General features: G+C 45.2%; 3 protein-coding genes and 1 pseudogene across 6 annotated transcripts; 1 reads left to right on the forward strand and 3 right to left on the reverse strand.

The window, feature by feature from the left end:
• Positions 1-1,143: 1,143 nt before the first annotated feature.
• Positions 1,144-1,522, reverse strand: LOC307195282 (eukaryotic translation initiation factor 1-like; annotated as a pseudogene). Its single transcript has one exon. The product of its transcript is annotated as a eukaryotic translation initiation factor 1-like (transcript).
• Positions 1,523-50,146: 48,624 nt separating this feature from the next.
• Positions 50,147-86,836, reverse strand: WDR27 (WD repeat domain 27). The gene is given in 21 exon segments (XM_079939623.1): positions 50,147-50,409; positions 52,850-52,891; positions 52,894-52,958; positions 52,960-52,967; positions 54,014-54,181; positions 55,739-55,935; positions 62,861-62,943; positions 63,371-63,492; positions 63,723-63,791; positions 63,795-63,873; positions 64,424-64,573; positions 64,668-64,811; positions 66,044-66,140; positions 69,062-69,357; positions 70,816-70,874; positions 70,986-71,099; positions 72,504-72,997; positions 73,335-73,612; positions 83,489-83,581; positions 83,757-83,880; positions 85,892-86,836. Coding segments are annotated over 20 exon segments (2,898 nt in total). The 5' UTR covers positions 83,837-83,880; positions 85,892-86,836; the 3' UTR covers positions 50,147-50,149.
• Positions 86,837-90,622: 3,786 nt separating this feature from the next.
• Positions 90,623-92,125, forward strand: LOC307195019 (UPF0669 protein C6orf120 homolog). Its single transcript, XM_079938638.1, has 2 exons — positions 90,623-90,917; positions 91,173-92,125. The coding sequence occupies exon 2, from the start codon at positions 91,217-91,219 to the stop codon at positions 91,769-91,771; it is 555 nt and encodes a 184-aa protein (XP_079794764.1). The 5' UTR covers positions 90,623-90,917; positions 91,173-91,216; the 3' UTR covers positions 91,772-92,125.
• A 440-nt stretch (positions 92,126-92,565) lies between these two features.
• On the reverse strand, positions 92,566-111,616 carry PHF10 (PHD finger protein 10). 3 transcript variants are annotated; one of them, XM_079938636.1, is made up of 12 exons: positions 111,472-111,598; positions 108,445-108,551; positions 105,838-105,968; positions 105,134-105,211; positions 104,108-104,241; positions 103,868-104,017; positions 103,150-103,259; positions 100,985-101,138; positions 98,937-99,092; positions 94,317-94,425; positions 93,863-94,051; positions 92,566-92,775 (listed from the first exon to the last, which is right to left on the reverse strand). In XM_079938636.1, exons 1-12 carry the CDS (start codon positions 111,556-111,558, stop codon positions 92,690-92,692), a joined length of 1,491 nt encoding a protein of 496 aa, XP_079794762.1. In that variant the 5' UTR covers positions 111,559-111,598; the 3' UTR covers positions 92,566-92,689. The 3 variants fall into 3 exon arrangements, with proteins under 3 accessions (XP_079794762.1, XP_079794761.1, XP_079794763.1); XM_079938635.1 differs by having other exon boundaries at positions 92,567-92,775; positions 105,134-105,217; positions 111,472-111,616; XM_079938637.1 differs by lacking the exon at positions 111,472-111,598 and adding an exon at positions 109,642-111,437 and having other exon boundaries at positions 92,571-92,775; positions 105,134-105,217.
• Between the last annotated feature and the right edge of the window lie 6,697 nt (positions 111,617-118,313).

Consider the following 118,313-nt stretch of genomic DNA (forward strand, 5'->3'; position numbering starts at 1 on the left):
TACTTCCGGGTGTGAGCACCTAATAACTAAGAGCTTTTGGTTTTCCCTTTTGTTTGTTCGCTTTGTTTTGTTCACGTATATTTTCTATTTTCCAAAATAATATATACTGTTCCTTTAAAAGTGGGCACGTATTTAGAAATAATATCTTCTCTGAAGTAAAAAATAAATTTCCACCAACATATTTTTGTTTATCTGTATCTTAAATGTCCCATAAAATGACTTCATATTCTACAAGTTATACTAAGAATAGAGGGTTTTATTAATCATGGACATACCACACTCATTATATCAGAGCAATGATCCACTTTTTTTTTTCTGAAAACAAGTTTTATATAAATAAGTGTTTAAATACATTACATAACATTAAAACTGAAGGGGAAAAAAACCCCAAAGAAAACCAAAAACCAGCTTGTTACTTCACGTGGCATTGGGCAGCCGCTGCTAGTAAGTTGCGAGCTCTACAGCTACGTGACTGATACATCGGTTTGAAATTTGTTCCCTTGTCCAAAGTTTAACTCTGATAGAAGGTTGGCCTCACATTCTAGTTTGCTCATCGATCAGCTGGGATATGTCTGGTCAAAAAGACCTTGGTGGCAAGCCAGATGTCCTATCACCTCAATAGAATGAAGGTGGCTGCTCTAAGCTCTGCCCTCCTGGTCACGTTGGAGACACCAGGGGATCTTTCCCCTGACGATCAAAGACTCCCTCTAGCAGTACAGCTGCCGTCGCTGCCTCACCCCATCCTCCACTCTCAGCTTCACCGAGGGCTGTTCAGGTGGCGACATTCTCTTAGGGCAGGGAACTCTGTAGAGGGATTGCTGGGAGCTTCTGGCCAGACATAGCCGTCTGTGATCTCAGGGCTCTGGACTTGGCTGACGCATCACTGTTATTGCTTTGTCTCAGGCCGGACCCTGCCAGGTGCCTACTGCTTGACCTCTGTTTAAATGAGGGACTTCAAGACTACACAGCATGGCTGTTTTCAGTTTATTGCGTGAAGCAGTTACACTCGTCCAAGTTAACAGCAGACCCCAAGTGGTTACATTACACAAGCTGCGAGGTTTGTAAACTTGTGACAAGGGACAGAAGGAAAATTCTACTCATTGCAAGGAAATCCTCACTTAAGCTTCAATGAGCCAGGAGCACTTAAAACCCATGAACCTTCAGCTGATCGCCCTTAGCCAGTCCAATCTCTGCGAGGAACTGGCATATGTTCTTGCGCTGGTCACCCTGTAGCTGAATTACTTCTCCATATTCTGGACGCTCAATTACAGTTCCCTCGCAGGCGAATTTCTTCTTAAACGCCTTCACTAGCTTCTTTTTACCGTAATCACCAGCGATCCCTTGGACAGTAGCAAGGGTCTTCCTGCCGTTTCTCTGTTGAATTCTTATACGGATATAAGATCATCACCCTTACTTGCATCAGCAAAGGGGTCGAAAGAGTGGAGGTTCTGGATGGCGGACATACGATACGATTCCTTTTCCTCGGTGGAAACGGCCTGCGGAAGGCGGCGGCTGGAGAAGGCGGGCGGGGGGTACGGAGCGTCGGGAAGCGAGGGGGCTCGAGGGGGAGGCTGCTGGGTTCTCGGCGGCGGCTCAGTGACTGGGGCTATGATCCACTTTTTAATTCAACTCTGGCTTGTCCTTCAGTAAGTAAATGAAAGCAGTGAGCTTTGGACAAACCCCGCTTAAATGCGCCACCATCTTAAAGATTCAGGGAGATTTACCACACCAGCACACTTGCAGTAAGGTCTGTGGGCTTTGTATGTGGAAACTTTCGTTATTGTACCTTTTCCTTTGGTATTCTGTTCTCTTGAACACCATTTATCCTTAAATGCAAAGAAAATTTTTGCCATATTTTTATAATCCACAGACTTTGCTAGGACGGTGCCACAGCTAGTAATAATAGAATTATGTGCAATAGGAACCCTACACGCTGGACATAACTCCAACGCTGCAACTGATTTAAAGATAGATTTTTTTCAAGTTGGGCTTATAAATCATTTACAAAGAAACTGAGCAGGCCTGAAACTACAGTCCAACTGTCACATTCTTGTAATGTGACCACAGCTGCTCGGGGCTGGAGGCCGCAGCGGTGAGGGAGCGCAGAGCTGAGGGCCCCGCCAGACCGTCAGGAACAGAGCTCTCGCACTTGCCAGATATTAGATCAACAACCATTAAATATAATATGAACCATCTTCCGTGGCCAGGGCTCAAAAGCTGCAAGTACAAACAGCTACAGATATGTCACTGGAGACGCGGGGCCCAGCACACCGACGGTCCCCAAGCGGCAGGGGGAACCTCGCCTCCACGGCCTCAAGCCCTCCTGTCACAAAGTTCTGGTTCTCTGGACCCAAATGCACAGACGCATCCACTCTCCGTGAGTTACGCACACACGTCGGACCCCACGTCTGCCTCACAACACATGTACCCATTTGGCTTTTACGGGGGGAGGAAATGGCCTCAACTGTGCAGAAACCCAACACGGGTTTTGGGCTCTCGCCTGAGGGACTTGGTTCCAGGGTGTGTGAACCTGGTGTTCGCTGCTGGTAAAGAACAGCTCTGTCCTGAAGGGGGTCAGAGATCCAGCGGCCACGCCTCCCCCCTACCCCGCTTACAATGCCTTCTACCTGTCTATTCTGTGGATCAGATAAAAATAATACATCACTTACCAAAAGGTTGAATTTTAACGTTGTCTGAGACACAGGTCTAAAGTCTATGATTAGAGAATTATTTTTCTGAGAAGTGTTACAAACCTACCTAAAACATCACACACACACACACACACGCACACACACACACACCCCCATGATTTCTGAAACAACAGCAACGTCTTTTGCAGTTTAGAGAGTTTATTTGTGCTTTGATTTCATAGTCCCCACTCGTGAGGGCCCCTCCACACCAAACCCCACTGCTTTTGTCAGAGACCCGAACACTGCCCAGCATTAGTTTGGTTTTTTCACATTTACTGTCTGTGTTCTTCACTAGATTAAGTTTTATGAAAACAAGGATCTCACCAGCCTGTCTGTTCCTGTTTTTCATGGCACTAAGTAATTTTGATTGAATGAATGTATGAATGTTTGAATGTGTTACATCTGATACATAAAATTATATTCTCTTGACTTTAATATTTTAATAAAAGTGATTGCTGCCAGTTTCCTTAGGTCAGTTTTCACACGCTCATATTTACATATTTATGTGAAAGAGTTAGGAAGCAATGATGTTTTCTGCAATTAACAATGACCTTCAGCCTTTGTATGTTTTCCTGCTGAAGCTCATCCTTGCTGTGCCCCTCCTTGGACCAACAAAGACTACTGCAATGTTATCTCTTAGTGGGGAAACAAGTGCATATTAACAACACCTACATTTAAAAATCCTTGATTTTACAGCAAGCATCTTCAAACATTCTCCCTCCTAACAGATATGAACAGGATAATGTCCCCACATCACTACCAAGGTGTAAGAGAGGCACAAAGGAAACCGTCCAGCCTCCTCTGTGTAATCCCACGATCGTGGCATCACGCGCACACCCACTTAGCAGAGACTCTGGTCTGTCTTCCACAAAGGATATCTGTCATGTTTTCTCACCACTGAGCACCTTCTGAAGACCCTCCCGATGTTAGGGACTCGGCCACCTCTTGATCTCCAGGCAGAGGCCAGGAGGCGGCTTCCGAGCGCCCTGCACAGACGTGTAGCCCCGACCCAGGTTCATGGATTCGGTGCAGGTGCCTGCGGGATTCTGCCGTCTGGAAGTGAGCGGCGGGTGGAAGCAGTGCTTGTCACCAAGCCTGGCGTATTTTCCTATTTTTATTCCTATTTTCATTAAGTGAGGATTTAACTCCACTGCCAAGCCTTCAGCAGAACACCCAAACTTGCACAGTAATTATATTCAATTATTTTTGAAATTTTGTTAATTTTAGTCATATAAAACTCAGGGCTTTAAGTGTTTTCAATTTTTGATGTGATAAAGGTGTACCTGTCAAGGTCGATGGGTAGAGCATGTTCTTTTCACAGCTTAACTAAAATAAGAAGCTTAGGCTCCTACTTCTGACAATGTCTCAACCAGGCCCCCAGGACAAGGTAACTTCAGAAAAAACAGATGCCTAGGATGAAGGTACGCCTTGAAGGGGAGTTATCACTGGATCTGTGTCACCACGAGGTCCTCTAACTGTCAGTATCAATTCAGCACATACTTCTGAGCATCTGTGGTTTATGGTAACTAATATGCTAGACTCTGGAGATGCAGAGTTTGTAGGAGATGAAAGTGTAGAACAGAAACAGAAGAGTAAGTTAACAGGTCTGTAAAGGATCTGGGAGGTGATCCTCACCCAGAAGAAGACAAAGCCCCAGGGGAGAGCACCCTGGGTAGGGTAGGTAGGGCTTGAAGGACAAATAAGAATTAGGGAGGGGACAAGTGGAGAGAACTTCTCCAGAAAGAAGAGCTAGCACAGGGGAAGGCACAGCTGTGTGAGAGAACAGAGTCTATGGAAAGGGCGTGGAATTCAGCAGGTTGGGCAAAGAGTTTTGCAGGACAGTAGGACGTGAGGTTAGAGGAACAAGTAGCAGATACACAACGGGTTTTACATCCCACGCCCAGGAGTGATCGGGAATGACTGAAAATGTGCTTCTGTGGGAGTGACAACCGTGACTAAATAGGAATTAGTGGCGAATCCTCCTATATCCTGAGAAGGGTCCTAAGAGAGTTCTGCCCAAGTGGAGTCTAGTGGTTTCCTAAAGACGGCAGCCATGCAGTAAGGTCTCAGACTTCTGTTTCAACAGACCATACATCCGTGTTCAAAGTCAGAAAAGTCAGAGGCAAAATGGCATGGCACTGAGATTCCACTTCTGGGCACCCCAAAGGGAAGGAGCTCTGTGTTCGTAGAGCCACATGGGCAGAAGAGACCTTGGGTCTCATCTATCACAATGACTGTCATTTGTTTTTATCCCGAGACACTTGAGAGGGACGACAATCCCATAAGTAACTGGTAATGGATCACCAGCTGGTAATGATTCTCAAGATGTAAATGTGTATGTGTGTTTCCTGCCTAAGTGCCCCAACTAGAACCTCCAGGACGATCACAAATGGAAGTGGCAGGAGTGGACACCCTTGTATTTTTCCTCATCTTTGGGGGAAAGTATCCAGTCTTTCAAAATTAACGATGATGTTAGCTGTGAGTTTTTCACAGATAGACTTTATCATTTTGAAGAAGTTCTTCTATTGTTGTCATTGTTTGAATATTCATAAATGGGTGTTAAATTTTGTCAAATGATTTTTGTGTGCCTATTGAGATGATCGTATGTTTTATTTTGTTTATTGACATAACATATTACATTAATTTACTTTTTTGTTAAGCCAACCTTGCATTCCTGGGATAAATCTCACTGGGTAATGGTGTATAATCTTTTTTATATTTTGCTGGATTTGATTTGCTAGTCATTTGTTGAGTATTTTTGTGTCTATATTCATAACAGATATTGGTCTTAATTTTCAGTTCTTTTGATTTTTTTTTTTAATCAGAGTAATACTGACCTCACTGAAGGAGTTGTGATGTGTTCCCTCTAATTTCTTGGAAGATTTTGTGAAGAAGTGGTATTAATTCTTCTTGTTTGGTAGGAGTTACCAATGAAGCCATCTTGTCCTGGATTTTCTTTGTGGGAAGTTTTAAAATTATTATTACAATTTAGTCTCTTGTTAGAAATCTACTAGAATTTTCTATTTATTCTTGAGTCAATTTCACTAATTTGTATCTTTCTAGGACTGTTTCCGTTTCACCCAAGCTACATACATTACTGTCATACAGTAGCTCATTTGTAAGATAGTCAGTGATGTCTCCACTTCCATTTCTGATTTCAGTAATTTGAGTCTTCTTTCTTTTTTCTTGGTCACCGTTAGCTCTTATCTTAAATTCCCTCCTTGGTAACTTCATATACTCTAATGTCTGGATATACAAATTTCTCATCCAGGTAAAACCTGAAATCATTTGTATTTTCTACTCATCTATAAGAATATTTTAATGTAAAAGATACCTATGAATATCTTTTTAATTCTGTGAACCATTTAAAGTATAATTTTATAAGATGACTTATCTAGAAATTAAGATAGCTAACCATTCACAAGTAAAATTCTAAATTGTACTGAAAGGCTACCACAGTATAGTGGGAAAACACCCACCTAGGATTCTGGAGACCTCTCATAACACGTGCTCTGCTATGAACTAGCTCCATAATTTTCAATAAGTCACTTATTTTCTTGAGGCTATAAATGTAATTCCCATACCTGGCAGGATTGTGAGCTAATACATTGCCATCAATCATAGAGAACTTGAGGAGCAGCAAATAAACTCTGTTCGGAACCAAAGTCTGAGCATAGGTCTCCCGGCATGCCAAGCATAAGGCAGCACTACTTAGTGCCCACATTCCCTTTCCATAATTTTCTTTAAAGCTCAAAGATCTATTATTAGATTTTCTTGGGTTTGACAATTAAAAGGCATGAGAGGAGACCTCATGAACTATTTATATTTATAAAGGAGACCATGAACTACTTCAAATTCTTAAATTCAGCAACAGGGGAAAAAACAGACTCCTCCGTCAGAAGTTCTTCTTTCTTTCTTTCTTTTATAATATGACATAAATCATGGAAGGCAAAGGCCAAATTTAAAAGCAATAAGATATTTTCCAGTAGTTCACCTTATCCTTGGAAGTGAAACTTACTAGCTGTTACCCAGATGTACTTAATATAGCTTAAAACAACTGTGCTCTGGTTAAAACGTGGTGTAATAATTTCACAATGTGCTATCTGCCTGAAACAAGACCACCCATACTTGGGAAATTTCCATCGTTTTTGAAGTCAGGATAATACAAAACTTGGCAAGTTAGGAAAGGGCAATGAAGGAGGCCAAAGATGAAGTTCAGAGAATGCAGTTTTCCATATAGATTTGTATGAATAAAAACAATTATTGTTTAGTTTTCATGCCCAATACATCCACGTTGGAATAGTTGCTTCCAGCAGAAAATAGCAACATTATTTCAGATTTGTGTCTCCATTTAACCCGATACCTTTCCCAAATACTTCCATCTAAAGGAATCAGGACCAACAACCACACACAAGACTGAGGGATCACTTTACAGAAGCAAACCCAGAAGCTGCCAGTGTGCCTGCAAGTCTTCATCTCTGGAAAATATTAAAGTATCCTTCTGTACCAGTAACAAAAACAGACTCAAAAGAGCAAAAATGAAGCTCTGTGCTGACAGTTCAAATGAGAGCGAAAGCTGCTGTGGTCTCTAACTTGAGGACTCTTTTCTTTCAAGATTCCCTTGTGGAGAAGCTTTTAAAAATGCAATGATACGCCTTACAGCAGGACCGCACCTACCGTGTGTTCTGTGGGACGCCAGCACAGCCAGGCCCTACGTAGTCCTCATCAGTCCCACATGGTCACTGTGACACCCACACACAGTCATCACACGCTTGCAAGGGAGCATTTTCCAAAGTACGTCAGTTATTTTTATGAACCTTGATTCTAGCCACTGTCACTATTCATCTGGGTATATTTCTTTATATCTGAGTATCCCATATAAAGTATGGAACTAATAAAACAAGTAACATGGATTGCTTAAAAGTGAAGAAAACTGCTACAAAAAAGATGGCTCTTTTAATTCCAGTCGACCGTCCCCAAGATACTGGATCGCGCCCATTCACAGGCAAGGATTTATTTTGCTCTTCGAGCCAAGCAGTGCTGTAGGCTCTGGGCATCAGACAGTGGGGCCAACAAATTGATCAGATACTCAAACTGGACTCACGAATCAGAGCTCTTACCCTGGATCAGGTTTCACTGGCAATTTCAAGGATGAAGCCATCAGGAGGCATGAAAAAGCAGACTCAAGTTCGGAGCCTCCTCTCCTCCCAGGCCTCTGGGCCAAGCACAGGGTCAGTTCACACAGCGGGGAACCTTCAGGCTATGGAATATCTCCACTTCATACCTCAGGTACTTGTGCAGCTTGTAGACGTTTCTGGGGGAGCCATGGCTCACAGATCCACAGATCACAGATTTACTTACCACACGCAATCCTAACCCAGAGACATCCTGCTAAAAGCATCACATAGATTAAGACTCTCTTCCCAGCAAATACCATGAGTCTACGTACCAGGAGATGGGGTATTGCCCTGGTGACAGAGACAGTCCAGCCTACCTGCCTTCTCTCTCCCGAGTGGCCCCTGTGTGTTCCCAGTAACTAGAGGGAAACAGATCACAGTCAAGCTGCCCTAACACCTTTCTCCCTGGTATTAAACAAGACAGGCATGCAACCCCCTTCTCGCGTGGCTTGTATTCTGTGCAGAGGAGCAGCCAGTAAGAGGGTGGACACGTGCATAGACAGACTGCTTCTAGAGAACCGTGTGCTATGGAGACTGAAACGGGGCGATAGGACAGAGAACAAGAGAGAAGACTGTTCAGATCAGGTGGTCAGAGGTCTCTCTGAAGACATGATTAAGGAACTGAGATCTGAAAGGCAGGAAGCCGTTCATGAGAAAATTTCTGGAAAATCATTCTAGTCGGGAAGAAGAGCAAGGGCAGAAGTTCTAACGCAGACGGCTTGGTGTGAAACAGAAATGACTGGGAGATGTTAAACTACACCTACGCGGGTGGAACTTATTGGGCCAGGAGGAGAGTGGGTGGAGGCGGGCCCCGGGCAGGTCGGAGAGGCCACAGTGGGAAGCTCTTATCTTATTCTAGGCAGCGGGATGGCCACCACAGGGAGTAGAGGAATGACACAGTCTGCCTGATGTTTCAGAAAGAGTCTGGCTGCCGGGTGGACAAGAGGAGGTCACGTGAAAGTGGTCCAGGAGAGAGATAATGGTGGTTGGACTAAGGTGGTAGAAGAAAAACATGGCAAGAGACGGAGGGATTTGTCTTACCTATCAAGACTACGGCCAGGGGTGTGTAAGTTACACCTCAGTAAAGGATGGTTCAATATATATGGCCAAGAGTCCTTATCTTTTGAGGACATTACTATATACTGAAATATTTACAGCTAGAAGTATACCGTGCCAGAGTTTCCTCAAAATAAATAGAGCATGTGTTGGGGGCGGGGAGCTGAAACGAGAATTGAGTTGGTAACTGTTGACGTTGGGTGATGGGTGCATGGAGATCTACTATGTATTGAATGTATGCTTAAACTTTTTCATAATAAGGTATTTGAAATGGAACAGTCCGGGGACAGGACTCCTATGGTCATGGGGTTGTAAAGCAACTTGTGAGTTACTGGTAGAACCACTCGCCCCACCCATGGCCACTGTAACCCGTGATGCCTGTCTGCCTAGAGTAGGAGGAAAGTTCTTTTGAACAGAATGCATTCTTTTTAAGCTGCTTTAATTGGTGGAAATGATCAATTTCTTTGGTAGTTTGGAAGCTCTTTGTTACACTGAGCTAAAAATAAATCTTTCAGAAACTTCCAACCCTGGGACCTAGTTCAGCAACATGGAAGCCAAGAAACAAGTGGACTCTTCCTACATGATAACTCTACAGACTTAAGGACAGCTCTCCTGTCTTCTACAAGCTGAAACGCTGATCCTTTAAATCATTCCTAAAACCAAAAGGAGAGATTTTCCTACAACTTGTTCTCTTCCTGTTCCTCCTCCTTTTTTCCCAAGCTCAGGTATTCTTAGCTTCCTTCTAGGACCTTGCAATTTCAATTAAGGCCTCTCTTTTCACTGGTTTATTCACATACATTGGCCCCATATTGAGTAAATCCTAAATATATACAGCAATAGTTCTCAATCAGTTTTCTTCTGCAGTACACACAGTGAATAACATTTCTGTGATAAAATCTCATACAATTTCTAGCATTGGAGCTTGCCCCTCCCCACGGGGTAACAGCCAGAACTGCCATGGCATTTGTCCACAGTTAACTGGACCAAGGACAGCAACTGACCCAACAATAATATTCCACTTCATATTGACAGGAAGTAATAATTCAAAATAAAAGTATTGTAGTCAGTTCTTTCTGTCAGTGTTTCATATTAATCAAAGTGCCCCAAATATTGAACTTCTTTCTTGCTCTCAGAATCATGTTAAACGTTCGCCAGCATCCCTTTAGCACAAAAAATCATCACACTAATGGGATGTTCATGGTGATGATGTGTGCGGTTCAGACTTTGTGCTCAAAATCAACACCTGTTCATCTCAGCTCTCCCCACTCACAAGCCCACCTCAAAGACAGCGTCTCTCAACAGCAAGGCTGATTCCGTGTTTATAACCAACTGTGCCTCCTGGCTCTCTACTGCAAAAGAACAGAATGGACCTCAGTTAGAACACAGAACTCGCTGCAGACCTCTCGGTCCCGGGGCTTCACAATTATACTGTGATTCGTTTTGTGTGGTCCACAGCGTGTACACCTGTCTACAGCGAGGATACGGGCCATCCCACCATCACAACCAAGCCTCCCACTTTCACCTCTCACATCTCTTAGCCAAATTTTAAATGGTCAAGGTGTCAACAGTTATGTGGTTTCTATAACTATAACCAAATTTTCTATCCTTAGTTTATGGATGATAAGGAAAAATTCAAAATCATAACCAGCACTTACCTTATGATACTTGTGTAAATATCATTAATCATTCAGTCAAGTAACACTCCTTCTCCAAGACTCCACAGGACAACTAGTTAGGCATCAGAAGCAAAATATTCCTAGAATCAAGCTTAATCAAATACACACTCTCACATTACATAAATTGCTAACCATCATGGTGCTTAAACTCATTTCAATTTCTTTCATACCAGGACCATAAATGCTTTGCTTCATTTTCTTAAACGCTCTAATTTTCTTTTTATTTTTTATTAATTAAAAAACTTTCATCATATCTTGAAGATGTTCTATTTTTCAATATCACTGTTTACTGCCTGGAGCCCCTTTCTTCCTGGAGATTTCCCCAGAACCCTCCATCCACATGCAGGAATCTGGACCTAGTGTTTTCTAAACCTGATGCACAGCTGAAGTCTGGGGATTCCCTTCATTACATCTTGGGTTGGATTAATCACGTTCTGGATCTCAAGGCTTCCCTTTTTTCCCAACCCTCAATTTACTGGAATATTTGCTCAAGTAAATTTCTTTCCCCAGAAAGAGTGTCTTGGAGTGAACTTCATACCTATGTGTTACTGAAAATGACTGTGTCTAGCCTGCAATTCAGTTGATTGCTTGCTGTCTACATAAGTCTCCCTCAGAAAGTAGGATAAATTACAAGGTGAACAAGGAAGAACAGACTCAAATAAAAATGCAATTAACATAGAGGGAATTTACCTCAACATAATAAAGGCCACATATGACAAACTCACAACCAACATCATTCTCCATGGTGAAAAACTGAAACCATTTCCACTAAGATCAGGAGCAAGACAAGGTTGCCCACTCTCCCCACTCTTATTCAACATAGTTTTGGAAGTTTTACCCACAGCAATCAGAGAAGAAAAAGAAATAAAAGGAATCAAAATCAGAAAAGAAGAAGTAAAACTGTCACTGTTTGCAGATGACATGATACTATATATAGAGAATCATAAAGATGCTACCAGAAAACTACTAGAGCTAATCCATGAATTTGGTAAAGTAGCAGGATACAAAATTAATGCACAGAAATCTCTTGCATTCCTATACACTAATGATGAAAAATCTGAAAGAGAAATTAAGGAAACACTCCCATTTACCATTGCAACAAAAAGAATAAAATACCTAGGAATAAACCTACTTAAGGAGACAAAAGACCTGTATGCAGAAACCTATAAGACACTGATGAAAGAAATTAAAGATGATACAAACAGATGGAGAGATATACCATGTTCTTGGATTGGAAGAATCAACATTCTGAAAATTACTATACTATCCAAAGCAATCTACCGATTCAATGCAATCTGTATCAAACTACCAATGGCATTTTTCACAGAACTAGAACAAAAAGTTGCACAATTTGTATGGAAACACAAAAGACCCTGAATAGCCAAGGCAATCTTGAGCAAGAAAAACAGAGCTGGAGGAATCAGGCTCCCGGACTTCAGACTATACTACAAAGCTACAGTAATCAGGACAGTATGGTACTGGCACAAAACCAGAAATATAGATCAGTGGAACAGGATAGAAAGCCCAGAGATTAACCCACGCACATATGGTTACCTTATCTTTGATAAAGGAGGCAAGAATATACAACGGAGAAAAGACAGCCTCTTCAATAAGTGGTGCTGGGAAAACTGTACAGCTACATGTAAAAGAATGAAATTACAACACTCCCTAACACCATACACAAAAATAAACTCAAAATAGACTAAAGATCTAAATGTAAGGCCAGACACTATAAAGCTCTTAGAGGAAAACATAGGAAGAACACTCTATGACATAAATCACAGCAAGATCCTTTTTGACCCACCTCCTAGGGAAATGGACATAAAAACAAAAACAAACAAATGGGATCTAATGAAACTTGAAAGCTTTTGCACAGCAAAGGGAACCATAAACAAGATGAAAAGACAACCCTCAGAATGGGAGAAAATATTTGCAAATGAATCAATGGACAAAGGATTAATCTCCAAAATATATAAACAGCTCATGCAGCTCAATATTAAAAAAACAAACAACCCAATCCAAAAATGGGCAGATGACCTAAATAGACATTCTGCAAAGAAGATATACAGATTGCCAACAAACACATGAAAGGGTGCCCATCATCACTAATCATTAGAGAAATGCAAGTCAAAACTACACTGAGGTATCACCTCACAATGGTCAGAATGGCCATCATCAAAAAATCTACAAACAATAAATGCTGGAGATGGTGTGGAGAAAAGGGAACCCTCTTGCAATGGGTGGGAATGTAAATTGATACAGCCACTATAGAGAACAGTATGGAGGTTCCTTAAAAAACTAAAAAATAGAACTACCATATGACCCAGCAATCCCAGTACTGGGCATATACCCTGAGAAAACCATAATTCAGAAAGAGTCATGTAGCACAATGTTCACTGAAGCTCTATTTACAATAGCCAGGACACAGAAGCAACCTAAGTGTCCATCGACAGATGAATGGATAAAGAAGATGTGGTACATATATACAATGGAATATTACTCAGCCATAAAAAGAAATAAAATTCAGTTATTTGTAGTGAGGTGGGTGGACCTAGAGTCTGTCACACAGAGTAAAATCAGAAAGAGAAAAACAAATACCATATGCTAACACATATATATGGAATCTAGAAAAAACAAAAAATGGTTCTGAAGAACCTAGGGGCAGGACAGGAATAAAGACGCAGACTTAGAGAATGGACTTGAGGACACAGGGAGGGGGAAGGGTAAGCTGGGACAAAGTGAGAGAGTGGCATGGACATATACACACTACCAAACGTAAGGTAGATAGCTAGTGGGAAGCAGCCGCATAGCACAGGGAGATCAGCTCGGTGCTTTGTGTCCACCTAGAGGGGTGGGATCAGGAGGGTGGGAGGGAGGCTCAAGAGGGAGGGGATATGGGGATGTATATGTATAGCTGATTCACTTTGTGATACAGCAGAGACTAACACAACATTGTAAAGCAATTATACTCCAATAAAGATGTTTTAAAAAAATGTAATTAAGAGCATTGAAGAAAGGCAAGAAAACAACCAAAAGAAATGGAAATGGTGTAAAAAGAAGTAAAAGGGTTAAGAATGAAAATGGAATAAAGTGGGATGAAAGGCAGATGAAAGACATCTCGAGCAACCAGAACCCGAGGAATGGGATGGGGTAAACATGTAAAACTGTCATCTAGGGAGACTTCCCAGGGGAGGAAAGGAGTCCCTCCACCCACATGTGGAGAGCGCTGGCCTGACAGGGAACTGATGGGAACAACGGCCCCTGAGATGCGTGCCAGGCTTCAAAGCTGAAGGGCAACACCCTCAAGGCCTCGAGGAATCAGACAGACATCTAGCTTCTAAAAACAACCACGCACAAAACAATGGAGCACCATTTGCAAAAGTTCAGTAAGAGAACCTGTGTACCAGGCACAGAAAACACGGTTAAACATGCAAGAACTGGGGTGTTTTGTCACCATGAGCCCTTCTGAGGAATGTAGTCAAAGATAAGCTTCATCTAACCAGGAGATGACTGGAAAGTTTTCAGCAAAAGTGCCCCGTGAATGCAGCCATGAGCCGACCCAGCAACAGGAAAAGAAAAGGTGTTTATTTGTGTTGACACTTACCCGACAGGTGTGTCTGCAAGGACACAAATCAGACAAATATCTTGAGACTTTAAAAAATTTGAATGCAATAACTAATGATAAATCTTAAAGGCCAGTTAACAAAGATTGATTTTTTTCTTAATGATTGACCATTTCTAGGCTTTCTCCTCTTCCAAATAAACAGGAAAAAAATAATAAATGAAAGGGACAATTTTATGATTCATGAAGATAAACAAGCTGTTAAATAACTTCACTGCTACTGGCTCAAAACTTTACGTAGAAAAGGGGTATAATTTTTAGACATTTGCAGAAATCCTGAGGATAACACTTTTAATCTGTACCGTTTCATATTTCTCATAATTTATTAGAAAACAAATGAGTTTAAAGAAAGGAAGTAAAAATCTATGCTCCTAAATGGCAAAATTCATCAATGGATGTTAAAATTAGTAGGTAAAAGTTTGATGACAAATGAATATTTATATAATTACAAGGTATCCACCCCCAAAATGTTTATTAATTATAAAAGGAAAAATACTGACTTTATAATAGAGAAACCTGATGCAAAGAATATTAACCAAGTTATGAACATAAACAAGATCATCAAAACAAACCAATCTCGTGTTGCTACAATAAGAACACATCACTCCTGACAAAACAAGCATCTAATCACAAGGAAGAAATTTTGCAAAAGAATTGACCTGTGCTCTTCAAAAAGTCAAGGTCAAGACAAAGAAAGCCTCTTCCGAGTTAGAGGAGACTAGAAGACATGATCCTTACGTGAAATGCCTCATCTTGGAACGGGAAGATAGTTATTAAAAATGTTTAAATGTTAATTGGAAATGAACTGTGGATTAGACAAATAGATGATGGTACATTATGTATTAATGTCACATTTCCTGGCTTTGGTAACTGTGTGTATTTGTGTAAGAGGATGTCATTGTTCTTAGGAAAGGCATGATAATGTGCTTTGGCACAAAGGCTATTATGTCTCCAACTTACTCTCAATGGTTTTGAAAAATAAATTTATATGGATGTAATTCAATAGAAATATTATGCAAGCCATATGTATAACTCTAAATTTTCTGGTGGCCACATTTTAAAAATCAAAATAAATGATTTAATTTTGATATTTGCTTTAACCCAGTATACAAAAATATTATTTCAGCACATAATCAATATAAAACTTTTTAATGAGAAAGTTTATATTTTTTGTACCAAGTTTCCAAAAGCTGTTGTGTAGTTTAGACTTACAGATCATCTCAACTTGAACTAGCCTTATTTCAAGTGCAAATAGCTACATGTAGAGAGAGTAAGAAAGAAGGGACATGAATAAGCAATAAATCAATTAAAAACAGTATAAAACAAAAATAAAATTATTCTTTAATCTGGGTAAAAACTATATAGTATGTCCATGTATTATTCTTACAATTTTTCTATAAGTTTCGAGCAGTATCAACATTTTAAAATTACAATAAAAATCAAATAATAAAAATGATACAGGATATGATAAATAATTTCACGCCAATAAATTTTAAATCTTATCAAATGGGCAAGATTTTAGAAAAATATCTTACTAAAATGAATCCAAGAAATTATTTAAAGCCAGAGTAATCCTATCATAGGGCAATAGTTCCTAAACTTTTTGGTCTCAATACCTCTTCAAACTCTTAAAACTTATTGAGGACCTCAAAGAGCTTTCGTTTATATAGTTTACATCTACCAATATTTAGAAAATTGTAAATTAAAACTAAGAATTTTTCATTTACTTTTGAATTCATTTAAGTTAACAATAATAAATCCATTATGTTTCAACATAAATAATCTATTTTGGAAAATTAACTATATATTCTAAAACAAAAATAAATTTAGTGAAATGAGTGGCATGGTTTTATATTTTTCAAATCTCCTTAATGTCTAACCTAAAATAAGGCAGCTGATTCGCATACTTGCTTTTGCATTCAAATTGCTGCAATATGTTGTTTTGGTTGAAGATATGTGTTGGGGAAGGAAGAAGTATTTTTAATAGTTCTTTCAGATAATCGTGAATAATCTTCTTTGATGCTACTCCAAAATATGATGAGTGCATGTTTCTTAAAGGCTATGTGAATTGTAGAATCTGAAGCCATACCTGCAAACTTTTTGTAACCTTAAGAATTAAAATCTATTGGCCTATCTTCCACTTTGAATGAATGGATCTTTACCAGTGCACGGTTTTGTAACCCCATGCATTGATCATGTGGAAACGTCAGTTCACTGAGCTATGCAGACCTTCAAATACTGACACATTACATTATACAAAATCAAAATATCACAATCAACCATATCAACAAGCGAAAGAAAAATCAGATGATACCAACTGACACAGAAGAAGATTTGACAAAAACCAGCACATTTATGATAAAAAGCTCTCACCAATCAAAGAGGAAAATTACCTCAACTTGATAAAGACCATGAAGAAAATGCTTACAGCGAACATCCTACGTACTGATGAAAGCTGAATGCTTTCCCCCGACTCTGGGAACAATGACAGAAAACCTGCTCCCACCAGAAGCTCCAGCGGTTACAGTGGGGCAAGAATAAGACGTAAAGTACGCACATGTTGGAGGGACAAACTACCGCTATGTGCAGATGACATGACTGTCTACCTAGAAAATCCCAAGGAATCTACCAAACACACACACACACACACACACACACACACACACACACACAACAACAAACCCCTAGAACTAATAAGTAAATTCATCAAAGTCACGAGATACACTATCACCACAAAACTCAATCTCATTCCTATATACTAACAATGACCTTATGGAAACCATTGTTAAAAACACAGTATCATTTACAACTACTCTAAAGAAAATTATAGGGCTTCCCTGGTAGCGCAGTGGTTAAGAATCTGCCTGCCAATGCGGGTGACATGTGTTCGAGCCCTGCTCTGGAAGATCCCACATGCCGTGGAGCAACTAAGCCCATTTGCCACAACCACTGAGCCCGCATGCCACAACTACTGAGCCTGTGCTCTAGAGCCCGCGAGCCACAACTACTGAGCCCACGTGCCACAACTACTGAAGCCCATGTGCCTAGAGCCCGTGCTCCGCAACAACAGAAGCCACTGCAATGAGAAGATCGTGCACTGCAATGAAGAGTAGCCCCCGCTCACCACAACTAGAGAAAAGCCCGCGCGCAGCAACGAAGACCCAATGCAGCCAAAAATAAATAAATAAATAATTACACAAATAAATAAGAAAATGATATATTAGACACAACTTTTAAAAACATATACAGTATATGTAAGGTGAAAATTATACTGACAAAAGCAATCAAATATCAAAATAAACAAAAGACAAACCATGTTCATGGGTTGGAAGACTCAGTGAACTAAAAATGTCAATCCTCCCCAAACTGATCTATAGTTTTAATGCAAATCCATCAAAACCCCAACTAGGACTTCTTTATTCGAACACAAGCTTATTCTAAAATTTATGTGGAAGGGCTCATGCCCTAGAATAACTAAGACGATCTTGACGGAGGACAAAGTGGGAGGAATCGCCCTCCCTGACAACCTAGCTCACTACAGGCCCACATGAGCAGACTGTCCCTTTCCCCTGTAGTTCAGACACATCCTATGAAACATGAAGCAACTTCAGGCCTCAGGACTCCACGTGCCTCCACTCCCAGTCAGAACTCTGAGGCTGTGTCCCTTTTCACATGAGAAAACTTCAGGGGTCTTGAACATAGGGCGGAATGCACCCATGTCTCCTCAGCTCTCCTGAAAAGTTGGAAAACACAACCAAACTCACACTGACCCGCTTCTCTTTGGGGATTTCACGAAGTTCCACTAAATCTTGAAAAGGGGACAACAGGAGCGTTTTCTCAAATCAGTTCCTTCATGTTTCATAGGATGTGTCCCCCCCCCCGCACCTCCTGCACCTGCTCCCCTGCACCTGGCCGGCCTGTGTCCCCTCGTTCTCTCTCCTGATTGGCCATCCACTCCCCCTCCGTCTCCTGTGTCCACTGCCTCCCCACATCTTTATCCTGACACAGCAGCCTGCGCGGGTCTCTTACCACAGGGACGAGGTTTCTGTAAAGCCCGGTAAGGAGAGATAGGACCGAGGCAGGGCTGCCAACTCTGCCGCTCTGCACCACGGCTGCTCTGCGCCCACAGGACGTGGTTCGGTCTGCCAACCGCTTCCCTAACACGGAGGTTAGCCTCTCCTCGTCGTCGCCTTCAGCGACTCTGTCTCTGGCTTATCCTTCCCGTCATCGTGAGCCTCGGTCTGCCTCACTCACACCCGCAAAACCCACCCAGGACCCGTGGGAGTCACTGTACCTGTGCACCTGGATTGTGTGGACGAGTGACGTCTATTCCAAACAGTCCTACGCCCCACAGTAGGTGCTTCGTTAATATCTGTAGAATAAACACTTCAACAGTGTGCTGTTGAGGAAACTAGCAATAAAGAGGTCATGTGACTCCCTCAAGGTCACACAGGGTGACCCACTCTGGTGAATAAACGGCTGCCCTGGAACCTCACTGACGTTATAGTCACACATCACTTTCTCTATTACTTACGTCTAAACATTGTTAGTTGAATTTTTATCACCACGTATGTAAAAATAATTAATCTGCATTTCTCTGCGTATTGGGAGTTTTTAACTATTCTAAAAGACCTCTGTCTCTCCAGTAAGGCTAAAATGGCCCCCCTTCCCTGAGGCCTCGGGTCATCCGCGGGAGCCTGGGTTCCGGGCAGCCGACGCCCAGGTGCTCGAGGCGCTCCGTGTGTCCCTTGGGTGGAGTCGGCGGGGCTTGTGACCCGGACGGGGAGGCGACCACTCGCGTGGAGTCCACGTGACAACTGCCCACGGCCGCGTCCAGACGCAGCTGCTCTGCGTGCGCAGGACGGCCGTTCTCCGTTGGGCCGGCTCCATGGGCTCAGCTCCTGGCCTGCCGCAGGCGGCCCAGTCAACACCCATCCCGAGGGCCTCCAGCCTCGCCCCTTCTCGCCTACATGCTCTGTCCCCCTGCAGACTAAGCCCTTCTTCCCTTTCTCGTACAAATGTCAGAAGGAAGTGCTGGTGCCTCTTTTTTTAGAAAGTAAGAACAATATTACAATAGTCTCTGCCAAAGTTTTCTTGAATCTTTATAATGTACCTGAGAATAGAAATTAGGAATTCATTGTAGACCTTAAATATTCTCACCTTACCAAGATGGTAAATATGTGACACGATGCAGGCATCAGCTCATGCTACAGCAGTAATCACTTTGGAACACATGTCACGTCAGCGCGCTGAGCCTGCACAGTGTTAGGTGTCAATTACACCTCAGTACAGCCGGGGCAGAGTCACAGAGCGGCCCCCACCTTCACTGGCAGTCATGAAGCTTACAGTCAAGAGAAAGCACTTGCTGTTTTAATGAAATGCTATTATCCGAAAACATTAGGAATGAATTGTCACAAAAGGATAAATGCAATAAGATGGAAAGGCAGAAAAAAGCAGACCAGCTATGCTATCGTGGGAAGTCTCTGGTTTGGGATATGGGATTTCTGCTTCAAAACTGTCTCCCAGCCACTGTGTGACCCTGGGTCCATGTCAAGCTCGCTGTAATTGTTTATTTTTCTATAAGAAATTATGACACCTTTCTAGGATGACTTTGAAGGCTAAAAAGATATTTATTTTATGTGAACATGATAACTTGCTATGGAAGCATAAGGATGATTTCTCAAGGTCCTAGAAAAGTGAAAAGCAAAATGAAAGCTATTTCCATGAACGTGGAGCACAAGCCACAGGGTGTCTGCTAACGTGTCAGGGCTGAGTTGGGGTACTGAAGGGAGTGAGGGGAGGGAGGGCCCAGCCTGGATTTCCTGCTGCGCTTTGCCGCACCTTAGCTCTATGGCCCTGACTCTTCTAAATGTGGGGTGGGTGGCTATCAAAAATGGGAAATGAAGAGACGGTTCTTTACAATCTCTCAGTCACTGTCAGCTCTACAGTGCGGTGTTCCAGTTCTGTTAAAATCTAACGTGAGCAAAAAGACTGACAAACAAGTCATAATTACCTGAACCAGCAAAGTAAGAACCGCACGGGACTTTCCTTCCCAGTTAAGGCAATCGTGGAAATTTGATACTGACCCGCGTTTCTAAGCCTAGAACTGTGGGCTGGTTTACACAGCCCCGGCCCACAGGCTCCCTCAGCCTCAGGATCTGGAAGAACTTAGTGGCTTGGCAGACGGGCACAGATGTACACAGCCTCCTGACGGAAACTTGATGGGCCTGTGCAGGAAGGGGGGCGGGGAGTGCAATTAACGCCGGAAGTTCCTCTGATCAAGACGATGTGAAGAAGAGCTGCACGTGCCCCGCGGCTGTTTGCAGAAAATCATTGATGCGCCATGATGAGTGGCCCTGCTTTATGACCCTCATGTTTTTATATGTCATTACTGGGAAAATGCAGTTTTAAATACTGAAATAGTACGGCTGTACCCAAATAAAAATACTGAAGCAGTGAATCCTTAGAAAATATAAACATCTTAGGATCCCAGATCTCAAACTTTTAAAGCCACAAAATAGACGTCCCTTGTGCAGCCCCTTTTCCATCCAGACCCTAGCATCTCACTCCCAGGGCTGCGGTGCCACCAGCCTCCGATTTAGTCAGCGGTGGACGCGGCTGCCCTTTCCACGCTGGTACAGTGAGAGACCCTCTGGTCACATTACAGCCTACATTTTACACATAAAACGCACTCTGTTTCTAACACCTGATTCACCACTTTAAATGCTTTCAAAGTAGAACGGCTGCACAGCTTAACTTCCTGGAATTCTGTGTTGTAGGAGCACACCGTTGCCTCCACACGAGGGAAATACCTGCGGAGGAAAAGCAGTGTAATTCCGAGACAATATGGAAGCGAGCAAAGCTGTTAGACGTCACGATGCTATCGCTACACGTAACACACGGCCAATGCACTTCTTCCAGAGTCAGTAGGCCGCTGCTCTGCTGGTGACGGGCCTGAGTCTCAGGAATAAAGATAAAAATGAAGATGAAAACCCATCCTCCCGAGGAACCCAAATTCTAGTGGAGAGGGTGACACGTAAATTGATCATTTAAGAACGCAACACCCTATGTGCTCTTTACATCCGTATCTAAAGCCTGTTACTGAAGTGCCAAGATAGGCAGCCGACTTCACTGCAGGGGAGATGTCACAGAAGACAGCACTTAGAGGAGGCCTGCGGGGCAGGACGGGGACAGGAGTGGTCCCCGGGCCAGCACGGGACCCGCAGTACACAGTGTGGGGTGACAAAGCTGGGCAGTGGGCTGGCGAAGACCCGTTGACCAAGCCAGGGAGTTTGGATGAAATCCTGGAGGACTTAAATTTTCATTTACATTTTTTCACTAAAACCCTAGAGGGAAAATTATACAGTAATTAAGGGAAACTGTGACCATGAGATCACATTACATGAGGTCACATTACATGTAATTACCATGAGGTCAATTACAATATTATATTGAGTTATTTTCCAGAATGACATTGAGCGCTCAGTTTTATAATGGAATCACAGGCTGTAAAACATTTTAGAAGTGTTATTAGGCGCGTCCAGAATTTTCCCCATAAGCACCTTGGCCACAGCGGTTTCACCACGTGACTAACTGGCCACAAGGCAATTCTGCAGTGAAAGATTGAAGAGCTGGCTGACAGTTTGTGTGATGGTTTGGTTTCATTTCTCCATCGATGCAGTGTTCCCATTCTCATATGACTTAAGTCGAAGCCCTCACGGTCTACACAGTGACAAGTGCATGTGGCAGCCTTAAAACAGGGGACGATTACAATCGTGCATATCAACTTGATAGAAAATATGGGGATAAAACTCACTGGAGAGTGAAATGAGACGTGTAAAGCCATACTGCACACTCTACCAGAAAATGATTAGCACATCAGCCTGCAAATTCTTTGGTGATTTGAAGGTGCAGAGTTGTCACACGGACATGGGACAGGGGAAAGTGTACCCAGAGGACACAGCAGGGTAGAGGCCCTCAGGACACGATGCAGAGCTCAGTTACAAACACCATCCCAGTATCTGGAAGCCGATACCTCTCTTAATGAAGAAAAAAATATTAGCAAAAAAAGAAAAAGTGCAATGCTGAATGAGAAGATAAATCAAACAAAAAAAAGGATAAAATACTATGAAGGAAAGACCTGGAAGGCAGGTGCTTGGGTACAACCCACAAAATAAAATCGGTCATTAGCACAGGATCGCCATGAATCTACACACATTTTATATTATTCAAATGTTTTGTATTTCACAATAAAGTCTTTTTAATTTTGCTATTCATTTCTTATTATGTACTTTTAAATGTACCTCTTTTAATTTTTGGTTATTTTATCTTTTATGGCAAAATTGCCTTACAGCCAGTCAGTTATGCAGCGAAAATGTTTGCAGCAAAAACGCTAAGAGCAAAGATGCTTATGGCAAAAATACGTACAGCCATTATTAGAAGAGGCAGCAATTTTCTCTGCTAGACAATTACAATGGCAACCATACCATTGCGAGTAAAACCAAGTTAATAAACTTAAATATCTTCCCAAATTATAAAAAGATTAGGTATTAAGCAAGCTATTTTACCCACACTTAGAGAGTCAATCGATGTTCAACAAAGACACTAACGAAATCCAACGGAAGATGAAAACATTCTTAAGGACTGTCTGCTGGATCAAAGGATCCTCGTCCGGGACAGAGCCACTCTGCTCTCCCCCCTTCCCCACCCCCGCAAGCTCATCCAAGACGGTGTGAAGGCGACACGGCTTCCCGGTGCTCTCACCCGAGGACACGCCTCCCCCCTTGAGAGCAGGTGACCTGAGCCTTGCCCCCAGCCTGCACAACAGAGCAGATGGGATGGGGCGTAGCCTCACGCTGGAGTCTCTCCTTGCTGACCAAGAAAGCAGGTGGCCTTGCCGTGGGCACTGCAGGGCTCTAGGAGCTGAGGGCGGCTTCCGACTGGACTGTAGCTGCCAGAGGTTGGGGCTATCGGTCCTTCGACTACAAAGGTCTAAAACCTTCCAACGACCCGAGGGGGCCTGAAGCCTCAGATGAGAACACGGCCCCGGCCCTGAGAGACCCTGGGGGGAGAACCAGCTGGCCATGCCCAGACTGCTGGAGCACAGCAAGTGCGAGATGATAACCGTGTGCCGTTTTTGCCAGCACTGCCGGGCAGCAACGGAAGCTGACTCAGTGGGTCGCAGACCTGAGTACCAGTAAAAACTGCAAATCTTCTAGAAGAAAACGAGCATATCTTCACTGCCTTTGGGCTGGCAAAGCTGCCTTAGGCCACACGAAACACTAAGCATCAACTAGAAGTTGGAATTCATAAAAATGTAAAACTTATTTTCATTAGAGGATACATTATAAATAGACAATCAATAGATTAGGGGGAAATAGTCACTATACGTACATCTGACATGTGATGGTAGCCAGAACACACTTTTTAAAAATTCTACAACTCATCAATAATAATAGGCCTATAAACATATAATGAAGTGCTCAGTACCACTCATTATTTTTAAAATGCGAATTAAAACAATAAAAATACCATAATAGCTAAAATTAAAAACACTAACAAAGCCAAACGCAGCTGAGAATGGGGAACTCCTGGGGCCCTCCTGCAGGGCTGGTGGGGCTGTAAACGCGTGGCCACTTTGGAAGCTAACGGCAGTTACTTTAAATTGAAGCCCGCACACCCCATCACCCGAGGCTACACACTACACGCCACACAAGAATTTGTTTTTAACATCTTTATTGGAGTATAATTGCTTTACAATGGTGTGTTAGTTTCTGCTTTACAACAAAGTGAATCAGTTATACATATGTCCCCATATCTCTTCCCTCTTGCGACTCCCTCCCTCCCACCCTCCCTACCCCACCCCTCCAGGCGGTCACAAAGCACCAAGCTGATCTCCCTGTGCTATGCGGCTGCTTCCCACTAGCTATCTACCTTACGTTTGGTAGTGTATATATGTCCATGCCTCTCTCTGGCTTTGTCCCAGCTCACCCTTCCCCCTCCCCATATCCTCAAGTCCATTCTCTAGTAGGTCTGTGGCTTTATTCCTGTCTTACCCCTAGGTTCTTCATGACATTTTTTTTTCTTAAATTCCATATATACGTGTTAGCATACGGTATTTATTTCATTTTGATTAAAAATATCAAAATGTAGAAAAACATCTTGCTTTCCCCTCCACATATGTAAAAAAATGGTCAGAGAGGAGAGTTAGAAGCGAAAATGACTGACTTCATTGTAATTTTCTACACTGTACAATACTTTAGACTTAAAAAATACATTGACTATAGTGTAAAAATGCAAGACATATTTTTCAGTGTTCACAGAAACCTTAATGTCTATAAAGCCCTTTCAAATTTATAGTATTTTATGATTTCTAAAAACCGTGAGTATTGAGTAAATAATGTCATCGTATTTCCCCACGTGATTTAATATTTTCTGGGTTCAAACAAGCAAGTGTGACCTGCGTTTCATCAGAAATTGATCTAAATCCAACGTTCCTCTTGACTTTTCCATTTCCTACAAACTAATGATGGCTTCTGGATATAAAATGCCTTCCTCATTGAAGTAATCTGCATTTAAAGTATATTAATTAGTGATTTGGATCATATCTGAATTTAGAACTTTCTCTTTGTTATTTTAACAGGTCAGTCCAATGTGTAACCTACTGGCCTCGGGCAGCATGGATTTCACGCAGGTAATTACGCCCATGTTGTCATTGGCCAGGCTGGAGACGAAGCCTGGCAAACCCAGACCACTGAGCTCAAGAACAGCCCTGGGCTCAGATCCATGTGGATTCTTGCTATCGAATGATGGATGTGGGTCTTCCTAGAAAAATGGGTAGGAGTCAGGGGTTGAAACCCAGAGTTTGGACAGCTGAGTACTGGCGGTCGATCAGGAAGACAAGGCATCTGGTGGACAGCCTTGCACCACCATCTAGGTAACTTAATAAGGAAGCTCTCAGAGTAGGATCTGATGCCCAGCTGCAACAAAATGCTGATGTCTGGAGAAAAGTTCAAATGTCCAGCCTCTTGCATGGGTCTATGGAAACAGCACATCTGGGATAGGACACAAATATCCCTACTTTTTTTAGAAACACTCTAGGAGACTTTTATGCAAGTACATCTTATATACCATGATTTTCCAACCCGAGTACTTGTTGCTCAGCTAAAATAGATCCAGTACTTCTCCAGAACACATGAGCCATAAATCTATAGCAAAAAACAGACTTCAGTTGACTACTGTTGGCGAGAGGTAAGTCGTTCACATTTGAGTCCTGGAATAAATTCTGCTACTAACGGTTCAAGCTGAAAATCCTCTGTCTCGTGCTGTGCAACACGACACCCTGTCCATGTGGCTGTTACAGCCTCGTCGACTCGGGTGGTTTCCAGCACAAACAATAATTCCCTACTAGTTTTAGCGTTGAGTTTCCTTCCTCTTCTGTTGCAGAAATTCCATCAGCAACCAGAAATTGTGAAGTCAATACCTTATTTGTTTCATCTTAAATAATCATCCTGACAGATTATGCCTACATTACAGTGAAAGATCAATTTGTGGTACATTTTTTTGGCCATCATAGAAAATTGCTTGAATATTAAAATAAACAATGCAGGGACCTCCCTAGTGGTCCAGTGGTAAAGAATCCGCCTTCCAATGCAGGGGACGTGGGTTCGATCCCTGGTCAGGGAACCAAGATTCCACATGCCGTGGGGCAACTAAGCCCACGCTCCACAACTACTGAGCTTGCATGCCTCAACTAGAGCCTGTGTGACACAAAGTACAAAGCCCACAAGCTCTTGAACCCATGCACCACAACTACAGAGCCCACGCACCCTGGAGCCTGCGCACCACAACTAGAGAAGAGAAAACCCACACGCCACAACTAGAGAGAAGCCTGCGTGCCGCAAGAAAGAGCCGGTGCACCACAATAAAAGATCCCACATGCTTCAATGAAGACCCCGCGTGCCGCAACAAAGATCTGATGCGGCCAAAAATGAATAAAATAAATAAATTAATAATAAATTTTTAAAAAATAAAATAAGCAATGTGACAGTAGCAGGCTTCCTATTCCTCAAGTCTATACTACATTTAAATTTATGGTTTGGCTGTTGACTTTGCTAGAATCTGCAGAACATTTTCCAAAAGGGAGATACTGTAGATTCTTTAGAAGTGAAATTAACTTTTATGATGTGGGCATGATGGGAAAGTCAGGAAGTGTCTGGGAATAAAATACTCTTCAGAACTAGAACACTGTATATGAAAACACATGTTTGAAAGCACTTGATGGCTAAAAAAAGCATTAATGCCACATTAATAGAATATATATTGCCTCTCATAGAATGGAAACAAGCAACTTTTTTGAAATCTTGATTTAGAATTCATCTCTAGTCAGATGATCTAAGATGGAGAACACACTGCTGGTGCCCGTGTCTCCACTCTTGTTCCTGCCTCTTAAAATCCTATGCCTTCCAAGCCTCTTTTCTCCTAGGAGCCTTCCGGTCCTCACTGGGGACACTTAGGATTTCTCTCTCCTGTTCTTACACAGCTCATCGGGTGTGCAGGCAGGCACAGCTTCAGAAGGTGGGACCTGAAGCCAGTTCAATGGGAAGCCAATCTCAGCATATCCACTTGCCAACAGTAAGGATTGCTCAAGTACGTTAACCTCCTCATGCCTTCATTTCCCTACCTGTAAGATGAGGATAATTAAGTACCCACTTCTCTAGGATGTGGTGATTAAATAAATAAAGCACTTATAATAGTGATATTACACAGTACCTATCTAATAAATAAAAGGAAATGTTTAAATTGAACTCAAACCATTTTGTCTTTGGCTACAAATAAGAAATTAGGCTTGGGCATGTGGCCAAGAAGAGAAACTCTAAATGACATCCATTTTAGCCCAGTGAACAGGGAGGCTGGCAGCAACTTGACAGGAAAACACAAGTGGCATCAGAGGCAAAATCAGAACTGAGAGTTGATGCCCCATGGGTTTGAATCCAGACAAAGATGGGCTTGACACTGGCTCTGTCACTCACTGGATATCAGACCTTGGTCAACTTACCCCTGTAATCCTCAGTGACCTATCCAGTACATACGGTAATCATTAAGATTGGTTTACCATATATTGTATATAATTATACATGTATATATAAGGTATGGGGAATAAAGAATATATATACATAGATACAAAAAATACCACACCCACACGTGCACCTGCACACAGAATTCAACACTATAGCAATCCTCTTAGTGGAGAAGAAAGCTATTCTAGAACCACAGAGATCATATCATTCAACAACCCAGTTTTAGAGGTAAGAAAATCAAGGCTCAAGAGGTTTGGTGAGGAATTGCATAGCAAATATATAAGATTTTTCTGTTATTGTTTAAATCTGTTTAAGAGATAACATTTGAACAAAATTAATAATAACATAATGTGAATTTATAGCATATGGAAAAGTAAAACATCCCATAATCATAGCTTAAAGACCTGGAGAGGAGAAATGGAGGTGAACTTCTACTTACCTGTAAGGTTCTTACTGTAGACAAAGTGGGGTGATATCACTTGGAGGTGGGCTGGCATGAGTTAAAGTATACACTGTAAAATTAATAAAACAAGGGGTTACACCTAGAATCCAGAAAAAAAGAGTTATAAAATAGAAATACAAAAAGTGTCCAATTGAGCCAAAAGAAGGCAAGAAAAAAACCGAATAACAGATGGACAAATGGAAAACAAATAGGCAAAGTGAGAGTCTTAAACACAACCATATCAATAACCACATTAGGTGTAAATGGTCTAAAGATACCAATTAAAAGCCAGAGATCATCATCAGATTGGATAAAAGAGTAAGACAAACTGAATACCACCTGTAAGAAATGCACTTCCAATATAAAGACCCAAGCAGGTCGAAGAAAAAAATTTTTTAAGATGTACTAGCCTAATGCTTATCCAAAGAAAGCTGGAGTGGCCATATCAATATCAAGTATATTTCAAAACAAATAAAGAAAGAACACCACTTCATAACAATAAAGGGATCCAATCATCAAAATGACACAACTATCCTGAACCTAATACAGGAGCTTCAAAATACATGAAATAAAGAAAGAACACCATTTAAATAAAGAAATAAACACCATTTAAATAAACACCATTTAAATAAACAAATAAAGAAAGAACACCTAATACAGGAGCTTCAAAATACATGAAATAAAGAAAGAACACCATTTCATAACAATAAAGGGATCCAATCATCAACTATCCTAAACCTAATACAGGAGCTTCAAAATACATGAAGCAAAAACTGACAGAATTACAAGGAGGAGAGATCCTCTTAGTGGAGGCTCCTTAGTGGAGGGTCTTTACCCAGGAGTATAGTCAGTTTTCAGTACCCCTCTCAGTGTTGATGGAACACACAGACAATTATTCTGGATACAGAAGATTCAAAGAGCACTGTTAGCCCACTTGTCTTAACTGATATTTAGAGAAGACTCCACCACCAACAGCAGAACACATTCTTTTCAAGTGAACACAGAACGTGAATCAAAGTTCAATACATTCCGATCATGCAAAAAAATGTACCAAATGGAGTTAAATCAGAAATCAATAAAAGAAAGATCTTGGGAAGGCCCCCAAATATGTGGAAACAGAATAGCACACTTTTAGAGAATCCATGAACCAATGAAGAAACCAAAAGGACAATTAGGAGGTTGGACTAAATGAACATGAAAAGGTAACATATCAGAACTGCGGGGATGCTGCTATAAAGCAGTGCAAGGAGGGGAATTTACGGGGCAGAAACCTACGCCAGGACCCTTCTGATCACAAAGAGGACTGAATCCAGGGCAGCAGGCAGACGGCAAGGCCAGCCAGCAGGAATCAGGAGTCTGGTCTCACCCTCACACATCATGGCACACGGGGTCTCACCGTCCACGGCAAGCGTGGCCATGATTAAAGGGGAGGGGTGAGGGGCGGGGGGCAGGAGGCGCGCGACGGGATCTGCTGCAGAATGCAAGTCCAGGCATGGGGAAGGTGGGGAAGAAGTGTCTGTACAACCTGCCAGAAGTGAAGTGGGGAGCAGAGAGGCTGAGTGGAGGAGAAATCACACGTAGATTGATAGTCGAGTGGATTATGTCTGGTGGCGAGTGAACGAGGTGGGGATGGAGACCAAGGGCACGGCTCCTGAGTGGGGGGCGGTCAGACAGTCCAACAAGGAAGGACCCATGCAGGGGCCAGCGCCTGGGACAAAACACTTGGTCTGGAGTCGTAACGTGGAGCTGGAAACGCTGAGGGCTTCCGGCGGGAAGGCCCAGCAGCAAATGGAACCTGGGTCTAAAGGGGATAAGAGGCCCAGAGACAGGAGTCTAAGGCGAGGGAAAGGACAGAGCACTCAGAATCAGCGCACAACGTACAGCCGCCCGGAGAAAACCCGCACCAAGAAGACGGGGTTTGCCCGGGGCCACCCCACCCCCAGCACCCCAGCAAGCAGCAGCCCAGGACCCCCATGACGTGGCCAGGACTGTGGCTTAATCTCCTTGGCTGGGGGATTAACCTCCTCCTTAGGGACGTCTGCTGGGGACCTCCTGCAATTCTAAGAGCATCCAGGGAGGAGAATCACTGACTCAAAGAGGAAAAGGAGTCAATTTTAAAGAAAGAAAAAGTCAGAAGGCGACAGCAAGCGGCTGCAGTGGCCACAGGTCTGACAGGAGCAGCTGCTTCTGATGCAAAGTGATGCCGCTGCTGCAAAGTTTCAACTACACCAAATCAGACTAAACAGGCTTCAATTTCAGAAGTGTGCGTCTGCTGACATCAGTACATCTCTAACTAACCACAGACTGCTGTCTACTGAAAATGTCAAGCAGAATTTTTTCTAACTGTTGTCATCAAGAATGAAAGGAGTCTGTAAGGATCTGTTTTTTCACAAGAGATAAAAAGATAGGAGAAATGTTTCAAGCAGTTAGACGTGGTAGCAAAAGCCGTTTTCCTGTCAATGTAATTTTTAAGGACTGAGGTTAATTAAAATCTAAAATTTTTAATCCAAACCATGAGGATAAGGAAATCTATTTTCCAAATTCACAGGCTGGTTTAACTTCGTGATCCGGGGGGGCAGGAGGGTAGGAGGAAGGTTTAAAAGGATAATCATCATTGCTCCAGCTCTTTCCTCAGAAGAGCCAGGCCGGCACCAAAACTGGACCTACGTGACATTTAACCTCCATGACCAGCGGGCAGCATCCCTCGTAAGGGCTGTGCTCTCACTCCCAGGAGGCCCTTCCTTTCATCGCTGCACTGGACACTTTGTGGGTGATCCGCTCTTCCTCGTCCTGGGAAACCTACAGGCTCCACTGCAGGCACCCGACACCTAAATACGGGTGGCGGCCCCTCCGCCGGGCTCTGGCCACCTGCGCTCCTGTCTGACTCCAGCACGGAGGGCTCGGCTGGAACCCACCTGTCCTGGGTGTGGCCCTGACCAGACTCTCCCAGCTTCTGGAAAGTTCCTCGGGCCCTCGCTTCCCAGCCCTGTGGACACCCTGGCTTCTGCCTGTTTCCTAGCCCGGCTCTGGTGCTGCCACCAGTCCTGGGAGCTCTTGAAATACTCCCGGTAAATGAACAGATCAACCCAGTGTCACTTAAGTCAGCGCCAAGGCCACTGCTTGCAGCTGAGGCTGCAGACGCCGAGATGCGGACGGGCTGAAGGACACACACACTGTCGGTGCCCACGGAGGGGCTCAGGTCCACTGGTGTCACACACAGAGTCCCCGCTCCCGCCTACCACTTCCTAAAATGGGCACGTTTGACAAAAGTCAAGACACGTGAATGCACGGCCGTCTGTTGAAATCCAAGCGCAAACAAAACAGAAGGTAAGCCATTGTCTCAGGCGCCCCCTTGACTGAAGGCACAGTCCAGGAGAGGCGCTCCAGTTAGAGAAATTACAGCCAAGGTCACTCAGCCGTACCGGGCTTCGTGTGACCTCTGGGGTTTTAGAAGACGGCAGGTCTGGGAGACGGACCCTCATGTTGCTTGAACGGCACTGTATTTGTCCTGACATACTTTGCCTGTTGGCTGATAAGAACTGGCAGAGAAATGCAGTGCTCCCTTCCCAACGAAATGTTAACTCTGTTTCATGTGCTTCTGCCTGGACTGTAAGGCCAATTCCTAAACGTAGAGTCTAACTTTCTTTGGTAAAATTTTCAACCAAAATGAAACTTTATCCTGAATCAATCATCAGAAGACTGAATTTCAGTATTAGTTCTCCACAATATTCAGAATTAGAAACACCTCGGGCGACTGATACCCTATTCTGAATTAGAACACTGCCCGCCCTGATCTATTACTCGTTTCATATTTTAAGGGGATCGTTAAGTCCATCTACCAAAAATACCTTCCCCAGATATTAAACATCTATGATATATGCAATGACTTCCTTCCTTCCTTTAGCAGTGGGTGCTGACTGATCCCACGGACACCGGCGGGTCTGGGTCTGCACACAGAGGGGCCTCCTACTTCCTGTAACCGGCCTGTTCCTAAAAAGCTGAGCGCTAAAAAGTGAGCTTTGTAAGCCAAGCACCAGTTTCTCATCAGCCGATACTATAAGTTCCCTCTTTACCTTTATTATCAAGGTTTCTTCAACAGCCCAGTGTTGCGAAAGTCTGCGAATGATCACACATTAAAAGGAACCCTTTGATCAACTAGGTAACAAAGAAAAGCATTTCGTAACGAACAGAAAATAGCACCACTTAATAAAGTGCTACTTTCGATTTCTGAAAATCTTGGGGTTAATTCTGGGAGACAGCAGCCCTCTTCTCCGGCCTGGGGCCCCTGAGAGGGCAGGGGTCAAGTCACCCGTGGGCTGGTGACCCTGGCACCTGCCAAAGTCACAGAGAGCAGGCGTCTCTCCTCCTGGACCCAGACCGCATTCTTACGGTGTTCCTGGCCCTCAAAACATGCTACATTCAAAGGAAAACACAGAACTATTTTGAGGATGACCACTCATAAATTTTCACTGAACCACCAGGAAGGGAGGCCTTGTGCGCCCACCACGCGCGCATCACGTCCTGGGGACAGAGCTCCGCACGGGAGCCCTTCTCCCCACAACGCAGGTGACGAGACAGGTGCGCAGGGCTGAGCGAGGGAGCACACCGTGACGAGGCCACGGCTCCAAGACCACAGCTGAACCACATTTACATAAAATGTCTCTATTTTACTGTGATTATTACACAGATCACGGAACATCTCTGAGCCCAAGCTCCTCAAAGAGAAGAAACAGCAGCGCTGCTCACCACTAACTTTTGCTGACACTGTTAGATCAACAGGCACTGAGCAAATGCCCGGCTCAGAGCCTGGCAGTTAGAAAGCAGCTGAGGGGGGAGGGGTAAGCCAGGAGCCGGGGGGAAACATACACTCACTACTTCATGTGAGACAGGTGACCTACAAGGACCTACTGTGCAGCACAGGGAACTCTACTTAATATTCTATGATAACCTTTATGAGAAAAGAAGCTTAAAAGAAGAGTGGATGTGTGTGTAACTGAATCACTTTCCTGTACACCTGAAACTAACACAACATTGTATATCAACTACACTCCAATAAAATTTTTTAAAAATCAGTTGATAAATATCACTTATTAGGTTTACTACCTGGTCCTCATCCTAGCACCTCTTCCTCTTTAGAGAGTGGTGTCTAAGGAGCAAAATGAAACTGGAGAAATGTTTTCTAAGAAAAGACACCCGATTTCAGTTTGGAGAACTCAGAATGAACGTACCAGCCACGGTCTGTGCTTGACCATAAGCGTGTGCGTTAACACAAAGTGTGGGAATCCAAACTGAGGACTCGACTCGAACGACAAAGGAACGTTTAATATGCTTGCTTGGTTTCATTGAAAGTGTTTCAAAAAGGCGCACAGTGGCCCGGGCAGAGCAGCCCCTCAGACAGAGCGAGAACTGGAGGGAACTGGGCACGGCTGGGGCGGGGACTCCACGGGGGCCTGTGCTGACCCGGCGGTCACCGGGGGCGTCTGGAAGTGAATCAGGGCAGTCGGGCTGAGGCACAACTCCTCCGGGGGCTGGGAATTCCTGGCACCAGTGGGAAAGGACCAGGGATGCCATGAGCCCTGGCGTGAGGGGACTGCTGTGCACACTTCAGGATTGTCCGCTGAGAAACCGATTGAATGCATTTTCCTACGAAAACAAGAAATCCAGGCACAGGGGGCTACGGCGTAAGGCACTCTGACAAGACTGTTTGTATGGGAGGGGACAGGGCGCGTTTCTATTTTGGTACCAAAAGCATTTAAACCTTAGGAGTAACGAAACAGGAATAAGGAAATTCCGAATAAGGAGATGTGTTAGGTTCTCCAGAGAAACAGAACCAACAGGACAGATATAGACTCATTACATATGAGGAGGTTTATTCTAGAACTGGCTCACGTGGTTATGGCGGCTGAGAAGTCCTAGGATCCACTGTCTGCAGGCTGAGACCCAGGGCAGCTGGTGGTGTCATGCAGCCCAGGGTGGAGGCCTGAGGACCAGGCCTGAGGTCTGAGGCGCGAGAAGGTGGACGCCCACCTCAAGGGCAGAGGGGAATTCATCCTTCCTTCCCCTTTTTTGTTCTTTCCAGTCCCTGAGTAGTCTGGGTGAGGCCCTGCCCCACAGTGGGAAGGACAGTCTTTACTCAGTTCACCAGCTCAAATGCTCATCTCTCCTGGAGACACCCTCCCAGACACACCCAGAAATGACACTTTACCAGCTGTCTGGCATCCCTCACCAGGCGTCGACACATAAAACTAATTATCATAGGAGATGTCCTTAAGTTCTTCCTAAATAGTTTTAGTTCTATGGCGACTTCTAGGTTAAAATGGAACCAGGCTCAGGGCTTCCCTGGTGGTGCAGTGGTTAAGAATCCACCTGTTAATGCAGGGGACCCGAGTTCGAGCCCTGGTCCGGGAAGATCCCACATGCCGCAGAGCAACTAAGCCCGTGCACCACAACTACTGAGCCTGTGCTCTAGAGCCTGCGAGCCACAACTGCTGAGCCTGCAAGCCACAACTACTGAGCCCATGAGCCACAATTACTGAAGCCTGCGTGCCTAGAGCCTGTGCTCTGCAACGAGAAGCCTCTGCAATGAGAAGCCTGCACACTGCAATGAAGAGCAGCCCCCGCTCGCCGCAACTAGAGCAAGCCCGTGCGCAGCAACGAAGACCCAGCGCAGCCAAAACTAAAATAAATAAATGTTTTTAAAAATAAAATGAAATGGAACCAGTCTCAGAATCCCAAATGGTGCCTCCCTAGCAGTCTCCAACCAAAAAGTAAATAAATAAAAGATGAAAATCATAACATCACAAACAGGCACCAGCCACAAACATTCGATGCAAAAATCTGGGAAGTGTTTTCCTGTAACCACGAGACTAAAGGAGATGGACTGAGAAACGAATTTCGGCCTCCACATGCGCCACCCTCTGAAACAATGCAGTTGCCCTGGGCCGGGTGAGACCTTAAGAAGCCCCCGCCCGTGAGCTGCCTGGCTGGCCCTGGCTCAGCAATGTCAGGACACTCTTAGGACCTTCTCCGAATCAGCACCTCTTTTTCTATGTCATTTTGAGGCTGCAACTCCAACAACAAACCGGGCAACTTGAAAAAGAAACGAAAAAGCCAGTCTATTCCAGGAGACGTCAACATACAAATTATGAGGGAGGGGTGCATAGAACAGGACAGCCATGGGCAGACTGAAAATGCAAAGGCACCTGTACCCGCTGAAATCAGTAAAGACAAGAAGTTGGGAAATAAATGATGTCACGGCCACCGCCGTGGGAAACCCATTCTCATGATGCTGAGGAAGAGAACAGAGGGCTTGACCATTTTCTCTCCCAGGAAAGTAAGATCAAGATGGTTACTTTTCAATAATGCATATTCCTGAGTAGAAACAAAAAGAGATGAATGATTTCACAGTTCCTTATGAATTAATGCACCTTCGCAATAGCTGACGGGGCCTGAGGGTTTTCTTTCCTATGTGTTCTTTGTTGTTTCATCTAAGGTTTCGAGTCTTATTAAGAAGAGGAGGGGCTTCCCTGGTGGTCCAGTAGTTAAGACTCTGCACTTCCACTGCTGAGGGAATGGGCTCAATCCCTGGTCGGGGAACTAAGGTCCCACATGCTGTGTGGTGCAGCCGGAAAAAAAAAGAAGTGGAACTGAGAGAAAACATAGAGTCCTTTCATGTCAGGTCCCACGTCTGTAAGCGTTTCCGAGTGGGATGTGGCACTGCACCTTGGGTGTAAAGGCCGAGTGGTGCCCCCGGCGGCTCCGGGGCTGTGATTCCGCCACAGTGACGCACCTTCCCAGCACCCATCCCAGGAGCAGAAGACTCGTTCCCTCTGTGTGGCCCTCCTTCACCCACACGGCACGCAGTGAATCGCCATCCCACAGAGGAAATATTAATGCCAGAAAGACCAGCAATGCAACCCAGGGTGGTGCTGGGACGCCATGGCAACGTGAGTTTTTGACGTGCCAAGAGGTTCATACAGAAGAAAATGATTTGTGTTCATTTTCATTTTCTTAACTTATCATCCAATCTATTAAGGGTTTACATTTTAAAACCTAGTTTCCTAAATTTATGAAAATCTGTTAATAGTGTGGGTTGGATGTACTTATCTCTACATTTAATTCTAAGCACTAAAGAAACACTTTCTGATCTGAAGGAAGTTGGGGTCTCATTCTGGGGGAGCCAGGCCACATGCAGACGTGCAGGTGAGCCCTTTTCATCACTGCGATGATGGCGGGGTCCTCAAGCCTACGCCCTGGAGGGCTCTGTAAGTCTGAGGTCAGGGCACAGCTGCTCCTGACTCCCCTGCCCTGTTTGCAGGCAGCTCACTTGCTCCTGACCTTCGGTGACCTTTGCTGTATTTAGTCTTCCTGAGGTGTGTTGCTGTCTCCCCACACTGCCGAGAACAGCTTCGAGTTACGCTCACACATAACTCTTCGTGACCTCCTCAACTTGACCACGTCACACATAACTCTTCGTGACCCCCGCAACTTGACCACGTCACACATAACTCTTCGTGACCCCCGCAACTTGACCACGTGCTTGAATGCTGCTTCCCTCTGAGCTACTTTTCTGGTCTTTGTGGTCACAACGCACGCAGATCCAGCTCGACTCTCCTGCCTTCTCCTGATTCCACGATCAAAGTCACGGGCACAAGGAACCCACAGGCAGCTTTCCCAGAGAATTTGGGGAAGAGCACAGCCTTCCAGGAAAGTCAACGAGTGAGGACCAGGTAGCGAAAAACCGAACTTTGAACCAGGACAAACACAAGGAGTAAGAGAAATAAAACGCAGACATTTCAGCACAAATGAGTAATCTAGACCACACGACCCAGAGAGAAGACAGGGCTTAGAAACGGGGCGTTTTTCTCACCACTTTGCAAGGAGACAGGAAAATCCAGTGTGCCTGGTGCCTCCTGGTCTGGAAACACTTTCAGTAAATCATCTATTCTCTTTACGGAACACAGATGTACTCATTCTCAGCCAATCCTGTGTGTTGTCTTTGAAAAGCAGGAAATCTGTCTGCCTGCGGAGGGAGACCAGGACCAGGAGCCCTGGCCACGCAGCGGTAGTGGGAACAGCACAGCCGGGCAGCAAGTGTCTCGAGGAAGCTCCCCGAGCCTGCCCTCGGCTGCTCCAGACCGTCACAAGAGCAGCTCCTGTGCATTACGGGCACTTAGACGGGACTTACAGATCCAAACTGACAAAACAATCATAAATATCACAAACTTTAAATTTAATTCCATTTAAAAATGCCATCATTTCATTAATTATTTTATAATTGACATGTACAGACTTTTTCCACGTATAGACTTAGGTTCTTTTTCCTTGGAAGAGCTAAACCATAACTCTCAAAGTAACATGGTCCAATTAAAACAGGCGGATTTAAGTTTCATCCTCATATTCTTTAGTAAATAAAATTTTTGAAAGAGAAAACAAGATAATAAAAAGCAAAACCAAATCTGGAAAAAGCGTTAACTCTAATACAAAGGACAAAGTGTCAATTTTAAATTAAAAGCTAGAACAATCAGTAAGCAAAACTTTGGGCCCAAAAGATAAAGATATGAAGGATATAACAAGTAATCTAAAAATGAAACAAAGGGCTTCCCTGGTGGCGCAGTGGTTGAGAGTCCGCCTGCCGATGCAGGGGACACGGGTTTGTGCCCCGGTCCAGGAGGATCCCACATGCCGCAGAGCGGCTGGGCCCGTGAGCCATGGCCGCTGAGCCTGCGTGTCCAGAACCTGTGCTCCGCAACGGGAAAGACCACAACAGTGAGGGGCCCGCGTACCGCAAAAAAAAAAAAAAGGAAACAAATACTCAACAGCATATGAGATAATGCATATTCTCCCTAATAGTCAAAGAAAGGCAAGTCAAAATAATGGGATACTATTTCTTGATAATGAATTTAACAAGATAATGAAGGTATTAATAATCGAAGCTGGTAAGGAAACAAAAAACTCTTCGAGAAATATTTGTCTATATTTATCAGAATCCTTTCAAAGTTTCACTATTTTACTCAGCACCACTACTCCTAATAATCTTGAGAAGATACATCTAGATACAGAAACCCCTGTATACTCAAATATGTACATCAGAATATTACTTACAACACCAAAAAACAACTTAAATGTCTACTATAAGAAGATAGTGAAGTATCACTTTCTTAAAGCAAAATAATTTTTCAGATTTCCATTTCTTTACTTTCTCCTCTCTTTCCCCGGGTACTGCCAGGCTGCAGGGGAAGGACAGCCGTCCCAGCATCGGGCGCATGTCCCGTAACTACTCCTGGTTCTTCCCCCACCAGGTACTAAACCACGCCGCGCTCTGGACTCCACCTATATCTTGTCTCTTTGCATAAACTATTTGAGGTCTCCCGTGTTTCTCCTCTGTGTTCTAGGGTAACATTAGCGACATGGTTAAATGCAACCCAGTAACGCTGGAAAGACCAAAGCAGAATATTCCATAGTAAACCCCACATGACACAGAAATGGAAAACTGAAAATGAATACCTACTAAATACCCTAAAGTCCACTGTCAGCAAGAAAGGGCTCTTATATTCTTTCATTAATGCCATCATTTCATTATTTTATCATTGACATCAGATGAAATTGGTGATTGTGATATTAATGTAAGATAAATTTGATGGCATAAGGCAAAGGTATATTTGTGACTCTCTGTTATACCTGCCAACAAATTTCATGCACTTTTGTCCTCGGAGGAAATCGTGTGGAGCGGTTTTCCTCCGTGCCTCACCTACAAGTTCCCTGACCTTCTTTCCTGCACTTCTCCCGGGTCTGCAGCCCTACCCCAGACCACACTCTCACCAAGGGCACCCATCCCTCTACATCATGCTCCTCTGTCTTCTTTTGATCTCTGGTTTCCATACCATGCATCTTTTTTGCCAGAAATCACAGCCTTGCTTGGCTATCACCTCAGCAAGGACAGATTAACTATGAACTTATTCCCACCTCAACAGTGAAGTATCTAAATGGATATATCTTTCCTTTTTTTTTTTTTTTTTTTTTTTTTTTTGCGGTACACAGGCCTCTCACTGCTGTGGCCTCTCCCATTGCGGAGCACAGGCTCCGGACGCGCAGGCTCAGCGGCCATGGCTCATGGGCCCAGCCGCTCCGCGGCATGTGGGATCTTCCCAGACCGGGGCACGAACCCATGTCCCCTGCATCGGCAGGCGGACTCTCAACCACTGCGCCACCAGGGAAGCCCTCTAAATGGATATATCTTAAGACAAATACACCAAAGCCCTCCGCATGTCCAGTAAGCCCAAATCTGACAACCGCCCTCCGGGGCCACACTGGACCAGGCCCACGTGGCACAGCTGCGTTTCCCGGCAGGACTGTAGCAGTATCCTAACAGCCTCTCGGGTCCCAGCCGCCCTGCGGAGGCCCTGCTCCTCCTGAGCTGGTAGGATTCCCCTTTCATTTTCAGAGCCCGACTCTTAGCCGCATGCATTGCTAATAATAATTCCATTAGTACAAGTATAATCTTCTTCCAAAAGACTGACAAGTCTTACTCTGACAACTGAGCAATGTCAATGATGAAAAATACTACTTTTGAACCATATCTCGTAACTTATTCTGAGGGGCTCAAATCTTTCATTTTTGAAAGGGGATAATATCTCTCTCAATTAAAATTTATTAAAAAAAGAAAAAACTAGTCATGGGATCTGTCTCCTGCTTTCTCCAAAGTTATGTTATGTCCCTGGAATAAAGTCAGCACCATGGCAGCCACTTTGAATCAGCTCCTGAATAAGTCCCAGGAGCTCCACGTCACCCTCCTGACTGAGATGCAGGAGCTAATGCCCCCTTTGCCGACGCTTATGGACACAGCTGATTCTCATGAGGGCTGGACTTTCGAGCACCCCAGCAGGCATGCGGGGCTGGCGGGTCCCTCTCTCCACAGTCCAGCAAGAACAACCTTGGGCAGGGCTGGGCATCACCAGCCATGAGGGAGCGGCCAGCACTGACCACACAACCAGGAGGAAGGGGCTTGGAGGATTACGGCTTAGAACTACACGCATGTATTCAAATCCAGGGAAGTCACCTGAAATTCATGAGATGAAAAATAATAATAAAGAAAATGAGGAAGGGGTTGGAGGGGGGAGGGCAGCCATTTTAGCTGTAGCATTAAATCTGCAAGATTCAGAGGAATTAGAGCCACGCACCTACCCCACTGATCTGTCACGTGCAACTTTCCCTGTGGCAGTGCACCCACGGTATTACTTGCTTTGTCTCCTGTGGAGAGGGGAACGTTTATAAGGCGCCTACCACAAAGCCAGCCCTTGCATGTTTTTACCCTCCTGCCCCCACTAGGACGTAAGTATCACCACCCAAGACGCAGACATCCCAGCCGTGGAAGGCGAACCTTCCAGGCCCCTCTCTGTTGGTCAGAAAATGGACCAAGCCACCCTCTATGCCTAAACATGCATTTTAAATGTTAATAGGCCTGGATTAGAACTCAGAGCGGTCTTTTTCTACAAGCAGAAATTTCAAATGGTTGTTTGATGGACCATTTAGTATATGTTTTAAAACCAAAGCTTGAGTCCAGTATTTCGTTCTATGGACACAATTTTAAACATCAGTGTGAGGTGCACCGGAGATTCAATAAAACAGAAGAATACTCCATGCTGAAAAGGAAGCATGAGATTCTAAGGTTCACCCTGATCTCGGAAAAATGTTAGTGAACGGATAGCACGTATCTTAAATCAGATAAATACGGTACTAAGAGACAAAGCCCGTTAAACACACCGTGAGTCTGTTACTGAAGAAGTGTTGCTCCTTCACAGAGATCTTCTGACCATTGTGCTCAGACAAAACACAGGACTTTGGAACAATGAGGGGTTTTGTTAGAAATTTCTATTACAAAGACATTTAGCACTGCATTATTTTATCATCATTCCTCCAATTTAATAGCAGTTCTACAAAAACAAGTGTGGTAGAGAGTATGAACGTTTGAAAACCTTCCTGCAGGTTCTGCGTGGCCTCGTGGTTTCCTGAGATGCTGAACGTGAACGTCGGCTTCTCCAACTGCTGGCTCTAGGGTGGCAGCTCGTCGGGAGCCAGCGCGTCCCTAAGAAGTGCTGGTCCTCCTTCCTCCCATTCTTTCTCATGTGCGTAGGTCACATTTGCTTCTTTCATTCATGAAAATAACCTCGATGGCAATAGAGACCTACCCAACGTTTTCTAATTGAAAATTTTCAAGTATTCAAAAAAGTTCCTCTGATCAGTTATGCTAAAGGGTATTTTGAGGCCAACACTTAATTTTCAGTATTCCACCTGTCAATCACCACACCCAGCCCCCTGCCACACACCTTACTTGCCTCCTAGCCTAGCTCTTCTCTTCTGGCTCTGTCACTCATGACCACTCCTCAGTATTACCGGCTGTGCTACTGAAAGGCTTCAAAAAGGAATCCAACAATGTCAAAGACCACACTAAAAATTTCAAACAGGCAATTGCAATGCATACTATGAACTAAGAAAAGCTGGTACACTACAGTAGATGCAGCACAACCTCATTTGGGGCTGAGTGAAGCCTATCCAGGTGCACATCCCAGGATTGTTTATAAGAGGATAGAAAAATTTAAACCTAAGTACCCATCAGCAGAGGACGCAAAGGCTAAACTAGGTCAGTGATGGATGGGGTACAAAGAACACTTCAGGTGACAGCGATGGAAGCTCTGTAGTCAAGGACACAAGCTTTGTTTATTCATTTTTCCAACAGTCAATACAAATGGAAGGTAAACTATGTTGCCAGGCACCATAACACGCCCTGTATTGCAGTAATCCAGTGTCAGGGAAAGGAAGCAGGTACGGAAAACAGCATCGATGGTACAGCCCCACATAGTACACACACACACTCGCGTGTGCAATCACACAACAGTGGCACTCTCGGAATCAAAGCTTCAAACTTAAAGGGACAAAGTGAAATCAATATTCCCAAATACTCAAGTTTCATTAATATCTAACATTGCTTACATCTTTTACCAAAAAATCTCCCTCTGCATTTTTTTTTTTTTTTTTTTTGCGGTACGCGGGCCTCTCACTGTTGTGGCCTCTCCCGTTGCGGAGCACAGGCTCCGGACACGCAGGCTCAGTGGCCATGGCTCACGGGCCCAGCCACTCCACGGCATGTGGGATCTTCCCAGACCGGGGCATGAACCCGCGTCCCCTACATCGGCAGGCGGACTCTCAACCACTGCGCCACCAGGGAAGCCCCTCCCTCTGCATTTTAATAGAAGATCATTCACTTTTCTGGGTTGATTTGCAGTTGATGTTACTTTCTCTTAATCCTTTCTCCTAATTAAGATTCTTTAAATTTTGTGGAACTCCTTCTCCATCTAATTCTTTTTCACAAGAATTTCAAAATCATTTCCTTACTTGCCGTGTATTGCTTTCTTCCTTCAATGTTCCTGTCCATGGATACCTCATTATTTTTTTATATTTCAGTTAGAGCAAATGTCCAGCGGCACCGAATGACAAACACTTTCACTGTAAAAGAAAACACCCTCGATTTCTCTTTCTCCCCAGTAAAGGTCTACTTCCTAAGTTCATCTCCCCGCACTCAATGAATGCTGGCATGTAAGCTTTAATATTACAAAATTGCACCAAAATACAGGCTGACAGATAGAAAAGCTATGATGTGAGACTTGTATGAAACAGAGGAGACCATACCTGGGCAGCGGCTGGGCTGAAGGCCACGGCCGTGACCGTGTCCATGCGTCCTGCCAGTCTGCAGCAGAAAGTGCTGGAGCTGGTTTTGTACATGAACGCCTAGACGACAGAACGCACAGGTGTTCCGTACTGCAGACTCAGGTGAGCCACAAGGAACTGTGCACAGCGGGAGTATGTTCGCCAGCTGATCAGGCATCAGAGCAGGAGCTCGTCGACAAAACGCCGCCTAAGCCACGGAAGTAACTTCATGAAACGTGCTTTCCTCTTTTCCCTTTTAGAAGTTTATCATCTTCACGAATTTACTTCATACTTTCTATTTTCTATCATAAGCTTCCACAATACCCTGTGAACAGCTTTAAGTATATGCTCATTAGGTGGATGGACCTAGAGTCTGTCATAGAGTGAAGAAAGTCAGAAAGAGAAAAACAAATACCATATGCTAACACATGTCTATGGAATCTAAAAAAAAAAAAAATGGTTCTGAAGAACCTAGGGGCAGGACAGGAATAAAGATGCAGGTGTAGAGAACAGACTTGAGGACACGGGGAGGGGGAAGGGTAAGCTGGGACGAAGTGAGAGAGTGGCACGGACATATGTACACTACCAAATGTAAAACAGATAGCTAGTGGGAAGCAGCCGCATAGCACAGGGAGATCAGCTCAGTGATTTGTGACCACCTAGAGGGGTGGGATAGGGAGGGTGGGAGGGAGACGCAAGAGGGAAGAGATATGGGAACATATGTATATGTATAACTGATTCGCTTTGTTATAAAGCAGAAACTAACACACCTTTGTAAAGCAATTATACTCCAATAAAGATGTTTTTAAAAAAACACTATTTAAACCTTTACATATTTTTTAGCTTTTCAATTCAAATTAGCTGTCTTGTGTTACCTATTTACATCATAAAAAAATGCAAATGCAAAATCTCATTCAGACACAGAAAAAAAGAGTAATAGCCAATCAGATTTTTTAAATATATAAGGAAAAAACATCTGCTACAATTCTTAGATATCAATAAATCATAAAAAAGATTTACATACTTTCATTCTAAAAATAAGCCATTTAATGATATAAAACAATTCAAAAATATGAAAATACGGCGCTCACTCTTTTGTGAACTGGATGATAAAATGAGTTAACTTCTGCTTGTCCAACACAAGGAGACAGCTACAGGGGTAATTCTCAGAAGAGGTCATTACAGTGTAGCAGGATGCTTGCAAAAGAGCATCACTGATGCATGATAAATGTGGCTACACTTGTCAGTAAGCTCAGAAGAAATCAGAAACGACCTATTTTCTATTTTACTGGAAATAGGACATTTGGGCCAATTGTGATTTGTGCTTCCCCTGAATTTGGACTTGCAGGATGACAGGCCTTACGGGGCTGTGGTTAGTTGGAACTCTTTGATGTACACTGCGTAACTGAACAGAAATTTAAGAAAACAAGCTATTAAAACATGGCGTAAACCTCCGTAACCTTAAACTCCTGCCCTTTCATCCCATCATATACCATTCAGATGTTTATTTTCAGGAAGTAAAACCAGCTATTTTCCCATCAAAACCCCTCAGAACTGTTTTTCCCAACCTAACACCTCTCATCCAAGAGCACGCCACGGTGAGTCCTGGAACCGCACTCGGCGCTGAGAGACCCTGGGGTCTGCGGTGACTTGGCCCCTGTCCAGTCCCTGTGTGAGCACCTGCCCAGCACAGACGACATCCTTAGCCATTTCCTAAAGCAAATGCACTGAAACTCCTAACGAAAAGACATGCGGTTTTCAGAGAGAGGAATTCTCCCCGCGCTGGCATCCCAGACGGTCACTCATGGCCCAGGAGGGAGCATCTGGAAGGAAACTTCCCAGGACCCCTGTAGGGTCACCCCCCTGTAGGGGCACTGGCTCAGAGAGGTGCCCACTGTGAGGGGGCCTCACAGCACTGTGTGAAGACGGGTCTAGTCACGGCCCACCTCCTGCCTGGACTGCCCCCATGCCCTCCCTGCATCGCCCCGTGGCTCTCTGGTCCAGACATGGCCACAGAGCCAGGGACCAGGAGGACAGGGGCCACGGCAGACGCTGGGCAGAGCACGTGGAATCTGGAGGATGGTCTCCCGGAGCTGCTTTGTGCTCTCCCGAGGGAACGAGGGACCCTCAGACTGCAACTGCAGGACCCACCCAGCACGGGGGACCTGGGAACACCCCCGACAGAGGGGAACCTCGGAGGCTGGCGCTGGGTCCCTGAGCAGGAGCCTGGCTGGGGCTGCCGCCAGGGTCACCAGGTGCCTGCTCTTGGGAGCATGAGGAAGGAGCTAAGTGCAAAGCCCCTTCACCCTCCTGCAGCCCGTTCCCGACCCCGGCCCCGGCCCCCAACACGCAGAGCCGCACCCAGAGGCTGAGCCGGGCCCCTGGCGGCACGACTGAGCCATTTCCAATGTCCGCGTAGACAAGGGGACGCGCAGAGCGCACGCACTCGGGCGCTGTGAGGGCACCGGCCTCCTCCTCAACCCCTCCTGATGGCCCCCCGCCCGGAACAAAACCCTATGTGACCAAGGCCCATGAGCCCAAGGGACTGACCCCTGCCCGGGTCAGCGACTCCAGTCCAACCCCACTCCTCCGTGACCCCGCTTCCCAAGAGCTGCTCCCCCATCAACCTGGCTCCCTTCCCCACGTCACACACCTGCGGCTCAGGTTACCTGTCAGGGAGGGTCCCCCAAGGGGCTCAGGCTCAGGGTGTCTGACCTGCGTTGAACCCACTTGCTTCTTTCTTTGTAAGACTACAAAATTCTCAAGTGTCAGGACCTTGCTGTGTCATTCACTCATGTGCCCCTGTACTTGGAACAGTGCCAGATACCAGTGGCTGCCAATAGGTATGATACAACTAAAGGGATTCGTTCATAGGTAGATTACTATACATGTGCACACGTGCACACACACGTGCAGGCATATGCATATGTACACACACATGTACACATACACAAAGGTGCATGCGCATATGCACACATAAAGCCTGCACGTGTGTGTGCACACGCGTGTGTACGTGCGTGTTACATGGAGATACACATATGTACCCACACACTGGCTTTAAGGCGGGAGTTGTTGAAATAAACACTGACAGAGTAAACCACCCTGGGTTATTTCGACTGAATTTTTTACAGAGAGAAAAGAGAAGCACTTGAAAAACCAGATCTTGACAAAACTTAATCTCCTCAAAGTTTCATGTAAAATCCACTATTACTCATTATTTTTGTCAGAGCTATAAAAACAGGGAGCCTTTAAAAGAAATAAGTCGCTTCTTAAGGTGCATCTCCTCGAAAGGGCGCTGCAGGGTAAGTCGTGCGGGGAGAGGCGCCCGGCGCCCGGCCCTGGACTCTGCGGGTCCGCCGGCTGTTCCTGCCTTTCTCCCGAGGCGGCCCGGCGGGCTCTGCTCGGAATCGAGCTGCGCCCGAGCCCCCACTGGAGAAAGCAGCTTATGGCCCGACCCGGGCGCAAGGAGAGCTGTGCTCCGCTAGGACCGGGAAGAGCGCCACTGGCGCGTGCGTGCGGGACAGGCGCGCTGAGCGCTGCGAACCCGCGCCTGCCGCCCAGGGACGGGAGGTGCGCGTCGTAGCGACCCCTCCGGTGGCAGTGACACCAGATCCATGCCGAGCTGGCCCCGGCAGAGTGGGGGGAGACACAGGAGCTCGGCTTCCCGCGTAGGACACCCAGCCGCCTTCATCTAAGAGAGCAGCTCACCAAGCCCACACCCACGGCCCAGGCCACGGGGTCCCTCCTGCCTGAGGCGAGGCCCCCGACGGCTCAGCTGGGCGCTAAGAAGGAGGTGGCGTCCCAGCCTGGTTAAATACTGCGCCATGGACCAAGGAGTTTAACATGAACGAACAGTGTTTGGGGAAAAAAGGCAATTTAGAAGAGCAAAAAATGTATTTAAAATGCCAAAATGCCAAAACATAAAACGTTCACAGGGTGTTAAAGGGACTTGACTGACCCCTGCTGAGGTTCCAGCAGAAACAGACTCACAGGCTGCCTTTACGTCAGGGCCGTTGTGAACCTGAGGCAGGATAGACCCTCCCTGTGCCCCGTGGGCAAACAGAAACGCGCCTCCGCACCATGCAGATGGGCCTCTTAAACTACCCGCGGCAGCCCCCTGGGCTCTGACTACGCAAGGCATTTTTGAGCGCCAACTGTATGCCAGCCAGGTACCGCTCGGTCCTCAAGGAGGTCGGAGTCTCAGGATCTCACGGGGAGGGTGCATCACACACCGTCCCCCGGCACGGAGAGCTTTAGGGAGGCACAGCCGCTGGGCAAAGGAAGGCCCCGATTTCAACCAGACAGGCCAGGGCGGCCTCGTGGGGCAGCGATGGGGCCAGTCTTGACACAGAAGCAGGAGTTTGCCGCTGGTCCAGGCCGCGGAAGCAGGTGGTGGGAGGTGCAGTCTGGCCATCCGCCAAGACCTCCCGGGGGAGTGCTGTAGACGTGGAGCATGTGAGCTCATCTGTGTTCTAGCAACAGCTCCCCGAGGCTGGACGGGAAGAAGCCGGCGTGGGGACCCTCACCCAGTGGCCTTCCGCCAGGGTTAAGAGCATGAGCTCTGCGGCCAGCCAGTGCCTGAGGTCACACTCACGGCCCACAGGTCTCGGGACTTGCCAATGCCAGGGTCTCAGCCGCCTCGTCTGTGAACTAGGATTCCTGTGAGGACACCACGCCGGAACATGTGGCGCATAGGAACCCTCGGTGAGCAGTATTTATCACCACCTGCACCCAAGAGGGGACAGGGAACATCTGGGGTCTGCCCTTCTTCTGTCCTGGTCAGTGCCCCTGGGGCATCTAAAACTCTCCAGGGCTTGGTGCATGTCACAGCAGCGCCCACGGGGCAAGAGAACGGCCTGGGCCCAGCAATTCGGGCCGCCCTTGGATGCCCGGCCCGAGACCAGAGGGTCCACACCCACACCTGAGGAGACCAGGCAGGGATGAGACAAGAGCAGTGGCCAGAGTCTGCCTGCAAAGTTGATTCCAACTCGGAAGCAGCTGGGCCCTCGAGGAATTTAAAGCCAGACGTTGAAATGGTGGCGTGTGTTTTAGCAGCAGGGTGGTTGGGGAAGAGCCCGGTGCAGACGGGCTGCTTGGAGTGGCAGGAGACAGCCGCTGGGACAGGAAGGCTGACAGAGGGCTGGACCGCACACCCCTGTACCTCCCTTCTGAGGGTCTGCACTCACCGCGGTAACACACGTCAACCCTCTTCCGGGATTTTAAATACGAGTCAGTCTGGGAACAGACAGAGGCCTGGGGAGACCCGGGGACCAGTCCAGACCCTCCAATACATGGGAAGTTGAATGAGTTCAGTCAACCTGCTTCTCTATTTTATGTACCTTCAAAGTCCCCGTAAAATCAAGTTCTGTCTAACAATAGGAAGGACGTGGGATTCCAGCCAAACGCAGCCTTCTCTCATCTTCCAGACAGAATAAATGTCCCAGTCCTCATCGCTCTGCGGCGCCCTTTCCTCTCATTTTACAATGCTTAAAGAGTCAGCTTTGTATAAATGTTATTCACGCCCACATCTACCACCTTCTAGATGACAATTTCTTTGAAAGCAGAAATCATTTCTAATTCAGCTTCTGACCTTCTACTGCAGGAAGCAAAATTCTGTGCATTTCTCCTTAAACTCGTGGGAACAAACAAATTTGTGTGAAATTAGTTGCACGCAAAGATTGAAAGTTTTCTAAGGCAATGTCCGCCAGCCTTCATTGTATTTTAAAAATGGCTTCCAGTTAATGACTTTAGCATATGCTAAGAAATTCACATGCATTATCTTATTTAATCCTTATAACAGAGAAAAGTATTCTATGCAAAAGGTTAAAACATCTTCTTTTATGAAATGGAAACAGAGGAAGATGTCAGACAAAACAGCATCACGTTACTTTTCAAAATGAAATAACTTCTCTGAGAATATGAGAAAAACTGGTTACCTAAGTTGAAAAGAATCGTCTTTACCATTATTCTAAAGCCAGGGCTTTATTTTTATAAGTAAAAGAGCATCTAAAGCTCCAAAATCATATTTTTCATTTTTAACTTAAACAGATGAAACAAATTTGGGAACCAAATTGAAAAAAATCTCACACTAGGCTCTAATATGCCAAGTTTCAATCAAGTCTTTATGACTCTGTGATAAACTCCAGAAAGAAATAAAGATTAGAACATGCAAAAAAAAAATTTATAGTGGAAATGCTGACAAGCCATTTTCCACACGCAGAAAATGATGACGGTGATGACGACAGTGATGATGATGATAGCCCTGAAATGACCACCTTTAATAAGTCACGTACAATACATTCGAAAGTTAAATGAGCAAAGAAATCTTTTTCTAATTCTGTAACTCATAATACTTCAGAGACAGCAAGTGTCCGAAAGCATGGAAAGAAGTATGTTTTAAATGTAACACTTAACAGCATTAAAGGAACATCACATGGGAGATTCCTATTTCTCTTCATGACTGAAACATTTTAAACGAAGAATGGCAATATTTGGTAAATTTAGTCAATTCTTACTGCATTATATTAACTAAAGACTCTAAGAAACTCTGCAAAAACTGATCAAATATACAACCCATGTAACATTTCAAGAGAGACACTTGGATGTTAGAAATATGTATCTTTAAGATAAATTTTATGTACTGCATTTTGAGAATAGTACATTAAACATTCTAAATGCTATTCGTCAAACTGTAACCCCTAGAGTCTGTGTGCAGACTGGTCTTTTCAAGAAACCCATTGCCCTCAGCACGTACATCTCATTTCCTGTAAGGGACTGTATCCTTTGCTTTCTGTTGGTAACAGTCAGTTGTGACTCAGGTCAGCAGATTCCAGGGATGGACAGCCATCCCGGGGGCACAAGGACCTGCATCTGGAGGTGAACGCCTCTGCCCTTTAAGATTCTGTGCCGGGGCTTCCCTGGTGGCGCAGTGGTTGAGAGTCCGCCTGCCGATGCAGGGGACATGGGTTCGTGCCCCAGTCTGGGAAGATTCCACATGCCGCGGAGCGGCTGGGCCCGTGAGCCATGGCCTCGGAGCCTGTGCTCCGCAACGGGAGAGGCCAGAACAGTGAGAGGCCCGCGTACCGCAAAAAAAAAAAAAAAAAAAACACACAAAACAGTAAAAAAAAAGAGAGTCCTCTTAAGCAATGTGGTAAGACTTCACTGAAATAAAGAGGATACCCTTGAATCATCATGCAGATTTCAGAAGGCATTATACATTAAACCCTTAATTTAGAAAGCCATTCCAAATATATCAAAAATCAAAGTTGTAGCTGTCGTCCTACAAACAAAGTTTTGTTCACAAGTCTCTTAGTTGTTCTTTCGGGTAACAAAGTGTCTTCTGAACTAAACTATGAGGCAATGAATTCATTGAAGGGGCCACCTCCTCAATTCCCCGATTTTCAACCGTCAGCTGTGAGTATTTTTAAACACATCCTCTATAGAGACAGACTAGCTACATCCTACAGAGAGAACCTGCGGATTCACAAAGGCTGCTTCGCATTCCCGCAGCATCTCCATGGCTGTCACCCAGTCCGCCTAGCGCTTGAAACACCCAAATGCTCCACCACATTTTAAGTGAAAATGGATTACCAGTAAAATCAAAAACTGGGCCCATAAACTAATCAAAGACAAAAGTGTAAACATTAACATTCCATACAGAATTAAAATGTCTTCTAATGTCAAACATCAAGGCTTAGAAGAATTTCATGCCCAGTAAAAACTACCGTTGAACCTGGCAGCAAACTGATTGCATCGTACCTTTGCATCTGCTAAACACTTTAAACAAAGTTGACAAAGGCTGTGCACTGTCAAAAACTCACTCGCTTTCCTTTGACAAATTTGGTGGATGGGACAAGAATGGGCTCCCGCCGTGACGGCGGCGCTGCAGCCGCACTGAGGTCGAAACCTCCAGGGTCCTGCTCCAGCCAGCAGCAACCACGAGGCCTGTGACTCGGTGGGAACTCCTTCCAACCAGAGACGTACAGATGGATGATTACGTACGATTCTGAGGCCCAACAGGAGAGGCCTGACCACAGCCCCTCCCCTAGCTGATCCCAGGCAACTGGCCGGAGCCAGTGGGCGCACTGCTCAAACGGTGGGGAGACCCGGGTGGTATGGATTTCCAGGTGGGAAGCCAAGAGTCTACTTAGAGGTAAGTGAGGCTGCAGATGTCAGACACCCCATAATAGAGGTGGAACGGCCGTCCAGCATGTAGGTACTGAGCTGGAAGACAGGTCTGAGCCAGAGGTTAGACGGCGAGGCCGTGGGCGGGAGAGACCTCAGGCACAGGCTGCACACATGAAGGACAAGCCCTCAACACAGCACGTGGTGGGTAAACTTCATCAATGTGGCATAGGAGGGACAATGTACCAATGACCTAACCTTCAATGTTTAGCCCAGAGCACTGTCTTAAAAAGTATATGTGGGAGGGCTCCCCTGATGGCGCAGTGGTTAAGAACCCGCCTGCCAATGCAGGGGACATGGGTTCGAGCCCGGGTCTGGGACGATCCCACATGCCGCGGAGCAATGAAGCCCGTGGACCACAACTACTGAGCCCACGTGCCACAACTACTGAGCCACGTGCCTAGAGCCCGCGCTCCAAAACAAGAGAAGCCACTGCAGTGAGAAGCCCGCACACGGCAACGAAGAGTAGCTCCCGCTCGCCACAACTAGAGAAAGCCCGCGCACAGCAATGAAGACTCAACGCAACCAAAAATAAATAAATAAAATAAAATAAATTTTTAAAGAAAGTATATGTGGCAGAAAAGTATAGAGTAGAAAGAGTACTAGGTTCAACAATAAACCCAATGCTAACACCAAAATATGCAGAAATCCTCACTCAAGGCCAGAATAATCAGGGTGACACATTTCTGCTATAGGTGCTTTTCGGTTGGTTGGTTTGGGGTTTTCTTTTAGCAAAAGGTTCTAGCATAAAAATGTCACATTTCTAACCAAAATATACTAGAACCTGTAACACCTTGTATCAGTCCTTCTGAAATTTCAAGTATAACACTTTTCAAAAGAATTTGACTTAAACCTTTGAATAAATTAAAAGTTTATAAAATGAGTGTCTGAAGCTCAGAGCTTTGCTTCTAAATAAATTAAAATCAGTGGTCTTTAAGTTAAAATGATGATGCTAGCCACAAAAACTCAAAACTTAAAGTTTTGGAATCAATTTCCTATTCAACAGCAACTACTATAATTTTTGCCATCTTCCACATGAAATGGGGTAAACTGTTCAATTTACCACAGGACGCACATACTAAGTGTAGCAGTTTACTTTTTAAATGTACTAAATTACTATGTTATTTAATAGGCCAGAAGCATCAGGTTATATCACCCTGCTATATGTCATATGCTCTATTGCCTCCAGTTTTATCTTTCCTTTGGGGCTCTTTTCACGACTGAGATGAAGCCATTACACAAAGGACCATGAGCTCCCCGAGTTCCCGGCGCTCAGCCCGAGCCTGGGGCTTGGACCTTCAGCACATGCTTTTGCTAGAAGGGCAATGGTAAGGATGTGATGGGAGGACAGCAGGAGAGAGGATACAGGAATAAAAATCACTCACTGCTGATAAGCTAGTAATCTTCTGCTGCATCTGTCATGGGGATCCTGAAAACAGGTGTGCACCTGCTCTTCTGTTTATACCTGGAAGAGAATGAAATATGATCCATCATTTTGTTTCCCTTTCACTACAACTAAAGATTCTACCTTAAAAAAACTTGAAAATAAAAAAAAAGTTTTCATGCCACTTAATAATCATATTTTACTAACACTAAAGGAATAAGCGCAGCTGTAAGCACGAAAGGCGCGTCACACGCGACACCTCCATCAAACCACAAGGACACCTGGATGCACAGCAAATACAGAGCAGGGATGGGAAGCGAGCACGCTGGTCTCGGGAAGAGGAAAGCGGCGGGGGGAACGGGGCTCGGAGGGGAGGCCTCCAGTTTTCCCTGCAAGGTTTCGTTTCCTCAAAAAGTTTTGAAAACAAAGACAGTAAAGCATTAATATCCGCCAAAGTCAGGTGTGGCCAGGCAGGTGTTCAGTAGCCCACACAAACGTACATCTGTGGATATATATGAAATATTCCGCAATTTCAACTTATTATAAACAGTAATGGTTCTACATACGAAATGAGTTAAATATGTTGCTGAACCGGGTGAGGACCCCCTTTCCTGAGCCGCGGCCACTGGCAAGATCAGCCCAAGCCCAGGGACGGCCCTACAGGGAAGCTCCACGTGTGGAGAAGGGGGATTTCTGGTAACGGGAGGCTATTATCACATTTTGGATGGCATCTGTAAATGTAAACGCTTTAGTTACACATAACTCCTTGTTGCAATGCGGCACCCCGAGCCCAGAGAGGACGGGCCCGAGAGGAGATGACTGCCTTCATGCGGCGCCTTTGCTGGTGTCGATGTGATGCTCGAGCAGCTGAAACTCAAGGCCGAGGACGACAAAATAAACGCGTCTATGTAATAAAACTGCACAGACTGTACAGGCTTAGGAAATGTCTTTGCCCTGCAATGAAAATCAGTAATCATTACTAACAAAATAAATGTCAATAAAAACTCTACTGCTCTAAATATGAAATCCTTTCATCTTAACACCAAACATCTATTTATTCTAACTGTATAGAATGTACTTTGTTAGAACCAGCTTAGTTTTTGGTTTTTCTTCCTGACTTTCTAAAAGACGTTACATGATTAAATTTTACTGTAATGAGTGTTTTGAATTCTGGCCGTTTAAAAACTCTAAAATAACTGGGCAGTAAACATATTCAAGCCAAAATTCTAAACCTGTTTTAAAACATAGTTCTGAGGTGTCTGCTGCCTCATTGCACAGCCCATGTCACAGGGTAGAAGCTGATAGGACTAAGGGCCTAAAACAAATTCCCTCTCTCTTCACTGCTGCCGAGCGCCTCACCCTGCAGAGGCCTGGGAATTAACCAACTTTCCCTTCCTGATTAGTTTCCCCAGGATTCAGTCCCTTTATACAAGACTCATAGAAAATAAATGCTAACAGCTTTCTTGAAAATATGCTTTTTGCCAGCACATAATCTGATGAATCGAAGCCGCGTCTCCTGTCATCACCTCTTTTCCGGTCATCTTCCTGTCCCCCTTTCCCATTCTATTTCCAAATGATCTCCTACAAGTTCACTGAAACACGGCATTTTTTTTCCCCAGAAGGTACTTCCTCCACATAGTATCCCTTGGGCATATTTTCATCTGTACTATAAAATCACGTTGAATTTATATTTAAATTATTCCAGTATTTTAGTATTAATCGCTATCATTTTTAGGCCACACAAACAAAAGGCTTATTTAACTGTGTGTACATATGTGCACGCATGCATGTACTTGTGTGCTGTGCACGCATGCGTGTCACGTATGTGTACACACACACGCACACCACGCACGCACACACAGAAGAAAGTCCTGAACCATCGATCAGTGTCACTGTGCTGCCCAGCTGCCCAGCCTCCTGGTTAGGGTAGGACACGGGGACCCTGGAGAAGCTCGGCCCGACAGCGGACTGCCCGACAGTCTCCCTGGGGTCACCATTACCAGACGCAGTGCCAGCTCTGTCCTGCGGACCGACCACACCTTCAGCGTCCGTCCCAGGAAGCGGACAGTGCTCACTGCTCTGTCGTGACCTGAGTGGGACAGAGCAGGAAGGACCGAGTACCTTCGTCCAAAACACCAGAACCGCACCTCGTCCAGGAAGAAGTAACGCTGGAAGCCAGAGGCATTTCCGAGCCAAGCAACCCAGGGGAACCAACACCCAAGGAGGTGGATTTTACTTCATTTAAAGGCTAAATATGGTTTCTGAAGAAGGTGTTGAACTGTGACGTAACCCATCGGCTTGACCAGCAATTACAGCATCAGAATAATTAAACTTGCAGATAACGGACCGGTTATCACTTACTGCATCCATCCCCTCCTTTTACAGGAAAATAAGCGTCTGCTCAGGAAGGGACAGGCAGTACTGCCCAGGTCATGCCGCTGGCCAGCGCGACGGCCGTCCAGACGAGGGGTCCCGCGCCCCGTCGGCCCCAGCGCTGGGCTGCCCGGCCCGTCAGCTCCGTCCTGATGAAGCGGCCGCAAGCGCTGTGGCTTCTGTCTGGGCCCCGTCCCGCCCCGCCCTAGTGACCAACTCGAAAGGCCTTCACAGCGGCGGCGGGGAGGGGCACCCTTAAAGTCATCCCCAGACGCTGCCACCGCCTGCCACGCTGAGGAGCCCGTGCGGCGAGAGGCTTCTTGGAGGTGGGTTCTTGGAGTCTGGGAAATGAAACTGCCGTCCTGCGAGAAGGGGTGCCAAACGGAAAGGGCAGGGCTGGGCTGCCCACTAGACTCCGGCGGGTGCGCCGGCGGGCGACGGGGAGACACTCGCTCCAGAAAACCAGCGATGCTCCCTGTGCTGCAGCAAAGCTGCGCTTCTGAGCCGCTGCCACGCGCTGGTAAGGGCTCCAGCCCCACGTCCTGGGCGCCGTGATCCTGGGCGATCCAAGGCCTCAGATCTCCCGAGTCTGACACTTCGTGACTGAAATCGCAGGGCTAGGAGACATCCTTGCCGTCGCAAGGAGCCTGTGCTCACGTGGGCTCGGCGTGTGAATTACAGATGGTAATTTAGAGATCTGACAGTGACTTGCAACATCACCACATCACACCTGTCAGAAAACTAACAGGAAGAACTGGAAACACCGGGAAAGATGCACACTGCAGCTCTGTGACATGACCTCGAGAAAGCTGAGCGCTGAAGTGTACCGAGCAGAAAACTATCCGAAATGGCTCTGCTGCCCTCTGGTGTAAGTTTCCGGGAGCTTCGCCGAAGCACCAAGGCCGGAGAAGGGGCGGCACCTCGGCGCTTCCTCGGGACGCCGCGCCCCCGCGCCCCCCGCGCAGAGACGGCGCTGCGGCCCCCGCGTGGGCGCGGAGGGCCCGACACCGTCCCTTCGGACCTCCAGACGCGCCCCTGTCGCGCTGAGCGGCCTTTCCTCGCACGTCAAACGAGGGCGCTCGCACCACCCACCTCCCCAGGCGGCAAGAGGCCGCGGGGCCACGCGTGGTGGATTCAGCGGGGCACCCAGTCATCCACTGCGGAGCGGGACACCCTCCTCTCGTCCTCCCAGCCCTCCCACCACTTACTAGCATTCCTCCCCAGCTCCCGACGGCGCGGCTGCGGTACCCAAGCAGGCAGGGGCGCCGCGGAGCAGACGCCGTAAGGAGCCTGCCCGGCGCCTCAGGACAGACCCGCAACTCCCAGTGACAACAACGGGACCCCAACGGGACCTTCTCCTCCAAGCTCCGCCTGGGCACACGAAGGGCGGAGCCGGAGGCCTGTGCCGACGCGTGGCCTCGGGGTGAGCGCCGGGACCCCAGGGACCCCAGCCAGGACGCGCTTTCCTCTGTGTCCACGTGGCACACACGTCTTCTCTTCTCTCGCCTCCGAAGAAGACCGATGTGCCAGGTGTGGCTTGGGACGCGCTCTAGAAACAGAGTGAGCGACACAAAACCCAGGCCCGCAGTCTTCTCTCCCCCAGGGAGGAGGCTCCCGCCCGGCCGAGGAGCAGGACAGACGGTGGGTGGACAGGGACGGGGCGCGAGGTCCCCACCAACAGGAAGGGCAGCGGGAAGGGGGCCAACTCGGCAGCGCCCAGACAGACGAAGGACTCGAGACCCAGAAGCAAGAGTTCTCAGCTCAGTTGCATCCTTTTATAAGAATTCGTTTTCATACAATTCCATAATACTTAATGAAATTTTAATTACTTTAATCTGGCTTTACACCCCTTGCCCTCAGCCCGACATGAGAGGGGGTGGGCCCCCCAGGGACGCGTTCAGACCCACCCAGCCTGTCCCCGCGTCTGCCCGGTGCCAGGCGCAGGCTAAGAGGAGGCATGGGGCCGGGCTCCCCACGTCTCCGTGCCGGACAGCAGCGTGTGGTGGGAAACGACGTTCGAAAGCCTAAAGCATAAACACAGACCCTGTTAGCAAATTAAATATCATTGTGATCCGTGGTTTTCACACGGGACACACCACCTGCTTGTGCTCTCAGAGGTCAGGTCCTCCAGGAGGGAATTTTAACTTAGCACCTAATACTGACCACAATCAAACTATCCAGAACACACTTCTCCTATTTCCCTTAGACGATGACGGAAACAAAAACCCACTTTCCTGCCTTCCGGGTAAACGCTGAGAGACCGATCCTATTGTCAAAGCTGCACCGTGTGCCCATTAACCAACTACCCGCATGGGTAAGATGCTGTGCTGATAACAGGAAAGGGGGCTAATGATGACTCTTTTCCCCAAAATGGAAATAGAGCCCATTTTAAAATGCAAGCTGGACTATCGACTGCATTTTCTTAACTCAGCAGAAGCCCTTTTGCCAACAATCAAATCCACAGAGAGACGTCCACAACCAACGCAATCACCGTGGACACCCATCATGGGGGTTGCCCGGTGTACGCGCACGAGGGGCCCTAAGAGCGCACTCCCGACACAGGCACTGAGCCCGGCGGAGCCACGGGCCGTCCTGGAATTACATGGGCTAGAGGCTGGGTGGGTGAGGAAAAGAGACGCTGCAAGAAGCACGGCCCCCAGGCCCTGGTCTGCCCTTGGGAAGGGCCGCTCCTTCCCTCTGTCCGGAGCCGGCTGCAGACTCTGGGAAGAGCCGAGGCCGGGAACCCGGAGAGAGGCCAGGGCGTGCTCTCACCCACTGCCGGGTGTGGCCTCCCCACCGGCTGGGGCCAGTGACCCCTGGTTCCTCCTCTATAGTTCGCAAAAACGCACGGACTAGTGAAAGCTATTTTGCTTTTTCGGCTGTTGTTACAATACCTGCCGAGTGTAAGTTTTGAAGCAAGCAGCACAGGAGTCTCACGAAGAGGGGCGAGACCTCAAGGTTTAGGACCAGGAACCTGCAGGTCCCAGTTACAAGGCCAAAGCGGCAGTGATTTTAACATCATTGCCCTCATCTCAAACCTGCTTGCTTAAAAAAGTTCTTTGCCTTGTTCCGTTCATAAAAATGTTTATTTACAAACGCTACTAACTTCCAAACCATGTTTCTGTCCTGTCTGTAAGACGACTTCACTCCCCCAAAACCTCGGGGCCCCTGCCACAAATATGCCCACAGTTCCGGTCTCACAAGTTACACTCACACTTCTTGGTCTAGCGGAGCTCAGTGGAATCTGGTTTGTTAAATCTCATCATTTCATTCCCCAGTTCAAGCCATGGTTCTAGTCTGTCCTCGTCTTGAAGGGAACGAGAGTTGCACTTAGCAACTAATAACAGGACCATAATGAGGCCGAAACCATGCCCCATAGGGTTAAAAGGCCTGTCCAGAAACCATGCCCACAGGGTTAACAGCAATGGGTGACCAACAGAAACCCTCGAGCTCATCCTACAGAACAGCAGGTGAGGTAAGAGCTGGTCAGGACCCTCACGGGTAACGCGTCCCGACCAAGCTCGCCTTATCTTTGACTCCCTAGCCAGCGCTATAGGTAACGCCTCTGACGTACGGGTTCCTTGGTTACTGGGGCTTCAGTCCCCAACCTCGGGGAGCGAATCTGAGATGTGCTCTCCCGTCTCGTCATGAATAACCCCACGGCATCTCAGCGTCTGGCAAACGGACCTAGTTTGGTAACAAGGCCCACTCATAAATCCACATGAACTAAAATTCTACATTTTACCTGAAAAAACAGCAGGTGTCCCTGATCATCACTGAAGATCGTCATTGAAGACCAGGGACAAGTGGCTGACTAAGCCACAGGCCAGCTGCCGTCCATCTCCTGCTTAAAAACGTGAGAGGAGCTCCTTATAAATCATAACTCAGAGGAGCCACACTTGCAGCAGATAAAATGTAGAATCTCCAGTTAACCTGGTGCTCGTTTCCTCAGGTAGTGAGGAAGCCTGAAACAGGTAACAACACTTTCCCCATCCCCGGCCACTGAGGGCCCGCCGGGTGCCTCACGTCGTGGCCCGACTTCTACAGCGAGGAGCCTGAGGGCGGGGAGCCGAGGGTCACGCCCAGGACGCAGGTCTGAGCCCAGGCCGCCCACTCAACAGCTCTTGAGAGGCGTATGCTCGGCTAAGCCATTCCACGTGAACAGTTCCCTAAAACAAGGGAGAAATCAGTTATAGATCCAACATTCAAACTTGAGGGCCCACTTTTTAATCAAACACTCTGTAAGCAAGCACGTTGAGTATCACAAAAATATTCAGTTTACTGATAACACTACATATCTAATTTCCTAAAATTATTCAAAACACTTCTTTGGCTAGAATTATATGAAAAACAGAAGGAAGTCAGCACAGTTATAAATAACCGTGAGCTTTAGGGACCTGCTCTGCACAGATGGCAAGCACTCATGGAGGTTAGGGTGAGGGGGTGCTGGTGCACGACAGACCCTGGGTTGGGAGCAAAGGCATGTTCTCACCTGTAAGCAAATCTAGGGAGCAGAAATGACGTTTACTTCTGAAAAGAAGAGCTCAGAGTGAAGCTGCCTGGATGAAAACTGCCTCCCGACTTCTTCCAAACCTCACCGAGAAAATTGCTGAGGTCCCAGAAAGGAATTAAAGGCATTCTGATGCACCTGACATCACGGCGCTGCCACGAGGCCAAGGGTGCCCGGCCCTGCGTGCCCTACTCCACCTGGGGGAGGAAGGGCTCAACCCACTGAGGAAGCAGAAGACCAGGCCTCCAGGGGCAGCTGGTGGCTGTCCTGCAGCTTCCCTTTGTCTATGAATAAGCCTCCATGTGCAGCCCTCCTGCCAGGCTCCCTTGGAGCTTATGAAGGAGACGGCCCCACACACGGAGTGCAGACCTGGACCCAGTGCTCGTGTTGCAGGAACTGCAGGGCACACACAGACGCTCTGGGCTAATTCTAATAACGTTCCAGGGGAAGTGAGTTTTGATTTTAATCTCGACTCAAACAATGTCATATAACTTCAAGTAACCAAGACTTTTAAAATCTGTTTAAAATGGAACAGTGGGCAGGTAAGAGACTCTTACAAACGCAGAGAAGCGTGGCTCCGGCTGGACTGTACACCTGAATACTGAACACAGAGCACGGCAGCTCGGTCGTGGGCCACGGCAAACTGCCTGATGAGCCTGCTGGACAGAGGACTCTCCAAAGGGCACTCCTCACTTCAAGGAGGATAAGAGAAAATAATTGAGATAGTCCAAAGTGGCGTTAGAAATAAAAAATAAACCAGAAACAAGGTGAATGTTTCCCTATTTACATGTATAACTTTACTCCATAACATTTATATATATGTTTACATAAATTTATATATATATATGTACATAAACTCTTATTCAAAACCATGAAATACCACCTATATGCTGCCTACAAGAGACTTACTTCAGAGCTAAAGACATACACAGACTGAAAATGAGAGAATGGAAAAAGCTATTTCATGCAAAGGAAACTACAAGAACACAGGAGTAGCAGTAATCGTATCAGATAAAACAGACTTTAAAACAAAGGCTATAAAAAAAAACAAAGAATGGCATTATATAATGATAAAGGGAGCAATACAAGAGGATATTATACTCATTAACATATATGAACCCAATACAGGAGCTCCTAAATATATAAAGCAAATAGTAACAGATACAGAGGGAGAAATTGACAACAATACAATAATGGTAAGGACTTTAACACCCCACTGACATCAGTGGACAAATCATTCAGACAGAAAATCAATAAGGCAACATTAGTCTTAAATGATACAACAGAGCAGTTGGACTTAATAGATATCTACAACATTCCATCCAAAAACAGCAGAATACACATTCTTTTCAAGTGCACATGGAACCTTCTCCAAGATAAATCACGTGCTGGGCTACAAAACAAGTCTCAACAAGAGACTGAGGACAGAAATTCTATCAGGCATTTCTTCCAACCACAATATCATAAAACTGGAAATCAATTACAGGAAGAAAAATGAGAAAAGCACCAACATGTGGAGACTAAACAACATGCCACTAAAAAACAAATGGGTCAATAAAGAAATCAAAGAGGAAATCAGAAAATACCTCAAGACAAATGAAAATGGAAACACAACTTTCCAAAATCTATGCGATGCAGCAAAATAAGGTCTAAGAGGGAAGTTTAAAGTGACACAGACCTTCCTCAAGAAACAAGAAAATCTCAAGTAAACAACCTAAACTTCCATCTAAAGGAATTAGAAACAGAAGAATAAACAAAGCCCAAAGTCAGCAAAAGAAAGGAGATAATAAAGATCAGAGAGGAAATAAATAAAATCGAGACCAAAAAACAATAGAAAGGATCAATGAAACGAGATTTTTTTTTAAAAGATAGAACAAAATTGACAAACCTTTAGCCAGACTCATCAAGAAGAAAGGAGAGAGGACCCAAATAAACAAAAACAAGAAATGAAAGAGGAGAAATTAAAACCAATGCCACAGAGATAGAAAAAAACATTAGAGAATCCTATAAACAGTTATGTACCAACAAACTGGACAACCTAGAAGAAATGGACAAATTTCTGGAAACATACAATCTTCAAAACCTGATTCAGGAAGAAATACACAATCTGAATAGATGGATCACTAGCAGTGAAATTGAACTTGTAATTTACAAACTCCCAGCAAACAAAAGTCCAGGACTGAACAGGTTCACCGGGGAATTCCACCAGACATATAAATAGCTAATACCTATCCTTCTCAAACTATTCCAAAAACTTGAAGAGATGAAACATTCCCAGATTCATCCACAATGCCACCATTACCCTGATCCCCAAGCCAGACAAAGATACTACAAAAAAATCACAGGCCGGTATCACTGATGAATACAGATGCAAAAATCCTCAACAAAATACATGCAAGTTGAGGGCTTCCCTGGTGGCGCAGTGGTTGGGAGTCCGCCTGCCGATGCAGGGGACGCGGGTTCGTGCCCCTGTCTGGGAGGATCCCATGTGCCGTGGAGTGGCTGGGCCCGTGGGCCATGGTCGTTGGGCCTGTGCATCCGGAGGCTGTGCTCCGCAGTGGGAGGGGCCACAACAGTGGGAGGCCTGTGTACTGCAAAAAAATATATATATATATATGTGTATATATATATATGCAAGTTGAATTTAACAATGTATAAAAAGGATCATACACCATGATCAAGTGGGTTTATTCCAGGGATGCAAAGATGGTTCACTATTCACAAATCAATCAATGTGATGCACCACATTAACAAAAGGAAGGCTAAAAATCACATGATCATCTCAATAGATGCAGGAAAAGCATTTAACAAAATTCAACATCCATTCATGATAAACTCTCATCAAAGTTGGTATAGAGGGAGCATATCTCAACATAACAAAGCCACTTACGGTAAACCCACAGCTAATATCATACTCAAAGGTGAAAAGCCTGGCTAATACACGACACCGAAGAATCCCTGCTGGTGCGGATATGCTGGCACCGAAGCTGGGTAAGGAAACGGCAGTGTGCTTTAGAAATGTACATGCAGGGACTTCCCTGGTGGTGAGTGGTTAAGAATCCGCCTGCCAATGCAGGGGACACAGGTTCGAGCCCCAGTCCAGGAAGATCCCACATGCAGCAGAGCAACTAAGCCCGTGCACCACAACTACTGAGCCTGCGCGTCTAGAGCCCGTGCTCCCAAACAAGAGAAGCCACCGCAATGAGAAGCCCATGCACTGCAACGAAGAGTAGCTCCCGCCTGCCACTACTAGAGAAAGCCTGTGCGCAGCATCAAAGACCCAACACAGCCAAACATAAATAAATAATTTTAAAAATTAAAAGAAATGCACATGCAGGACGCAGAAGTAGCATCATGTCTGAGATTCGCTTTAAAATGTGAAACTCTTTGGGCTTCTCTGGTGACGCAGTGGTTGAGAGTCAGCCTGCTGATGCAGGGGACACGGGTTCGTGCCCCGGTCTGGGAAGACCCCACATGCCACGGAGCGGCTGGGCCTGTGAGCCATGGCCGCTGAGCCTGCGCGTCCGGAGCCTGTGCTCCGCAACGGGAGAGGCCACAACAGTGAGAGGCCCACGTACCGCAAAAAAAAATAATAATAAAAATAAAATAAAATAAATAAATAAATAAAATGTGAAACTCTTCAGCAAAGGGAAACAAGAACACACTTTTCTCACCATAAGTCTGCTCTGTGCTGGCCACTAGGGAACCACCAGCAGTGTCTTTCCCGTTTTGAATCCCTGTGAATTACACCCAACTCAGGAGAGGAAACGCCAGCACATCCCCACCACAAACACCGCGTGAAAACACGCGAGAGGCACAGAAAGGACGGAGTGAAGGAAGAAGAAAACGCTGAATTTGCACTTCGACGAACGTGAATTCACAAAACGACAGAGCGAAGCTAAACAAAGGTAACTCAGACAAGGAACCCCTCTGCATTTTGTATTTCAGACTACATTACACTAACCAGATTGCTTGTGAGTAGCCGGCTTAGTACTTTTTTCCTTAACAAGTCCGAAATACAGCGGAGGAGTCGATAAGACACAGGAGCTAAAATAAAAACACAAAACTGGTCTATGAGAGCAAACTTATATGACGGAGTTATTTCAAGGAGACGTGCAACTTAAAGGCAGTTTTGGACGATTAATTCATGCAGATACAGATGTGCAGCATTTGGAAGTGAGGAAAACCGTCAAGCTTATTCTTATCCTGCTAAAAAATGAATTCCTATTTTTAATAAAAGTCCTGTTGTAAAGTCTACCTTCTATCCTGAAATAAAATAATGTTTCACATGAAAATAAACCACAAGCCATTTAGTTTTAAACAAGATAGGAGCCATGGTGTGAGCAAGAATTTCTTTATTGCTGGTATAGCTGGGAGTTTACTAAACTTTACTTCTATTTCTTAAGATAAAAAGGAATCTAAATTCTCCCGAGTGATAAACCCACACGTACACAACCTTCCTGAAAGACTGTACCGGGGCGGCACTGACAGATCCCTTCCCACACCAGGGCGCTGCTGAGACCTCACCGGGGTGGTGGGGTCGACCTCCACCAGGGCCATCTGATTTTCGAACATGGATGTGAGCAAGCAGAAGGCCTGCATGGACCGGTCGTGAGAGAATTAATGATGAACTCGAACTGTGGACACAGCTTTAGCTGTGCTGATAGTCACACGGCTTGCAGAGCCCCGTGTGATCCCCTGAACTCTCACACCCACAGTCTCAGTAAGCAGCCACTACAGCGCCGTTGGGAGAAAAGAAGGATAAAGCACAGTACAGACAGGCGCACTGTGCAAACTCTACGCACAGTGAATGGCCTACGACTCACCTCACGACCACTGGTTTTGCTCATCACAGCACACGAGCCAGCAACATGAATGCGGAGGCTCCTGAAATCTTAATTTCCAGCAAGGAGGAACAAACAAGCAATATGGCAGGGGTGCTCCCTGCGGTCTCCCTGAGTGCCTGCTGCACACAGGCTGGGGCCGCGGGCTCGACATCAGGACACCAGGACATTAGGAGGGAGCAGACAGGCCCTGCCACTGGGGCCCGCAGCTCAAGGCCCGGCCCACGGAGAGCTGACCCGGCCCAAGCCCGCGGACTAAACACACAACACGGCTGTGAAAGTGCTGGGAAGCGCAGCGTCCCTGTGAGAACACAGAGCCGGGTCTAGGGGGGACATCCAGTTGGGTCTTAAAGGACAGACCAGCGGGATGGGGGGCAGGCGTGGGCACTGAGGCCAGTGGAGGCTTGGAGAGTTCAGGGACTGTCACATGAGCGGACAGATGACAAGGGAGGGGTGACGTCCCACGAGGAGGTGAGGTGTGGCCTGGGCCCCACCCCAGGCCGGCAGGGATCCCTCAGGGCGCAGGGCGCAGGCAGTCGGCTCAGAAGTGGCCTCGGCTGTAGGGCCCACGGGGGACCGGGGGGGCGGGCAGGAGTCGGTCATCCCCGCAGCTCAGCAGACACCAGGAGGAGCGAGGAGACGTCGCTCAGCCTGACAGGTGTGAGGGTGACCAGGCGCCACACCAAGACTGCGGCAAGAACACGGGCAGAGCCGACTTCAGGGTCCCTGACGCGGCCTGGCCGAGCCCCAGGACAAAGAGGGAGGGCGCCGGGTTGCCAGCGGGACTGGGGACGCCAGGAGAGGCCAGGGCGGCGTGGCGGTAACCCGCCAGCCTGGTGAGAGCAGCTGGCGCTGGGGACCAGCGCATCTTGTCCTCCTCACCTCTGACCTCCACACGTGGCAGGCAAAGCAAACTTTTAAAGTTACACAAAGTTCACACCAAAGCTCCTTTGAACGTAGGTCTTACCCTTGCAACGTAAAATGGCCTCCAGTTCAAAGTCTGCCAACTTAAATATGAATAAACCCGCTGAGCTTCCAGTCTGCAAGCAGCTGGCATTCTCAGAAGAAAGACTAATTTTAAAAGAAAAAGAGAAAAAAGTGTCCTGATCTTCCCAGCTCCAGGGCACAGAGAATTGCGCTGGACCCACGTGAGAGGAACAGGTGATGCACAACCTTGGCGACCTGAGGGTCCCTCTGCCTGTGTCCCAGGGGCCAGTCCGATCACTTATAACCTCTCAGCACATCCCAGGGTCTGGGTTTCCTAGACACCCACTGTCCAGGGAAGACAGGGAGCTCAAAGGGCCACAAGCTGGGCCCAACTCAACTCTGGACGGAGGTTTTTCTCCCCCCTGACGTCACAGGAGGTCAGCACATCGGCCCCCGCGAGACCCCACACAGGTGGGCTTCCCCGCAGGTGGGCTCCATGCCTGCGTGACGGCTGCACAGAAGACCCTGCCGGGCGGTGCTGACAGGCTGGAGACTGACCGACAGCAGCGTGCACGTCAAGGCACACACAGATCTGCCATTTCTTCTTTGTTTTTCCGTTTACAAACTAGACGCAGGCTGTAATCTGATTGATCAGCCGCCTCTGGTTTCATCAGACCTGGACTCAGAACGGCCTCCACAGACACCTCTGTCCCACATGCGCCTTGGCATGAAGCCAAACAGCAGCCTCAGCCACTGCCCAGGCTGTTCTCGGGTCCTCAGCCTCCAACACCAGCCCCAGGGAGACCAAGCGAGTCTGAGCAGAAGTGGGATCACTGCTCCCTGAGGGACGGTGGGGACCCAAGGCCTCAGACCCACTAGTCAGCTCAAGTTCGGGCCAGGCGGAACAAGTTCGGGCCAGGCGCTGTTCCGGACCAGGCAGGGGCACCTGTGCAGAGACACGACTGTCTGCTGCGCAAGCACAGAAGGGCTGCAGCCGCACCAGCAGCCTCCTCAGGTCTCCCACACCAGCAGGGCCAGAGGCTGCTCTTTAGTCATCTCCAGAGCTCTCCAAACTCTGTGTGGAGCCAAGGGGAATGAGGTCACGACATCACCCTTTGCCCTACTGCAGAAGTCAAGATCTGCCTAGATTTGGGTGAAGAAAATTAATCTCGCTTTTTTAATAAAATAGACTTTAAAATAACTGGCCGAGATTATCAACCTTAAGACATAAAATATGCAGTCCTAAGAACACTTACACTTACGGTTATGTCAGACAAAGATAATTCGGTTTATTTTAATCATTCTAGAAAAACAATGAACCTAATTTAGGAAGGAGGCTTTCTCCATACGGCCGTGGCGGAGTCCATGGTACTTACAAACCACAGTCACAGGGCGCCAGGCTCAGGACAGGAAGTGTCACTTCAATCTCTTCTCCTGTGTCCGGTGCCTTTGTGGAGGGAGGCTGACTGTCTTCTAGGGACAGAATTACTGACAATCTGAGAGGTGACGTTAAAATGATTAGTCAAGGTCAAGGCTAACAGCTGACCCAGTGGGATGTTGTAGGAAATACATGTTGCTGGAAAGCTCAGATCACGAAACAAGAAAAATCCTTAGGCTTATACATTATAAAGCACAAGGTTAGAAATAAACATTAGACCCTATATCATGAGGCCTGTGGGAGAGAGATGGAGTCTCAAGGATAGATCCACAGAAAGGGGGTGAGGAGGAAATGGTCTACTTAGAGATAACTGTGAATTCCTAAAGTGGGCTTATTACTTCATAATAAATGAGTATTTACACAAGAAATAATGAAAGCCAAGGCAAACACATTAGGAAAAAGTAGATCTAACGGATAAAGGCAATTTCTGACCTGCTTTAAAAAGAAACCGCTTACAGCCATTTACCTATATATATACACACATATACCACAAACTGAAAGAACACCAACCACGATAAGTCTGAAGGCGAGCAGAGCAGAGACACACCTGCTGTAACAAGAAAATGAAGGACGCAGGTGCCTAGGAAAGAGACTCCATCGCGGGATTAAACAGTAAAAGCAGTAGCTTCCCCAGCTCCTCCGGGGGCAGAGCGGCAGACACTCGGCACCTGGCGACGGGGACAGGCGTGGGGAGGGAGGGGTGACGAGCGGGCTCAGTGGAAGAGCCGCGGACCCCTGGGCAGCCCCCGCTGTGACACTGCCAATGGGCTGGAGAGCCGCAGCCCGCTGTCCACTAAGACAGGCCTCCACCCGCCCCACCCCGCCGCTCCCACAGGACCTGCCTCGTCCGGGACCCTGGCTTCTCCTCCCTCTCCCTCCACCCCCTGCTAGGGAGGGGGTCGCTGTGGGCCTGAGCCCCATGGGCGGGTCTGCAGGGCATCACCTGGCCAGGTGCATGGCTTGGACTCCACCCCACTGGTGCGGAAACTCTCTCTTTCCTCAGGTCAACGTGTGTCACACAGTGATAATGGTGTCCTTCCACCAAACCGAAGGTCCGAAGCTGGAAAAGCAAAACCCGTCTAGACACGCAAGACCACGTGTAGACACAGGACTCTCACCAGGTGGTCGGATGCAAAGCAGGAAGCCAAGGAGAAGAGTGAGCAGGGAGCTGACAGGGTGAGAGGCGGTGCCCTGGCTGCTCTCCTCTGGCCTCCAATCCTTCCCTCCCTCATGCCCCCACCCGGGGGCGTCCTCCTAACGGCACATCGGGGGGCAGTGCCGACTTGAGGTGCAGACACAACCCAGCGGTCACTCGTCTTCTGCAAAACACTGGACCAAGCACGGTGTGCTCCCGTCCCCAGCACCGCACGCCTGGTCTCTCCAAACACAGCACGGTGGACACAGCCCACACGGAGCTCCTAAAACCCTTGGAATCTCCTGATGAGAGTGACCACGGTGTCACTTGTTATGTTAATGAGGTGACTTCTGGAAAGCCCTCAGGTCACCTAAGGATGGAGACTGGTTGCCAGGGGAACCACCGCTGACCTCGGGGGAGGGGTGCAGGGGCTGGAGACGGACTTCTATCACCCACCGCCAAGGATCGAATCAATCCTGCCTAAGCAATGAGCCTCCATGAAAACCCCAGAAGTGCAGGTTCAGGGAGATCCAGGTGGGTGACAACATCCTCCCTGGGGTGCGATGCCCCCCACGTCCATGGGAACAGAAGCTCCTGTGCTGAGGACGCCCCCAAACCTTGCCCTGGTAGCTCTTCCTCTGGCTGCTCGCCTGTATTAATCAAGCAGAGGAAGGGGCCGTGGGAACCTCTGATTTGCAGCCGAGTCAGGCGAAGTTGTGGGTGACCTGGGGACCCGCTACCTGCGACTGGCATCTGAAGTGAGGGGCAGTCTCGTGGGACTGAGCCCTTAACCACCTCCAGGTAGACAGTGTCAGAACTGGGTTAACTGTGGGACCCCCGCTGGTGTCATGCTGACCGGCTTCCTGGGGGACCCCCTCCCCCCGTCTGGGGACAGAAGCATCAGAAGAGTGCGATGTGAAAGCCAAGGAGACGCACAGGAGGAAGACCTGGGTTACCTCCTCACGTGAGGTCTTTCCCAAGTTATATCAACAGCCACTGTTTTTAAAAGAGAACAGTATCCATGCTTTGTGAAGTAAACCTCAATTGCTCACCTAAAATCTGGTAAATGGAATATTTATAAATGGAATATTTCCTGCCATATCAATAAACAAAGGATGTCACAGTCACCAAAGATTGCAGCCCTGCCTGCAACTTGAGCGAGGAAGCTCAGGGCTGAAAAGAAAGCTGCCGTCTAGCAGCCATCAGGCTGCAGCCACTCCCCGCGGCGAGCCCTGAGGCAACTCAGCCCGAAAATACTGGCCCCAGGTAGCTGAGGTGCACGTCAAAGGAATGACTTCACTGAGGCCAGACGCTTGCGTCTTCCCATACATAGAAAAGCGCTGAATTCCTTGAGATGCCTGGATTTCTTTATTTAACGATAATCCTTTGAGGTTCCGACTAGCTGCCCTTTGCTGCCAAACTCCTACATACCCTGGCCCTCAGCCTCCCAGCCCCTCGCCTGGTCGGAGCAGTTCTCAGAGTTACCTGAAATGCCACGTCCCGGGCCGCAGTCCTCATTTTGCCCCAAATAAAACTTAACTCACAGCTCTCACGTTGTGCATAATTTTTTAAGTCAACAAAACTAAGTTTTTAAAAATATCAAATATCTTCAAATTTCTCAAAATATATAAATCTGACACTAGTGGTTGTACGAGATTTTACAGAGGACCGAGCCTCTCTGCAGGCGAGGCCCCGCGGGTATGAAAACCCCACCAGGCGCTGGAGGTACGGCCTCAGCAAAGGATACAAAGCAACAGTGAAACAGAGACCTTCGTGCACGTGTTCACTTAGTCATAACAACGTCTGAAGACTGGAGTTAGCCTGTGGTTCTCACCTGGCCATCCACACAGCCGGTGACCGGCTGCAGCCTTCGCTGGTCCACAAGGAGGCTCAGGGGGGGAGAGGCTATTGGAGGGGGCACGTGCGTTCTTAGCTTTAAAGGTGCCTGACAGAGTTTAAACTGGGAGCCAGCACTTTTACTGATGGTATTTCTTTTAGTCACATGTGAACTATTCCAAAGTAAGTTCTTCACCAGGAAGTAGAAACTGTAAGTGAACACAAATTTCGGAAAGTGCATGAGTGTGCGAAGACAGCGGTCGGAACGGCCCGGGGGAAGCCTGGGGGGTCATCCCAGCCCCTCCATGAGTCACTAACTCCCAGAGTGAGAATAGCACCAAACAACATTAAACACGCAGCAACAACGATTCTTAAGTAAGAAACAATAAGACTACGGAATTAGTGGTGAAAACAGCAATTAAATGAATGTCTCTTTTTTAAATCGTTGCCTAGGATGTCATTTCATTTAAAACTTACCGTGAATCCAGAGTGTCAAGGATTCAGGAGAGTTAGGATGCATGAATGTTGAAAACACTGCACGTCCTGAATAAACTTTATAGATGACATCAAAATCAAGCTTATAATTGTTTTCTTAACAGTCAAATAAAGTCCCCATAGTTAATTTCAGGAAAATAATTCCAACATAATTCCAAGAAGTATGCTCTATCCCTGAGACTGATAAATGGATTCAAACCCCCTTGACTGTCACAGCTCCGGCTTACAGGTTAACATGTATGTATTAGGTTACACATAGCCCACGGACAGAAAACAGGTAAAAGTTTTAAGTTACCTGTTAACACTGATGAGCTGTATGTTAATGATCCCATGCGATGGTCCCAAACCTTTGGACAGACACACGTTTCTTTAGAAGAGGTCAAAATTTTACCATTATTGCTATAGTTTGAACTAATACTTCTACCAAATTACAAATTAATTTATGTGAATGGTTATCTAAAGGACAAAATAATAAGCATATAAATAATAAAACTACAGAAATACAATTAAAGATATCAGCATCATACACACAGGAAATAAACATTTCCAGAAATAACAACCTATAGTTTTGGAAGACCCAGACAAGAGAAGGTTGGAGACGTTTCCAGCACTTCATCAACACTGCCGAGAAGAGGGGACAAGGTCACTGTCACCTGTATCCTGACGACAAAGGACCAGTTACTAAGCGACAGGCGCACCCTCCTGTTTTCCAAACATCCGCTCTAATTCTCACACCCCTTGAGGAGACGGAGGCCATCATTTCCATTTTCCAGATAAGAGAGGTCAGGCGAGCTCGGTTAATCTGTCAGCAGCAGTTGGTAAGTGGCGAGCTGGGGTTCTGGCCCCAGCAGTCTGCTCCAGAGCTCTTGCAAGTGCGAAATTTCAAGGTGACAACAGAAGCATTTTTACAATCTCTCTCCTCTCTCGCTCTCTCTGCAGATGCCTGTTAATCACCCCCAACTTTCCTTCAGCCACAACGTAGGACATCCTCACTTTGTCAGTTAGAAAATACTCACAGTGCACTGACTCGGAGGTGGATGGGAACTGAGCTTGCGTTTTGCGTTATTTCCTTCTTAAGCCTAATTTAGCTCTGAATGAATCTTCTGATATTGGAAAGTGGCCCTGCTGCTGGGCCCCTAGGATATACTGTGGAGGTAAATTAAGGTGCTAGCTCTCCAGGGCCCTGGATTCCGGGAGAAGGAGGGTCCCGTCACTGACTCAGCCCACCTGGAATGCCAGGCCACCAGAACGTGCCACGAGCCCCGGCCCCCAGAGCCGCCCAGCAAGCAGCCAAGACATCGGGCTGAGTCCAGGACAGTCACCCCTCGGACGTTACGCGTGTGGCAGTGACCACGAACCAAAAGCACAACACAAATCGTTCACACACCACCACAGTCTAACGCCCGTCCCGTACCTCGAAGCTTCTGTCCTCGGACACCGCGATGATGACACGTGCCTGCCGAGTGCAAAACGCGGCCGCGGTCACTGGGCCCTGGGGACCCTGCAGCTCGGCTAGGGTAGACCGGCCCTGGGGGAATTGGTGAGGGAAGACCAGGCACAGAGTGCTCTGGTAATTATTATTTTTATTAAGAAGTTCTATGAACCTCACAGAAAATAGTTTCTATTAGAATTAATTCTACTTTACATAATCCCCTGGTTCGAATTTGGAACTTCCTGTGCATAACGCTGGAAGCTAAAGTTCAGGGGCTGAGCCGAGAGGGAAGCGCCGCGGTCCTGGCCCCGGGAGCAGCGACTGAAGAAATGAGACTGACCAAGGCTGACACCCCCGTCACGCCCTGAAGCAGCATCTGGGGCGCCCCACCTCCCCACGGCCCACACCCCGCACACACTGCCCCGCCGCACCCGCCGCCAGGCTGGCCCTGCAGAGGCGTCCGCACTCCATGCCAGGCTTATCACTTTCTCTTTCGGGAGCATCTGTCTTCCTTCAAACACTGTACGCGCTAAGTGTCCTCCTGCTCATCCTGGTTTACCTTCCCCTGACATGAATATGGTGTTTGTTAGGTATGGGGGGTGACCATCAAAAGGTGTCTGCACAAAACGTTTTAAACATTTACAGCTCAAATGCCAACGTGTCGCTGAACAAGCTCACAGCCCTGCCCTGATCCTAGGTCACCTCCACCATCTGACCTTTTGTTATGTGCGACCCTCAACTTCACAATCTGGCCCAAAATTGTTTGAAGACAGAAACATCCACTCTGCACCGCAAACTGCCTGGCACACCTGAGGCGCCATGGCTTAACCATCATCAGTGAAGGTTTGGTGCGCTAACGTCCCTCCTACGCTAGGTTTTGACAGTGGAAATGGCAAGAAAATGCCTTGCAGGCAACTAGCTTTGCTGACTGCATTCACCTGGCAAACGGAAGACAAGACACAACACCAGGCCCTGGAAGATCTGTCTCCAAGCTGCGTCTCGGGCAGAAGGTGAGTTCTGAGGAAGAAGCCGCCTGCTCTCCAGGCCTGGCGTCCGGCCAGCGCGTAGAGCAACCAAAGCACAGAAGCCGCAAGAGGTGGCACGCCTACTTAAACGCAGCCCAACTGAGAATTAAGGCAGAAGAGGCCAATTCTGGATGAACAGCAAATTTTGCTAGAAGAGATAAAAGCACTTTCCAGGCCTTGAAGAGACCGCTCGAGTAGGAGCCGATCAGAGAAACACAGTTTACCACACGTGTGCTCAGTGAGCCCTGGTGTCCAGACTTCCTGGAAAGGTTTCCTAATTTACATAGAACAGCAGTATCTGGGTCCAGTGCTTTCCAATCGCAAGATAAAGAAATGTTTTCATTCGTTGCCCCTCACATCTTTACAAAAACAGGCCCAGTTACAAACCCTGCTGAGAAGAGGCAGGTGAGGCCCAGCACCGGGAGCGTGGGCGTCGTGCCGGGGAACTTCACGCGGTGTCGGGTCTTAGCTCAACGTCCAGTGTGAATACTTTGTTTCCAGCACACACCGCAGTAACATGATCGGTGGGACTAGGCCTTAAACACAGCACGTTTCCCAGGAGGGTGCCGAGAACGGTCCCTCGTGGAAGTCGCCCTGGAGGGAGTTGGGTCATTAGTGTAATGTCCGAGATGACCTCATGGGAGATGCTGAGAGCGTAACCCTCTATTCCAGGATTACGTGCAGAATGACGTGAGCTTTGGTTTGATTTTGGCTCTTTGAGAGCATTAAAAACATTGAAAAGTTCTTCTGGAAACACGTGGAACACGGGCACTGTCTGTGGGGAAGACACTGCATCACGAGGATGACGGCATGTCTTGCAGAAGGCCACGCGCACAGACTCCAGGTGAGTTGTGCATCCCGTCCTCCCTCTTCCCTGCATCCGCCGCGGCTCCACGCCTGGCCAGTGACCTGCTTTGGCCCGTGGCAAGCAGACAGAAGGGACACTGTGCCCATCTGAGCAGAAAGGTCCTCAAGGAGACAAGACCATTCGGTCAAAAAACAAGAGAAATAAGAAATGATGGAAAACACCCACAAGTCATTTAGACCTTGAAACCAAACCAGAACTGATCCAGGTGTCAAAACTACTAGATAAGGACATTTAAACAGTCATTATAACTTCATTTCATATGTTCAAAAGGTTAAACAGAGGCTTAGAATATATTTTTAAAAGACCCAATTCTAACTTCAAGAGATGTTATTTTTAAATAAAGTGATTCCAGTTTATTTCCTAAGTCAAAACTTAATATGCTTTGTTTTGTTAGCATTTTTCTCCCGTAGCCGGTAACTGAATCCACAAAGGGCAAACTCACCCAAACAGCATCAGAGGAACAGAGCTTGACGGCAAATTTCTGTGACTTAACAAAAAACACGTATAACTTTTTAAATACCTGGTGAGGAGGTTCCTTGGTGTCCCATACACAAAGTTCGTTTCTATCTAAGGGGAAAGCACAGGACTGCCCACTGCAGGCGAACTGAACGTGGGATGCGGACTTCTTGGAATCCACCAGGTATTTTTCCACGACTATATCACCTGCGCGGCCATCATTTATGGAGAAAATCTCTTGTGGTTCTTCCATCTTCAACCTGAAACACAAAGTACATATAAGCGGACTATGGGTATGGTATTTCATGCAGAGGACAGTCTGTTGTTTACTCGTAATTACTGGTATGATCACACACACGTCACACCTGGTGACTCGTCTTCCCTCCCCACCCCCAAGAAAAAGAAAATCACTGACATCCCGGAAGTTCCCTGTCATGACTGCTCACTGCTCCCACAGGCTTTCAAGTTAAGCAGACCTCGGTTCCAGCGCCACGGCTCCCACTGAGCAGACCTTGCTTCCACGCGGAGCGCCTGCTCCCCCAATGGGAACGGAGGGAACGCCAGCCACCCTCACAGAGGCCTCGCGAGGACCAGACGATGCTCCAGCACCGGCACCAAGAAGTGCTTTCAGAGAGCCACGACCAAAATCGAAGACTGTCAGCAACGATTAAGATGCAAAGTTATGGGCTTCCCTGGTGGCGCAGTGGTTGAGAGTCCGCCTGCCGATGCAGGGGACACGGGTTCGGGCCCCGGTCGGGGAAGATCCCACGTGCCGCGGAGCTGCTGGGCCCGTGGGCCATGGCCGCTGAGCCTGCGCGTCCGGAGCCTGTGCTCCGCAACGGGAGAGGCCACAACAGTGAGAGGCCCGCGTACCGCAAAAGAAAAAAAAAAAAACAAGATGCAAAGTTATGTTCTACACTGATGAACAAAGTCAGTGGCGAACTACAAAACAAACCCATACCCGTCGTGCATCTGGGACTCGTTCAACTAGTTCACAACATTCTAGGTCGCCAAGGTCGGTTATCTCGGCTTATACAACCACTGGTTCACTGGCTGCGTCTTATAAAGCATCAATCAGTGACACACAGACAGAAATGAAAACAGTCTCAGACCTGTCCCACTTCACAGTCAGTAACTCCGTAACGGCTACCAGGTTATACACATGCGGCAGTAGCCCTGGGTCACCCCAGATTCAGCACCGCCTCACGGGCACCAGACACACCTGAAGCCTCAGCTACAAAGTCGTGAGCAAAGCGCCTCGCCATCCGGCCACCAAGCTGGTTGTTTAGATTCAGAGAACCCAGCCACGTGGTCACCATGCTGGCTGTGTGGACTCGGCCTGGACAGGCCTCATGGGGGAAGTGGTAGTAACACAGAAGAAGACTCTGGACAGTTACCAGCAGAGATGGGGTGGGGCTAAGAAGTGGGGGAGCTGATGCTCCCGAGGGGAGATCCTGGGATGGTCGCTGCTCAACAGACCGCAGAGCAGGGCTCATCCTTATGCTCAGGGGACCCTGGGGAGCTAAGAACTGAGACAATCAGGGCTGCCCGTCCGGAAACACACACGTCAATCTGGCCGCAGCGCCGGGGGTCAGAGTTGAGAGGGGCTGGGTGGGGACGACGGGGCTAAAGCCAAGTCCAGGCCTGGGGTCTGGCCCAGAGAGCCTGGTCAGTAGCTCTGCAAGGACAACGGAAGGTCAGCCAACACCTCAGTTTCCACCCTCTCCTTCCCTTGCAGACCTTTCCTGTCCCCACATTTCTCTTAACCGCACAACCGTTTTCCTAGTTTCCAAGTTTCCAGGCACAAAGCTTGAGTGAATATTAATTCCTTCCTTTTTTTGCCCTCATATCCAATCCATGCCCAGCCCTTTCTTTCTTCGTGGGGAATTTCAGATTTGTCCCTCAAACACCCAGCGAGTGAAGGGTCATGCCAATCCTAAAGGTATAATCTGCTGCAGACACCTGGTGGATTACCTGCTAAAATTGCAGTGATTCTCTCTTTCGGGGGCCAGAATCCCATTAGCACAGAAGCAAAGAACGCGGAAGCCGAGGGCAAGGGGGATGCTGCCATGGGGTGTGGAGCGGAGGACGCGCTGTGTAGAGAACAGCAGGACTGGGTCTGGGCCACTGGGTCCCAGCATTTGGTTCTACTCCTTCTGTCTTGAATTCGGTGGGGTTTCCCTTCATCTAGGCTATTCTGTTATTTCCAACCAGAGAGCCCTAAATAATGGACTATCTGATTTCATTCCAACTGTGAAAAGAAACAGCACACAATCTGAGACAGCGGGAGCGCAGGACCTCAGCGGTGGGAAGTTCACCGCCAGAGGGGACCGGCCGAGGGGCCTCAGGCTGGGGCTCCCACGCAGCACGCACCCGCACGACGAGGAATGTACAGATCTAGACTCCCCAGGCCACTTCATGGAGGGTGACCCCCCAGCATACACCTCCTGGGTCGATGGGTGGGGCTGTAATCACCTCCCAGCCTGCAGGTGCAGGGCTCGCGATTTAACAAGACAAAGGAGACAAACAAAAACATGCTACCTAAGAAACTCTGTTGGGAATAACCCCAAAGAAGGCAGGAAGCACTTCCAATAGGAGGTGGATAGGAGGCCTTATTTTAGCACCTGTAAGGCCAGACACAGACCCGGTCAGGCCTTGTGCGCTCCCCGATCTCCCCAGGACACACATTCTCTGTAGTAATAAATCAGAGACTTTGAAAGACTTGAGAAGCCTGCGATGTTTGGAGAAAACAAAAACAAAAATAAAATGTGTTGAATATTTTAAAGCACGTTCTTCTCTAATTTACAAATTGGTTTTACTTACTTATTTTACATTTTCCAAGGTACAGCAGAGAGCTTCATACAAAAAATAGCTAAATGTTTCAAAGCTACCATGATTTGCTTTGCAAGTTTTATAACTGTAAAGTACCCAGTGCCTAGCACTGCTGGCACGTGGAAATGATGGGTGTACGTGTCCCCAGTGGATGAAAGGAAGTTACTGTGCCTCCTTCCGCTGTGTTTTGAAAGCATAAACATTTCAAGAAACACATGAAATAATATATCAAAAGTCACAATTGTTTCAAAATTTTTAAGAATCCACCCATCAAACTGTGATAAACTGTATTGTATTTGTCTTATTTCAACTGTCTTAATCTCTTCTGTAATTCCTATAGAGTTTATCACCATGATTTGCAAATAGTATTTTCATAGATATTAACATGTAGATTTGTGTTTATCAATAATACATTATACCACTTAATTCTTACAATAACCCTTTAAAATGGTTATATTTTTTCCCATTTTCCAGAGAACAAAATCAGAAAGATTAGAAAGTGTTAAGACTAGTCAGTGGAATCGCCACACCTACACTTTCTGACTCGTGGTGGGTAGCACCTCCACCAGGTGCTTTAATGTAACCTCACAGCCCATCTGGTCCCAGAAAGCGTTGCCTCAGCAGAGAAGGAAACACACTGAGGGGAGGAGCGTGGGTCTGGTCTGCCACTCAGGGCCACCTCAGGGCTTGGCATCTATGCCCACGGCGGCAGGTGACCATGCTCGGAGCTGCCACCTCCAAACCTACTCACCCTATTTATTCTGACTTGAGCCCCAAGAGGATTTGCCAACCCTCAGGACCAAATGCACGGTTTGGGCTGGTCTCTCCCAGGACACAGATGTGGTTTTCCTTTGCACTGAGTTGCAGCCCATCCCAACTAATTCTAACCAAAAGGCTGAGCAGAGCCCAGGACAGAACTCTGGACAGACAGCTGAGCTGGGATACAGTATGAAGGAATATCACCCTGAGTGTAAGAAACAGACCATTTTAATTTTCAGAGACTAGACAAACACTTGGGAAATAATAGCAAAAACAACTGAATTTCAGATGGATTGCAGGTTACCAAACACAATTAAAAAATAAAAAACAACGAAGGGCTCAAGATGGTGGAGTAGAAGGATGTGCGCTCACTCCCTCTTGCGAGAGCACCGGAATCACAACTAACTGCTGAACAATCATCGACAGGAAGACACTGGAACTCACCAAAAAAGATACCCCACATCCAAAGACAAAGGAGAAGCCACAATGAGACGGTAGCAGGGGCACAATCACAATAAAATCAAATCCCATAACTGCTGGGTGGGTGACAGACACTGAAGAACAATTATACCACAGGAGTCCACCCACTGGAGTGAAGGTTCTGAGCCCCACGTCAGGCTCCCCAACCTGGGGGTCCGGCAACGGAAGGAGGAATTCCTAGAAAATCAGACTTTGAAGGCTAGTGGGATTTGATTGCAGGACTTCGACAGGACTGGGGGAAACAAAGACTCCACACTTGGAGGGCACACACAAAGTAGTGTGCGCATCGGGACCCAGGGAAGGAGCAGTGATCCCATAGGAGGCTGAACCAGACCTACCTGCTAGTGTTGGGGGGTTTCCTGCAGAGGCGGGGGGTGGCTGTCTCACCACGGAAACAAGGACACTGGCAGCAGAAATTCTGGGAAGTACTCCTTGGCGTGAGCCCTCCCAGAGTCCACCATTAGCCCCACCAAAGAGCCAGGTAGAAGCAGTGTTGGGTCGCCTCAGGCCAAACAACCAATAGGGAGGGAACCCAGCCCCACCCATCAGCAGACAAGCAGATTAAAGTTTTACTGAGCTGCGCCCACCAGAGCAACAGCCAGCTCTACCCACCACCAATCCCTCCCATCAGGAAACTTGCACAAGCCCCTTAGATAGCCTCATCCACCAGAGGGCAGACAGCAGAAGCAAGAAGAACTACAATCCTGCAGCCTGTGGAACTAAAACCACATTCATAGGAAGATAGACAAGATGAAAAGGCAGAGGGCTATGTACCAGATGAAGGAACAAGATAAAACCCCAGAAAAACAACTAAATGAACTGGAGGTAGGCAACGTTCCAGAAAAAGAATTCAGAATAATGATAGTGAAGATGATCCAAGACCTCAGAAAAAGAATGGAGGCAAAGATGGAGAAGAGGCAAGAAATGTTTAACAAAGACCTAGAAGAATTAAAGAACAAACGAAGATGAACAATACAATAACTGAAATGAAAAATACGCTAGAAGGAATCAATAGCAGAATAACTGAGGCAGATGAACGGATAAGTGACCTGGAAGACAGAATGGTGGAATTCACTGCCGGGGAACAGAATAAAGAAAAAAGAATGAAAAGAAATGAAGACAGCCTAAGAGACCTCTGGGACAACATTAAATGCAACAAAATTTGCATCATAGGGGTCCATAGGGGTCCCAGAAGGAGAAGAGAGAGAGAAACGGACCAAGAAAATATATGAAGAGATTACAGTCAAAAACTTCCCTAACACGGGAAAGGAAATAGCCACCCAAGTCCAGGAAGCACAGAGAGTCCCAGGCAGGATAAATCCAAGGACAAGAAACATAGTAATCAAACTGACAAAAATTAAAGACAAAGAAAAATTATTGAAAGCAACAAGGGAAAAATGACAAATAATGTACAAGGGAACTCCCATAAGGTTAACAGCTGATTTCTCAGCAGAAGCTCTGCAAGCCAGAAGGGAGTGGCATGATATATTTAAAGTGATGAAAGTGAAGAACCTACATCCAAGATTACTCTACCCAGCAAAGATCTCATTCAGACTCGACAGAGAAATCAAAAGCTTTACCGACAAGCAGAAGCTAAGAGAGTTAAGCACCACCAAACCAGCTCTACAACAAATGTTAAAGGAACTTCTCTAGGCAAGAAACACAAGAGAAGAAAGGACCTACAAAAACAAACCCATAACAATTAAGAAAATGGCAATAGGAACATATATATCAATAATTACCGTAAACATGAATGGATTAAACGCTCCAACCAAAAGACACAGGCTCTCAGAATGGATACAAACACAAGACCCATATATATGCTGTCTACAAGAGACCCACTTCAGACCTAGGGACACATACAGATTGAAAGTGAGGGGATGGAAGAAGATATTCCATGCAAATGGAAATCAAAAGAAAGCTGGAGTAGCAATACTCATATCAGATAAAACAGACTTTAAAATAATGTTCCAAGAGACAAGGAAGGACACTACATAATGATCAAGGGATAAATCCAAGAAGAAGATATAACAATTATAAATATTTATGCACCCAACATAGGAGCAACTCAGTACATAAGGCAACTGCTAACAGCTATAAAAGAGGAAACTGACAGTAACACAATAATAGTGGGGGACTTTAACACCTCACTTACACCAATGGACAGATCATCCAAACAGAAAATTAATAAGGAAACACAAGCTTTAAATGACACAATAGAACAAATAGATTTAATTGATATTTATAGGACATTCCATCCAAAAAGAGCAGATTACACTTTCTTCTCAAGTGCACATGGAACATTCTCCAGGATAGATCACATCTTGGGTCACAAATCAAGCCTCAGTAAATTTAAGAAAACTGAAATCATACCAAGCATCTTTTCTGACCACAATGCTATGAGATTAGAAATCAATTACAGGGGAAAAAACCCACAAACACATGGAGGCTAAACAGTATGTTACTAAATAACCAAGAGATCATTGAAGAAATCAAAGAGGAAATCAAAAAATACCTAGAGACAAATGACAACAAAAACACAACGATCCAAAACCTATGGGATACAGCAAAAGCAGTTCTAAGAGGGAAGTTTAGAGCAATACAATCCTACCTCAAGAAACAAGAAAAATCTCAAATAAACAATCTAACCTTACACCTAAAGGAACTAGACAAAGAAGAACAAACAAAACCCAAAGTTAGTAGAAAGAAAGAAATCATAAAGATCAGAGCAGAAAAAAATCAAAAAGAAACAAAAAGAAACAATAGCAAAGATCAATAAAACCAAAAGCTGGTTCTTTGAGAAGATAAACAAAATTTATAGACCATTAGCCAGACTCATCAAGAAAAAGAGGGAGGGGACTCAAATCAATAAAATTAGAAATGAAAAAGGAGAAGTTACAACAGACACCACAGGAATACAAAGCATCCTAAGAGACTACTACAAGCAACTCAATGCCAATAAAATGGACAACCTGGAAGAAATGGACAAACTCTTAGAAAGGTATAACCTTCCAAGACTGAACCAGGAAGAAATAGAAAATATTAACAGACCAATCACAAGTAATGAAATTGAAACTGTGATTAAAAGTCTTCCAACACGGCTTCCCTGGTGGCGCAGTGGTTGAGAGTCCGCCTGCCGATGCAGGGGACGCAGGTTCGTGCCCTGGCCCGGGAAGATCCCACATGCCGCAGAGCGGCTGGGCCCGTGAGCCATGGCCACTGAGCCTGAACGTCTGGAGCCTGTGCTCCGCAACAGGAGAGGCCATAACGGTGAGAGGCCCACGTACCGCAAAAAAAAAAAAAAAAAAAGTCTTCCAACAAACAAAAGTCCAGGACCAGATGGCTTCACAGGTAAATTCTATCAAACATTTAGAGAAGAGCTAACACTCATCCTTCTCAAACTCTACCAAAAAATTGCAGAGGAAGGAACACTCCCAAACTCATTCTATGAGGCCACCATCACCCTGATACCAAAACCAGACAAAGATACTACAAAAAAAGATAATTACAGACCAATATCACTGATGAATACAGATGCCAAACTCCTCAACAAAATACTAGCAAACAGAATCCAACAACACATTAAAAGGATCATACACCATGATCAAGCGGGATTTATCTCAGGGATGCAAGGATTCTTCAATATATATGCAAATCAATCAATGTGATACACCATATTAACAAACTGAATAATAAAAACCTTATGATCATCTCAATAGATGCAGAAAAAGCTTATGACAAAATTCAACACCCATTTAAGATAAAAACTCTCCAGAAAGTGGGCATAGAGGGAACCTACCACAACATAATAAAGGCCATATATGACAAACTCACAGCAAACATCATTCTCAATGGTGAAAAACTGAAAGCATTTCCACTAGGATCAGGAACAAGACAAGGATGACCACTCTCACCACTATTATTCAACATAGCTTTGGAAGTCCAGGCCACGGCAATCAGAGAAGAAAAAGAAAGAAAAGGAATACAAATTGGAAAGGAAGAAGTAAAACTGTTGCTGTTTGCAGATGGCATGATACTGAGAATCCTAAACATGCCACCAAAAAACTATTAGAGCTAATCAATGAATCTGGTAAAGTTGCAGGATACAAAATTAATGCACAGAAATCTCTTGCATTCCTATACACTAATGATGAAAAATATGAAAGAGAAATTAAGGAAACACTCCCATTTACCATTGCAACAAAAAGAATAAAATACCTAGGAATAAACCTACATAGGGAGAAAAAAGACCTGCAGGCAGAAACCTATAAGACACTGATGAAAGAAATTAAAGATGATACCAACAGATGGAGAGATATACCATGTTCTTGGATTGGAAGAATCAATATTGTGAAAATGACTATACTACCCAAAGCAATCTACAGATTCAATGCAATCCCTATCAAATTACCAGTGGCATTTTTTACAGAACTAGAACAAAAAATTTTTAAATTTGTATGGTAACACAAAAGACCCCGAATAGCCAAAGCAGTCTTGAAGGAAAAAAACAGAGCTGGAGGAATGAGACTCCCTGACTTCAGACTATGCTACAAAGCTACAGTAATCAAAACAATATGGTGCTGGCACAAAAACAGAAATATAGATCAATGGAACAGGATAGAAAGCCCAGAGGTAAACCCACACACCTATGGTCAACTAATCTATGACAAAGGAGGCAAGGGTATACAATGGAGAAAGACAGTCTCTTCAATAAGTGGTGCTGGGAAAACTGGACAGCTACATGTAAAAGAATGAAATTAGAACACTCCCTAACATCATACACAAAAATAAACTCAAAATGGATTAGAGACCTAAATGTAAGACTGGACACTATAAAACTCAGAGAGGAAAACATAGGAAGAACACTCTTTGACATAAATCATAGCAAGATCTTTTTTGATCCACCTCCTGGAGTAATGGAAATAAAAACAATAATAAACAAATGGGACCTAATGAAACTTAAAATCTTTTGCAAAGCATAGGAAACTACAAATGAGACAAAACAACAACCCTCAGAATGGGAGAAGATACTGCAAACGAATCAACGGACAAAGGATTAATCTCCAAAATATATAAACAGCTCATGCAGCTCAATAGTAAAAAAAACAAACAACCCAATCCAAAAGTGGGCAGAAGACCTAAATAGACATTTCTCCAAAGAAGACATACAGATGGCCAAGAAGCACATGAAAACCTGCTCAACATCACTAATTATTAGAGAAATGCAAATCAAAACTACAATGAGGTATCGCCTCACACCAGTTAGAATGGGCATCATCAGAAAATCTACAAACAACAAATGCCAGAGAGGGTGTGGAGAAAAGGGAACCCTCTTGCACTCCTGGTGGGAATGTAAATTGATACAGCCACTATGGAGAACAGTATGGAGGTTCCTTGAAAGACGAAAAATAGAATTACCATATGATCCAGCAATCCCACTACTGGGCATATACCCAGAGAAAACCATAATTCAAAAAGACACATGCACCCCAATGTTTATTGCAGCTCTATTTACAATAGCCATGGAAGCAACCTAAGTGTCCATCGACAGACGAATGGATAAAGAAGATGTGGCACATATATACAATGGAATATTACTCAGCCATAAAAAGGAACAAAATTGGGTCATTTGTAGAGACGTGGATGGATCCAGAGACTGTCATACAGAGTGAAGTAAGCAGAAAGAGATAAACAAATATCGTATATTAACACATATATGTGGAACCTAGAAAAATGGTACAGATGAACTGGTTTGCTAGGCAGAAATAGAGACACAGATGTAAAGAACAAACGTATGGACACCAAGGGGGGAAAGTGGTGGTGGTGGGGGTGGGGTGGGATGAATTGGGCGATTGGGATTGACGTGTATACACTAATATGTATAAAATGGATAACTAATGAGAACCTGCTGTATAAAAAAATAAAAACTCAAAAATAAAATAAAATAAAAAACAAAAAGTATTGAAAAAATCTGAAACAATAAAGACAAAGAATCAACATCCTGTCAATTGAAGAAAAACGCACAACCTAAAAGTTGAGAGTTAAGTTTTATTCAGGGAACTTACTGAGGACTATAGCCTGGGAGGCAGCTTCTCACATGGGTCTGAGGACCTGCTCCAAAGTGGTCAGGGAAGAGCCAGGATATACAGGAGTTTTTGCTGAAAAACAAAACAAAACAAACGAACAAGAAACCTGTAGTCGAACAACGAAAGATTACTGCTAATCACAAAGAACAGACATCTCAAGTTAATGCTTTTCGTGCTTTTATATATATAGGAAGATGCAAGAGTCTAGGCTCGTTGAAATCATTCCTTAGGTATGCACCGTACCTACCTAGGGCCAGTACCCTGGTTTTCCCCACCCTGAGTCCCCTCAGGGTGCACCGTGGCAGATGGCTTGATGGCAGACAACATTCATTGTTTACTGGGATGGCAGGTGACATTCTTTATCCACTATCCTTAAAAATTAGAGAGCTATTATAAATAAGTGAGAAAAAGCTTAAAACCCATTATCATGCAGCCAGGAAAACATCCCTTTTGAGGCGAAAATCTGTATGGTTTCTTTCCTTCTGCTAACTTTGAGTTTTGTTTGTTCTTCTTTCTCTAGTTCCTTTAGGTGTAAGGTTAGATTGTTTATTTGAGATTTTTCTTGTTTCTTGAGGTAGGACTGTATTGCTATAAACTTCCCTCATAGAACTGCTTTTGCTGCATCAAATAGGTTTTGGGTTGTTGTGTTTTCATTGTCATTTGTTTCTAGGTATTTTTTTATTTCTTCTTTGGTTTATTCAGTGGTCTCTTGGTTATTTAGTAGCATATTGTTTAGCCTCCATGTGTTTGTATTTTTTACAATTTTTTTCCTGTAATTGACATCTAGTCTTATAGTGTTGTGGTCAGAAAAGACACTTGATATGATTTCAATTTTCTTAATTTACCAAGGCTTGATTTGTGACCCAAGATATGATCCTGGAGAATGTTCCATGAGCACTTGAGAAGAAAGTGTATTCTGTTGTTTTTTGGATGGAATGTCCTATAAATATCAATTAAGTCCATCTTATTTCATGTGTCATTTAAAGCTTGTGTTTCCTTATTAATTTTCAATTTGGATGATCTGTCCATTGGTGAAAGTGGAGTGTTAAAGTCCCGTACTATTATTGTGTTACTGTTGATTTCCTCTTTTGTGGCTGTTAGCAGTTGCCCTATGTATTGAGTTGCTCCTATGCTCAGTGCATAAATATTTATAATTGTTATATCTTCTTGGATTGATCCCTTGATCATCATAGAGTGCCTTTGTCTCTTGTAATAGTTTTTATTTTAAAATCTATTTTGTCTGATATGAGAATTGCTACTCCAGCTTTCTTTTGATTTCCATTTGCATGGAATATCTTTTTCCATCCCCTCACTTTCAGTCTGTATGTGTCCCTAGGTCTGAAGTGGGTCTCTTGTAGACAGCATATGTACCAGTCTTGTTTTTGTATCCATTCAGCCAGGCTGTGTCTTTTGGTTGGAGCATTTAATCCATTTACATTTAAGGTAATTACTGATATATATGTTCCTATTACCATTTTCTTAATTGTTTTGGGTTTGTTTTTGTAGGTCTTTTCCTTCTCTTGAGTTTCCTGCCTAGAGAAGTTCCTTTAGCATTTGTTGTAGAGCTGGTTTGGTGGTGCTGAATTCTCTTAACTTTTGCTTGTATGTAAAGTTTTTAATTTCTCCATCAAATCTGAATGAGGTCTTTGCTGGGTAGAGTAATCTTGGATGTAGGTTCTTCCATTTCATCACTTTAAGTATGTCCTGCCACTCCCTTCTGGCTTTCAGAGTTTCTGCTGAAAGATCAGCTGTTAACCTTATGGGGATTCCCTTGTATGTTATTTGTTGCTTTTCGCTTGCTGCTCTTAATATTTTTTCTTTGTATTTAATTTTTATGGTTTATTAATATGTATCTTGGTGTGTTTCTCTTTGGGTTTATCCTGTATGGGACTGTCTGTGCTTCCTGGACTTGACTGACTATTTCCTTTCCCATGTTAGGGAAGTTTCTGACTATAATCTCTTCAAATATTTTCCCAGACCCTTTCTTTTTCTCTTTTTCCTCTGGGACCCCTATTATTCGAATGTTGCTGTGTTTAATGTCCCAGAGGTCTCTGAGACTGTCCTCAGTTCTGTTCATTCTTTTTTCTTTACTCTGCTCCCTGGCAGTTATTTCCACCCCTTTATCTTCCAGCTTACTTACCCGTTCTTCTGCCTCAGTTATTCTGCTATTGATTCCTTCTAGAGTATTTTTAATTTCAGTAATTGTGTTGTTCATCACTGTTTGTTTGCTCTTTAGTTCTTCTAGATCCTTGTTAAATGTTTCTTGTATTTTCTCCATTCTGTTTCCGAGATTTTGGATCATCTTTACTATCATTACTCTGAATTCTTTTTCAGGTGGCTTGCCTATTTCATCTTTATTTATTTGTTCTTGTAGGTTTTTACCTTCCTCCTTCGTCTGTAACATATTTTTCTGTCGTTTCTTTTTTTTTTTTTTCTGATGGGTGGAGCTGTATTCCTGTCTTACTGGTTGTTTGGCCTGAGACATCCAGCACTGGAGTTTGCAGGCAGTTGGATAGAGCCGGGTCTTGGTGCTGAGATGAGGACCTCTGGGAGGCCTCACATCAATTAATATTCCCTGGGGTCTGAGGTTCTCTTGTCAGTCCAGCAGTTTGGACTCGGAGCTCCCACCACAGGCGCTCGGGCCTGACCTCCAGCCTGGGAGCCAAGATCCCACAAGCTTTGTGGAAAGAGAGAAAGAGAGAGAAAGACAGGGAGGGTGGGAGGGGGAGAGAGAGAGAGAAAGAAAGAAAGAAAAAGAAAGAAAGAAAGAAAGAAAGAAAGAAAGAAAGAAAGAAAGAAAGAAAGAAAGAAAGGAAGAAAGAAAGAAAAGAAAGGAAGGAAGGAAGGAAGGAAGGAAGGAAGGAAAGAATGAAAGGAAGGAAGGAAGAAAGGAAGAAAGAAAGAAGGAAAGAAGCAGTACAATATCAAAGAATAGAAAACAAAATAAAATTAGAAAGATAAAAAATATATTAGGAAAAATAAAACTATAATTGAAACAACCAGTCGTTCGGGGTTCCTCCCATCCCCTTTGGTGTCCGTGGTCCCCCACCGGTGCCTGGTAGGTGCCCTGGCTGTGCAGAGACGCGAATTCCGCGGCCTCCTAGTACTCCATCTTCTCCTGCTAGTTTTTCACCAAAAAACCCCTTCCACTTTATCCCTACAGCCAAACCACATTTCCCGGCCTCTCTGGAAGTCGCACAACCCAGCTGCATGCAGGGAGAAGCTGCAGCCCTACGCACAGGCTAGGCCCCACCGGCACGAGCCTCCGTCCACCGGAACACCAAGAGAGGGCGCTTAGTGGAAAGCACTGGTCACCTGAGCTGCTACCCAGTAGGGGTCACCTGACCAGCAGCACTGGGCTGGAGTGGTGAAAAGCAGGAAACGAACTTCTACCGTGTCAGGCACTGAAACGTGAGATTATTTGCAAAAGCCCGCCCAGACGCACCAGAACACGGTATGCAGGTGGTCCACGGTGACGGAGCATCTGGTTAAACTCCACTTTGTAATGACCTGGAAGGCAGACCCCTCTCTCTGATCCTGCAGCCCTCAAGGAAATGATGGGAAAGGACCAGCACTGGTAGCCCACACTTAAAGTTGGCTCAAGCAAGCAGAAACGAGTGGAAACAGAAAGTATCCAGAAGCCTGGGGGCTTCAGGGAGGCAAACTGGAATGGGTTGCCCCTCAAAGCTCCAAAGAGACCAGGGACTATCTAGACTCCGCCTTCCCGGGAAGGTCAGGTCAAGGATGGTTACCCTCCCACTCAAGCCTTTAGTTCCACATAACCTACAGGTCTCAGCCATTCAGTTTCAAGAGAGACAAGAGAGCAAGTACGCACGAAGAAAAGAAAAAGTGGGGCTCGAACAGCACACCCGGCGGGACTGAGGCAGAGCTGCCGGCTGGCAGGCGGAGCTGACAGGACGAACAGAGCCAGGAGCCCACGTGCTCCTGGGAGAGCCAGGAGGCCAGAGCAAGGGCACAGCAGGCACGACGGCTGACTGCTTAGGACTGAGCGTCTCTGGGCCCCCGTCTTCACGGCTGCAGGAGGGGGACCACGGCAGCCCCCTCCTCACAGACCACTTTACACGAGGCCATGGAGGGGAAGGTCTGAGGGGAGGACCAAAGGCTTCAGAAAACAGCCGTCCCGTCCCCAGGCAGCAGAGTCAGGGTCCACTTGGGAAACTCCTCCAACACCCACTCCACCCGATTTCAGCACTGCTATGGCCCTGTCTCCCTTAGGAAGGGGAGAGTCTCTGGAGGGGGAGCAGTTCATGGGTCGCTGGGCCCTGAGGAACCACGTCCGGGGCTGACGGGGAGAGCAGTGCATGCTGGGAGTCCTCTGTGTCCCGCTGGACGCCCTGCCCAGGTTGTGCCCCGGGGAGGTGGGTTCTGCTTGTGGGCTCGGAGCCGAAGCGGACTCCTGGCTTTAGTCAGATAACGGAGGCTGCCCCTGTTCCCCGAGCCATTCCCTTCCCTTCTGGAAACTACAAGACCCAGCTTCCTTGGAGCTAAGTGCCACCACGCGGTTGAGTTCTGGCCAGGGCAGCAGGGGCAGGGAGTATGTGGGATAAGCAATGTAGGCCACTTACAAGCCCAGCCCAGAAAACCCTCCCACCTGACTCTCTTCCCTCCCCCCACCCCCTGGCTAGGTGGAGAGGCCTTGGAGGGCCTACTGAGGAGGGAACCACCAGGGGAGAGATGCTGAGGAGTGACATCCGGCCTGAACAGCCACAAGGACCCTGTAGGCAGGGAGCATGCTATTATCTGTCAGGGTCCTGTGCTTCTGCACTAGTCTACCCACACCGACAGAAATCGTTTAACCCTTTTCATGTACAAAAGCAATACAATGCAAAATATTTAAACAATGCAAAAATAATAGAGTTGGCCTTTCCCTCCCTACCACCCCTCCTTGCTGTGTCTTCCCCCGAGGAAAATCAATGTAAGAGTCCAGTATGCGCATCACAGGAACAAGTCTGAGAGGACACACTACAGTTAGTTTTAATAAGGTTCTCGTGTATCTCAGGCTACAGAAGCACCTTAGGAAAATCTGGAGACAGTGGCTGCTAGAGAGACCATTGTTTTAAAGTTAAGTCAGTAAATCCCAGACAGCTAGAGGCTGTATATTCAAGACCCTTTCACTGATACAGCAGAGCATGTAAATTGCACAAAATTAGAAAATCCAGACTAGAAAAAAAGACAAGGGGCACCACTGTTAAAACCTTGCGCACCTCCTTTTTTTTTTCATTTGTATAAATGTGTATATGTATATTTTTTAGAAAGAGAAAACTACTCCACTTTGAGTAAAAAAGATCATAATCTTTCTCTTTTAGCAGCTAAGCCAGCCAGAGATGTGCCAATTTATTCTTGAGTTAGGAAAACACAGTGTGGTAGTCAGACAGCAGGTTGAGTGCCCACAGGCACCATAATTAAAGTACCCTTAATGGCTTACTTTGTAGCAAAAGAAAATATAAAGTTCTACACATTCGCCAGAACCAGAGACAGGTTCTAATTCTAGCTACTTTGAGGACAGAACTAGTATAAAAATGGAGTAATGGCTGATCACGGAGGTATGGGAACACTACCAAATTATACTCAGGCATTCCCGTGACTTTAAGTCCTTTCCTAAGTTATTAAACACTTTAAAAGGTATTACTACTCTTTATATTTAGCTGCTTTAATTAAAAATAAAACTGATACACTCTTTCTGTTGGTCAGGCTGAGTAAAGCCTGATTTCACAAACCTGTGGTTCTTGAAACACGAATTTTGTACTTCTAAGCCATGTGAATGAAGAAAGCTGTCTGCCATATCAGTAAACACAGGATGTTGCAGCCATCAAACCGTCACATTACAGCATCCCAACGGTGCACCCTGAGGGGACTCAGGATGAGAAAACACAGGATACTGGCCCCAGATAGCTGAAGTGCATATCAAAGGAATGATTTCGGTGAGTCCAGACTCTTGCACCTTCCCATACATAGAAAAGCACTAAATTCCTTAACTTGAGATATCTGGTTTTCTCTAATTAACAGTAATCTTTTGATGTTCCAACTACCTGGTCTTTGTTACAAAAGTTCCTACATATCCTGGCTTCCCCCTTGCCTCTTCGCAGCCGTCCCTCAGAGCTATCTGAGAGTCCTGTCTCCTGAGCTTGAAGTCCTCAGAATGTCCACCGAATAAAACATAACTCTCAGCTTTTAGGTTGTGCTTTTTTTTTCAGTCCACACCACCATGACTTGTTAGGCAAGCACAAATCATTGACTACCAATAGCAGTAATGATGCTAAAGTTTTAAAGTCAATCTTTTCCAATGATTTAAAACAGATCCAGATGTATCTCTATAACCTACACACTCCCTTGTATTCCAGTCTGATATGCTTTCTTGACAGGAAAATGTTAAACTTGGAACAGCCCCGGTTCAGCGGGTGTCACATGTAACCAGATACTTCTTGCAGGAGGAAGTGTTGAGGTCCACTAGTGCCATCTCATCATCAACCCAAACCAGTAACTACCCACCTGGATACAATTTCTCCTAACTTCAGGCAAATCAACCCCCCCAAAATAATCAGCCTTAAGTCTGTCATGTCTCTTTTACATGCCCAAAGGTGACAGCAAATGTAACTATTCAATGCGGCAACAGACATATTCTTTCACCCAACACATGACAATCTCCTTAGCAACATGACCAACCCACATCTTGTAGCTACTTAGCAGAGTTCAGGTTCTGTAGAAAGGAGCACAAGGGTCACTGCCTGTTTTTAATATTTACACTCCACCTGTTTCCACAAAAGTGATTCATTAAGTTCTAAAATGAAACACAGGAATTGGAATCAACACGAAAGTGTGATACTAAAATGCACATAATCTTTCTTGGGAGAATCTTTTCCAATGGCCAACAGGCGTCCATTAACACCATATTCCAAATTAACAAAATAAATGCGGAATATAAATACAACTTCAGTCTGAAGCCTCTCTTAGGAGCATTTCGAGAAGTAACACAGTTAAGAGAAAGAGAGAACAGGTAACAGGCGCCCGGACAACGGTCCCTCGGGCGCACCTGTTTCTTACCTGGGGACCCTCTGGGACCTGACGCTGAACTCACCAAGTGGACGCGCAATCCAGGTGAGCACCCTGCGGCGTAGGGCCAGCGCCCCGCCCCCGTCGCCCTGGTTACGAGCCCCCGCAGCTCGGCGCCCTCACCACCTCGCCATTCTCGCGAGAACCCGGAGTCTACGCCCTACCCCATTTCCGGGCTTTGCCTCACTTCCGGGCGCCGGCCAACTACCGGCTTTCTTCACTTCCGGGCGCCGTGCCACCTCCCGACGCCTTGTTTCCGGGCGCGCCTCACTTCCGGCTCCCCCGGCTCGGCCGCCCGGTCCTCATGCTCCCGGCGCGGCGCCTGCGGGGAGTGGAGGTGAGTCCAGGGGCGGATACCGGACCTGCCGCCCGCGCCCACCCCGGCGGACCCTCCGCCCGACCCCGCGCCCTGTGGGTCCCCGGCCCACTCCCCTCCTCTGCCCCTCCCGCCCCGCCTTCGCGCGCGTCCTCCTCCCCGCGGGTCCCCTCCCCGGGCCGGGGGCGGGGCGGGCCGCCGAGGTGGCCGGGACCCGCCCGCAGTCTGCGGCTCCGGACGCGCTCAGCGTGTCCTTCCGCTGTCGTGTGTCCGCAGGACAAGTCACAGATGAGGAAGGCACCGCACTAGGCGCCCCAGTCATGGCAGCTCCGTGGAAGAGCGCTCTGCTGCTGCTTCTGGCATCTCAGGCTGTCTCCTCGTTGAACGCCTCTGACGAGGAGGAAGTTCCAGAAGAATGGATCCTTCTGCACGTTGTTCAGGGTCAGATAGGAGCTGGGAATTACAGCTATTTGAGGTTAAATCATGAGGGAAAGATAGTTCTTAAGATGCAGAGCTTGAAAGGTGATGCGGACCTGTATGTATCCGATAGCACCCTGCACCCGAGCTTTGATGACTACGAGTTACAGTCTGTCACTTGTGGCCAGGACGTGGTTTTCATACCAGCGCACTTCCAGCGCCCCGTGGGAATAGGGATTTATGGACATCCATCTCACCACGAGAGTGAATTTGAAATGAAAGTGTATTATGATACAACGATCGAACAGCACCCCTTCGGTGAGACTGCTTATTCAGACGGTACAGATACGAGTCGGAAGCAGGCTTATGCTCCAGAAGATGCATCTCAAGAAGAGGAATCTGTTCTTTGGACGATATTAATTAGTATTTTGAAATTGGTACTTGAAATTCTTTTCTGATTCTTTGAACCTACTGTGGAGTGTAATACCCTTAATCTGTGAAGCTGAGTGCAGTTCGCTGTGAACCTAGCTACTTGTACCTGGTTGGAATTCTGGTTACCCTTCCTAGATGGGGGATGGAAAAATAAAGCCATACAGTTTGTTACCTCAGTCACCCCAGCAGTATGAACAGCATCAAGCACGGTATTTATTTTCTCTCTAAACATCAAAATTCCTGTAGAAGGAATGTGCATAATAAAATGTTTAAACCCCATTTTGATTAGTTTGTCAGCTGACTAAACATGATTGCAGTGACTTATGAAGTTACAAAGTGTCAGCGTTGAAGAGTTAACTAAAAGCAAGTCTGAAATGTAATGATTTCTCCACACTTGCCTGAGCATGGACTAAAGTCCCATGCCTACACCCCAAGCAGGGACAGCACCTCCTGTCCAAACGGCACTTCCTGGTAGGCAGGTCCCAGTTAAAGACAGTTCTAAACCCAGCTGCACCAAATCTCATCAGGTCATTTGTAATTTTATCATCTTGGGCTCCTATTAAAAGTCTTCCGTTATTAAATAACTTTGCTATGCTACCTACCCATGGTAGACAAGAAAGGCTATAGATTAGGAAAATTTCATGAAAATAATAGTAACTTTTAGGCTAACGGAGTAATAAAGTATTTCAAATTAAGCTGCATGATATTACCACTGAATTTCTGGAAAGAGACAAGAGTACTAAGATAAAGCCCTTTTGGAAGATGGAACTATTCTTCTGCCTGAAATTGGTTTCAAGGGTAAGAGTAGCTTATAACAAAATGAATGAACTTGCAGATTTTAAGCACACAGTTTCAGAAATCTTTTATTGGCATAAAAATGAGAATGTTGTAAACTGGCACCAAATACTTCATTTAAATGCACGTTACAGTATTGGGGTCAAAACCTATCCCTCTTTGCTGTTCTTCCCCCTTCTGCCCACCTTCCTGGGTGTTGGGGGGGCTTGCTGACAACAGGCACAAATCCAGCGACCTAGGAGAAAAATTGTTAGTTAATACAGGATGGAATTTAACTTTTTAGGACTGAATTTTAAACCCAGTTAGCTCTCCTTCTTTAGCAACGGCTACTGATAATCCTCACTGGATTTCTGGTGGGACGGGCACTAACGAGTTCCTTAATTTAAGGAGAAAAACGCAAACTTCCCTTAAGGTAATCAGTGTCATCAATGCCCTGTGAAATGCACAGGGGGAGGGAAGGGGTCACGGGAGGAACTAAGTGGTAGGGACCTTTACACAGTTAAAATCCTTTCTGAAATTCAAACACTATCATACTCTAAGAGTTCAAGCATACAAATCCCAATATAAAACCTGGTACTGACTTTCGCTTAGTTTCAGCCTGTGCTGCTCAGCGGCAGCTGTGCGCTCCTGGCATCCTCTCAAGTGCTGGTGTGCTGCAGTCACACAGCACTGTAAAGTGTGTCAAGTATCTGACGGCATTGTGATGAGCTCTACAACATACTTGATCTCAATCACTGAACAACTCTGAATAATTAAGTTGCTTGCATCTCAACAAGTCCCAGGAAACCTAGGCATATATTTTATAAAGTATGAGACAGTGTCACCCATGCAAATAAGTTCTAAAGTTACACAATTATGTGTGTAATGTTTTAGTCCGATTACTGTAATTTATTCTGTGTTCATTCTGAAGTTACCTGGAATTGTTATGCTGCCTCAATTTACAAAAATCTGGTTTAATATGTATAAAGGCATAGCAGTCATTTTGTTAAGTTTCTAAATGACTTATAAAATCAAGGCTTTGAAACAAATTGATGCTACTCCTTTAGCTATTTCAGTAGAACACTGGCTCAATCTATATACACTGAGCTCTACTTCCAAAACTTATAGGCAGTCTGATATCTCACTTGTCCTTTAGTCAGCTTGTCTAAGGATGAAAAACAGGTGGACATGACCACAGCTTTGGTCACTTCTTGTGAATAAAAGGATCTCCAGGCCCTTCAGGTGATTATGGTGTTTATGCAGCCTCAAAAAAAAAAAAAAAAAAAAAATGCTGGAAGAGTCCCTTCACTCAAAGATAACATTCCTTCTTTTTTAATCTTTACCTGATGGAATAGCACCAAGGCCCACACAAAAAGTATGATAACCTCTGTCACACACATCACAGAACATCATTTCTTCTTCATGGTGGGGTTGTCCACATATAATGCAAGTCTTACACTCCATACACTGCCATGGGTAGGTCTTAATCATAGAAACAAGCTCCATGGTCATATCCAGGCAAGAAGGATGGCCTAAACCAAAACCAGTATTAGTTGTATTTCACACAAGAATTTGTAACTTAATATGGCATAATAAAATGCTAGTTTGCTTGGACGTCTCAAGAATGGCTACAATGTTTAACTGCCAAAGAGGAATGAAAACACACAAAGTCGAAAAAAATACATGGACTTTATATATTTGATGATTCTTTGGTTCAGGTCTAGCTGACAAGTAAGAATCCCAGTTTTCGAAGCAACAAATAGGGTGGTTAAAATGTGAAGACATGTCAATACTTACCACTGTTATCACACTGGGAGCAGTGTATAAGTGATTCAGCCTTCCCTTTCTTGTTGGACTCCTTACCCTTCAGACAAATTCCACATAGAGCATTTGGAATGACCTTTGGCTGGAAGGGTAGAAGAGGGCTATAAATTCATGCCAGAAGAACTTACTATGGGTTCAAAAGGAATTATCACTGTATTGCCTTATCTTTACTCTGGTTAACTTGCTAATGAGGACCTTCTTGAAGGACATAACCTGACATGAATCTGCCTTCAACGTACAACAGCCTACCGACTAAAGCCTTAGATTTCATTTTTGAATTTTGTCAATGGCATGATCTCGTGTTAGGATTAGATACAGCATTCTACACTCCCTACATGCCCAGTAAGATCTGTATAATGAACTGGAAGGGAAGACTAATACATTGTCAAACTGCAGTATTAACTGAAAGAGAAAAATCCAAGTACTGAGTGACCATTACACGGAAGTTTTAGGCTTGTTCCCAAAGAGAAGACTCCATTGTAAGCAGCTTATATGCTCATTTTGTTTAAAAAACCTGATATTCTCCAAAGTTGCAAAACTAGATCTGTAAAATCTAAGTTACAAAATCAATGTTTTAACATTTTTAATTGCAAGATGTCTCAGCATACAATCGTGCGCAAAAAAGGTTTGTCGGAATCCGAGTTGTGTCATTATTCCCTTTGCATATCTAATACATTAATAAAAGAGCCTATATTTAAGAGAAAAAGCATTCACTATGACATACAAAACATGAAAGAGAAAAGTAGTTCTCAGACAGGCAAAATATGAAATTACCACTTAAAAGTATGCAGACACCCTATGTTTTAAGTACCATTCATTTTTCAGATTAAAAACAGGCACTATCCAATGAAGGCATCTGGGCTTTAAGAAAACACTTGGCAACACATGGAAAAGAACAAAGAAGAAGGTTCACTACACCTGAAATTGGGAGGGGAAGGGGACATTGGAAGATCACAGCCTTGACCGTGGTAACATGATATTCACTGGCTCCACATGAACATGGGGCAGTGGTAGGAAAGGAGAGCAAGCCGGGGCCAGGTAGGAAATGGGGGCCGGGGGCATGTTCACTCACTCATTCACTCATTCATTCATTCATTTATATAAAAACTGGGAGAAAAGGCATTTTAAGTAGAAATATTGTATTTCTGTTTAATACAACCCAGCTAAATGCATCTTATGTTTCCCTTTCCTAAGTTACTGAACAAAAGAGGAGCCTAAACAAAATTCCAACTTTGCATACTGTATTATTCCAGCTTTGAAATGTCTCACTGCCACCTTCAAAACCTGCACAGCCTAATTTGTTCTTAATTCTTTAGGGTTTTTTTTTATTTTTTTAATTATCTTTCTCTACAAAAGATGACAGAGGCATTCAAAAATAATTTTTGGCTTATTTATTTAAAAAAAGTCAACCTTATACATAAATATTATAAAAACAATAACTCTAAACAATCACAAATGTCTCTACAAAATAATAAATATCATGGAAGTTAAAACATACATATAAAACTTTACTGTTGACTATTCTACATCTCCTGTATATCTTTATACCCTGCTCCCCAACAAAAGGATAGTGTCACATGCTCAAACCTCTTAAGTCTTGCAGTGTAGTTACCCTCCGTTGTTACTGCTACATTCTAAGCATAAAAGGTTCTCATTGTGTTTTCTCATACCTAAATAAAAAATAGCTAGGAAGTGCACTTCTATGACCCACATTCTGGTTCGGTTATGACCAAAGCTGTAACCGCCATATACACAGCAGAGAGCTGCCTCTCAATCCACCAAAAAAGAAACATCTTTTGGCTATGGTACCTGCACTAAATGTAAGAGATACACTTATCAATACTTACAGTTCAAGTTCGATACTGCCATACTAAGTACTTTAATATTTTTCAGTAAAGTCAAGGAAGTAACCACACAGTATTGAAATCTAGATCAAGAACTCCTCATAGGAGATCCTTTACAAAAAATCAAAAAGAATAAAACACAAAGCTAGTCATTCACATTCTAGAGCAGTTCAAGTTCTACAATCATTAAAATATACATTGAACACCTATGATAAAAGGGATACCAAGAAAATTCTAGGTTTACTTCTAAGCTTAAAATCATAATGTTTTGTTAAACCACTTAAAATTTTTCTTACCCAATAGTCTTCATCTTGATGAAAAGAGGGAGAGACGGGTGGAGAGGGAGGGAGAGGGAGAGAGACAGAGAGAGAGACAGAGCTTTGCAGCATTTTCTATGATGATGCCACAGCTCAATATAAAAAAATACTTTGTTCACTCAAGCACTCTCGAGCTCTCTCAGAAGCCACACTGCTCACATCGAGGACTGTACACGTCGGGTACCAATCGCTGATTGGGAAGCTCGTCTCTCGGGCTTTGCAGTGGTGTGGAGGAAGGGAACAGTGTATGGAACTCTCTGAAGGTTAATGAACGGAACCCTCCATACATGTCTGATGGAGACAGCCCTACTTCGTAACAGCAGAACATCAAAATTTCACTACTGACAAGAAAAAAATAATCTCCCTAAGAGTTCTCAGCATCTCAAATAAAAGGCTCACAATACACTTATTTTCCTGCTTGAAAAACAACCAAAGATAGTGAGACTTTCATGTTAGCATTAATATAGTATAGATTTTAATTATATACTTTTAACATAGGCCTGAATCCTAATAATTATGCTGCAATTTCAGGTTAATGTAACCTAAACAATACTGTCCTACAAGATTAAGGGCAAGCACTAGTGAATCTTATTAAGCAAGACATCAAATACATTATAATTTTTCTTAACTCCCATATTTTAAAACATATTTATATATATGACCTTCAGCTTAAAGTACCCTAATATTTAGGCACATCTTGGCTTATTAATACTTTTCATAGAGAGGTTAGCTTTTAATAAACATGTTCACATTAATGTATTGTCTAGATACTGGTTGTTCCAAACTTTGAAATAACTGAAACATTTTTAGGTACTAAAAATATTCACAGATTATAAAATGTGCATTCTGCGTATCGACTCCCTTGAGTACTACCAATTTAGGTTAATCAATTCATTTCTTCTACCTTAAATCAATGATAGCATTGAATAGTTCTTCATTTTCAGCCTCTAAACATCTGTTTCAGTATTTTTTCTTTTTTAACCCATGATTAATCCAGGCTTACTTTCTGAAAGGTCTATGTAACACTGACAGTGTGCTTTGAGCTGCAACTCCCATTCCAAGCTCTTCCAGGACCAGAAGCACACTGTTTAGCAAACACAGCAGGCTAACTTTCCAAAATTTAATCTCTGGAGTTCATTTGCTTTCAATTATTAAGCATTAATTTAAATCTTTAGTTTAAAACAATTAGATTATGTATGTAAAACAAGGACAAAAATCACATGGCTGCAGCCTAGTGCAGCCGTCCTTGCTGAATGAAGCTGGGCTGAAAAAATATATACTTGAAAGCTGATGACATTTTCTGATTGGGCATTTTCTAATTAAATATGGAATATGCTAATTTGTGAAGTTGCTTTTTTACTTCAGGAAAAGAAAGGCAATGGACTGTTAGCAGGGCTCTGCTTAGGCTGAAGGGACACTGGCCAGCGCCCACTTGAACCCGTGCTTCTGGATTATACACCACAACCCTGACCTGACATACACAAGTGTTCAGCAACTCCGCTCAGCAAAACCTTCTGATCAACTTACTCTAAAATGCTCCTTCAAAGCACCTTCATAAGCACGTAACAAGCGTACTGATACATGCCAGACAAAACTGGGTATTCTACTGTTACCACTCGAAACATAAAACTTGCAGCTAATTCTACTCCTTTTATGATCCTCTTAAATCCCATACATGAATAAGGCTACTCATCTCTCACCCGACCCTCTGAAGGGGAAGGGGCAGACGGAAGGAGGAAATGATCAAAATAAACCTATTGCTGACAGCATGCTACCTGACTCTGAGAATAACCGGATCAAAAGGTTAACAAGTGCATCTAAGCCAAAGCACCTGCTAGATAATGTGTAAATCCTTGTCACAGAACTGCACAGGCTACCTGCCAAGGTTAGGCTGAAAGCCACCACAATGTAGACCAGTTTTACTGTTTTCCACCAGAGGGTTAGCTCAACGTGGCCAGTGAGTGGACCCAAGAGTTCCTAGACTGAACCCAGATGGCTCTTAGTGAAAGGCACTGCAGAAATGCAGCCTGGCCTAGGGGCTCCCTCCCCACTGCATGGCTCAGCGGGCCCAGCTTCACCAGTACCAGGGCACTTTCAGCGTCAGACCATGATGCTTTTCAGTCTGAGGGAACAAGTATAAAGTTCTGCCTATTAGACCACTCCTTAAAAACCCATACTTGCCTGGTTATTATTTAAAAGAACAATTGTACATATACAGAAAACAGAAGCTGAACCATAGCCACAGTGATAGAAAAGCCACCAAGAAGATAAAGCAAAAAGGAAGGGAGGCCGACAGAGGGCACACACCACAGAAGAACAGCTAGTGAAGGGCAGCAGGCAGGAGCTCCACGACTTTGAAATTCAAAGTTAAAATATTTCAGGGAGAGAGGCTGGTCAGGAAGGAAGCTGAGTCAGGGGCTTTTTTCTTCTACCTTGTACCCAGGAACTGACTTGGACAGTACAGAACGTTTGGAAGCATCTTTTCGTGGAGGAGCAGCCTTGTCCCTGGACCTCTGTCTTCCCTGCAGAGGCTCCTCCTGGCCTTCAGGAAGGCCTTCCCCCTCAGACACGTTGCCAGAGGAGCTGTCCTGCAAGCCAAAGGCACAAACAGAGGTTCCTTGGAACTCATGCAGATTTGAAAACTACAGAATATATCCAAGAAAGTTTTAAAGTTCCATCAATTCAAAAATAAAAAGATAATTCTCATCTACGAAAGCATTTTCCAGTGTGAGACTGAAAGAAGTCATGGTAAGAATCATTTATCCATCTTACATTATAGCTAGTTCCATTTATATCAGCAAGTACCTTAATCGACTTTGTTTTCTGACCTAAGTCAACAGTAACAGAATTATCTACTTCAGCTATTATTACACGACACAGCTTCAACACCATTTTACCATGTCACAAGGGAGCATATTTGTTTCACACAAAAATATTCTTTAAAAAAGAAACTACTTTAACCAAGTGTGGGTATTTTTACTGAGTAATAAAGGTTATTAAAGAAGTTCTTCAAGCCCACACCTGTAACTTCCTAATGTTAAACTAGGCAGAGGGCCAATATCGTCAAGTATTTACAACAGTATCAGACATATTGTACATGTTCAAAGTTTAGGAGTTCAATAATCACTTAATTCTTCATTTTTTCATTTGAAATTTTCTAATTAGAATAAAAATGTTACATTCATATAAATTATGAAAATTATAAAAGACCAGGTTATCCATAACCACCCTGGTAAATATCCTGAGACAACGCCTGGGAACGTGATGTATCTCTTTTCTAGTTACGTGTTTGTACAAATACCCAGATTCACACACTAACACACACACATCCTACCTACACGTGTGCCCTCATTTTTTAAAACACAAACACGAAGCTGAATTACATTGTGTGTGTGCATGTGCGCTTTACTATTTTTAAGTGTTATGTGCATTTCATCACATCATTAAATATTCTTGGAACTGCATTTCTACCATGTAAATGTAATATATAACCCACTGTGGACATGATAGTTCTAATTTCTGCTATAGAAAATAACACTCCAATGGACATTTTTTCATTAGATTTTAAATTTTGTTACCATCTGATCAGGTTCTTTGGATAAATTCTATTAGTGTATTTGCCAAGTCAAATTCCATGGAAGTTAAAAATCTTGGTACAGACTGTGAAAACACTTTCCCAGAAAGCTGTATTAACCAACACTCCCACTAGCAGTGTAGGAGAGTGTCAACTTCATCACACCCTCGTCACAACACAGCACCCCTGTACCAACGTGACGGAAGACAAGCAGTGTCGTCACTTTAGTATCTGAAGAGCATCTTACTTTAATGCGACATGTATCAGTAAATATGTTTTAGAAGCTGTTAGTGACAAAGTGTAGTGCCCATTAATGCTAACACAACCCCACGTTCAGGTCGGCCAGAAAGATGTAAAACGGCCAGCTGCTTAATATGCCATGCTAAATAAAAACCAAACCCCTGACTACTGTTTTCTTTGTTCTCCTTCAGTTCCACAGAGCACATCAACTTCCCAACTGTCCTGCAATTACATTTTGCTACAAAAAAAAAAGTCATGCAGGAAAACCTAACTAACAGCACAACATGCTGGTAACCTTAACATTATCCTAGAAGAGGCCGAAGACTATTAATTAAGCAACAGGAGCACAAGTTAATGTGCTCCCCCTAACCCAAGACGGTTAAGCATAAGATCGTAAACCAATGTCTAGTACCCCGCCTAACCTGCGAGTGAAAACCAAAAAGGGGCAACTTTAAGGACAAAACTTACCAAAGGCCACACACAGATAGTCCGTATCAACACACACAATCAATAACTTTTCCTGATGGAAGCTTTTGGAACTTATATGCAACTGTCCTTTTTCAAAAAGAGGGTAGTGATACAAGTTCAATTTAACACTCCAGGAAAGCTACCAGCAAAAGTTCAAAGGAAAAGGAGACACCTCCTACTGAAGATAAACGTTCTCACCGAAGTGCCTTTATTTTTCCGTTTCTCATCACCTCGACCATCTTCGGCATCATCTGAATCACCATCGCTATCGAGAGCAGGGAGCTCAGGATCCAGGGGGGGCTCATAAAGCGCTGTGTTTAATGGCAAATACCGCAGTTCATCTGGCGAGTACCTATAGTTCAGAGAGAGGATTTTCAGTTTTCGTTTTTTTTTTTTTTTTGGCTGTGCCACACGGCTTGCAGGATCTTAGTTCCCCAACCAGGGAGAGAACTGGTTCCATCCCGTGCCCATGCCCGTGCCCCCTGCAGTGGGAGCTCGTAGTCTTAACCACTTAACCATTTATTGTTAAATATATATGGACTAATTTTGAACTACGATAATAGCCTTAATATTAACCACAAATACTTTTGAAAAATGATTAGAGGCAATAAATACTTTTTTCATTTTGGTACTCAAATAGGGGCAAGGAATAAAAAAAAGCCTAAACATTTTTTCACCAGTCTAAGAGTATAAAATGTATATTTGATTCTTGTTATCAAAAGATTATGTCTCTCTCCTTTAACCTCAACACCCTCCCCCCGCAAAAAATGTCAGCAGACAAGGATGAAACTGTGGCAATACAGAATCCTGCCTGAGCACCTCCATCCTCCCACTTTCCTGAGTCCTCACTGCCTGTGCACTGCTGCTGCTTCACCTGTAAAGCAGGTATGGTAACAAGTCCACCTCACAGAGTGAACGTGAGCATCAAATAAATTAACACAGGTAAGTCACGGCGGTGCACGGTACAAGATACCATTTAAGAAACAAAATTTCCAGCAACAAATTATTTTAAACCAATTTGTGAAGCATGTATTCTAACAAATGTAATCATCTCTTTTATCTGAAACTAGGGATCGGCAACCCCTTCCCCAGGTCAATCAGCACACGGCCCGCGGATGACGTCCGAGCCATCCCCACAGGATCGCACCATCCTGCGGCAGCTATGATCTCGGAACCTCAGTAGGGAGAGGACACTGGATCAGCATCCTGCTCACCTAAGACGTCACACCAAAAAGCACAGGGATTGGGACACAGGCCTATCACTCAATAATGTGCTTTGCCCAAAGTGAGAAAATGAAAATTTGCTGACCCATGATTTAAGTTTGACTTTCAAATAGTGTGATTGTATAGTCTATTTTTTTAAATTTTATTTATTTATTTATTTATTTTGGCTGTGTCGGGTCTTTGTTGCTGCGCATGGGCTATCTCTAGTTGTGGCGAACGGGGGGCTACTCTTCGTTGAGGTGCGCGGGCTTCTCATTGCTGTGGCTTCTCTTGTTGTGGAGCATGGGCTCTAGGCACGTGGGCTTCAGTAGTTGTAGCACGCGGTCTCAGTAGTTGTGGTTCTTGGGCTCTAGAGTGCAGGCTTAGTAGTTGTGGCACATGGGCTTAGCTGCTCCACGGCATGTGGGATCTCCCCGGACCAGGGCTCGAACCCGTGTCCCCTGCATTGGCAGGCGGATTCTTAAGCACTGCACCACCATGGAAGCACGTATAGTCTATTTTAAATACTACTGTCTAAAGAATATTCGCTATCCTAGAAAGCATAAGGTTTTTTATGAAGTAAAAGCTGAGATTTTGACACAAGTGACGCTGTGGGCCCTGTTTTCAGTTATATCCAGGTTGGAAAGGAGAGACAAGCAGCGTTCTTGCTACAGGAACGGAAGCAGTGGCAGGCCAGGGTAGCAGAAGCTCCCAGGTGGCCATGCCTCCCCACAGCCACTCTGTGCCTTCCTTCACGCCCTCTACATCTGTGAAAATGCAGACGCCCAGGCAGAAGGTCTGGGGGCGTGCTTGAGAGTCTGCATTTCCAATAAGCTTCCACATGACACCAGCAATGCTGGGCCATGGACCATACTTTAAGGATGGAGGTCTGGAGAACCCCTGGCACCTGTCCACAGAAACACAAACAGGTGGGCAGTGAGATGGCACCCCAGGCTTTGTCAGCAGATGTTCAAGTTCTGTAAAGAGCATTCTTCACCACAGAACCATAGAAGATAGAAAAGACTGATACAAATCTTATACATCTTATGGTGATGCTTATAGAGCTAAAAACTTCTAGAAGACAAACACAAGGCTTTGAAGTCCCTCACCAACACTGATGTTAAAGGTAAAAAAAAAAAAAAAAAAAAACCACTAAGTACCTTTTGTAATATTCCTGGAACTGTCCAGGGATGAGGGCCACCGGGTAAGAACTGACCTTGGTTCTCTCTGTCGGCAACACTTTGTACTTCCCTTGAGGCACCTGGATAACCTGGTTTAACACAAAGAGAAAGACACACCCGACTCCATGCGAAGAATCAAGGCTTTAGGAAAACAGCTCCCTCTTGCTCTCTACAGTGTTTCTCCCCCCAAAAGCTAAAAATATAAGAGACATTAGGAGCTGTGACCTAAGGGGGTTGGTATTCCTAGTTCTAGTGAGTTCGTCTGGCTGTTTACCGTGGCCATCATTTCTGAGGAAAGGCAGTGTGTCTGCTCACCACTTAAGGGCTACTTATAAAACCTCTGGGGCTCAACGTCCTCATCTATGAAACGGAAATAGTAAGTTTTAACCTCATGTGGTAAGGGTGAGAAGTACGTGAACTACTATGGAAGCCTCTTCTACCTACCCCTGGGACACACAAGGATGCTATACAGCTACTAGACTCCTTCAGTAGCATGCCAAGCAAAAAGCAAGAGACATATCACACACACGCAGAGAAGTGAAGCAAACAGTATCAGGCACATTAAGAACGACAGCTTCGGTTCTGGGGAAGAAAAGGACACACTGCTGGTACAAAACATTACGGTAAAGGTGTTCAGTAGCCTACAGTAAGAAGCAATTAGCGAGGTTCAGGGATTAATAAATGTAAGAGATCCTACATGTGTCTGTAAGTCAAAATAAGCTCTTCTTTCTTCCATACGTTCCCGGTTTAAGTTGCTGTTAAATTCAGCTGCTTTTTTGGCAGCTTTCTTAATGTACTCAGGCACTTTGCTGGCTTCAACTTTCTGAGTATTCTGTTGTTGCATTTGCTGAAATAAAAATATTACAGTTGGAAGTCACATCTAACTTTATAAAACGTCATTCCCCCAAACCAACACGGTGGTCACCTAGCTACTTACAGAATATTCTTTATAGTGATCTGTAATTCGTTGGCGCTCTTTTTCTTGAAGAATGACAGAATATTCAGCATGTTTGGCTGGATATTCTTTTATCATTAAATCAATTACTTCATCACTGCGCAATGCTGTTAAGCCTGTTTCAGACCAAAGAAAAGGTAAAGAAGCTTTTTCAAGGCTAAGTGAACATACCACTTTTCAAAATTGGCTTTTCCTTCAAACTCCTCTACATTTAAGAAGTTTTCCAATAGTCAAAGCAAAATAGTTTAATACATTCAAAAATAATAAAAAATAATACTCATAATACAAAGTCAAACAATTAAAAAGAAATAGATTACCAAAGTTGCAAAGGCAAATAAATCAATTTTTCAACCAAAACTTTTTTAAGATTCTACATACTATATGTAAACATATATCCCTTTACTAGAAACAATTGCTAAATAATGACACACACTAACCACTGGCAATCAACATGGGACACTAGAGGAGAAAAAGACTTTTTCAATATACTTCAGTTCTTAGTCTTCAAATTCGAGATACTAGAAATATTATAGAGTCAATTCAAATTTCACCAAAAGCATCAGCACACACACATAAGTCACACAGGCAATTTCTGAAACTCATGGTATCAGATTATACCAACTGCTGAGATGAACTCCCATGGTTTTATATTAAAAAGTTGCCTTAATATATTTATGAAGGGAAAATTACAAATAAAGCAGGGAGATAGATAACTATACATAACTAAAAATTGAGCAAAATTTGCCTTTTAAGAGACAAGGACCAATACTTTTAAAAAGTACTGTACAAATTTTGCACACAAAACATACACACGCTTTGACACTTCTGTTAAAGTTATTAGAAAATGATCTTGTTATAAAACATCATTCTCTTTTGTATTTTAACAATAATCAAAAATGAAGTTAACAGTTTAGCATTTAAATAATTCAATCTATTTATTAATTCTGTAAAATATTTTGGGAAAGAGAATAAATACTCATCCGGTATCGCCTAATTAATGTTCATTACCTAGAGTGCACTGTGTTTCTGTAATGACATTCAGCTCTCTCAGGTACAGTTTCTCCTTATGAGACAAATCTCGTCGCTCTAAATCTCCAAAAAAAAAAAAGAATAAAAGACTATCAAAAATAGTCTTCTGCATTTGTAAAACTTTTAAAAGCTTAAAAACCTTTAAAAAATGTTTAAAGTTAAAATCTTCATGGATTTAAAAAAGTATTCCCTGTTACATATTCCAAATATTATTAAAAGACTACACAAAAAAGCTTACAAATTAAAAAAATGAAAGTTAAAATAAAACTGAAAACAGAGTAATCCAAAGCCAGAAGGTAAGACAAATAACTGTATTAAACTAGCTGATGAAACACAGCCTCTCCAAGTTCAGATATAGCTGATGTGGCTACCTCCATCCCTAAGGCCAAGAAGCAACAGTCAAGAAACAAAGCCCTTAGTTCATTCATGTGGCTACAAGATGATTTCTCCCTGAAGTTTTTCCAGGAAATTCATCTTCCTCATTTTGCTTGTAAATCAGTTTACAAGACATAAGAGAGATGCTGAACGAATGAAAGCTGCAAATAAAATTCAGCCAGCAGATGAATATAAAACACGTTATAAACAATCCGTACTCAAGTATTCAGCACTTGACAACCTATCAACAAGAATTACTATTAGTTAAAAGCTAGATTTAGTCTGTTATATAAACTAAAACTTAATACCTGGATATTTCCGTTTAAAGGAGGTCACACCCAAATATTCACTGACTTGTTCCTGAAGCATATAGTATTCTCCTGTTTCATCAGGCGGCCATTTGTACTCTATCAAATTTTCTGCTGGATAGTAGCTAAAGCTAAGCACAGAAATATACATTATGCCTGAAGTGTAGCTTTTATAACACTTTAATCATTTTTGTTTTAAAGGATATTCATTTTTAAACATTTTTGAGAATATGTTTTAAGGATTTGGAAAAACTATTTTAATTATTTAAATTCTCAGTCTTCTATGATTTTGTAATACAAAGAAGTTCTTATGATTTCATGTGCATCAGTGAAATTACAAAAGAGGCAGAGATAAAAGAAACAACCATCTGGAATACCAAAGCAAAAAAGTACACTGGAGGACTTCCCTGGTGGCACAGTGGATAAGAATCCGCCTGCCAATGCAGGGGACACAGGTTCGATCCCTAGCCTGGGAAGATCTCTTCCCACATGCCGTGGAACAACTAAGCCCATGAGCCACAACTACTGAGCCTGTGCTCTAGAGCCCACGAGCCATAACTACTGAGCCCACATGCTGCAACTACTGAAGCCCGCATGCCTAGAGTCCATGCTCTGCAACAAGAGAAGCCACCGCAATGAGAAGCCCGTGCACCGCAACAAAGAGTAGTCCCCACTCACTGCAACTAGAGAGAGCTCACGCACAGCAACAAAGCCCCAACGCAGCCAAAAATAAATGAATGTTTTTTAAAAAAAAGTACACTGGACATAACATTTTCCACATATCACAAAGAACAAAGTCTCACAACTGTCAGGAACAAAGGCAACGTTTTTTAGCTTTTGCAAATCGGGGTAGTGATACCAGTTCTCAATTCTTTCTCATGGGTTAGCACCCATAGCCACTATTTCATGCACCCAAAGGATCAAGTAATCAACTTCTGTTTCCCATCTTCTGTTCAGTGAGTCACAAACAGCAGAGAAAGCAGAACTCTAAAGACCCATTTCTCAATAAACTGAACTATAAAGCACATAGACTCCACATACCCAGTACACTGCAGATCAATCCCCAATCCTGAACAGTAAAGACTACAGATGTCTGGACCTGGACCAATGCAACCTCTGAATTTCATCAGTGGATAATACAGGCAGAATATAACACCATGTTATGCATCTATCCAATTAAAAGTAACAGGCAAAAGAACAGTTTTCTCAAAAGTGGTGCTAGGAATCTGGACAACCAAATGCAAAAGTATGAAATTGAACCTTTACCTCATATCACACAGAAAAATTATTTAAAAAATGGATGGACGACCTAAATGTAAGAAGTAAAACTAGAAAACTCTTGAAGAAAACATAGGGGTAAATCTTCATGATCTCAGATTTAGCAATGGATTCTAGATATGAATCCACTGGTAAATCTGAGCAGTGGATTCATAGCATGAGCAACAAGAGAAAGAGTAAATAATTTGGACTTGAGCAAAATTAAAGATTCTGTGTATCAAGACACTATCAACAGAGTGAAAAGTCAACCCACAGAATGGGAGAAAATATCTGCGAATCATACATCTGATAAGAATGTCTAAACAACAACAACAACAAAACAATTTAAAAATGGGCAGAAAACTTGGACAGACATTTCTCCAAAGATATACAAATGGCACATGAAAAGACGCTCAATTTGACTGGTCATTATGGAAATTCAAATCAAAATCACATCAAGATTCCACTTCACACCTTTTAGAATGGCTGTTATCAAAAAAAAAAAAAAAAAAAAGGAAATACAACAAGCTGGTAAGGATGTGAAGAAGTCAGAAACTTTGTACATTGCTGGTGGGAATATGAAATGGTGCATCCACTGTGGAAAACAGTTTGGCAGCTCCTCAAAAAGTTAGACATAGAATTGCCATGTGACCCGCCTGTTCCATTCCTGGGTATATACCCAAAGAAGTCCGAACAAACGTATTTATACACCAATGTTCAAGGCAGCATTATCCACACCAGCCAAAACGTGGAAACAACCCAGTGTCCATCAACAGATAAAGAGATAAACATAAGATAGAGTATAATTATAGCAATGGAGTATAATTCAGCCTTAAAGAGGAAGGAAATTCTAGCACAAGCTACAACATGAATGAACTTTGAAGAAATTATGCTAACCAAATTAAGCCAGACACAAAAAGACAAACACTGTATGATTCTATTTACATGAGGTAACTAGAATAGGCAAATTCATAATGACAGAAAGTAGAATGGTGGCCGCCAGGGGCTGGGGATACGCGAAATGGGAATTTTATTATGTAAAAGTTTTGGAAGTGGATGGTGGTGATGGTTACACAACACTGTGAATGTAATTTATGCCACTGAATTATGCACTTAACAATAGTTAAAATGGTGAATTTAAGTGTATTTTACCACAATAAAAAAATTTTTTTTTAAATTGCACTAAGTAGCAAAAAGCAACTTTGCTGTCACGTTGTAAAACACAATTAAAAACATTCTACAATCTTTAATAATTGCCTTTGCCAGGGCTGGGGGATGGGGAGCAGGGAGCTAATGCAGAGAAAAGACACGTACCACAAAAAACATTATTAAGCAATAAAATGACAGTACCCGAGATCCTGACTGCAAGTGTCACAGCTCCTAGAGCTATCTCCTGAGCCCATTCGCCTCCTTTTGGATGGTTGGGTCCCATCATTTGAATTATCTTCATTATCATCCTAAACATTTAAAAGATTCAAAAGATAACAAGACAAATAAATAAGGAAAGATTAATTATGTATCCTCCCAGACTTGCTAGAAGGCTCAACTTAAAGGCTTTCTAAGGACTATACAAATGTTAACGTCCTACTATAATTAATGAGGGACAAGAATCTGGAATGGGCAAGATCTGGGAAAAACTAAAAACTAATCTTCAATACAAATCAAAGTAAGAAAATTTTCAATAAACTTGTAAGTCTAAATCTACTTTTGCTTTCTTACCAAGAGGTTAAAATGCCTCCTGCTTTAGAGAAACACATAAAATTGCTGCAATACTCTGAAATTAAAGCAAATCCTCCTACCCTAGCTAGAATAAAAATGTACGGATCATGTAGTGTTTAACTCAACTTATAGCTGGTTTATTGGACTATTCTAACTGGCTACTTTAGGTACTTATATCCCTGTGACAAGGGGACACAAAAGGACTGAAAACAGACGATCAATCCTGTCAATTTTTTTTCTTACATTGCAAAAATTTAGCAAAAATATACCCTAATAAGAGTCATCAATCTATATAACACCACACACTACCTCCCAAAAAGGAGAGGCTTAAAAAAAATTTTAAGCGACATCTTCCACTACGTGACAATATGAAGAGCTGTTAAGTTAGACCGTTTCATTAAGGCAATGAATGATGTTATCAAGTGTCGGGAAATTAATTTAATCGCATATTAGTTAAGACTTTAAAAAAATAGATTAAAAAATAAAATCAAGGTAATGTAGCTTCCTAAGACAATACAATTTTGTTAAATACCACGATTCTAAGAATACAGAGGTAGTAAGTATGTTGGTCAAGCATGCCAAAGCTGGACTGCCTGGAATCTTACTGGGCACTGCCCTTCACGGGCTGAGTGGTTATCCTCTGTGATCAGCTCCTTATCTGTAAAACTGGGACCCTAATACTGCTTCCAATACTTGGCTAATGTAGAGATTAAATGAGTTAATACATGGGAAGCCCTTAGAGCAAGGCCTAGCGAACAATTAAGTGCCCAGTAAAAGTTAGTTAATATGATTATGATGATATGATTATAAAGTGTTAAAAGGCTCCACCTGGGCTTCCCTGGCAGCGCAGTGGTTGAGAGTCCGCCTGCCGATGCAGGGGACGCGGGTTCGTGCCCCGGTCCGGGAAGATCCCACATGCCGCAGAGCGGCAGGGCCCGTGAGCCATGGCTGCTGAGCCTGCGCGTCCGGAGCCTGTGCTCCGCAACGGGAGAGGCCACAACAGTGAGAGGCCCGCGTACCGCAAAAAAAAAAAAAAAAAAAAAAAAAAAAAAAAAACTCCACCTGTTAGGAATTTACTCAGATTCTTTACCAAATAGCAAAAAACGGGGAATATTCTCCTCTTCAGTTCTTACAAAATAAGCATTCAATTGAAGAGCTCTGCATACTCCTATAAAGAAAAGCAACCAGGTAGGAGATGGAGAACAGTCTAAATCCATTCTCCAAAAACCTACACATAACAGTAATTCTCCCAAGTGAAACATTTCATATTCAATAAGCATTCGAGTATCATTTATATTTTACTTGCTTCTGAGCACTTTAAGGATTTTAATATCCATTGAAGCACATTTCCCTTGGCTAAAAAATTTAGACACTCAAAAAGAGACAAAAAGTTAAAAATGCGAAGTCCTCAGAAAAGCTGAAACCACAATTTCACAAGTAGTGTTTGAATTTACTATTATAAATTCTAGGCAAATGTGCTATTACATAAGGTGAACAGCAATATATACCTCCTAATATTATGATGGAATACAATTAAGGTGAAAGAACTTCGCTTGCAACCTCGATATTGACCCAGAAGTCCTAAGCTTTAAGGCTGCCGAAATCTCCGATATCAGCTATCTGCATTTCAGAGTCACAGGCGGCTCCCACCTTGGGATTAAACCCGTTTCTGGGGGTCCCACACTTGCTTCAGACACGCTCCTGCAGCTGGGCCTGGACTCGGGGGGCCCCGCCACACGCAGGCCAGGCTTCAGGTTCTGCGAGCACAGCTGCGTGGAGACCCACCGCTGTCACCGGTCGGTGCACCTGAGGGCCCTCGTGCACAGAGGACCGCACAGGAGGGGCTCCTGGCAGGGGCTGCCTCGCCAGAGGACCGAAGAATCGTCCCTATGCCAACGCTGACCCCGGATCAGCGAAGACAAGGGTCCTCGGGGTTCCGGTTCCCATCACGTTGCAATTCCAACTTTTCACTTACAACTGAAACACTGGGGTTGTACAACTCATCGCTCCATTGGAACCTTCTGTCACAAACTAGTAAACTAACTTTGAAAACAAAATGTTTTAATGCACGACATCCTACCGCTCATGTCGATTCCTCTCCACTCCTCTCGGACTTTAAAACACTAAGTCTGTTTTACTTCCTTAAAACAGTGCAAACTACAAAACTTGAAAACAAAAAAGTCGGCCTGAAAATAACAACGGTTATTTGTTCTCAAACCAAGTTCATTAACTGGCTGGCTTGTTTTTCCACTGGAACACATTTCTGTTTTTTAGGAAGAGCTCAAATATTTCAGAAAGATACTCCTCAAATGAAGGAGCTTTTAAAAATACAGCATCCCAGACTAACGTGAAGAAAACTCTCTCCGTTTCTGAGGAAAGTTTTATTTCTACGCGGAGCAGAAAGTCCCCGGGGGACGTGCTCAGAAGCTCCTTCGGCGCAGAAACCGCCAAAAAGACTTCGGACCGAGGCCGACTCGCCCCCGGACCGCGCGGGGCTCCGCGACTGTGCCAGGGCTCGGTGGGCCGGACGGGCCAGCCCGACGCCGGGTCCCCGCCGCCCCCTCACGGCCTCCTCACGGCCGCCACCCCCGCCCCCGGCCCGAGGCCGCCCCCAGGCCCCCGGGCCCGAGGCGCCGCCGCCGGTCCGCCGCTCCTCACCTTCGGGGACTGCGCTCCGGGGGTGGCCGGGTCGCTGTCGCACGGCCGCGGGGACAGCGCAGCCCCGGGGCCGCCCGCCGCCGCCATCAGCCCGAGCGCCCCGCGCCGCCGCCTCCGCCGCCTCCGCCGCCTCGTCCCGGCCGCCGCTGCCGCCGCCGCCGCCGCCGCCGCCGCCGCAGCGCGGGCCGCCCGCCGCCCGGGCCCCGCCCCCTCCGCCCGCCCGCCGCCCGGGGGCCGGCCCCTGCCTCCACGCGCCCCGCGGCCCGCCAGCGCCGCCGCCACCGCCATGGCCGCCGCCAGCGCGCCGCCCGCCGCCGCCGCCGCCGCCGAGGACGCCGCCCGCCGAGCCCGCCGCCGTGCGCGCCCGCTGGGCCCTCTGCTCCCTCGGCCGCCGCCGCCGCCGCCCGCCGCGCCCGCTGCCGCCGCCGCCGCCCCCGCCCCCCGGCCGCTGCCCTCGGCACCGCGCGGCCCTAGCCCGCCGCTACCCCGCCTACCGGCCGCCGCAGCCCGGCGCGCTCCGCGGCCCCACCTCCCGCCGCTCCCCTCGGCCCCCAGCCCCGCCCCGGCCCGCCGCCCTGGGCGCGCTCGCCGCCGCCCCCTGCCCGCCGCCCCCGGCCCAGCCCCTCACACGTCAGCCCTCTCCTCCCACCTCGCCCCGCCCGGGGCTCCCCGCCCCTCCCCCTCCTCCTCCATCCCGAGGGTCCCTCCCCGCCCCTCCCTCCCAGGTGTCCGCGACCCTGTCCCCACCCCTCCCTCCCGGGGCTTCCCTCCCCTCCCTCCCCTCCCTCCCCTCCCTCCCCTCCCCCTCCTCCTCCTTTCTGAGGGTCCCCGCCCCCTTCTTCTCCCTACAGGGGTCCCTCTCCCGCCTCTGCCCTCCCCTCCCTCCCGGGGTCCTCGCCGCCCCGCCCCCTCCTCCTCCTCCTCCTTCCGGAGTCTTCACCCCCATCCTCTTCCTCGTGGGGGTCCTCTCCCTTCCGGGCGTCCTCTCCCTCCCGGGGGTCCCTCCCCAACCCCCCTTCCCGGGGGCCTCGTCGCGGTGGACTGTGGGGGCCCTGCCTCATCTCCCGGTGTTCCCGGTTCCCAGTCGCTGCCCGTCGTCCGCCTTTGTTCTCTGCTCGCGGCCTCGAGCTGTCTGGGGCTCCTGAACCACCTGCCATGGAATGTGTACTTTCCAAAGACATCCTCAGCTTGCTTTCATTTGAAAAGTTTATCCACATTCACCTCAGTGCGTGCGGAAATCATAAAACTTACAAGTTCACGTTCGACTTCGTTGGGATGTAGCTGCTGCAGCAGCTCCCACCCAAGACGGGAGAGCGAGCCTGCGGAGAGGGAGGACAGCGCTTCCGCAGCGGAACATTTGGGGAGTATACTGGCCTCCGCTGGATTCTGCCTCGCTTTTTCTGGCTGCATAGCCTAGCCGATCATTTATTGAATCTTCAGGGTTGTTGTAAAGTGCGTACAATGGTAGACCCATAAAAGTCACCAAGAAAGAGACCTATTTTATTTGAACTGAATTTATTATTAATCTGAGTTCTTAGGCTTCACCTGGTCACTTTTGGACTTCACCAAAAATTAAAAGAAAAAAACAAAGTAACTGAACCTTAAAAGAACACGAGAGACAGCTGTGTTAAGATGACAATGGTATATGACCCAGCAATCCCACTACTGGGCATATACCCTGAGAAAACCATAATTCAAAAAGAGTCATGTACCACAATGTTCATTGCAGCTCTATTTACAATAGCCAGGAGATGGAAACAACCTAAGTATCCATCATCACATGAATGGATAAAGAAGATGTGGCACATATATACAATGGAATACTACTCAGCCATAAAAAGAAACGAAATTGAGCTATTTGTAATGGGGTGGATGGACCTAGAGTCTGTCATACAGAGTGAAGTAAGTCAGAAAGAGAAAGACAAATACCGTATGTTAACACATATATATGGAATTTAAGAAAAAAAATGTAATGGAGAACCTAGGAGTAAGACGGGAATAAAGACACAGACCTACTCGAGAATGGACTTGAGGATATGGGGAGGGGGAAGGGTAAGTTGTGACAAAGTGAGAGAGTGGCATGGACATATATTCACTACCAAACGTAAAATAGATAGCTAGTGGGAAGCAGCCGCATAGCACAGGGAGATGAGCTCGGTGCTTTGTGACCACCTAGAGGGGTGGGATAGGGAGGGGGGAGACGCAAGAGGGAAGAGATATGGGAACATATGTATATGTATAACTGATTCACTTTGTTATAAAGCAAAAACTAGCACACCATTGTAAAGCAATTATACTCCAATAAAGATGTTAAAAAAAAAAAAAAAGATGACAGTGGTGCCAGAAATGTGTTAAAGTTGACCTCTCAGCAGACGCTTTGTATCTGAGAGTGTAGATGACTTGTTTTATGGCAACAGAGAAGATTCTTGGATTTAGAATGCAAGATGGCTTCCCTTTCCTTCATTATTTGCGCTTACACTCAGCAGACAAGTTTGGAAAGATAAGACAAAGGGATTGTTTCTAGCCCATCACGTTGACACAAAGGACCTCCTTTGACTCTCCCAGCCCACCCTTTCCTGGCTTCTCCACTTGCATCAGATCAGAGATGGCATCACCAACAACTCAAGACTCACAAGCTGCTGCTAATCTAGACTTTGCTTTATCTCACAACCTCAGTCAGAGCAGCTCCCCATTTCCCTGTCAAAAGCCCACTGAAGAAAATGGCCTAATTGTCTGAATGAGCCAAGAAGAACCAACATCTTTCCCCCAAATTCCCTCAACTGATCCAGACCCTCAGTTAGATTCTCTGGATAGAGTTTAATGTTAAATATATATTTGTATATTCAGTTACTTGGTTCTACTCATGTCCCTTGGGTATTCTGTCTTTAGATCAAATACAAAGTTAAAACTCTTCATTCCAAGTCAATAAACACTGATTCAGCATTTCAACATGAAAGGTAAGGCATAATATTAAGGTGGCACTGTGCGGATTACAATCCCTGCACATAGGCAGTTTCAACACTGAAAGAATATGATACAAATATACAGTTGTACTTAAGGCAATTTAGGTGTGTTGACTGAAAAAAAATGCACAACCTAGAAGTTTAGAGTTACGTTTTATTCGGTGGACATTCTGAGGACTTCAAGCCCAGGAGACAGGATTCTCAGATCACTCTGAGGGACAGCTGCGAAGAGGCAGTGGGGGAGCCAGGATATACAGGTGTTTTTGCAACAAAGACCTGGAAGTCGGAACATCAAAAGATCACTGTTATTTAAAGAAAACCAGATATCTCAAGTTAAGGAATTTAGTACTTTTCTATGTATGGGAAGATGCAAGAGTTTGAGCTCACTGAAAGCATTCCTTTGATGTGCACCTCAGCTACTGGGGGCCAGTATCCTGTGTTTTCTCATCCTGAGTTTCTTCAGGGTGCACTGCCGGGGTGGGCGGGTGCTTCAGCACCTGACTGCGGGATGGTGGGGCATCCTGCCGCCATCCTGAGCTCCCCCAGGGCCGACTGTCGGGTGGCCATAACGTGATGGCTTGCTGGCTGCAACATCCTTTGTTTACTGATACGGCAGGCGACATTTTTCGTTCACAGGTGGGAGAAAATTTACTTGCAACCAGAAAAATTAAGATTTTAAGGTTGACATAGAATTTGAAAAGTATCTCAAGAGACTGGTAGGACAACTTCCTGTAAATGTGCAATTAGAAGTGGAAATATGGGTTCAAGCCTGAAAAAGACTGAGAGGTGGGAAAATAAGAGGCATATTCAAGTGCAAAGGTCATTCCATTGTGGCTTGAGAATAGGGTAAATGAAGGTGGATTCTTGGAGTTAGGAGTGAAATATACAGGGAGGCAGTTTGATGTAATGGCAAGAACAAAGATTTGGAATTAAGACCAAATGACTACCAGCTGTGCCACTTATTAGCTGTGTGATCGTGGATAAATTATTTAATCTTTCTGACCCTCCATTTCCTCATTTGCAGGATTAGAATAATAATGTCCATTCAGTTATTTCACAAATATTTTATGGAAACCAACTAAGAACTATGTTAGGTGATAAAAATACAAGGAATCATTTATTCACTCATTCATCAAATACTACCTTACTATGTATTAAGTTAGGCCCTGAGTAAAGCACTGGCAATAGAGTGGTGAAGAAAAAAAGCCACAAAACTGTATGAGGTCACTTAGCATATGTAGATATAGGTGAGAAAAATGCCCAAGTTCAAGAATTCCAGAGATACTGGCGGAAATAGAGAAGAAGGGAGAAAACTATCAAGTGTTGTGAGCTGAGAGGGTAGAGTGCCTCAAACAGGGGACTGATCAACATGTCAGTTGAGAAGTTGAGTAAGATAAGGACAGGAAAATGTCCATTGTATTTAGAAATTTGGTAGTAACTACCAATCTTTATTGTCCCAAGCTGTTTCAATGGTGTGGCGATTTCAGAAGCTAAATTGATGTCGATTAGGGAAGGAATGGGAGGCTAGGAATTGGAACCAGAGTGCTGCACAGAGAGAAGTGTGAGTAATAGAGAAAGAGGGTGGGTGGAGAGGTGGGTTGCTGTCGTTTTTACTACAGAAGACACTAGAGCATGTTTGCATGCTGACAAGATGACTCAGTAGAATGGGAAAATCATGATGCAAGAGAGAGAGGAGATAGGTGCTGGAAAGTGCCTGCCATGAGAAGGATGGAAGGCAGCACAGACGTTGGGATAAGCCTTTGATAGGAGGAAGCACAGTCCGTTTATTGTAACCAGACGGAAACCAGACTGGCTGCAGATGCAAGCGGCTTTGGAGATCTGGTGGCGGGAACTTGAGGGATTTTTCCTCTGATACTCCTTCTTTCCTTGATCAGGTATGAGGTGAGATCATAAGCTGAAGGTGAGCAGAGGAGAGGAATATAGGAAACTGGGGGAGAGAGGAGGTGTGGGGATAGGAAAACAAAGCTTCTAGGATGCCAAGTATTTGCCCACTGGAGGTTTGTGGTCGTGAATTTAAAGTGAAACCAGTCAGTCAAGTTCAGCTATTTGAACTCAGGCTTGGACAAAGCAGACAAGGGGATTCGGGATTGTTCGGGAAGGGGTGTTCCCAAAGGAAGAAGAGGGGCAAAGGAATTTGGAGTGTGCTTGTCAGGGAGTGACTGTACAGCAGTTATAAAGATGGGCCATGAGATCTGAGGCAGAAAACAAGAGAGCTGTGAAAGAGCAAGGAAGGTCAGTGAGCGGGAGGGTTCAACAAGACTGAAAAGTGACTGTCTTCAGGGTGTGCCAGGTGGTGAGCTGGAAGCACAGGAAACCACTGCATGAGAGAGTAACCTGCTCGAAACTGAGATTTCAGAGGTCATACTGACCTTGAGGCTAACAAGGTCTACAGGATGAACCAAGGAGCAGATGCCCGATGTGTGCTAGATGAAAAGGTCCTTGAATGTGAGTTGGTCAAGGAACTGGGAACCCAGAGCACAGACAGTCCTAGTTGCATGATAGCCCAGGGCCATAAAAACAACCGTGGAAGCTGGAGTCGTACAAAGTAATCTTATTAATCAAAGAGAAAAAGTAGAGTTCTTCTACGACTTTAAAAAGCTTTCGTTAAAAAACTGAAAACTCCCTTACTGACAATTATACACATGTACAGAATTTTTTCAATGTAAAACTTCTATTTAGTGCACTGTAATTTGAAACATGACAAACATTGAGAATTAGTATTTTCTTTTAAAAACTTTACCAAGAGTAATTTAAATTGTGCTTGCCTTTTTCTCATCCTGTAACTTATCTTTCCTATGCCTTGATAAATTGTCATACTTCTTTCGAAGTTTGGATGGCTTCCAGCATTTTATCTTTTGCATTTTCAATGTTGTAAGTAACCTCCAAGAGCCTCTTTAACGTGAAGTCTCTTAGCCTCCTTTCCTCTGGACACCTCCAACCTTTTCTCACAACAACTGTCTGTAACTAACCTGTGACATCTGGGTGCATATTTCACAGCAGATTCACCAGATAGATCGACATGAATCAGTTCATGCCGACGCCTAAAAGGATGGAACCAGCCTTTACTTGCAGAAAAAGGTTGGTTTTCTGTCTCTTTGTAATTACAGTTTTCTTTCAACAGAGTAACTAACTTCAACGCTTTCGCCTGAATGCTAGCCAAACTGATTGAGATTTTTTAAAATTATTATTACAGTTGATACTTGAACTGTGCAGGTCCACTTATACAGATTGTTTTCACTAAATATATCTACACTACTACACCATCTGCCATTGGTTAAATCCGCAGGCGTGGAACAGCAGATACCGTACAGTTTTCTATCCAAAGTAGAAGGAAGTCTTTCACAACCACAAGTGGCTTTCTGTTCCTAGATAATTTAAGCTAAAAGATGTTGACGCAACCTCACCTTACTTTTCTTACTTATTGGACTTTCTCCCCATGATTCCTGCAGTACTTCCACGCGGGCTTAGGTCTCATCCTATCTTGGTTTTGCTGTTGTCATGTTCAAATTTCCTAACGAGTTTCATTTCTAGCATCATCACTTCTTCTTTGATGCACTTTCACCTTTTTTTTGCCCCATTTCCTCTTTTGGTGGTCCATTTTTGTAAAATATCATGTGGTTTTGTCACTGGGAGACAAGGAGGCAACACAACTACATGATTTGCTGTCTTGTGACATGAAGAGCTGAATACCAGAAGTGCAGTGACCAGTGACTGACGGACTTTGACAGAAGGCTCGTGACGCCCACCTGCTATTTACGTAGTGACTTGAGGACTGAAGAGCTGGCTGAGGAGTTTGTACTTTATGAAGTTACTCACGGTTAATATACTGTGGTCACTGAAATGTGAACCATGTTGCTG

Source organism: Stenella coeruleoalba (genome assembly GCF_951394435.1).
Source record: "Stenella coeruleoalba genome assembly, chromosome: 12".
Classification (NCBI taxonomy): domain Eukaryota; kingdom Metazoa; phylum Chordata; class Mammalia; order Artiodactyla; family Delphinidae; genus Stenella; species Stenella coeruleoalba.

Bases quoted from the DNA above. Each gene is read 5' to 3' on its own strand.
- PHF10 (XM_079938635.1), bottom strand. From the start codon at position 111,558: ATGGCGGCGGCGGGCGGCCCCGGGGCTGCGCTGTCCCCGCGGCCGTGC. The intron at 103,260-103,867 runs GTAGGATCTCTT...GTGTTAAACCAG, and splicing joins ATTTTGACTTACAGACACAT to GTTATCCAGGTGCCTCAAGG. The intron at 92,776-93,862 runs GTAAAGATTAAA...TTTTTCTCCTAG, and splicing joins CCTTGGTGCTATTCCATCAG to GTCGCTGGATTTGTGCCTGT.
- LOC307195019 (XM_079938638.1), top strand. From the start codon at position 91,217: ATGGCAGCTCCGTGGAAGAGCGCTCTGCTGCTGCTTCTGGCATCTCAG.